Raw genomic sequence first — 144,179 nt, forward strand, 5'->3', positions numbered from 1 at the left:
AATACTAAGTACTTAGTAGATAACTACTAACTATTATCTACTAAGTACTACTAACTATTATCTACTAAGTACTATTAAGTACTAAGTTCAAGTACTAAGTCAAGTACTAGGTGCTAAAACCTGAGGAGCAATTGTGGAACAAAGACTCCAACACTAATCAGTAAGTTATTTCAGTGTCCAAGTTGAGATAAAGGTAACAGGGAATTGAGGAAAAGGGCTGAAAAGGCCAAACTTGAAGACATTGGGAGGTGAGGGTGGAGGAGGGAAGGGAGTATTGGGAGATGGGGACCACTTGTGAAGGTGGAAGAATGGGAGTATGTGGTGTAGGAACTCGGTTCTGGAGCAGAAAGATTCCCAGCTGCACCTCTTGCCCGCTGTATAGTCTGGGATAATTTATTCAACTTCTTTGAGTATCAGCTTCTCCATTTGTAAAATATGAATAATTCTGATTTCTCCCTCATGTGAGGGTTAAAGACATTATTCATTGAAGTGCTTAGTACAAAACATGGTACACAGTAAATGCCCAATACTCCCCACCCAGTTACATTTTCCCTTATAATGCTTGGGCTCATTCTGACACCAGTGCTCTGAAAGTTCTGCTCAAGCAGAACGCCTGAGTACTAGATCTAGTGACAGACTGTGGTCAGTGGACCCTTGGTGGAGGAGGGTGGAAGGAGGACAGATGTTGGCGATGCTGATGGATGCAGACTGCTGCCTTCCCTACCTCTCGGCCCATTCGCTTGGGATCCATATCGCGTCACAAATAGATTTCTCATGTCCTATCTTCAAATTTCCTCCAACCCCCCCTCTCCCACCTTCAGAGGGAGTCAGGGATTTGTTGAGGCACATCCATCAAACCAGCAGAATCACTTCTGTTCATTTCTGATTGGATTCATAAATTTGTTTTGCAACAGTCGTCTCGTTCAGAGAGTTGACAAGCTCTTCCTGAATTCATGAATTTGGGAGGAAATGAACCAAAGGGACGAAGGAGCCTAATTTTGAACTGAACTGTGTTATGTTTGTCTCCAGCATTCATTAACAATTTCAGGAGAAAGATTGCAGAGCTGTGGAAAGGACCAGCACATTGTTGAATTGGAACATCTGCACCAGGCAGTAACCATTTAAAATATCTTACACAGAAATAACAAACATAGAACCAGAGACTTATACCTATTTTCCCAATCTATTTGCATATCTGTTTACTTTCCATCGAAACTGATGAATGACATTCATCCATTTAATAAATAATTATTACAATCTTTTATTTATCAGACACTGTTCTGGGTACTTGGGGTGTATCAGTAAAAAATACAAACAAAAATCCCTTCCTTTGTAGAGTTTACATACTTAAATAGAGAAAGTGTGTGTGTGTTTAATTTCTCAGATATCCTCATCAATGTTTAGCCCTTTCCAGAAGTTACCACCATAATTAATTCCTTCTTGTGCAGCATATTGGACTTACTAATGTGGTATTATGCTAAACCTGACTGTCCTTCACAATTTTCTGTGAGGGTTGTTAAGCATAGAGTCTAGGAGGACTCTTCTCGGACCTACTAAATCACAATTTCCAGGGTGGAATCCAGGAATCTTTATTTTTAACCTGCTCCCAGTGTCTTCTGAGGCAGCCAGCAAGAAGCCAGTCAAAGAATGGGCATTTGACAAACAGGAGGGTGGTGGGAAGCCCAGAGATTATATATACTCAGGTGACTAGAGATGAATCCTAGTTCTATCATCTACTAACTGTGATTAGAAGCAAGTCACATAATGTTCCTAAGTCTCGTTTTCTTCACCTGTAAAAGTGGGACAATAATGCCTACCTCATAGTACTGTTGTGGAGACTAAATAATGCAACTTATTTCACTCAACTAACCCACTGTTGGCACAGTTTGGTAATTTCCTTCATAGCCTTAGGTTCTGTTATTTTTTAATTGGGTAATATTCCATCATGTGGATATTATTATTTGAGAGAGAGAAAGAGAGAAAGAAAGAATGAATGTTTGTTTACCTGACTGATGTAGAAAGAACACCAGAGAGGAAAATACTGGTTTCATATTTCTTGGATATCTTAGATGTTTCTGGTAAACTCTTAATTCTGGCTCATATTCCAAAAGTATGTTCACAAAGTTGGAGCTTTAGCGATTAACTTGTTAATGTTAACATCTGACCAATACTTAAAATGGCTCATTTCTCTGTATCGTTTTAGCTCTGAGCCAATTACTTTGATTACCATTAAATTTAAAAATATGAACATCATGCATTTCTGTTACTTTATAATTTTTGAAATGTATTCACATATCTTTGGATCTTCACAACTACCTTGGGAATTAATCAAGGCAAATATAATTATTCCAGTCCTACAGATGAAGACACTGAAATCTATAGAGGTAAAATAATTTTCCCAGGTTTCATGGAGTTAGAGATAAATCTTAGACTAGAACCTAGATCTCTTGATTGCTAGCCTACAGCCACAGTTACTACCACATGCTGAGCAATAGAGATCTGTACCCTAAAATGAAGAATGAACTTCTTTCCTATATAGGGCTTCCAATTTTCTTGAGAATGCTGAGAGCCTACACACTCATCAGAACCTATATGTTTATTTTCTGAGAAGGAAGGTAATGATTTTGTGTGTGTGCACCATCACAAGACAGAAATCCAAGACATAGAGCATTAAAAAGAAATAAAAATGTAAAATCTATAGGGGAATACAAGCAAGTGGCAATAACTCTTAGGAAAGTCATCTAAGTTGAATGAATTCTCCATAGAATGGGGTCTCCGGTGGGGAAACATCAAGTTAGGCTGAAAACTGGGTAGCCATAGAGCAGAAGCATCTTATTTATGATTGCTGTGAATAGAACCAATGAGCATCTGAATAGCCTCCAAAGTTGAAGTTCTGATGGTCTGAACAAGGACACTTGAAAATCCACAGAATTAGCTAAGAAATAGAGTCCAGGTATGAGCCAAGCAGGTATTTCAAAATTTGGTCACTAAATCCAAAGGGGTCAGCCTGAAAACTGGAACCAATATATTAAGCCAAAGAGTATGCATAACCAGGAAACTGGTGAATGGAGAACGCATCTAAGCATATAACAGGGTCCCTCCTATGAGTAAAAGACAGAAAGAGGCAGATATCTTTAGTACAGGCATGATACCTTTTCTGCCTTCTTCCAAAGAATTGTCTTACGAGACAATGAAATTGTTATGAAATCATTATGGGGGAATTCAAGAAGCACTAATAGAGTATTACTCCACTGTCACCATGAGCAGGAAAGAGATGTGGATGATCCAAAGTCAAGTTAAACCGGCCATTTGTCGACTATGCAAGGGTCTTAAGTGCACTATCTCATTCAAGCCTCAGGACAACCCTAGGATAGGTCCTATTTCTGCAGATACTAAAACCAAAGTCTGGTGAGAGTAAGTCACACAGCTACTAAAAGGTAAAGCAGGCTTCCACTCCAGTCTGTTTCTCCAAAGCTCATGCTCTTAAAATTTGCAGTTTATTGCTTCCTCACTGCTCCGGTTCCTGGTTTTTAAAAGGTTCATATCCTCCTTCTGGTCTGGTTGCGCTTAGGCCATCTTGGACCTCTGTCCAGTGTGTTTGTGAGCTGGAAATGGATATGCATGAGAGGGCTGGAGTTCCCTGAAGGTCTATAATAGGCAGAATGAGTGAAGGGCTGGAGACTCAGACATCAAGGGGAGCAATTTTCTAAAAGTGGAACAGAGCTCAACATCCAGGTGAGCCTAGGCACAGGGGTGAATTCCAAGAGTGAAGGCCAGTGGCTCCAAATGGAACTCTCAAATGGGGGTCAGCTCAGCTGTTGGGAATCAAGGAACCAGTATACTAAGGTATCCTGCTGCTGAGGATGCTGTTTCACTGTTTAATGGTATTAGATCTTCTAGCCCTACTTCTCAGATCAGATTGTAAAGGTAATCTGTGTGGCCCCTGACAGGAATCTGGGTGAAACCCGAACATGGCTGCCAATTCTCTCACTTCCTTCATCTACTTGGGAGGATCAAAGTTATCGTGCCAATTTTCAAATAGGCAAAAAGGAGAGTGATCTGACTAAGGAACCTTGAGCCAATCAGAACTATTGGTGAAACAGTACTGAAGAACTCAGAAAATTGCTGAGCAGCCTAGAGAAGAAGCCTCACTTCCCCTGAATCTTTGTGTTCCTTTTTCCAGATTTAAGAGTCCAGCATTGTGAGTCTGACTGGCTTCCTTTGGGCTTAGTCATGTGACTGTGCTCAGCAAATCAGATTCACAAAGGTCTTCTAGATGTAGATGTAAAAGCTGAAAGTGGAGAAGATGCACTTGAAAGGAATGGAGCTCAGGGTTTCATCTTGGGGACTTCTTTAGAGCAGGTTAGACTTCCTGTGATTACAACACAGATTGTACCCCTGGGCCTTTTGAACAGGATGGTGGCTCAGCCCAGAAGGCTGTGACCCAATTCTCCTGTGTCAGAATCACTTTCATGTCTCTCCAAGCATCTGGTTCAGTGTCTGGGACATTTCTTTTAAACAAGCTTATTATCTGCAGTAAAAGCAGTGTCTCATTATCCTTTGTTACACTTCTCCTGCCCCACTGGTCTTCCTTGAACAAGTTCAGATGATGGGCATGTCAGCTGGGATGCTCTGAAAACAAAAGATGGGAGTGGGGTGGGATGAGAAGTGGACCACATTCCTGAGCAAAGAGAATCCGGGGACCAGAGTTTTTAAGTGACAATAAAATCTTGCCATAATGTAAAGATCACAGTTTCTGCCATTGACTAGTTTTGTAAATTTGAACAAGTTCTTATCTTGCTGAGTCTCAATTTTCTTATTTGTAAACTGGAAATAGGATTGCCTACCTCATAGAATTATTGCGAAGAATAAAAGGAAGTAAATTGCTTTTTTTTCCCTGATGCAAAAGAAGGTAGAGTGTCTGGAGGAACCTCCACAAGTATCATCACTGGAATCTGACTTTCCCTCTCTCTGGGAGGGACCCAGAGGGTATGTGGTCCATGAACTCCCTATGAGTCACCAGAAGAGTGAGATTCTAACACCTAACACCAGATTCTCTAGGCTCAAATCTTGGCTGGGCCACTTACTACCCTGTGTCCTTGAACAAATTTTTTAACTCCAGGTGTCTCAGTTTCCTCCTTTTAAAAATGTAATGAAAGCATCTACCTCAAAGGATTGTCATGAAATTTAAATAAGTTGTATGTATAAAACACCTAGATTAGCCTGACAAATAGTAAACATTCAAGAAATGCTAGCTAATATTCATCCAACAAACATTGAATGTCTGTTATGCCCAGGTGCTACATAAGGCTTTAGAGTAGCAAAGATGAATTAGATGCAGGCCTGGCTCTTCAGCTGCTCAAAGTTCCATGGAGGAGTCTTGAGCTAAAGTCACTTCTACTTTTCCCAGCATTCCTACATTCCCTTTGTTTACTTCATGGTGATTAAGTTTTCTCTCACCTTCCCACCTCTCTGGGGGATACTTGGCTTCCTTAAACCATTATCGCAAACGACCCCTGCCAGACTCTTCAGGACGGATCTACTGCCTCTGCCGCTCACTTTGGATTCTGGAAAGTGCATCACTGGGAGCTATGTCCCTAATGATCCTACTAGAATGGAATCACCAAGAAGGACTTACCTACGAAAAGGAAGAAAAAAATACCCGTAAGTATTAATCATACTAGTCTAGTGTTTAGTTCCCTAATATTTAATTACTTAATTTCCTAAGGTTATATTTACTTTTGATTAAATTCTTTAAGTTTTAAATCTATGCAAAACATGTTCCAAGAATTTTTCATGTTTTTATGTTAATGAATAGTTAAATGAACAAAATTGTTTGCAATCAATTAATCAACACAGCCCACCCGAAAAAAAGTCATTTTATGATTCTTTAGAGTTAATTTTTTTATTTCAAAGACCATGCAACAAGTATGTTTTAAATGTGTAGGACTTCAGGCTTTTCTCATAGATAAGTTTTTAAACACAAATGAGTTTCAAACGCAACTACTACTTTTCCATCATCAGAAGTTAATAGTTTTCTGGCCTGTGGAAACTTTTACCACATATTTGACCCTGGGGCTTTGGAGGTAACAGGGAGCAGGCCCTTACAATATGAGCTAAGTTTTATTCCCCTCTCTGGTGAAACTCTAGTTCCTAGGGGAATGTTATTATTTTACATCTTTTCATGTGTGGAATAAGATGTTGAATGGCTAATCAAGGGCACAGAGAGATGACCCAATCAACTTCTTTGGTCTTTGAGCTCTTCTCTTTGCTCAAGGACAATCCCTTTATGGGCAGGTACCCTGAACCACTGCCCACCTACCATTCAGTCCTGAAGAGGGCAATTAATGTATGTGTTGGAAATGAGTGTCCAGTGGAGGGGCATGGTCACCAGATATGGGGTGGGGAGTGGAGAATGGGCACATGGCAAGAAAGCACTGATACTAGATAAAACATACTTTCCTAGGGAAATATTTTTGGACTGGAAAAAGTAAAAGAGAATTGAAGGAGGGTGAAGAAAAAGAACTGAGATGTGAGATGACATGAAGGCAAAGGAAAGAGAAAATTTTAGTGGAAAGAAAAATTGGGAAAGAGTAGGAAAAAAGAGAAAGAGAAATATAGCTGATAGAAAGTGTAGAGTGAAGACAGAGACTGGAAGGAAGAAGGAAGAATCTGGAAGGAAAAGGAGAAAGAGAGAGAGAGGGAGAGGGAGAGGGAGAGGGAGAGAGAGAGGGAGGGAGGGAGAGGGAGGATAAGAGAGAGACAGAGAACATACAGGGAACTAGCAGGACAGGGAAGTCAGGATTCCAGGTTCTTGATTAAAATTTACTATCAACTCACTCTGTGGCCTTGGACAAGTCACCTCCCTACCCTACCCTGAACTACTTCTGTAAAATAAAGCTAAGATATTTCACTCATAGGTTTGGGATAAATTAATAAGGATGTGAACCTGTGCCTACTAGGAGATGTTCTGTAAATGAAATCCCCATTTTGTCCCTTGGCCTCAATTTTCCAATCTGTAAAATAAACCCTCTGATCTCTGGCACCGGAAAGTAAAGCTTAGAGGATGGAGAGCAGGGGACCATAACAAAAGTGAACAAAACAGTCTGCCCTCAGAGAATTCATCATGAATTAAGGAAGAAACATCCACACCAGAGACAGCCACATGCTTTGAAATACCAAGTTCAAACACAGAAGTCTTTACCAACTGCGTGGGAAGTCATGGAAGGATTTTTAACTCCACCTGCAGAAGCCATGGAAGGTTCCCAGAGGAAGTGACACTTGAACTGAGATGTGAAGCAAGGATAGAAATGTTCCAAATGGAGATGGGGAGGGAAGAGCTTGTGCTGAGTAGAGATAACAAACATGATGTATGAGGTGGAAATGAAGTTGGCTGGAAAGGGGCAGAGCCCGGGTCTTGGCTGGGATCAGATTTGGAAGGGTCTAGTATGCAAGGCTGTGAAGTTGAGGTTTGATCTGTGAAGCAGTCAGGACCCATCAAAGAATTTAAATAAAAGAGTGATAGACTTGGGTTTGGGACTTAGAAAACTATTTTGGAGCTCTGGAGCTGCATCTGATGCTATTTTTACACAATTGGAAGAAACCTGAAAAGGGTCTGAGAAAAAACAGTGGCAATTGGGACTGGGAAAAGAAGAAAGCTCTGAGGAAGATCAGCAGTATATCTGTAACATCCCCAAGGAGGGAAAATCCTCAGTTTTAAAAAGGACCCTGACTGGTCCCTTTGAGCTCTTGGGAGGCTTATGAAAGTATAGTCATTTGCCCTAATCTTTCTATCACCACAACTTCTTCCAGATGATTAGTTCATAGACTAAAAGCGAATGCTTTATTTATCAACATTTGGTAAATATTGTATTTATTTAACCATTTAAAGAAGTAACTATATCTTGGTTGTTCGTTATGTTGCATAATTCATTAGTGGTGAATGCATGGATGATGAAGCTGTTATAGACTTGGGAGAAATGTGTTAGGACAAAGAACCAAATACTTTTGCAATTAGAAGTTACTACCACTCCCATAGACAGAACCTCCAAAACCACACCTGTCTATAGAATTTATCTTCATAGCCCTTCCCCAGAATACAGTTCTACTTTACATACACAGTCAAACGCTCAGGTATGGATTTTTGAATGACTTTTGGTGATACTTAAATCAGTCTGTCTTATCCAGTGTCCTCATAAAATTATCTCTGGGGTTGCTTAATGGGGAAATGGTCAAACGGTCATGATGTTTGTCTAAGAATTTTCATCACATGGAAGAAGCAGAGGAGCAGCCTTCCTCTGTGCGGCCCCTATGGATAGAACAACAACCAACAGGTAGAAATGACCTGCCGGCAGATTCAGTTCACCCTCATACTGGTGAATAGAGAATCTGCAGAGCAGAGAACAGCAGTGCCATCATGCAGAAGAGGCAGGACTTTTACTGAGTACCTAGATTGTTCCAGGCACTGTGCTGGAACTCCCATAGGCATTTTCTCTTTGAAAGCACACATTCTCTCTGTGGGTTAGTGATGTTACCCCCACTGCACTGGAGAGGCATCTGATAACTTGTACTTGGCCACAAAGCAAGGAAGTGCATAGATCTAGGATTCATGTGCATGCCCCAGACCCCAAACTGAGACTATTTCCTTGTCAGCTTGTTGCTTCCTGGTAAGTGTGAGGGTGGCATGTTCCTGGAACTAGACAAGCAGAGACAGAATGACCACACGTAGGAAGTTGTAGAGAAATTCCACCTTAGGCCATCAGCTCAGAGGAACCCAGACCTTCCTCTAATGCTGAGGGTCTCTGATTCTCAAACAAACTGAATGGAATACACTGTGGCATCCCCAAATGCAAGGGATGGTAATGACTAGAGTAAAAGGAAGTTATCTGCAACATAAATGAATTTTTTTTTTCTTAAAAAAAAAAACCAGAAATGACAAGAGGAAGCAAATATATATTTTATGAAACATTTTTCATCACCAAAAGTTCTGTTTTAGGTATTCTTTCTGCATGTTTTCATGCTGAAACCTATTTGCAAATTATTTTCTCACTTTTTTTTCATGTGAAATGTACCTTCGATTATATGACAAGAAATTATATGGTGCTAATAATTTATTTAAAACCAGATCCATGTCTCACATTCATTTTGTGTTGTGAAATCAAGTAGCTGCAGAAGGGGAATTTTTTTTTCTCTGAACTTTCTGACCATCTCTATTGTGGAAGAGAGAGTAATAGCAGGTATCGAGGGTGCCAATTATGTGGTGATGTACAAACCCGCTGGAGAAAAATCTATATGATATTTTAATGCTAGTCAAACAGAACGATGAAGTTTAAATTAGCTTGAAGCTACTCAAAATTCCAACTATGGCTCTGCCTTCATTGTATGGGAGGGTGAAAAATAGCTTTTCAGAAAAATATGTCTATCTTCCTATGGATAGGCTGCTCAGTGCCTCTTTTGCTGATGTGCAAGGCTCCCTTTTTTGTTTGTTTGCTGTTTCATTGCCCCATTTTTTTCTTTCCATTTCTCTTTCCACATCTTTTTCTCTCTCACTCATTTTTCTAGCTATCTTTCCTCCTTTCTTTCAATCATCTTATCCTTTACTTTTCTTTTTTATCATTACATCTGTCAATTTCTTAAGCTCATAGACTCAGAGAATATTAGTGCTCAGAGGGGTCTGGGAAAAATGGACTTTGGGAGAAAAATAAAATCCAAACTCCTTATGGTACAGATGGGGAGAGGGCAGTGAAGAAGACTAGAGAGAGGATGTAGCTTGTTCAAAACCACTTGGCAATTTGGTGAGAGAGTGGTTTGGGCAAGGAGTGGGTTCCAGAGGGAGTTTGGATTCATATAGGAAATCAGAATCTCACCCCTCAACTCCCCACTGTCCGTTATCATGAAAATCCAGGTGTAATAATCATATTTTCAAAAGACTTTCTTTTTATGTATTAGGGTACATCCAAACTTCATGTAGCTCTGGCAGAAAGTGAGGCAGGTGCTGGTAACAACAGCTCTAATATATGGACCAGAAAATGGAGGGGAGGTTGTAGGAAATGATATCCAATGACTATTCCCAGTGGATCAGGCACTTTCACATGACATTCAATTCTTAGTCAGTCCTGTCCTTAGGTATTAATATCATGAGCTTCAAAAAACTTCACTGTTCACGAAGTCAGAGTGAAAGCGAGCTGAAGTAAAGCAAGGCTGTCTTGTCCAAAGCCCATGCTCTCTGAGAGAAGCCACAAGGACTCTCAAGGGTTTCGATATGCCTGTGGAAGAGTGGGGGCTAGACATCTAGTCTTCTTCCCAGCTCAGAGTTTCTCAGGAATAAACCTAGAGCCTTGGCATGGCCTCACAAATGTAGACAGGGTTGGCATGGATTCATTATTGGTATTGATATCCGTGACCAGGGGGCAGAGCAGAAGGGCAGGGACAGAAGAGCTCAAGTTGAACTTAGGGGGTTATGTAGAGCTCACATTGGAAAATTGACTATGGGAAGAGAAAGCATAAGACTTAGACCTTAAATATTAAGTTTTCGTTTTTACCTGCATGATAGGGTGAAAAATAAGCATTATTTTCATAAAAATCAAGTAATATAGAAAAGGTCAAGGAAAAAGGTAAAAATCACCCTAGAATCCCAATACCAAGTGGTAATCATTAATAGTAGTTTAGGCTCTACCTTTCCAGATTTTTTTTCTTAGCCAGGAACCATTTTCAAATGTCTTCTTTATATTTTCCTATACTTTCCAATTTTTTATGCATCATATGTATTTGTTTTAGAATATGAAATTTAATTTATTAATCTTATTTAGGAAGTTGTTTGGGGCTTGATTATGAAGAACTTAGGAATGGTAGGCCCAGGAGTTTTGTTATTTATCTGGCATGTTGAGACTAAACCCTGCTTTCTTCCAAAAATTATTGGAGATTAAGGACTAAAATATTATTCGGATTTTACTCCACAGATAGCTGGGAAAGACTGAATAATTTTGAGCGGTTGAGAAGCATGATCCAATCAACAAATTAGAAAGATTCCTCTAGCTCAGTGTCTTAAAAGTCTCTGAGCCAACAGCATCCGGGACTTGATAGAAATGCAAATTCTCAGGCTTGATCCAGACCTACAGATGCCAAAACTCTGGGATGGGGCCCAGAAATGTCATTTTTAGCAAGTCCCCTGGGGAATTCTGATGCATCACCTCTACTCTATAGCAGGATTTAGCAAATGCAGAGGGTTGGGTGGGGGATGGGAGTGAGGAGTAGAGAACTTGGTGGTAAGATTAAAAGCCCCATCAGTCATCGAAGTGAGACATGATGAAGAAGGGCTGAACTTGGTTGGAATCATAGTTCCCAGGAAGGTTTAAGCCAAAAAATGGTAGTCAGAAGCCCAGTCTTGCCACATCCAATATCTGGGTTTGGTTGAGCTGGTAGTCCTGAGCCCCTGAATTATCATATACAGTCTCTTTTCATGTATTACCATAGCAAGGCTTATGAATTATTATTATTATTGTCACTGTAAATCTTTCCTAGGACAAGGCAGGCTTTCGTTTTAAAAATTGGGTTTGCCCATTAACTCCTAAGTCTAAGCTCTTGCCTTCTTGCACACATTAATTTAAAAACCTCCCCAGCCAGGCATTCAATATCCACGTTACTAAAAAGAGTCTTTTTGTTTGTGCATGCATTATCTCTCTTTTGAAAAAAAATTATTTATTTTTTTCAGTTCTCTAAAAGTGGAAATGTTTGAGGATCAATTTTGAGCCCTTCATCAGCTCTGATACGGGAACCTTGATTTTACGGTGGCGTTCACTTGCCCCAGCCCCCAGCCCCCAAGTTGAAAGATGACATTGTTCACCACAAGAAATCCCTCTGGATTCTCCCAAGTCATGCCTGCCAAGCCCCAATGACAAGATATAGGGGGCAGTTAGATTCTTACATACTCTCTCTGCCACTTTCAATCAAGCCTAATGCAATCAGAAACACATGACTACATCAAAGCATCTCCTTTAATCAAATGTGATTAAGTCAGTCATTAGTTTTTCAAGACAAATAAAGGATACAAGTGCTTCTATTACAAACGTCCCCGCCCCCCTTCTTAAGTGATTTGTTAGAAAGGACCCCCGCCCCCCCACCAGAGGAGAACTTGGCACCTTCAAAGGTCTTTGTACTTTTTCTGCTGGTGTTTATTGTAACACAACATTTATTCTGGATTTGTATGCACAATTCCTTCTTCCCTGCACAAAGCCCCCATGTTGTCAAGCAGAATTTGGCTTCAGCTTGATCAAGATGATTTCATTATCCCATTGTTACCATTATGACTTGGGCAATTAGTAGTTTATAAGTATAAATTTATGGCAATCTGTGATCCAGGCACATTGGCAGTAGTCAGGGCATAATAAAAACCCAATCAATTTCTTTCATTTAATATGTAGGCTGTGACCCTAGTTTTGATTAGAACTCTTAGCTATTTCATCTTTAAATAAAAAAGAATGTCTGCAAGCAATTATATGGTGTGTTAATTGGATATTCCTTTTTATCTCTTATACTGCTGAATGCATTGCTAACGAAATAGTTGTTTTCTCTTGTCTCTTTCTCAATAATGTCTCTTTCTCAATTATGTCTCTCTGCCTCCCTCTCTCTGACTCTGTTACTGTCTTTGTCTCCCTGCTTCTCTGTCTCTACCTCATTCTTTTCTTTTCTCTCTCCATCCTGAAGCCTCACTGGCCATACATGGCTTGGCTAAAATGCAGAGGGCTCTGCATCCCCACCCTTCCACCTCCCTCCCCCATCTACAAGGCCACCATTCTCTGTGTTCTCTGTGATACGATGAACTCACTCATAAATGGTACCCCAAACTCCCATAAAAAATAATGGGATGGTGTCCCCAAGATTCTGTAACTCATACTCTCAGCTCCCACTTTCCATCAGGCTTTTCAGGCATTATGAACCTTGGTCCCCAGCCTGGCTAGAAGGCCAAGCACTAAGCTGTGCTAAGTATTTGGTAAATGGGTGAATGAATGAATGAATGAATGAGGCACCCACCATTCTTTGTCACTCTCTTTCCCAGGATGATTTGTCGACACCTCTCCGTTGTTCCATAGTGAGATTTCCCTGATGCTGATGCCTTTTGGGTCTACATTCTGAAAGGTGGCAGGCTTTGGAGTAAAAGAGGACTCCAGTCTGGCAGTGGGGATGCTTGGAACTGCCATGCAGAGCTTCTCATCTCTGACACCTGGGATAGGCACTTGACAATTTGATTGTGTAAGTTGGGATAAGCTACTTCATGGAGAGAGGCCTTTACAGTTATTTTTGCTTTTTAAAATTTCTTTAACAAATAGTTCTATAGCCCTTAATATCACTAATTGATCCACAGACTCTGACAGAATTCTAAACCTCTTTTTTGTAGAATTAAAGACATTGGGAAATCTATTGTTTTTGGATTGCTCTTGACTGTATCCCTTCTGGAGCCATTCAGCTTCCTTTCCAAGCTACACCCATTGCTACGAGTCCTTGTTCTGGGGTTATCTTTATCATCCTCCTAGGGATTCACTTAGTAGTTGTTTCTTCCATCCCATATATTTTTTCTCTCTCTTTTTTTTAAACTTTGCTTTGTTTTTTGGTTGAGCGTATTTTTTAATTAAACTTTTAATTTTTGCAATACATATACAACTCAAAATTTCCCATTTTAACCACTTTGAAGTGTACAATTTAACAATATTACTCATATTCAAAAAATGTGCTATTATCACCAACATTCATTATCCCGATACTTTTTCATCACCTCAGACAGACTTACTTTTTTGCAAATCATGTTCTCCAGTAGCATTCTGCAAAAGTGTTCCTGGAGGTGATTTTTCTTTGAGACTTTGTTTGTAAATATCTTTATTCTAGCTGCATGTATGATGATCATTGGACTTGGTCAGTATTCTAGGTAGGAAACATTTCTCAGAATTTTCAAGGCATTTCTCTATGTCTTCTGGCTCTCTGTGTTGCTGGAGAGAAGTCTGATGCCTTTATTTCCACTCCTTGGTATGTGCCTTCCTTTCCCTTCTCCCATGCTCCACAAAGCTTTTAGAATCCCCTCTATCCTTATGTGCTGATGTGCCCTTGGTAGGTCGTTTTTGTTGTTGTTGTTGTTTGTTTGGTTTTCATTCTCTTCCTCAATCCCCAGGAAACACTTTCAATCTGGAAACATATTCAGTTGTGGAAAATTTTCCTCTATTATTTTTCTGCTAATATCCTCTCTTTTCTCTTTTCTTTTTCTGGAATTCCTATTGATCAAGTGTTGGACCCCTCTTTTCAATCTCTAATTTTCTTATCTTTTCTCTTCTATTGTCTATCTCTTTTTCTTGTTGTTTTTTTTTTCCTCTTTAATCTTCCAAGTCTTGTATTGATTTTTTAAATTCTTAATATATTTTTAATTTCCAAAACCTTTTCTTTCTCTTGTGGCTGCCTCATCCATAGTACCCTGTTCTTGCTCCAGGGTGCAATACTTTCTCTTTTCTATCCTAGATGATTGAGACAGACCTGCCTCACCCCAGGGATCAGGTTCTGAAGCTGACAGTCTGCCAAAACCACTGTCTTTCCTTATTTCTCCTATTCTGCTCTTTGGAGAGCATGGAACCCATCAAACTGCTTCCTGATACAGATCATAATCTAGAGTGTGTGCTACACTCTGTTTTCTTTACCTTTATACCCCGCACTTAACACAATTCCTGATAAAGAACACCAAGAAGGTGTTCTATATCTATTTGGCAAACAAATGAAATGAGTGAAAGGATGAATGAATAATGCAAGAACCGGAGTTCTCCGATTTTAATAAAACAGCCATACGGTTACAAGGAAAAGTGATGCTTTCTAGTTCTCCTGCTGTCACAGCCACTCAGCAGCTCTTGACATGATAAAACAATTTCAGAATTGGAGTGTGGCCCTGTCCCCATGTCTGCCTAATGGAAATAGAATCCTGTAAGAAATTGCAGAAGCAGGAGGTGCAAAATGTTTAACAGGGTGCCCAATGAACTCATTTATAACGTTAACAAACCAAATTCCCAAGCAAGCTTGGAGGCCCCTATTGGGGACCTGTCAGCCAGGAGAGACAGCTGTCGGTCAGGATTCATGGCATGGTGGGCACCCGTCTGCCCTGAGGGCCCAGCCTGGCAAGGGGGGCCCGGTGGGAGTGGGAAGATAACAGAGATAAATCTAAATTCATTCGGGAAGCAGTCACACTCAATGACATATTCACTGACTTCTTCAACAGCTCATTTGATAATGTTCTCTCTGCACTATTCATTTTTCTGAAAGATGAAAGCTGGCTGAGGATCTCATCTGCTCACTGATGCAGGGAAAGGATTTGAAATTAGCACACACACACACACACACACAAAATGAAAAGAGGAGCGGGTGGAGGAGGAGGAAACATTCTGATGACCAGTTTTGTGGTAGGTCCTGACACAGAGATAGACCCAGCAGCCTGGTGTGAAGTCACCTTTAATTAGTTTGGCATTATAAGTCACAATATGCCAATGAGCAGATGCAAGGCTGAGCAGGGAGGGGGGGCATTTATCATGAAAATTAATTGCTTCCTGGTGAAGGGCTGGTCATGACTTGCAATGGGAAGGGAGAGAGGTCGGTACCTCAGGGCCAGGTGCTGCTCTCTTTCTCAGTGGGTTCCAAGTCTCATTGTGTCTATGGCAGAAATCAATGTGTGTTTATTGAGCGCTGGTTACTGTGTGGGGCCCAGGTGTACAAGAGAAAATGAGCTGCGGTTAAGCTCTCTGGTACCACCTTCCAGTGGGGGAGATAAACACAGAAACATTGAACTCTAATGTGAACGATATTTACTTTACAGTTCAGGGCTCTCTTTTGGCAGTACACATTGATAGGGAGGACCAACAATGTTTACTAATTTTTTTTAAATTTGATGCTCCCACACATCTTCAAAATGAAATGAATGTTTGTGGTAGAGTAGAATGAGTACAGGTTTTAGAATCCAGCCCATCTGGGTTTGAATCCTGACCCTTCTGTTTCATCATACTATACCATGAGCAACTGACTTCATCTGTCTAGGTCACATTTCTTTCTTGGTAAACTGGAGATAATAAACTTAACTGTCAGGATTAAATGTATGAGGATCGAAATCTAAAGTGCTTAACCCACCACCTGGCACATGTCATGGTGCTTGTCCCCCTTTCCTGGCAAGCAGAGACCTTGCTGGAGGTGAAGAGGGGGATGGAGTGTGACCCAGAGTTTGGGGCAGCATGGAGAAGGAGAGCCCTTCCTCCTTAGTCATAGAGGTAGTGCTTGGCACTCCAGGGCTTTGCTAAAAAACCCAATGCTCCAAAGTTTCTTAACACATAGGAGTTCCTTCTTCCTGCTTGCTGAATGGATGAAATATATTCCTGATAAAAGCCTGAGTAAATTCTCTGAAAGTGGTTCATTAAGCCAAATAAAACCAGAGAGAGAGAGAGAAATTATAGAAGCAAACAAGACAGAAATGGAGAGAAAACAAGATTCAAGAGGTTTGAAGCAAACAGATGGGAAATAATTTCTGACAGTCCTTGAACCTAAATTTAGATGGCCTCAGGAACTTTTTATCAGGTTCTTACAACCACTGATGTGAAATCACTTGAATTATTTTAAAGTCCAGTCAAGAAGCTTACACTTAGTAGGTACTCTATGAAATGTTACTTCCTCTTGCAAATTCATTTGGCAGCCAGTGAGCTGACTCAAGGAATGCTCTGCACAAGATTAGAAAATTGATCATTGTGTTTCCAAGAGAACATGCATCTACAAATGCTCAGGTTATTTTCCTTGTTCTTCACAATGACATCCATTGCCTTCAACCTAAGATTCTTTTAAGTAGATTACAAATTTATTAGGGGGTAGGAAGAATGAAGCCTATCAGGAAAGTGTTTATTATTTTTCAAAATATGAATATGGACAACTACAACAACAAAGCACTTCGCAGTGTCAGGAAGGTGGAGGGCAGAATGGAAGTAAGAGCCACAGGTGGCTCTTCACAACTGGATGTGGTTAGTCACAGAGCTGGTCCAATTGACTTCCACAAAGGGCAAAACATGCAGAAGCATAGATGAGAGTTCTGAACAGACTAGAATGATCAAGCCATCAGGGGATGCCCTAATGGAGGCGCCAACCCCACTCTTGGGTTAGCCATTCCTCGCCGATGCCATGAACATCCACTGAAGAGCAGAAGGAGGCCTGAGCAAGTCCTAACTGGGACTTCTGTGTCCAGTCTCATCCAGTATCCAGGTGGGCATGTACTTGGAAGATCATAGATGGAGAAAATAGAGTAACTGCAGAGTAACTTCCATCCTCAGGTCTCTTCTCCTCCCCAGTTGAGCACAGAAATGCTCTACAAATCTTAGATTCTGGAGCTATTTTACGCTTAGCCAAGCCAGAGCCACATCCTACTTCTCCCACTTTCCTGGAGTCTGGGTCTCTGATACAGTGTGGAAACTTGGCCTCAGGTCTTGCTTCCTCCAGTTAATTTTGAACCCTCAAAACCCCTGAAGGGTTACAGGCAGGGTGTGATTAGGTCCTATTGCTATTATAGACAGGCTGCTCTGTTAGGCTGTACAGGGTGGTGTGGCAAGGAGCCTTACTGGGAGAGTCACACCTCATCCAAATCAGAGGTGATAAGGTGTGTTCCATAGCAGTGTGGACAGTGAGAAAAGGGCAGGGATTTGAGAGGTGTTTGGGAGATATAATTGATAGATTTTGTAACATGTGAGTGAGGAAGAGCCCAAAATGGCTCTCTGGGTCTCATTTGATGAGGCTAGTAACTGGCAGGGAAGACAATATGAAAATGGGAAGCACAGGAAGCAGAACACGAATGTCAAGTGGGTTCAGTCTTCCCTTTTTCAAATCAGCGTGGACTGCTCAGTCTTTCCAAAATCTTACAGGATACTGGTATTGGTAGCACAATATTGTGAAAGTAATACTACTGAATTGCACACTTGAAAGTGGTTAGAATGGATAATTTTGAGCTATATAAGTGCTCCTGCAATAAAAAGTTAAAAGGAAAAATATCTTACAGGGAAACTCATAACAAAATGCTTTATTGTTTGAGACTGGGGGTGGCAGGGGCACTAGGGGGTCCTTTTATCTCCCATCCCAGATCTGAAACAATTGAGGAGGAAAGAGGAACCAGACCTATGGAAATCAAAATGTGAACCTAATTTCTGACTCAGCTTTTGGAGGAGGTGGCTTAGATATGTGGCAACGATGGGCTTCCCCGAATAGTATCAATCACAGAGTTTAACAGTCTTACTCGCCCAGACACAGGCAGTGCTGGAAACCATCAGCACCCCTCCCCTGCTCAACCCTGGGGACAAAGCTTTTACTACTAGACACTGGAAAGAGGAAAGCAGATATGCTTTCTATGATGGGGAGAACACCAAGTGAAAGCAGAGGGTGAGACTGAGCCACACGTGCTCAGTCCCTGCTTCTCTATGTGCCGCTTAGATAATCCACTCCCTGGGGAGAAGCAAATGAGGAGACAGAACACCGCCAGAGGTGTGACGTTAATTCACACCCCTCCCTATAGAAACAACATAGAGAGACAACACCTCGCAAGTACATATTTCAATGTCTATTTCCAGGCCAGTGGGCAGACCTCTCACGTAGGGAGGAACGTTAGGAGATTCTGGGTGTGGCTGACAACAGTGAGGGAAAGGCAAGGCTGGTAGATGTAGGCTCCCTTCCATGCACAGGGTTGGCCTGTATATAGGTCAATACCTATATACAGGTATATTGGTACCTGTATATCCTTGAGCAGTTGCTCAAGGATAAGGAGGGAGGAAGGTATGGACATGGAGCCTCAGTAGCTGTTCCCTAAGCACCTACTCTGTGCTCTACTAGGCTGCATCATCTCATTTTGTGCTCCCAACAACACTGCAGGATAAGTATAATTTAGGCTGTATTAGAGATAAGGAAAGCAGGCTAAAAGAAAAAGTTACGTTCCTCTAGACCAATAAGGGCACCTTAGTCTAGAACAGGAAGGAAAAATTATGCTGGACTTTCCAGAGTACTAAGTAAATTGAAATTGAGATTTTGATTCTTTCTTTAATCTGTGATTCATTTAAGATTTTTGTTGTTATTGTTTTCATTTCCATAAGCTTGGATATTTTTGAGTTCAGACTCCCAAATATTCTATTTCAGTTTTAAATTTTATTTTATTTTAATTCTATAGTATTGGTGCCTAAAGATGTAGCTTATGTCAATGTAAAATAATCAGCTCTTCTTCCTTTAAAGTGTTTGGGGTGGAGTTATGCTTAATTGATATTAATATTGAGACTGTTACTTTTGATTGGTTTGTATTTGACATTTGATATATTTTTTCTTCCTATTCTTTTTATCAGTTTTGTGTCATTTAATTTCAAAACTCACTTTTTGATTAAACTATATTATATTGTATGTTATATGCTATATGTTATATATCATATACTATATAACATCGTTGATCAATGTATACTGATTTTATGCTACATTGCAGTTTCCCTTTTTTCTATCTTTTGCTGATGGACAATATTTTGATCTTAAGAATCTTACACTTCCTCAGATGTGAATTAGCTTCATTTTACAGATGCAGAACTATGACGTTTAGGACCTAGAGGTGTTCACCTCTTCCTTCTGTGTGACTGCTCTCTTCTGTGTCTCTCCACAAACCATCCTTCCTGTTTACACATAGCCTCTGACCTCTCAATTCTGATTCATCATGATCTAACTCTACGTTTTATATTTAAAATTTCCAAGCAGAAGAATTGGGGCAGCTCAGTCCAGACTCTGAACTTCACCCCTTGGATTCAGTATCGCCCCCAGGTGAGGGGGTCTTGTGGCCGGTGCTAGGGCTGCTCTCTGGACAAGGGACTGGTTCTCCTAGAGAGAATGAGTAAGAGGAAGCTATGATTGTTATTTCAAGTACTATCTTTTGTTATGTCTTTTTTTTACATTGACTGATTTGAAACACATAGATTACTTTTTGTTCTATAAGAAACTACCTTCAAGTTAAAATGTATTTAAAACTTGTCTTTACATCAGTGTTGAGAATAAAATAGATCTTTTGATTCTTTATATTAGATGAGAAACCGACTATGCTTTAAATTTCCTACCTATTCCCCTTTGCTGATATGATCTTGAATTTCAGATTCTCATTTTTGAATTATTGGAATTACATATCACTTTAAAATAATGCCCTATCCATAAATGGATGGATGTATTTTATATAATACTTACACAAATCTACATTTAGTTGACTTTTTGTTTACCACTGTGTCTTTTAGACGGTGATGTTTCAATTCTTGAGTTCTTTATTATGATTCATATCTTGACTGAAATATTTTTGCAAGTCATAAACACAACCTCATTTACCTACCACATGCATTTTTTTTCTCCAGAGAGCAGGAGTGGTTTACTTGCTGAGCCTGCTCAGAACAAAGAATATCTTTCTCTTGCATTCGTATATGGAAGATCTGTCAACTTGTTATATATTCCTCAGTCACAGTCTTCGTTTTTTTCTTATACTCTGTAGAAGTAATTGTTTTGACTACTGGAATTTAGTTTAGTTTTTTGGTTTTATTTTGTTTTATTTTGTTTCCCCTTTTGTGGGAAGTCTGAGGCTAGCCTGTTTCTCTCTCCTGTTATTGACTATATACCTACCATGCTTTGTTTACCTATGAATTTCTTTTTAAAAAGTAACACCAGGATAACTCTAGATGTTTGTCTGTTAATAAGTTTTCCTGGTGCACAGTGGGCCCTTTTACTCTAAAGATAAATTTCTTCATATAAGAATAATTTTTTCTTTTTTCCTTCTTCTGTAGACACAGTTTTCTCTTCCTTGTATTATTCTAGATATTTTGGACCTCCAGAATCTGTTTGTCATGCTCTTCCCTCCACTAATTGTTTCTTTCTCTCTGTAAATTTATCTTCTAGCTCTTATTTGGTTTTCTAGAATATATTGTCTCTTACACGTGTGTGTGTCTGTCACCTTTCCCTAACTTCTAGTACTGATGCTTGCTTTTTTATTGAGCCTATTGTTAATATCAATAGAAGTTAGGGGAGAGTTAGGCTCATGACCCAGCAGTCATTTGATTTTGAAATCCCCTCTACCTTTCAGATGCCGTTATGGGTGTTTGCTGCTGTAACTCATGGCAGAGAGAGGAGAATGGATTCCAGGTGGATATTGCTGTTGACAAGAACATAACGAAGTTCCAAGTTGACTTGGGTGAAAACTCTATTCCAAGGAAGCAAAGTAGGGGATAAATTTAAAGTACCACCAGAAGGATGAACCACATGCAAATGAAGTTCCAAATAAAAGTAGGACCCTGTGAGAGCAGGGCAGAGTCAGTGGCACAGAGAGCAGAATCAAGCAGCAGGAAATTAAGAATACTTGGGGAAGCAGATGTAGCTCAAACAGTTGCATGCCTCCCTCCCACATGGGAGGGCCCAGGTTCAGATCCTGGGGCCTCTTAAAGAAAAAGAAACAGACAGTAAGCAGGCAATGAGAAGGAAAAAAAAGAGCAGATAATGAGCAAAAACAACAAAGCACACAAAAAACAGCAAAAAAAGAACAGTGAGCACACAGATGACTGTGGGAAAATAGCTTGAATTTGAACGTGGGAACCTGACTTGAAGTTGAAATGTTTCCATAATGCAGGAAAAAAGTGTGCGCTTTAGAACACCAGCCTTGACTAGATGGAATGCTGTCTGGTCAGCATGAAAACTGTTTGCGTAAGGAAGCATTTGAACTTTGTGTGGCCTGTTTCCTAGTATTGCAGGTGTTGCAGCTTTAATAACAAGCAGCCTTAAAAGTAAACATAGGTAACTACTGCTTTGTAATTTCTAATAAATACGATATGGAAACTAGGGTCGAGGCTCTCAGTTCCAGAAGCTCTTGAGTCCCTCGGTCACATCTTTAATTTCTCTCCCATGTCTTTCTTTCTGTCCTTTTATTTCTTCAGTTCTGCGTCACCTTCCCTTCATGCAAACCCACTGCTGAGCTGGTCTCAGCAGATGATGGACCCATCTGGGGTGGGGGAGGTGGAATACTTGGTGCCCAGCCCTGCAATGTCTTCCAGCTATGTCCCTTCACCCAGACCACTTGAAAGAATAACACTGTAGGTGTCCACCTTGACCCTCCACTTTCTCTTCTACCATCAAATTAAATTAATTACGTGCTCTTATGGATTCCACCTCCTAAACAAGGCTAAAATCCATCCTCAGTTTATTGTCACCTTCCTAGTCCAGGTTACCTCAACTATAATAGGTTCCCCATTGGCCCTCTACTTCCCTCCATGTTTTTTTCTTATATCTAAAATGCAAATTATATCCCTTCTCAGATTGAGACATTTTGTGAATAGGCCTTGTCCTCAGGATATATTCAAATTCCTCATTCCATGCTCATCTTTTAGCTTCCTTCTTCCCTTTGAAGGTCACCACCTCTCACCTTTGCCTCCAGGCCTCATCATAGCCTGTTGCCTCTCCCAGAAACACTAACTTACTCATAATCCTTAATGCAGCCTTATTTTGACCCTGATTTGCCCCTCCCACAACTCTGACTTTTCATAAAATTAACCTCATGGTCATCTTAGTCCCATAGGTAGTGCTTCTAAAAGGCTTCATGAGGTGAATCAAAGGTATAATGAATGTTCAGGATTAAATGTTAGGAGGATCAGAATATTAGTTTTTAACTAAGCACTAGGTACATGTCATGGCACCCACACCTGCATCCTGGCAACCAGGGGTCTTGTGTGCATGGACTTACCTTGTGTCTGAGTAACATTCCTTCCAAATCTCATCTCATTCTGGTCTTTAAGGGGAAAGAGCTAGAGCGTAGTGTCAGGCATTTTCTCCTCTCCTCATCCTTTTTTAGAGGCAGTCTGGACCTTCCATGTTAGCATTCACCTTGGAAGGACTTAGGCAAATTTATTGGGCTACCAAGTTCTTTCAAAGGATTACCTTCTCTCTGTCTGAACCGACAGTCCATTCTGGTCCACTGGTTGGTATGGTAAGTCTCTTAAACTCATGTGTTTCTCTCATCTCAACCCACCTCACGCTTCAGCAGCTTTCTCAGAAATTAAAGTACACAGCCAATGTGCCCTGTCTCAAGTGGAAAGCCAAATTTCATTACCACGTGGAGCACTTTAAATCAATATTTGGACATTTAATGATTTTGCTCATTTTATTTGAATACATTAGAGAAGTCTGATAGGCCTATTAGGGTCCCTGTGATTAACATCTTCGAATCAGCAAAAGGTGCCAATTTAAAAAAAAATCGTCTGGTTTCCGGGCCCACCATAAAAATCTGCATAATTTAGCAATTATTTTATCATTTTGAATATATATTAAAAAGTGGTTTTCAGTGTTTAATTAGAAGGTATAGTCAATATATTTTAAAGTGAGCGCTTCCTGCAGGTACATGAAGCCGAAAGTAAGAAATATTTGAGGTCAGCTTCAATTTGTAAACTAGCTTCATGTCGTATTTCTGCCCAAGGCACACATGACCCTCAATCATTTTGCATGTCCCTCTCATTAGGAACAGATTTACAACTAATCAGATGAGCCCTAATCTCCCCTAGGGGACTCTGGATAGTATGGCCACAATTAATGAAGATGCAATGTCCTCAGAACTCACTAACTTCTGTAAAACCTTAACTCCAGAGGCAGAAAGCCTAGAGGTTTTCTAGGATATATTCTTGATGCTCAGGCTTAGCCATGGTTCTGCTGTCTTCCCATGAGAATTAGAGTTTAGGAATATAGATATAACATACCATTTCACCTTATCCAGTCTTCCTCACACAGGACCTATGATGTGGTCACATACGTCAGGTACAAACTCATAGCTAGGTATAATAAAAAATACCAGATTATTGTCATTAGCAGCTGGATTTTTGTTCAAAGAGGCCTGGATGGGTTTGGATACGGTTTGAACTAAGCAGTTCAGCGATAGGTTTAGACCCTGCCTTAAAGGGAGAGCAGGGCATTGACCTGGTGTGAAGAGGAATGTTAAGAGCCAGAAAAGATCATAAAGAAATTCAAAGGGAATAGCTAATCATTGAACCATGAGCCAGAACAGTCTGGGCCAGAAATAGGGACCCAACCCTGGGTATAACTGGAGCTGTACATCAACAAGGCCAGAAGAGTGGTTGCAGGGTCTGAGCAATGCTACCTCAAGGATAATGGGCACACGATGTACAGGTCAGTTATTTTTACCTCACGAGCAAGGTAGGCAATGGAAGCAAGCAAATCTTTCTCAGCTGAGTTAATCTCAGACCCTGGTCCTCATTCAACATGCCCATCCTTCCCCTAACTCTGACCTATCACCCGTAATTCACCCACCGTAACCTGGCCTTCTTTTCTTTGACTACCTTTTTGGCGTGCTTCAGCAGCAGCTTTGCTTTCCCAGTTTGGATCCAGTTTCTTCTCAGTTATTTGACTTCTGATACTGAACCGCTTGAGATCTCAGCTCCTTCCCCTGAGCTCCAGGACCCCTTAGCTAAAATGATGCTTTCATATAACAACAGAGGGGCCAACAGGAAAACAGGGGAAACCTGGAGCTTCAGTGACATCATCCTGAAGGGGGGGTGCAGCAGGCAGATGGTTTCAGGTGAGCAAGTGGAGCAGTGTCCAGAACGTTTTGTTTCTGGCTCAGTTACTGGTGTCAATATAGTAATAACAGATTGTGCTAGACAGGCATATATTGTGCAAATATCACTGTAGAAAGCTACAAGCATTCATAGGGCAGAGCAAGGTGGTTAGGATGACAGGTGAATAGCTATGGGATCTTCAGGGAAAGAAAGAGAGCAGAGACAGGCCTGAAAAAGGGGAAATCATAGAATGCCCCCCTTCCAACCCAGTAAAGGGAAAATTTTCTAGGCTTGTGATACCCCGGACCTCCCCTCCACCCCCAGTCTCTCACCAGTTATACACCCTTGCCTATTGCTAGGCATTGCACATACCTAACAGTGCTTCCCACACCAGGTAGACCACTTTAAACAAGGGAAAGAACAGACCACTCTAAGCTTGGATAGCAGCACAGACTCTGACCTCTGGGCAGAACTACCCATCTTTCCCAAAATCTGTCATGCCACACACTGTTATCTGATTTGAACTACATTCATCAGAAGTCGTCTCCTTTGAATAATAAATACCAACCTGTGAAAGCATAAAGTTGAATTCTGCTACCACTTGAATGCCCTGATTCACTTTGGAAATTTGGACTTCTGGATACTAAATCCTAGTCGCATACTCTGACCACATCTCTATTTCCACCATCTGCCTCAAGTACAGGCAGAGTAAGCAGCACTCTCATCTGTGCTCTCATTACATTTTTGGAAGCAACAAATATTGAGTGCCTACTGAAACCAGGCCACAATCTGGGTATCGCTTTCCAGAGGAAAACCAGACATAGCCCCTTCCCTATCAAAGTGTACCATTACATTATACTTTTAATTGTTTGTTTATGTCTTTATCACGAAAACAAGGCCACCTCAAAGTCAAGGGCATTTTCCATACACAGTATGGGATCCAGCTGTGACCTCAACCAGACTTGGGTTCAAACTGTAGTTCTTTAGCTGTGTGTTCGTAGGGTAAGTTACGTATGCCCATTACTTTAGGCTATCCTTTCCAGCCATTCTCAAACATCCTTTAATATGCAGTCCAGGGAAACTTGCACTTCCTTCAGTGAAGGGTTAACTGTTATGTATTTGTATTCTACTATAAACAACTAGACAACTGGACAAAATATATGCATCAACATGAAACAACAGTTAATGTAAGACTGTGATCCCTGAGAGAAGGGAAACAGAGAAGACAATCCTTATCATTGCACCAGTTTAGTGCCTGGAGGCAGTTTCCATGCTATAATGTTCAAAGTGGCTAGAATTTGCAGAAGAAAATATTTTAAAGCAAGCTGCTGCACAGAGAGTTATGAAAATCTTCAGAGGGTTGACCTCACATTTTTGACTGATATAAAAGTATGAGAGTAAATTATGTCAAGTAGGGGAAAAAAACCCAGGAGGTGGTAGGTCAAAAAATACCAAGCTCATACAAGGCTAGGAAGAGTTTGAGTCCCTTGCAGATGGACAGAGGAGACATTAAGTAGAATCACCAAAAGAGTTACACCCTAGTAGTGGGCAAAATGCTTCTCCTGAGTTAAAAGACTGCTCTAGATCTACAATAACAAAGCTTAAAAGCAAGCCTCAAAGAATAAAAGTGATCTATAAGTTACTATGCTATACTCCAGAACAAATTCCAATAATCTTTAAATTAACAAAAAAATTCATTGCCTCAAATCATAAATCACAATGTCTGGTGGCCAACCAAAGAATACTAGCCATGTGAAGAAATATAAAATTATGACTCATCCAAAAGAAACAACTCAGGAAATAACAGAGACAGTAGAATTAGTAAGCAATGATCTTAAAGCAGTTATTACAAATCTTATTTGTAAAGGCATAACTAAAACCTGAACACGATGATGAGAGAAATGGAAAACATAAAAAAGGATCCATGGAACATCTAGTAATGAAAAAAAGGGAACAATTTCTGAAATTTGAAAAATATACTAGATGGAATTGACAGCAATTTAGATACTGCAGAAAAAAATATCAGAGAACTCCAAGACATAGTGACAGAAACTATCTAACATGGAGCAGAAAAAGAAAAAATAAATTATAAAAGAGCTTCAATAAATTGGGAAAAATATCATATGGTCAAGCATGCATGTAATTGGAGTCCCAGAGGAAGAGGCAAGAAAGGACAGTCAGAAAAAAATATTTGAAGAAAGTATACTTGAAATTTCCAAATTTAATGAAAGCTATATGCAGCATATCCAAGCAAAAGGAACAAAAGGAAAACTACTTCAAGGCATATCATAATCAAATTGCTATAATCCAGTGATGAAGAGAAAATTTTAAAAGTAGCAAGAGAAAAACTGACACATTATGTACAGAGGAACAAAGATAAAAATGGCAGGTCATTTCCTGTCAGAAAACATGCAGACCAGAAGACATCTTTAAAGTGCTGAAGGAAAACAAAACAAAACAAAACACCTGCCAATCCATGGAGACTGTCTTTCAAAAATGGAAGGAAAATAAAAACTTTTCAAAACCAAAATGACTAAGACAATTTATTGCCAGCATATCTTCCCTACAGGAGATGTTGAAAGTATTTCTTCAGCTATAAGAAAATAATATTGATGAAAATTTGGATCACCACAAAGTAATTAAGAAATCATAAATATATGGGCAAATACCAAAGTCTTTATCCTTGAAAGATAAGAATTTTTAAGCAAAAGAATTAATATATTTGTGTAGTTTATCCATATATATACAGAATTAAAATGTATGACAACCGTAGTTCAAAGGACAATAGTGAACAAATAGAGGTATAATTTCCAAGTTCTTTTCACTATATGTGAAATGATAAAATAATATTATTTTGAAGACAGATTTTGATAGTTAAAGATATATACTATTAGATCCTAAAGCAACCATAAAGAGGTATAGCTAATAAACCAGTAGTGTTGGATGGAAAGCAGAACTTGCAAGAGATATACTTGGGTATTTAGCTGAGGAGATTTGCAAGCAAATTGTGGAAGGTGCAGCCAGGTTTCTCCTTGTTGCTTGTAGTAAAATAAGAGAGGAAGGAGATACATTGAGGAAAGAACCGCAAAAAGGAATCCGCAACTGATGATTTTGAAAATTCTAGGCCTATTTAGGCTGGAGAGGGGACCAAAGGTGTGGCTGGACAAATGTTTGCTAAATAGATTAGATGTAAGGTAGTCCAATCAACTACCTCATCAAAAGCCAGGAATAAAGACAGTTATGCAGGAAAGATCTGTGGAAGTTTATGTTGTGGGCTTGAACCCCTAAGAATTGCATGGGAGTCTGACAAGATTTTTGAGAATTTTATATTAACAGAACTACTAGCATCCTGGACTGAAAGGGACAGAGACAGGATGAAATAAAGGTAAATGACACCAAGGGCAGAGTCACAGATTCAGAAGGCCAACTGGATCTCCTCAGGCGGGGAGATGAGGGCATCTGTCCCCAGTGAGAAGGGAGAAGGTGGGTTTTTGCCCACTGGGCCAAGAGAAAAGTGCCTGGAGCTACAGAGCATCATTCTCAGAGCTTGAAATCAAATGGAATTTTCCCTGGGGTGTTTCAGAGTTGATTGGGATACATGACTCCTTTTTGCCTTCTAATTTCTCCCTTTTGGAAAGGGAATGTCTATCCTGTGCCTGTCCCACCACTAATTTTGGAAGCAGATAACTTGTTTTCAGGTTTCACAGATCCAATGATGGAGAAGAATTTTGCCCCAGGATGAACCATACCCCAAGCCTCACCCATGAATGAGGTAGGTGAGCTTTTGTCTTAGAATTGCTTTTGGAATGGTTAAGATGTTGAGGGATGTTGGGATGGTGTGAACATATTTTGCATTTGAGAAGGACATGGATTTTGGGTGGACTTTTATGGATTAAATTGTATCTCTTACAAATATTTACTTAAGTAAATTTGTGGATTTTTCAGGAGATTCTACATGTAAGATCATATCATCACTGAATAGTGAAAGTTTTACTTCTTCCTTTCCTATTCGGATGCGTTTTATTTCTTTATATTCCAAATTGCTCTAGCTAGACCCTCTAGCACAATATTGAATAACAGTGGTGACAATGGACATCCTTGTCTTGTTCCTGATCTCAGCAGAAAGCTTTCAGTTTTTCACCATTGTGTACAATGCTAGCTATAGGTTTTTCATATATGTACATTACCATATTGAGAAAGATTCCTTCTGCTCCTATTTGGAGTGTTTTTATCAAGAAAGGGTGCTGTATTTTGTCAAATACCTTTTCTGCATCAATCAAGTGGATTGTGTGATTTTTCTTCAATTTATTAATGTAGTTTATTACACTAATTTTCTTGTGTTGAGTCCCCCCCCCCCCGACATACCTGGGATAAAACCCACTTGATCATGGTGTATAATTCTTTTAATGTGCTTTTGGATTGAATTCTGTTTGCAAGTTTTTTGTTGAGGATTTTTGCATCTATATTCATTAGAGATGCTGCTCTGTAATTTTCTTTTTTTTGTAGTATCTTTATTTGGTTTAGGTATTAGAGTGATGTTGGCTTCATAGAATGAGTACACTTTCCTGTTCCATTTTTGGGAAGAATTTGGGCAAGATTGGTATTAAATCATCTTTGAATGGTTGGTAGAATTCACTTGTGAAGCCATCTACTCCTGGGCTTTTCATCTTTGGGAGGTTTTTGATGACTGTTTCAATCTCTTCACTTGTGATTGCTTTGCTAAGGTCTTCTATTTCTTCTAGGGTCAGTGTATGTTTTTTGGCATACAGTTGTTCATAGTATCCTCTTATGAGCTCTCTTATTTCTGTGGGGTCAGGAGTAATGTCTCTTCTCTCATTTCTGATTTTATTTATTTGCGTCTTCTCTCTTTTTGCTTTGTCAGTCTAGCTAAATGTTTGCTGCTTTTTTTTTGTCTTCTCAAAGAACCAACTTTTGGTTTTGTTGGTTCTCTCTGTTTTGTCCTTCTGAATAGAAAGTGTCTCAGGGTAGGTCTATTTGGATTTATTCTGTTTGGGGTGTGTTGTCCTTCTTGGACATTGATATTTATGTCATTCGTAAATGTTGGGAAGTTTCCCATTGTCATTTCCTCAAATATTCTTTCCATTTTCCCACTCCTTTTCCATTTTCTTCTCCTTCTGGGACACTGATAATGTGAATCTTTGTGTGTTCACATTGTCATTCAATTCCTTGAGACTCTTTTCCATTTTTTCCATTCTCTTTTCTTTCTGTTTTTCTGTCTTTTCCAGTTCAAATATTCCATCTTTGAAATCACTAATTCTGTCTTTGAGCAATGCAAATCTGCTCTTCTATGCCTCTACTATACATATATTTGAGGAACCTGGGCTGGATATTGAACTTGGGACCTCATATGTAGGAAGATGGCGCTCAACCACTGAGTCAAATCACCTTCCTTGAGTTGTTGTTTTTTTCTTTCATTTGTTTGCTTGTTGTTTGTTTTTGTTTTTAGGAAGCACCAGTGATCAATCCCAGTACCTCTCATGTGGGAAGTAGGTGCTCAACTGCTTGAGCTGCATCCACTCCCTTCAATGTATTTTTAATTTCATCCATTGTGCCTTTCATTCCCATAAGTTCTGTTATTTTTCTTTGAAGGCTTTCAAATTGTACTTTATGCTCACCCAGTGTCTTCTTAACATCCTTTATTTCTTTAGTCATATTTTCTTTAAATTCTTTGAATTGATTTAGAAAAGTTGTGTGATTATCACTGATTAATTGTCTTAAATCCTGTATCTCTTTAGGATTTAAGTGGGCCATCACTTCCTGTTTCCTAGTATGGCTTGTACTTTTTGCTGATGTCTAGGCATCTAAATATGTTGGTAAATTTATTCTGATGGCCAATTTCTCTCTCTTGCTTATTGTGGTTTTTTTTCATGGCTCTTTTTTGATATTTGTTTTAACTTATTTTAAGTCTTTAAAATTGCCCAGCTAAAGTTATCAAAATTAGACCAGGGACTCACTAATGGGGTGCAATTTCTTCCCAGGGGTTATGATACAGAGAGAACCAAAAACAGTTTTTGTCCATGCAATTTCCAGACCAGCTAGCAGATGGCATGTCAGCACAACTTTCCACAAAGGTGTTTCAGTCTCAGCTTTTCTGTGTTTCTATGCTGAAGCTCCAGAGTAAAGATGCAAAGCTGGGTCTGCTGGCTGAATTCACTGAAAAAAACAAAACAAAACAAAACCCAAGCCCCCCTCTCTTTTCTCTTGTAATACCTGACAGGGAGGAAGAAGTCTGTTCCCCTCTCAGTCAACTGCAGTGAGCCAGGGTTTTACCCCAGGTTAATATCTTGGAGGGAGGGAAGGGGAACCCTTCTCAGCCAGCATAGGGGCTGAGTGACTCATGTTTGTCATTTCAGCTTCTTTGTCTTTCTGTCCTTCAACTTCCTGGGAGTTGTGTAGCACTGTCTTGGTCTGCTGACCCCCAAAGCAGTTCCCTTGGATAGCTTTTGGCTCTTTCTCTATTGCTTTTGTGAGAGAATTGAGCCCTGCCTGCTAGTCTGATGCCATCTTTCCACAATCCCCACATACTTATTTTAAAAATAATTTTATTTTTTTGTTTCCAAAAATGAAGTCAGAAGCATCCTAATTGATAAAACTGTGTGTCTTTGGACAAGTTAATGCTCTTTGCTTCAGTTTTCTCACCTTAAAATTCCTGATTGGGGAGTGGATATAGCTCAGTGGTTGAGCACCTGCTTCTCATGTACAAGGTCCCAGATTCAATCCCTGGTATTGCCTTAAAAAACAAATTAGAGATAGTTAAAAAAATGATGTTAATATGCTATTGATAATAATACTTATTTCAGAGAGTGTTTAGACAGGTTAAATGAGATAACACAAGTAAAATATTTAGAACAATGTCTCGTAAATTCTAAATTCATGTTAGCTGCTATTATTACTGTAATAACAAACATATTGTAATATGTTGTCTCTCTCCCCTGAAAATGAAGGAAGCACAAAAAGACAACTTAATCAACAAATATGTTGACTGCCTGCTTTCTGCCAAGATCTGTCACAATAGTTGTGAATGGAGTCCTTGGCTACCAAAGCTCAGTCTTAAGAGGAATAGAGCAAGAAAAGGGGCAATTACAGTACAGTAATTCAGCAATTTATAATTGCATTGACTATTTAAGTATAGGGTGTCAGAATTACACAGAGAAAGGGCCTTTAACTATGGTTTGATAGGGTGTTAAGGTCATAAGACTTATTGTAGGAGGTAGCATAAAATCTAGGGTTTAGAGACCCATGTACAAAATATCCAGAAGGAGACAGTGGAGTATTTGAAAAGTGTTCTAGGCAGAGGTTTTGTTTTAGCATAAAGAAAAGCTTGAAGACAAGGGAGCGCACAGGGCATTCAGGTGACTCCAAATGATTCAGTGTGGCTGAGCCAGACTAAGAGATAATGGACATGTAGAGGACAATCAGGTAGAGCCTTTCTGAGCCATAAAAAGGAGGAATCTGTAGGCTCTTTGGAAGGGTTTCTAATTTAGAAATCAGCATAAAGTAGGTCTTAGAAATGAAAACTTCTTCTCCTGGTTCATGTCTCTAAATATGAATTTGGCCTGTTATTTATTTAAGATATGAAGCTCTTGCCTATACATCAAAGACCTCAGTTTTTAAAAAAACATAAAATATGACAAGCTAAGATTGGAAATTTTAAAGTGGGGCAAGTTATAAATTTACAAGTTTCCTACTGTATGCATGAATCAGAGGCTCATACTAAACTAGGTCACAAACTTGGACCAGACTAATTGGCCTTCCCTTTTTGGTTCTCCAAGCTGTGACAGATATTCCAAGAAAGGCAGAAGAGAAGATGGGGGTACTTGGCAAGTAGTAAGGCCTGAAATTACAAGAGTAATCAAATGTAGAGGCATTCAATTTTGAAAATTTCTTAGAGATACTATGGTCAGAGTTCTCAAACTGTTAAAATAGACATCTTTCTTCAAGTGGGAGTTTATCTTGATCCTCTGGTTCCTTTTGTTTTGTGACTTTACAACTTTTCCTTTGTACCTTTGAATCTCAACTTAGTTCTGTGACTTGTTTTGGCTATGGAATGTTGATAAATATGGTGCAAACGGAGATTTGAAAAGCACTTGCTCATTGACTTTTGCCCTCTTTTTCTACTCTTTGGAGCCATACAATCCCAGGCTAATCTGATGGAAGGTAAGCGCTGATATGGAGAGACCAAGTCATCCCAGCCATTTCAGTTAAGGCTATTATAAACTGATTAACCAAGGGTCTTCAGTCTCATTTGTGAGTCCAGCTTAGAAAAGCAGAAATACCAACAAGCTGAGCCCAGCCCACATTACTGACCCATAGAACCATGAATTAAAATGAATGGATTATTGTTTTAAAATACTATACTTTGGTGATATTTTGTTATGCAGCAGAAGCTAACTGATACACTCACTTAAAAGCTCAACATCTAAAGCAAATTATGAATGTACAATATTGAGATCATACTAAAAGCCACTTTAGATAGATCATATGCTATGTGAATATATCTCAATAAAACTCCTTAATAAATAAATAAATAAATGTGCAGGAATAGGCAGAAATAGCCACAATGTACAGCAAGGGAACCAGAGAGAGATTGAGAGGTGAGGAATTTTCTTGTTTGTCTATTTTTTGTTTATTATTATCATTCGTGAAATAATGAAAATGTTCTAATAATGACTGAAGTGATGAATGCACAGCAATGTAATTATACCCAGTACCATTGATTGTATACTTTAGATGAATTGTATGCTTTACTAATATGTATCAATAAAACTGATTTATTTAAAAAATGAGTAAAAGATTTGAATGGACGTTTGTCCAAAGAAGAAATACAAATGATAAAGGAACACATGAAAAAGTGTTCAACATCACTAGTGATTAGGAAAATGCAAATCAAAACTACAGTGAAATACATTTCACACCTATCAGAATGGCCACTATCAAAAAGATAGAGAACTACAAGTGTTGGAGAGATTGTGGAGAGATAGGAACACATTCACTGTTGATGGGAATGTAGAATGGTACAGTCATTGTGGAGGACTGTTTGGAAGTTCCTTACGAAGTTGAACATAGATTTTCCACATGACCCAGCAATATAGCTAATGGATATATACCCAGAAGAAATGAAAGCAGTGACACCAATAAACATCTGCACACTGATGTTCATAGCAGCATTATTCACAATTACCAAAAGATGAAAACAACCCAGGTGTCTATCAACTGATGAATGGATAAACAAACTGTGGTGTATTCACATGATGGAATATTATACAGCTGTAAGAAGAAATGAAGTCATGAAGCATATGACAACATGGATGAAGCTGGAGGGTATTATGTTGAGTGAAGCAAGCTAGACATAGAAGGACAAATACTGTATGATTTTCTTACTATGAACTAAATATATTGTGCAACATATTGTACAATTCCACTTATATAAAATGTAAATATAAATCAATTAATAAAGTTGGGGGGAAAGCCAATTAAATAAAATCTGATCTGATTGAAGCAGTGGTGATGGAGAGGGAGACTTGGCCACTCTTTACTTAAAGCCAAAACCAAATCCCTCTCCATCTGGTAGTATCTAATGGGATTCCACAAAATCAGTAGATTCCTAAATAAGAATTTGACAAATATCTATTTTATAGCTTTTGACATTAAAACCAGAGGTGATCTTGACTGGCCCAATAGCCAATGCATAGTGAACTCCTGATTATGGGCATGAGAATTATGTCTAATATGACCCTTATGCTGAGAGGATGTAAGGGTGAGGAGCCGTTGCAGCCATCCACAAGAGAAAAGCCTCCCCGAGAACGGAGCAATTACATCAACAGCACAGAGGAGAACCCATATCATATGAACCCAGCTGAAGGTAGGCCAGATCTACGTTTGAGCTTTCTGGTTATACGATGAAAAAATTCTCCTTTATTTCTTAAGCCAACATGAACAGTATTTTCTATTATCTGTATCTGAAATTCCTAACTTATTCACTTATTCTAACGGATATGCTTATTCAAGTTTGCTTTATGGTAAGTGCACATGCTGAGACTTTATCCAATTGTTTCCAAATCTTTCCCACTCTCTCCCCAACAGGAAAGTCCCTTCAGATGGATAAATGTAACTCTCTTATTCCTTGTCATGTCTTCCTAAAGAGAACAGGGATCTGAAAAGTTTTCATGTATTCAAAGTGAAAGTGGAGATCAAGTAGATAAAATAGTATAGTGTTACACCTAAAATTAAAAATATGTGAAAACCTGAAAACCCAGGAGGGTGGACTGGCAGTAGGAGGAGATCTTTCAGCAGATACAGCCTCTGGGCAGATTAGCCTGAGACACTAAATTCTGACTCTTGTTCTTTCTCATCTGGGATGGGAATTGGTCACAGAATGTGAATGTGGAGGGGAATTTTGCATGAAAGCAGGAGAATTGCATCCAGCATCCATGTGGAATCTAAGCCCCCTCTTGACATAGATGTGGAGGGGACACAACCATTCTAAGGTCCACAGGATGGAGGAATAGAGTATGGATTAGAGTGGACTTACTGATATTCTGTACATGAACTATTGTGATTAGTAATCGAAGAAAATGTGACATTGGTATGGAGAAAGTGGCCATGGTGACTGCTGGGCGTAGGGAATGGGAGGAAGAGATGTGATTTGGGGGCATTTTCGGGGGTTGGAGCTGTCCTGGGTGGTGCTGCAGGGACAGTTACTGGACATTGCATGTCCTCCCATGGCCCACTGGGTGGACTGTGGGAGAGTGTGGGCTACGGTGTGAACCATTGACTATGAGGTGCAGTGGTGCTCAGAGATGGAGGTGGAGGAGGTTGTTGTTATGGGGGGAGGAGTGGGGGGAAGGGAATGGGGGGGAGAAAAAAAATAGGATTCAGGTGGTCCTAATATGGGAAGCTTGTGGCCATAGGGGACAGGAAACCAGGTTGACTATTATCACAAAACAGATATGAATCATGACTTATATAACAAGGTCACCATCCTGTCAAGATGTCAACACGCAGAGCAGAGCCTAATCTTTCCAAAGTGAACCCACATCACGGTTGGACAAATATATGCTCTATCCAATCATGAGAAAGTAAAAATAGGCTTTTCCTTTTCCTACTTGTTTGCAAATTGAACGTCTAACAACTTTACCACTCAACTGCTTGATGATTAGTAGGCGGTAATTTAAACTATACACATTATGCTAAGTATCCTTATATTAATTCAGTCTGAGTGAGTTTTTATAAAATGCTTTGTTCTACTCAATAAAGTTAATTATATGTTCTATGTTTCATAACTGAGTGTCTTGATTTTTTTAAACATAATGGCAGCTTCAGTTGCATTTCCTTATAAACTCGGGTGTGTAACATAAAGCAATTCATATAAGGAAGCAAAGCAGCCCACTCCCCACCGTCCTGCCCTTTGTACCCCCCAAAAGCCTTAGAATGATGGGGAATATCCTATATGTTTTTATAGGGCCAGCTGTACCCAAAAGATCCAAGAACCAAAGTCCTGAACAAATGGCTTCTGAGAAAACTTTGCACCATGGAGGAAGAGAGTGAGACAGAATCTAGGGGCTGTGAAAGCAAACACTCTGGGTTGGTTCAGGTGGGCTATGAAGATAAGAGGTCAGGAGAATGGCACTTAAACTAAATGAATGTGAGCAATTCCACAACTCTTGGTCCTATTCTGGAAATTGCAGCTCATGATGGTGCTCATAGATTCCACCTCACCAAGCAGAGGTCTACACTGCACCTCAGAGGACTGAAGAGTTCTGCAAGAGCATGGAGGACAGACATCACTTGTATGAAATGTAGACTAGAAATGTGCTTGGCTAGCAGTTATTAAGCACTTATTCTAAGTATTTTAATTGTATTAATCCTTTTACTCCTCTTAGGACCCTCTGAGGTAGGTATTCTTTACTATTGCCCCCAGTATAGAGATGAGGGAAAGTGAGACTTAGAGAGCCCAGTTAATGTAGGCATAGGCCAAGTAACTACTTCATAAAGGTTTCTTTGTTTTTCAAAATATTCTCATCTGCTAAAGTAATTGTCTCTTTTAGAAAAGCAGAGGGGGCCCCCAGGGCAAGTACAAAGGAGAATTAAAACTCCCAAGGGTCTTATTGTTACAGAAGAAAAGGCAGGAGGTAGCCCCTTCTGGTTGGACTCTGTTGCATAATCCTCAATCACATCATCTCGTCTCTGAGAGTTTCAATGGGAGAGGAGGCGCCATGCAGTGTGTGTAGGAGGAGCGGCCCAGAGGGCTCTGCCCCTTTTTATATCCCAGAGGGAACCTGGCTACACCTTGAAATGAGGCTACATGTTTCAAACCTGGGACAGTGGTGAGAGGGGTCAGGAGTCAGCATCCTGAAGAGATAGTGAAATCAAAGTCAGGCCACCACTGCAGAAGGACTGGACAAGGCAGATGAATCAGATACAAGACAGCTAAATAGCTACCAGGTGAATCATGAAGAAGCAGAAGGGCTAGAAGCAGTGATGGGGGAGCAGCAGAACTTGCAGGTTTCAGAGTGGAGCCCCCTTTTTACATCAGGCATCAGTGGCTTCAGGCCAGGAAGGGAGCTAATAAGGGCTAGTAGAAGCTGCTAAAGAACAAGAAAACAATAACCAGAAAATGGGAAGAGAGAATTAGTTGTTATCCCATTTTTACTATATACTCAGTATGTGTTTCTTATTGAATTAACACAATTAACATATTATGTATTGACTTATTTAATTCATAATTTAAATAGCACTCCACCCAGCACAGGGTTTGGCACATGGTAGGATTTTAATACATAGTTCTGAATAAATAACCTTATTGGCTATCATTACTAAAAATATCTTACATGTGCCCCACTGGGTACATTCTAGTTTAGTGGAAAGATGATAGGATTGATAGAACAACTGTGTTGTAGGGTGGATTCCAAACTTTCCTGTCCATGTGCTCTTGGACAAGTCATTTCACCACTCAGAGTCTCATTCTTTACAATATAAATGAGAATAATAATAATAATACTTAACTTACTTTCAGGCCTATTTCTAAGAGCAAGTGAGACAATGTGTAAGAAAACATTTTAGAAACCATAAAATATCAACTCCATGTTAGTTTCCATTAACTTAATTAACCTTCCTGTTTATAATTCCATTGTATTTTGACATTTAGCATTTCACATGATTTGTCTATTGACAATAACATTTAGAGTAGAATTACTGATCATAAGCCAGGAATGGTTATGTACAAGCTCTGTTTCCTAATCCCTTTATTGGTGGAAATAACCCTGGACAGTGTAAGAAACAAAGATTAGTATAGTTTTCACATAAAGGAAGAAAATATTGATTAATGTAACCCGGCAGCCTACTGCCTCGTCTCCCACTCCAGGGTTAAACAGCAACAAAGGAAACCAGCTTAAGCCAGTCCTATAGGCAGTAAAATAGATGCCCAAGAAAGAGCTAAGTCAATACCAATTCAGCACTAAATTCCACTCCTTATTTGGCAAAGGGGAGCAGGTAAAAATTAAAATGGTTGGAATGTGATGGGGGAAGCAGTTAATCACAAATTTTTGCGTGGGAAAGTTAGATCTTCTCGGATAGGCTGTAACCTCTGAAGTATTCAATCTATGGAGAAACAGAGGAAGGGCTTGCGTGCTTCACTTAGGGGTATAAATTGTGTCATTTTTCTTTGTTTGGGGCGCCAGCCACGTTTTCTGGTTGTGTGCCCCTTCTTGCAAGATTGAGAATAAATTCTTTTCTTCTCCACAATCAGGTGAGCCTTATTTTCTTCCAGAAGAAGATTTCTTTCTAGCAGCTTTGGGGGCTCGGCCGGGATTCTGGGGCTTCAGAGAGCGGACCCCTGGGGTGGACGATGGGGTGAACGATGGGGCGGTGCACCCTGCTGTTTAAGCGGTCTTGGACTGCACCGGTAGGGGCCTCGCCTCTGGCAACCAGGAGGCCTGAGAACAGCCACTTAGATCTGCTGATTTTGGATGAGAAAAAGGGAAGGGAAAATCTGCCTCTTGTTGACCAGGTGACTCCATGCATGGACCAAGGTAAGAACAATGACTATTAAGTATTACCTTGGTGGTCAGGAATTCTGATGAGTCTGAGGTTCACTCTGTGTGCATGAGACGCATGACATACAACATGAAGTGAGTGCGGAGTCCCAATTCGCATTTCCCTTCTCCTGTGAGGGAAAGGGCCAGATATGGACAAAGCAAAAGATTCAAAAGAAAGAGACCCCAACAAGATTCAGAATGGGAAGTAGAGGCAGTCAGTCGACTGGGAAAAAGGGGGAGGGGGTACCTGTAGGATCCCCCAGAGACATTCCTCCAGATAGTCCACTAGGGAGGATGTTAAGGCATTGGACCGATATAGTGATCAGACCAAGGGAAAAGATAAGAAGAAAATGATTAAATACTGCTGTTGTATCTTGACCAAGGAAAGTGTTTTACTGCCTGATGTATTCTGGCCAAAATATGGGGCAGATGAGAATTGGCTTTGTGCTGACCTTGTACTGTATGTTAATGGAAAAACACCCTTCTCCAAAGAAGAGTCTGACTATTCCATGTGCTGGCTGAAGGGAAAGGGGGCCACTTTCTATCCTATGAAAGCTGAAAATCCAGGCCCCAAGACTAAGCTTGCAGAAACTAAGGCCGCAGAAACTAAGGCTGCAGAAACAAAAGCTGTAGAAACACTAAACCCTGGAACCCCCTGTCTAATCTCCCTCCTCCTTATGTTCCCCCTTCCCTCCCAGAAGGGTCGTTAGACTTGGAGGGCCCAATATAACCCTTTGTAAACCCTGGAGAACTGGACAATCAAGCAGGGCCAACAACCCCACTTGTTACAACCCACCAACAGCTGAGGAAAGAATTGGAACAGTGTAAGAAAGATAAACAAAGTTTTCCATTCCCCAGAGCACCTGATGAGAAGAGAGTGAAAGAACAAAATTCCATTGAGCCTTTGTATCCACTGAGAGAAGTACCAATGGGGCCAGGGGAGATTGGCTATGTAAATGCCCCACTGACAAGTACTGAAGTAAGGAACTTCAAAAAGGAGATGAAATCTCTAATGGAAGATCCAGTGGGGCTGGCTGAACAAGTGGATCAGTTCCTAGGTCCTAGTTTATACACCTGGCCTGAACTTATGTCCATACTGAATATCCTCTTTACGGGAGAAGAAAGAGGAATGGTGCAGAGGGTAGCTATGAAGGAGTGGGAAAGGGCAGCATCCACCTGGACGGGGAGTCATGGCAGCAGAACAGAAGTTCCCAAACACAGACCCTAATTGGGATAATAATGACCTGGGGGGACAGAGCACAAATGAAAGATCTTAGAGACCTCATTATACAGGGGATCAAATTGGCTGTACCCAAATCTCAAAACTTGAATAAGGCCTTTGAAGTAGCCCAGGAGAAGGATGAAACTCCCTCTGCTTACGTGCAATGATTGAGGGACCAAGTGAGGAAATATTCAGGATGGACCCTGATGATCCTGTGGCTCAGGGAATGTTAAAAGTCAGCTACGTGAAAGGGTTCTTGGCCTGACATTCAGAAGAAGATTCAGAAAATAGAAGGATGGATGGATAAGCCATTGGAAGAGTTATTGAAAGAGTCCCAGAAAGTGTTTGTAAAGAGAGAGGAGGAAAAGCAGAAACAGAAAGCAAAGGTTATGATCAGCACAGTGGATAAAATGGTTAGGAAAAGACTGGAGACGAGTCACGGAGGGAACACGCAGAGGCTGAGATAAAGATGCAAAATGGGCTTATTTAGATAAGGTGACAAGGAGAATGCAAGGCTCTGTGGGGTGCTATCACTGTGGGAGGCCTGGTCATTTCAAGAGGGAATACCCGAGTTTAAAGAAAGAGAGTCAGGTAATTCCCCTCATGAATTTTGAGGATTACGGTGGGGGTGAGGGGGTCTGAGGCTCCTCACTTCTAAAGCCCACCAGGAGCCTTTAGTAAATCTAAGGGTGGGCCCATATCAGGAAGAAATTACATTTCTAGTGGACACTGGTGCAGCCTGATCCTCTGTAACTCATCTCCCCAGAGGAACAAAATTCTCTGGAAGTTCCCTTACAGTTTCAAGGGTAAAAGGAGGATTTGAGGTCCCCATTCTTTCTCCCACTAATATTTGTTGGGCAGACAATTGAATTGTAAGCCCTTTGTTGTACATCCCAGAAGCTGGGAGTAATTTGTTGGAAAGGGACTTAATAGTATTCATGGGTTTGGATTTGGAAGTAAGGGATGGGCAGATAGAAGTAGTCTTAGCAAGGCTCACTGAAGAAGATGAAAAAGATATCAGAGAGGAAGTGTGGGTAAGAGACTGGAATAGAGGGGGTTTGCAGGTATGCCCTATTAAAATCAAATTGAAAAGGGAAGGGGAAATTGTTTGTCAAAGACAATATCCCATTCACCTTAAGGGGAGGCAGGGACTTCAACCCATCATCGAAGGCCTCCTTCGGGATGGGCTCTTGGTCCCTGCATGTCTCCCTTCAATTCTCCTATCTTGCCTGTTCAGAAATCAGATGGTAATTGGAGGTTGGTACAGGATCTAAGGGCCATTAATAAAATCATTCAGGTTGGACACCCAGTAGTCCCAAATCCATACACCCTCCTTAGTAAGATTCCCTGCCATCATAAATGGTTTAGTGTAATAGATCTAAAGGATGCCTTTTTGGGTCTGTCCACTTGATCCAGAGAGTAGAGACTTGTTTGCCTTTGAGTGGGAGGATCCCTCTACAGGAAGAAAGCACCAGTATAGGTGGACAGTTTTACCCCAAGGCTTCACAGAATCCCCCAACCTCTTTGGGAAGGAACTGAAAAAAAGTATTGGAGAAATTTGCAATCCCACCTGAAATTTCCCTTTTACAATATGTAGATGATGTGCTATTATCAGGTGAAGAAAGGCAGATAGTGGTCCGAACTACAAAGAGCTTATTGAATTTCCTGGGGGATCAAGGGCTAAGAGTGTCAAAAAGTAAGCTACAATTTGTAGAAAAGGAAGTCAAATACCTGGGTCATCTCACTTAGTGAGGGAAGGAGGAAGATAAATCCAGAAAAAATTCAGGCCATTACTGAATTACCTCTTCCCCGGACAAAAAGAGAACTAAGAAGATTTTTGGGATTGGTGGATTATTGTAGATTATGGATAAATTCTTATGCATCCCAAACCAAAGGGTTATACCAAAAACTGTTGGAGGAGGAGTCTGACAAGTTAGAATGGAAGGAGGAGGAAGTAAAGGCCTTAGAGGGGCTCAAACAGGCATTGGTGCAAGCCCCTGTTCTAGCCCTTCCCTCCTTTCCATCTGTTTGTGACAGTAGATAAGGGGACAGCCTTGGGAGTCCTAACCCAGATCTGGGGAGGCCAAGGAAGCCTGTGGCCTTCCTTTCCAGAATCCTGGACCCTGTCTCCAGGGGATGACCAGGCTGTGTTCAGGCCGTGGCAGCAACTGCTCTCTTAGTAGAAGAAAGCAGGAAACTGACCTTTGGAGGGGCCTTAGTTGTTAGCACTCCTCATCAGGTCAGGACTATTTCATCTCAAAAAGCAGGAAGATGGTTAACAGATTCCCAAATTCTGAAATATGAGGTGACTCTAATGGAAAAAAACGATTTAATATTGACAATTGATCATAGTCTGAACCCAGCTTCTTTCCTCTGGAAAGGTCCCAACCAAGTAGATACTCCTGACATAATAGTTTAGACTTAATTGAATACCAAACCTGAGTCCGGCCTGACCTAGGAGATCTTCCCTTACATTCAGGGAAAAATTGTTTAAAGATGGGTCTTCTAGGGTCTAGAAGGAAAAAGGCATAATGGCTATGCTGTTGTTGATGGGCTAACTTGTGAGGTGAAAAGCTGGCCGACTGCCCAATGATTGGTCAGCTCAAACTTGTGCGCTGTATGCATTAAATCAAGCTCTTAAATTGTTAGAGGGAAAAGATGGTACAGTCTACACAGATTCTAAATATGCCTTTGGCGTGGTCCACATCTTTAGAAAAATTTGGGAAGAAAGGGGATTGATCAATAGCAGAGGGAAGGATTTAGTCTATGTGGAACTGGTAAAACAAGTGCTAGCCAGTCGGCTCTTACCAAGGGAAATATCTGTGGTACATATAAATGGGCATCAGAAGTATCACACTTTTGAAGCAAAAGACAATAAATTGGTGGATGAAAAGGCCAAAGAGGCTTCCCTCTCTTCCCCTCTGGAACTAATGGTCCTGATACCCTCCATCCCCAAAGAAATTGGAATCCCTGTATTCTCTGAAAAGGAAGTAAAAGAACTAGAACAACTGGGGGCAACCTTAGATAGCCAAGGGAAGTGGCTCCTCCCAGAGGCCAGCAGATGTTGAATAAGCAAATAATGAGGGAAGAACTAGCAGTTTTGCACAAAGGGAGTCACTGGGGAGTACAGGCCATGTGTGACCTGGTCCTCAAGCATTTCAGGTGTATGGGCCTTTATACTATAGCCAAACAAATAAGTGAATGGTGCATGATCTGTCAGAAAGTTAATAAGAAAGTTTTAAGAAAGCAAGTGCCAGGGGAGAGGGAGCCTGGCCTCAGACCATTTCAGAGCATTCAGGTTGATTATACTGAAATGTCCCCTGTAGGTCGATAAAAGTATGTTCTGGTTATTGTGGATCACCCGACAGGGTGGGTAGAAGCATACCCTCTTGCTTCAGCTACAGCATCAGGGACTTCAAAAATAATCCTTGAATAATTCATTCCCTGATACGGGTTAGTAGAAAACATAGATTCAGACAATCATAGTCACTTTACATCCAGAGTGTTATAAAATATTATGCAGGGTCTAGGTATCACATGGAACTTCCATACACCCTGGCACCCACCATCCTCAGGGAAAGTGGAAAGAATGAACCAAACCTTAAAAAAACATCTCTCTAGGTTGGTCTTAGAAACCAAATTACCATAGGTTAAATGTTTACCTATGTCTTTGTTAAGAATCCGAACAGCCCCTAGGAGGGACCTGGGAATTTCTCCTTATGAAATGCTTTTTGGTCTGCCCTTCCTTGGGAAGTCTGGAGAATTCCCCTCCTTTGAGTCGAAGGATCTCTTTCTTTAAAATTATATACTGGCCCTGTCTTCTACTTTGTTATCCCTCAGACATCGGGGTTTGCTGGCTCAGACTCTGCCTCTTGAATTTGCAGTCCACCAACACCAACCCGGCAGCTGGGTCCTAATCAAGTCGCGGAAAGAGTTCAAACTCCAAGCGACCTAGGAAGGACCTTATCAAGTCTTGCTGACAACTGAAACAGCAGTCTGAATGGCAGAAAAAGGCTGGACTCATTATGCTCAAGTAAAGGGACCAGTACCTGAACTGGACGATAAGTACCCAGCAACTTCCTCTGAGTCTTGGAAAATAATTTCAGCCCCAGATTCCTTAAAGATTACACTGAAAAAACAATAACTGGGGGTGGGGGTGGGGTGGGGGGACTGTGTATTGTCCTAATTAACAATGGCCCTAGTCCTATCAGAATACCAAAGGAGAAAGTCAGATCTTAAGTTCCAGGTGAAAATAATCTTACTAGCCATGTTTCAAACCTGAGAAGCATCTAGCCCCATCAAATTAGTTATAAATGTGACTGAAGGTCTGGAGTCCCAGATGGTGCTGTTTGATGTCTGCCAAATAATAGACTGTGGGAATTTAGAGCACCAGCGATGGCTGAGTGGGGAAAATAAATACCTGTGCCCAGAGCCAGTGGGAAGTGGTTACAGTTGAGCCACTCCTTGCCCCTGCTGGGATGATGTATGGTGGACTACCCAGTATAAGGGATGGACCGTGAATATGGGATGGGTCTCACCAAGTTCAAGGCCATTAAAGGGTAAGATAACCTTTTATAAAGGTAATACCCCACCAGACTGCAAAAGTCTTCAGTGCAATCCAGTAGTAATAACTACTAAGAAGATAGACAAATCAGAAACTACGAGTAGTGGCAGGGACTAAGTGGAATGGGAGCAGATGTTATAGGTAAAGATCCTCTGGGGAGGTTCTGTATCCGAGTCCTTCCTCCCCCTGTAGATATGACATCGACAACACCCTCTCCAGCTAAGCCTTCAGAAATACCACAGGAAAAACCACCAAAGGCCAGTTCCCCAATTCAAAATGATCCCAAAGCAGTCAGGATACTTAAGGAAGAAGATTTAAAGCAAATCATAGAAATAGAGGCAGGATATGGGGACACAAATGCCTGGGTAGAATGGATCAAATACACAGTCCAGAGTCTAAACAAAAGCAACTGTTATGCTTGTGCAACAGGCCGACCCACAGCTCATATTGTACTCTTTCTGCTCGGTATAGAAAAGCATAAAAAGGAGTTTAAGTGCATGATACTCCTCTTTCAAAATGCTACTCCTGGTGAAAATTGTAGTAAGTTGTCCTCTCTCTTTCCACCGGTCAAAAACGGAAACATCAAGGCCATACCTGCCTCCCATCTGGGCCCAGGGAATCACTCTGCTTGTCTCTCTAGACAGGAGAAAGGATTCCAGGACCTTGGAAATATGGCCTTGTGTACACAAGTGTGGGATGTAAGCAGTGAGTGTACTGACAATTTCTCCAGTTTGGTCAGACCTCGAGCAGACCTGTGGTAGTACTGTGGAAAGGGTGTTCTCCAACCAATACTGCCTAAGAGGTGGGGTGGAACCTGCGCTCTGGTCCAATTGGCTATCCCATTCACTTTGGCATTTGAAAAAGAAGCAAGACTATCATCCCAGGGAGGGAGAGAGAAAAGAAGTTTACTTGGTTCTTTTGATGAGCAGATCTATTTAGACAATATAGGAGTTCCCCGAGGAGTCCCAGATGAGTTTAAGGCTAGAAATCAGGTAACAGCTGGGTTTGAGTCATTCTTGTTCTGGTGGGTCATCATTATTAAAAATGTAGACTGGATTAATTTTATCTATTATAATCAACAGAGATTTATTAATTACACCAGGAATGCAGTTAAGGGAATTGCAGAACAATTAGATGCTACTAGCAGAATGGCATGCAGTTAAGGGAATTGCAGAACAATTAGATGCTACTAGCAGAATGGCATGGGAAAATAGAATGGCCTTAGATATGATGCTAGCTGAGAAAGGGGGAGTCTGTGTTATGATTGGAAGTAGTTGCTGTACGTTCATCCCCAATAACACTGCCCCTGATGGAACTATCACTGAAGTTTTACAAGGCCTAACAGCCCTATCTGAGGAAGTAGCAGAGAATTCTGGCATTAGTAATTCACTCACAGGATGGCTTGAAAATTGGTTTGGAAAATGGAAAGAGGTTCTAATGTCCATCTTAACTTCCCTCATTATCTCAGCTGGGGTGCTTAACACGGTTGGATGCTGTATCATTCCATGTGCCCAAGGGCTAGTTGAAAGACTCCTTAAAACTGCCCTAACCAAATAAATGCCCATACAGTGTAGGCAAAACAATCTGTACCCCCTTAAAGAAGTAGATTCTTATGATGAAGAGTGTGAGATAGCGCTTAGAAAATTTGAAGAATGGAAATGTGAAAACTAAAAAGAATTTAAAAGAAAGAGGGGCAATTGTTAGAAATGAAGATAAGGTTAGTTTTCACATAAAGGAAGAATATATTCATTAATGTAACCTGGCAGCCTACTGCCTCAGTCTCCCACTCCCGGGTTAAACAGCAACAAAGGAAACCAGCTTAAGCCAGTCCTATAGGCAGTAAAAAAGATGCCCAAGAAAGAGCTAAGTCAATACCAATTCAGCACTAAATTCCATTCCTTATTTGGCAAAGGGGAGCAGGTATAAACTAAAATGGTTGGAATGTGATGGGGGAAGCGGTTAATCACAAACTTTTGCACAGGAAAGTTAGATCTTCTCGGATGGACTGTAACTTCTGAAGTATCCAATCTATGGAGAAACAGAGGAAGGGCTTGCCTGCTAGGCTTAGGGGTATAAATTGTGTCATTTTTTTTTTGTTTGGGGCGCCAGCCACATTTTCTGGTTGTGCGCCCCTTCTTGCAAGAATGAGAATAAATTCTTTTCTTCTCCACAATTGGGTGAGCCTTATTTTCTTCCAGAAGAAGATTTCTTTCTAACAGACAGGTAGTCAGGAGATTCAAGTTTTAGTTGCCGGTTCTTCCATTCAATTTATGTGTGCTCCTAGACAAGTTAATAAAATTTCTGAATCTCAACGTTCATCCCTGAAAAAGAAAGGTGATAATGATATCAAAACTAACCACCATACAGGATTGTCATCAGGACAAAAAAAAGAAAACCACATTTATCTAAAGTCAACAAACATCTGATGTCAACCCATGAAGCATTAGGTTCTTTTGGGCACATTTTTGTCCATGTTTTCAGGACTTCTCCCAATGACCCAGGGAGATCAATGTTCTAATCCTATTTACAGAGATAAAACAGCTTCACACACATACAGGAAGGGAGATAAAAATTTTATGTACTTGGGCTGCTTGAGGTTCACAATCTCCAGAGAGGGGGAATCTGAACAGTGTAGTGCCAAGATTCCTAGCCTGGACTCAAGGGGCCCACATGGCCAGCCAGCCCTTCCTCTCTGAGGCTCAGTTTGCCCATCTGTAACATCAGGTCCAGGAACTTTTAGCAACCCATGAGTCTGAGAAATTGGCAAGCTTATTTCTATTCTGCTCATATGAGGAATCCTATGAATGATTTATGGTCAAAGCCTTTTCTTCTATCTCTAACCCTCTTTGAACTTATTTTTAGATATTTGTCCACTCTGTTACAGGCTTTATTGAGAGCTGACTTCATCAATCGAGCCTTGCAATCCCAAGGAAAAAAAGATACAGCCTGAATGTTGCACTAAATTCTCTTCTCCAAGGAGAAACTCCTTTTATTTTACCTTCTAAGGCAAAAAAAATTGTGTTAATCACTAATCACAACTAATGGAAGATGCACTCTGCTATTCTTGACTACAATGACATGGAGCAGACCCCAGGGAAGTCAATATTAGATCAATTTGTGGCTGGTGGTTGGGGAAGGTATAAAAAGCTCCCACCGTGGGTCCATTGTAGAGCCCTATAAGGGCTGCGCTTGACTGGGAAACATTTAAATCTATTTTCTTTTGACCTCTGAGGACTCTTAAGTGAAAGGAAGAAAAGCCCTTTGCAACAGGTATGGTGTTTTGACATTTATTTCTCAGGGCACAGGGTCTTTCTGAAGGAGGAACGAACAAACATTTACAGTTAATGGAAGACATGCTGAGCAATTGGTGTCGTCAGAATCCCAGACTGAGCTCAGAGACAAGGCTGGAAAACTTGAGGAAACACTGAGGGGTGGCACAAGACTGTACCCCATGGTGAGCCAGAAGAGGAAAATGAGAGGCATCCATAATTAACCAGAGTACTAAAGACCTGACCTCCCATCACAGCTCACATTTGATAAGTATTTGCTATGTTCCTGGCACCATGAGAAAGAAGCTACATGCTTTACCTCACTCCGTTTTTACAATAACCTCATGTTATTACAATCCCCATTTTAAAGACAAGGAAACCACGACACAGAGAATTGAAGTATCTTGTCAGTTTACATAGCTATAGAATGGCAGAGCTGGGCTTTAAAGATGGATCTGACCTCAACACTCCTGACGTAAATGATTATGTTATCCTGCTTCTCCATGGACATGGAGCAAGATTTATATTTTCTAAGTAAGGAGAAGCCATGACTGAATTGCCTCAGCCATCTGCTGCGGGCTGAATGCTGAAATCCCACTCAGGATTCACTGGGATGGGGGCTAATCTCCTGCTAGAAGATGGAAATATTGGTGTATGAAGAAGGATAGACTTTGGAGGCCTGCTGTTCAGCTGTCCTGTGTCTATGCCTGGTCAACTGTTTCTCTCTCACTTAGTTGCTTGTAAGTTAAAGTCTCCAAGAGCATCATCTAATTCTACTGCAGAGACTTAGCCTGTTCTGCTGAGCACCTTTGAACACTGGTGAGAGGACAATGTCAGAAGACAGTAGGGAAGGATGGAATAGTTATGAATCTGGATGAATACTGTGGGGACAATTGATTTTATGGCTAGAAACAACAACAGGCAATTTGTTTTAATGGTTAAGTATGTAGCACTAAAGATTCAGTCAGACCTGGGTTCCAGTCTCTGCTCTGCCCCTAACTGACTTTAGTTAGACCTCAATATATCCATCTCTAAAAATGGGTGTCTATGAGTAACACTTACCTCTTAGAGATTTAAACTTTGAAGTTTAAGAGATAATGTACCTCATCAAAATTTAAAACTTTTGTGTATAAAAGGACTTTATCATGAAAGTAAAACAACAATCTCTAATAGGAGAAAATATTTTGAAACCACACATCCGATAAGGGTTTAATATATAGAATATATAAAGAAATCCTACAACTCAACAACAAAAAAAAACCTAATTAAAAATGGGCAAAAGACTTAAATAGACGTTTCTCCAAAGAAGATATGCAAATGACCAAAAAGCACATGAAAAGTTGTTCAACATCATTAGCTATTAGGGAAATGCAAATCAAAACCACAATGAGATAACATTTCACACCCACTAGAATGGCTACTATTAAAAAAGCAGAACAGAAAATTACAAGTGCTGGAGAGAATGTGGAGAAACAGGAACACTCATTCATTGCTGGTGGGAACATAAAATAATGTAGCTGTTATGGGAGACAGTTTGCCTGTTCCTCAGAAAGTATAGATATATCATATGATGCAGCAATCTCACTTCTAGGCGTATACTCAAAAGAATTGAAAGAAGGGACTCAGACAAATATTTGCACACCTATGTTTATAGAAGCATTATTCACAATTGCCAAAAAACGGAAGCAACCCAAATGTCCTTCAATCAATGAAAAAAAGAGGTATATACATATGTTTTCTTTTCCTCAGTGCTAAAACAAATACCATGCAATGCATTGTCTTAAACAATGTGCATTTATTGGCTCATAGTTTTGAGGCTAGGAAAAGTCCAAAATCAAGGCATCCCCGAAGTAATGCTTTCTCCTAATAGAGTGGTATTCTGGGACTGGCTGCAAGTGAGCCTTGGTCCTTGACTCTTCTGTCACATAGCAATGTATATGGCAGCCTCTTCTGGTTTCTCTTTTCTAGTCTAGGTTCCATTGAATTTAAGCTTCCGGCCACTCACTCTTTCTCTGTGACCTTCCCTATAATGTCTTCAGTAATAGAATTAAGACACATTTTGATTCAGCTGGCCCATATCTTAACTGCAGTAATCTCATCAAAAGGTCCTGTTTACAAGGGTTCAGACCCACAGGAATGGGTTAAGTTTAAGAGCATGTTTTTCTGGGGTACATAGATCCAAGCCACCACAACATACAATGGAGTATTAATCAGCCCTAAAAAGCAAGGAAGTTTTGATACATACGATAAAATGGATGACCCTCGAAGATATATTGAGTGAAATAAGCCAGACACAAAAGTGCAAATGATCTCACTGGTGAGAAATAATTAGAATAAGCAAAATTATAGAATCAGAAACTAAAATATAGGTTACCAGGGGGCAGGGTAAGGATAGGGAATGGGGAGTGAATGCTTAAATTGTATAGAATTTCTATTTGGGGTGATGGGAAAGTTTTGGTAACGGATGGTGGTGATGTATCATGACATTGTAAATGTAATTACAGCACTAAATGATATATTTGAATGGGGTTAAAAAGGAGAAATTTTAAGTTGTGTACATATTATTAGAATAAGATTTTTTTTAAAAATCAGGACTGTACAACATAGGGAACCCTAATGTAAATCATGGACTATAGTTAATAGTACAATCATTAAAACGTTTTTTCATCAATTCAAACAAATGTACCACAATAATAATAGGTTGGTATATAATTCTGTATTTTATGCATGATTTTTTGTAATGTTACAATTTCTCTAATAAAAAAAAAAGACAATGTATACATATGCTTAGCCAAAGCCCTGTCACATGGTAAGTATACAACAAACGTTAAACATCATTATCGCCTCCATAAGCAAGTGGGCAGAGTGGTTTTGAAGAAAGAAAAAGCAACTGAATGTATTGAGAGTCTGGCAACCAAGTGATGGCAAACTTCACGGAGAAAGCTTAATTGGAACTTTTGGGTTAGCTCAATGTTCATGGAGCAATCCTTCAAAGAGGGGAGGCTGGGTGACCCCAGCTATGTTTGCCTTATTTTCAGCAAATCCTTCCTAGTGCTTGAGTAGAGAAGCCCAGAATGATAGAAGATCACGAGAAGGAAAGGATAACACTGAGAGGTGGATGGGGCTTGAACAGAGGCTTCTCTTTGGTGATGAGGAAAGGCACTGGGGTGGTGGTGGTGGTGTCCTGAGGGATACCTGTGAATTGGACTGTCAATGCTAACCACAGAAGTGGAATTATTCCAAAGGAGTTGTGGAGGGCAGAGTAGGGATTTCCTCCGCTACATCCATTCTACCGTCCCCCTTTGCATTAAGGTTTGGGTAGGCTCTACCCCTAGCTCTAGAAGTGGGGTCTGGTTGGTCTAAGTCAGGGATCAGCAAACTTTTCTGAAATGAGCCAGGTGGAAAATATTTTAGGCTTCATAAGCCAGCTGGTCAAAATTATTCAACTTTACTATTTCATCATGAAAACAGCCATAGGCAACAGGACAAAAGAGCCTATATTCCAATAAAACTTTATTTACAAAAACAAGCAGTGGGATAAATTTGGTCTGTGGCCATTGTCTGCTGGTCTAAGTCAAGCAAGGTAACACCACACACCTTTTTTCCACAACTAAATAGTGCATGACACTCCAGTGGCTACAGAGATTGCAAAGCTCAGAAATTTGGTTTAATAGCTGTGGGGCTCAATACAAAGTTTCTCCCTGCAAATAACTGAGAAAGCAATCCTAAGGATAGCTGTGTTGAAAAATAAACCAATAAATGGAGAAGGAAAAAGCTTTGAGTACATTAAAAAAAAAAATGGCAACAACAACAAAAAATGAAAACCCAAACTGTAGCCCTGATTGAACCATTCTAGAAGCCAGCCCCACGTGTTGACTTCACAATTATGAAAGTAAATAAAGATTTCCAGTACTTCCTACCTAACGCATCCTAACAAGGTTAGGGATCATATTAACTAATGGAAAGAAAAAGAACACTGTGCTCTTCACAATTAAAACACATCAAAATAGCAAAACACCAAAAATGGAATAGCCTTTGCTGCAACTCAAGTTAAGCAATCAAAGTGAAATGGGCTTGCCCAAGCCCTTGCCCACCCCTATTCCTGCAGCATCTTCCTTGTCACCTAGTGTTAGAAAAACATACTTTGAAAACCACAAGCCTAAATTGTTGGAACTTTTGATATTGCAGGAGACAGCTCTGAGAGAAGGAAGGAAAAGTTCAATGAAAACACAGGTGCTCTGGATGCACTTACCAGTATGTTCTGACTTGCTGGGTGAGTCCCTCTATTTGGAAAATAAGCTTTTTGGATGAAATGAACACCAGACAGTCTCTCCTCCCACCCTACCTTGCATCAGAGGAAGAGCAGGTTTATCCTTTTCTGGTGCAATGAGACACTAGATGGCTACTTTCATTTCTTCTCACTACAAAAGTGATACAAATTTCCTGAAAAGAATAGAAATAAAGACAAGAAGAAAAAGTGGAAAACGCAAATCACTCATGATTCTTCCCTCGAGGATAAGCATTGTGAATATTTTGTTGTGAATACATTCAAGCTTATCTATGCAAAACACACAACCATGCACAAATGTAAGAAATCATACTCTTTGTGCTGCATTATAGCCTGTTGAATTACTTTAAAAATACAATGATCATTTTCCCATACCAATTGCCTTCCATAATATATTGCTTTAATGGCTGTAAAATATTACCATTGCATAGCTCTACCAAAATTTATTCAACTAATCTCCTTCTGTTGGAAATTTAAGTTTATCTAATTTTCTATTTTAATAGTATGATGAACATTATTGTAGCTAAATCTCTATGCATTTGCATTATTATATCCTTAAGAGTTATATTTAGAAATGGAATTACTAATTCAAAGGGTATAAACATTTTTAAGTTGCTTGATGCATTTTACCGAATTATCTAGAAAGTTTATGCAAATGTAAACACCCTTTCCATCCTTTACAGAGGAAAGCCTGTTCACTCACACTCTCTTCACTACCAGCACACTGTTACCTTTTAAATTCTTAAGTCCGAGGAAGCAGGAGAAAGGGTATTCTAGGTCCCTTGTAGGAAGATACCTGGACTTTAATTTGGGGGTGTGTGTGGGGGGGGAGTACAAATCTCCCAGGTTTGATCTGTAGTTGGACCCAGGAGCTACGTTAGTATCTAACTCTAGCTTTACATACCTACAATAAAGGATGAAGACAATTTGATTCCTTTTTCAAGATCTAAACGTGGAAGGAAAATAACTTTATCAGACCAGGAGGAAAGGATACTTGATGGGCCACAGAAGGTTAGAGGTAAATGGATATTACGAGCAATTCCAAGTTTCCTGTGCCTTCCCACATAAACCTGTCTAGCTCCTAGAAACTCGCCCTTTCCTGGTCAGCGCCTTAATTGTGACATTAAGAGCTGTGGCTTTCGGGGGTGATCACCGGACATCGTGGATCCTCACAGGGCCCACTGGATGGAATGGAGGAGAGTATGGGCCATGATGTGGACCATTGTCTATGAGGTGCAGAGGTGCCCAAAGATGTACTTACCAAATCCAATGGATGTGTCATGATGATGGGAACGAGTGTTGTTGGGGGGGGAGAGGGGGGGTGGGGGGGTGGGGTTGAATGGGACCTCACATATATATTTTTAATGTAATATTATTACAAAGTCAATAAAAATAAATAAATAAAATAAAAAATAAAAAAAAAAAAGAGCTGTGGCTTATCTAACTGACAGAATTTCACAACCTGCAAGGCAAACCTTGAATTTGGTTACCTGTCGTGCAAATCTTTGGCATTTTTTTAAAAGTAGAGTCATACAGCACTCCCAGATTTTAATAGAAATGTAAGCCAAATTCAGAACTTGTCACATCATTCTTATTCATTGAGCTGTCCGGTGCCTTTGGTAGCCAATCCACTCAAATAGCCTTAAGTGTTAATGTAATAATGTAATGTAAGGTAATATGTTCTACCTGGCCCTTTTCAGAAATATAACTGTAAAAACAGGGAAAATAATGCATATTTTTAAGACTCTGTATCCTAATTTGGGATTTAGAAGTTATGGCTATTTTAGAGGCAATGTTCAAACATGTGTGCATGAGTTAGATGCAGAGTTAGAATACGGAATCAGGATCCAGCATTTGTGGCCCAACAATTCTTAGTGTGGTTAAAATAATTGCAATCAAGTTGCAGCCCATCCAATCCCCCAATTCCTGACATATTGATAAAACACAATATATTTTTAAAGTTGAATGAAATCTTTCCTAAACGAATTTTCTTTAATCACTGAGAACATGATATAGTCATGATATAAACCAATCTGAAAGTTAATCAAGAAAGGTAAAGTTAACAAGTTGGGTATGACAGGCAATCACCTTTCTCTACAGAAAAATAAGGGTAATATTGAATTTTAATCAACTGTGTCTAACTTCTCTGATTCATACAGAGAATGGAAAAATCTACCTGCAAAAGTTCATGATGGAAAAGGGAAGCAGAAAGGAAATAGATACCTATGCATACAATGGGAGATTATTCTTGCTACAGAGGACGGATTTCAAAAAAGAAAGAGTTAAGAAATCCAAGAGAAGGTGACTGTGTCAGAGAAAGGAAGGAAACTTCTCAACTGACAAGGCATAATTGGGCCCTGAAAGTAAGAGCACACAGGGCCAGGGAGCCAGGGCAATGTTCCAGCCAGCTAACTGGCTGCAGGTAATCTTTAGTGATAGGCTCTTCTTAGAAGAAAATTATCTCAGAGCATCTCTGGGTTGGAAAATCCCATGGACTTTCAAGGCCAACATCTCTCCTTCAACATCTCCAAACACCTTCATTTGACCTTCAGGACCCTCTAGCGAGACTCAGTTTCCTCCACTCTAGCCACCCTGTGGCCAAATTACGGCTTTCACTCCTGACCACTGCTTATGCCGGACCCTGAATCCACACTTCCGTTTAGCAACTCCCTGTCCTTGGAAACTCTGTTCCTGTTTGGATTCCCTCTGAAGGTTGCCATCGCCGAGCCTTCTGTGCCACTGTCCTGGCACTTGGCACGGGCTTTCTGGTCTAGTAAGTTCCTAAATTGGATAGACTTTGCCTTAAAGAAGGGAAGGGCCTGGAAGCAGAATCCAGATCCAAATGGTTCCATTTTAAGAGAGCAGAACCATGCCAGCTGTTAGGCTGGTCCTCAGGTAGGTTACCCAAGATATCCAAGGAGGCTCAGTAAATCCAGGACTGATTAAGGCCAGTGTTAATCATTATACAGCAACAGTGTTGATAATCTGATTGGTCCATTGGAAAAAAGAAACCAAATTGTAGCCATCTCTGGTCACAGTGGGGAGAATCAGGGAAGACTGTAGGCCTCCTAACAGGGCTTATTCACTAGGGCAGGGGTTCATTCTTTGTGGGAAAACAACTACAACTATTTTGTCATTCACTACCACTACTAAAAGAATGAATAGTTACTATCAGTTGAATCTCTACTCAGTATTAGGCATTGCAGGCAATTGGCTCATTAATTCCTCACAGCAGCCTTCAAGTGGCATGTTACCATTTCCTTTATGCAGAAAAGTATTATGTAACTGACTCAACAGAAAGTGGCAGAGGCAGGATTCAAACCAGGATCACTAGTTTACAAAGCTCACACATCAGCCTCTAAACCATACACTTCTATAGAGACTGCCAAGTTGGAACGGAAGCTGAGGCTAAGCTCTGAGCAGGGATTGAAAGTGGTCTTTAATTAAAGGGAAAACTATTTTCTAGGATAAGCCCCAACCACAGTGGATCTCAGGCCTATTGGCAGCATACCTAATTCCTCTGCCTGCCTGCTGAAGGGGCTGAACCTTTTTCCATTGCTCCTGCCCAGTGTGGATTGGGTCAGTCAATCCCTGACTGATGTGCTTGGGAAGACAAGGACCAGAGTCATCTACTCATCTTTCCAATTGAAGAATGAGCTCATGGATGAGAAGGACCGTGGCTTAGAGATCTTCGATCACTTTGTTAGTGGCTGGCCCACAGTAGGTCCTCAGTATATGCCTGCTGATGGATTGATTGGTTGATTGATTGATAGGCCAATTGACTGACTAAAAGGGCATTAGGGAAAGCAACAATGGGCTTGGTTCTTCCATTATCCATTATCCCTTTCTGCTTCTTCAGATCTGCCTTGCAGCGATGTGACTTATTGCTTCCCCTCTCTCCCCTCCTTTTCAGAGAACATGAAATGACCTTTCTCATTCCATAAAGTATATTTATTTCCCCCTGGGTACTTTCGATTTGCATTAAGTGAAACAATGCTTACTTTGCTTTCTCCTATATCCCTAATAAGTGGAAGCCCTGATTGTCCTCAGCGTCCTGGACAAATAAATGGTCCAAATCACAAGAGCACTGAGCAGATCTGCTGGCCCAGCTCCACTCAGGGAGGGCAAGGGCTGCACACACATCCCACCTCTCATCTGATATCACTGCCCTCCACCTTCATCCCATACTGCAAAACTCTGGAAATGTTGTCTAAGAGATGAAGGATGGGGCATTAACTGAGTATCTGCAAGACAATACATGTCAATCTCCTATACTGGCCAGTGGAATTGGTCAGGCACCAGCAGCCAAAAAGCCAGAGAGCTAATAACTCAGAGCCTTCATCACAAGGGGCTGTCCTGTCAAGCCAGGAGGTGTGGGGACCCTAATATTGACATCGGAAATCAGAGCATGAGCCCCGCTGTGGGAGGCTCAGGGGGTCCTCCTCCTCCACTCCACCCTCCTCCCTAACCCCCTGTCCTTGTTCAGGGTGACATGGTGGAGCTTTCTACACACCAATTCAAGCTGTCCCTGCTAATCTGCAGTTTAGATGGACAGGAGGGTTATCTTCAAGTTCAGAGTCACTTTTTCCCACCTCAAAGCATAAGTGCAAATGTTCCAGAGACTCTCAAGCCCAGTTGTTTCTCCTTTCCCTTAGCTCTTAGCCAACTTGACTGAGTTTATTTTCCTTGTCCTATAAGCAAAGCCTGGCAACATCGGTGAGTACCACAGTAGGTACAAGAACTGGGATCCCCAACCACCAACTGGATCTTTCTGAAGTATCAAACTTAAGCAGCAAATGCCAAAGTCAGACAAGGCCTGGGACCTGCTGGGTAAATGCCCAAGACTCCCTTCTCGTACCAGAGCTGGGTGTGCAGATTCCCTGGAATAGTGCTGGTATTGCGTAATTCCTGACTCAAGGTCAACTACTCTGTTCCTCCCGTCATTCACCCATAGCCCTACTTTACTTCACCCTGGTGGCCAAATTCCCCGGACTAAGCAGTGGGAGGTGGCAAGATCAGCTCCCAGTCGTACCCTGGCTTCCTGGCCTCAGCAGACCCAGTCCTGGGTGTCTGCTCTGAGTCCTCTCTGTGTGCTTTTAGTGCTGGAACTGGAGAGGGGCTCCCATCTTCTGGGGCTCCACTCTATCCCCCTTCCTTCTCTCCATCAAAATGAAAACAACTGTTTGGTGGTAGAATATACCTATTATCTCTCTCTTTTTTTTTTGCATTCTTTGAGGATTTTTTTTTTTTTAGGTACTGGAAATGGGGATAGAACCCAGGACCTCATGTGTGGGAAGTTGGCACCACTGAACCACATTGGCTTCCCCGAGTTGGGTTTCTCATTTGCTTTTTATTTGTTGTTTATTTTTAGGAGGAAATGGGGCCTGAACTACAGCCTCCCATGTGGGAAGTGGGTGCTCAACCACTTGAGCCACATCCATTCCCTCTCTGGGACTCTTTTTAGCCTGGGGTTCCCTGAGCTGTTAGAGAATCAGGAGCAAACATTTCTTTTTCTCTCAGTAGCACATTTGGACACTGTTCTAGGCAGGATGTCCACATTATCTTACTGATTCCTCCTGCCATTCCTAGAACATAGGTGTTTTATCTCCTTTGTTTATACATGGGGAAACTGAGGCTAACAAGTCTAGGTAGTTGACCCAGAATCCCAAGGTTTTCTGCTATTGCACTTTCACACAGTAGACAAAAGAGAGAGCTTGTTGAAAAGAAATTGAATATTCTTGCTGAGACACAAACACAAGAAGTAAAATATCAATATTGGGTAGGACCCTCAAGAAATTGAGGGAAGAGGCCTGAGAAGGAGATACAGATTGGGAATTCTGGACAGAAAACCATAGGATGGGATTATTTTTCTCTAAGGGGATTTTCTTGTTCTCTGAAGTCATGAGTAAGCAAATAACTCCCCAGGGTCTAACAGGATCTGGAAGTCAGTGGGTCTCCATTTAGACCACTACATGTTTTCCTTAACTCTCATCTTGGGTTCAATATATGGAGGTAAAAATTTAATTTTGAGAACTCTGGCAAAAAAGTATATTTCTAAGAAAATTCTTCTTTAAGGACTCATAGTATAACACTTTGAACTTGTATGATTATAATGGTACCTAAAGCATGCAACAGTGCAACAGGAAAAAAACAGAAAGAAAATATATCAGAGAACTAAGACTGGAGATGGTAGAATTATAGAAAATTAATTTTCTTTTCTAAAAATGTTTATGTGTTTACAAAACCATTCTAGTTTAATTAAAAATAATGTGATAGAGAGGAAAGGACATGAGACCTGAACAAAAGTTCCACTCTTTACTGGGTTTGTGATTTTTATTTCTCTGTGCCTAAGTTTCCTCACTTTACAAACAGAACCCATAATAGTATGTACCACTATCTGGTGTCCAATGTTACTCCCCACCCCTTCTTAACAGTAAGATAAAATGTTACATCAAGACCCACTTGGTCAATCATTTCCCCATTTTTCTTAAAGAAAATCTCCCCCATAGTCAGGATGCTGGCATTAGGACCCTGCTCAAAGCCCAGCGATCCATCACCCTCCATCCCATGCAAAGCATCAAAAGAACAGCTCTGTACATGAAAATCATAGCACCAGGAGGAGGGAAATCAAACCCAAAATTAATCAAACAGGATGCAATTCCCAGAGCAAACATGCATCAATTAGGGGAAATGTTACCATCCAGGTACAGGATTTGGAATTTCACGAGGGACTCATAAGGTGAATAAACTAAGCTCTGGCATTGATTATGGAAAGCAGCAGCTGTGTGATGTCAGGGCTGCTGTGATCAGTTCAGCCAGAAATTCACTTTTTCAGTGCCTTGATTCTTGGGATTATTTTTGTGCTGACTGACAGTCAGAGAAAGAAAAAGAGCACTGCTTAATCGAAAACTTTCTCTGATCTGTTCATGTAACAGCTGGGTGATACAACCAATGTTGATTTTGTTTGCCTGTTTTTCAATTATACATGTTCTTTAAATCAGAACAAATCAAAGCAAGACATTCTCCTTTGCTCTTTCTATGTACAAAGCACTGTATTAGGCACAAGGAAGGAGAGAGAGATGAGAACATCTATCTCTTTCTTTGGGGAGGAAAGGGAAGAGAATCAATTGCTACTGGGATCTTGCTCTTTGCCAAGCAATACTTACCAGACCTTAGGTCTATTATTACCTAATTTCTTTCTCATAACAGTCATGTGAAGTAGCTGTTATTATTCCCATTTTCTAGATAAGGAAGACTGAGGTTCCGAAAGGCCATTGATTTGAGCCCTGGCTTGTTGAACTCTGAAGTCTTTATACATCATGGCCTCCTAGTCTATCTCCAGATCAGTGGCCAAAAATGATCCTTTCTCTGTTCAGACCACAGAATGGGACAAGTGATAGGAAGTGTCAGGCCACTCTGTCAAGTGCATTTGCACAATCTGAACACCCAGACATCTGCCTCCTCAGAGGCTAAACTGGGAGTTAGAGTATCCTTTACTCACCAGCAAGTCCAGGTCACATGACTGCCCATGGGAAAACGTCCTCATCTTTCCAGTTAAAATCAATGCCTCTTTCCTTTGTGCTTTCCACTGCCTTTTGTTTGAACTTCTCTTGGGAAACTTATTCTTTTGCGTTACCAAAGAAAGCCCTGGATGATTATATGTCTAGTCCTTCCCCAACTTTTCTGCCTTTTGGAATTCTTCCCATCAGTCTCTAAGATTTTACCCAAATGCCACTTCACAGATTCAACATTTAATTGCTCTCCACTCTGAGTTTCCTTCTTCTTAAATCAGATGTGAATTTTAGCCCACCTCATACCATCTTCATGACTGTGCCATATCTAATTGCCATCAACATTATTTAATATTTTTTTTCCTTAAATTGACTATTGCTTAATTAAATTTACTTGGAAAGGAGACCATATATTACTGGCATAAAACTTGACAAAACTAAATAGTATTCCTTCCCTTCCCCCCAAAAAAAATTCAGTGTAAACAAAACAAGGTTGTTACATTCCGGCTGGGCATTCTTTCCTATGAAATGCTGTTTTCTTTGTTAGAAACAGAAAATAGCAAGTGTCAGGAGTTAAAGACACAGTTACAGTCACCTAAAGCTTTCTCCTCAGCAAACAGGACAATTGAAGTAGATTTGAAAGTGAAATAACTTTTTCATTGGTGATTCTCTTTTACTTAAAGGCATGCCCTTTTACTAGACAAAGGCTTTTCATTCCACCAGGCATCCTGGTATGAAACCCCAGGATGAATGATATTTAAATCTCTTTCCTGCTCCTACATTCTGCCTAATCCTGTTCTCCCTACATTCTTGTATTATTTGCACAGAACATGCTTCTTGTCCAAATCTTCATATTTCAATTCTCTTCCTAGATGAGTTACTCTGCCTCAGTTTCCTCTGGTTTTAGTGCAAACTAGACAAGTCCTTGGAGTGTTAGAGAGGCCCCACTCCCACCTCCTGTGTCTTATCAGTTCCCTGGTTCACCTTCACAGGGATTTTGCTCTCTCTCTGTGGCTTGTGCCCACTCCACTCCACTCCCAGCAGGAGAAGGCCAGCCCCCTGGGGTTTAGTGGCCAGATGTGCTCCTGACACACCTGGCCAAGCTGCTGAAGCCTGTATTTTTCATGTCTCACATTTGATTGCCTGTGTCACTCATACCTATGGTCAGTGCTGTCTTGAAAACACACCTGCTCCAGAGCCACACTTACAGAGAGGGAATTTGAAGTGTGCCTAATGTCTCAGCAGGTTCTAGGCCATGACTTTCAGGAACCTTGGATAAATTGGTTTTGATCCTTTCTTTTCCAAGCTCAATTCTGCCCCCCAAGAAGCAGGGCAATGGTCCAGGATGTTACTAGAGGCAGTTATGAGAAGACTGGCACAACTTATAAGTCTGGTCAGAATGAGACCAAAGCTATATTCCATTATCTCCTGATGTTCCCTTTGGTGACTGTAATTCTCATTATTTTCTGAAAAAAAAAGGACAGAATAAGAAACTTCTGCTTCTGAGGGTGTGACAATTAGCTACTCAGAAGAGCACGCTCATTGTACACCAACTATGTGCATATAAAACACTTTCGAATACATTGTTGGGCTCTTAAAAAGAAAAAACTCCAAGCACTCACTCTCCCATTCAAAAGAAAAAGAATCAAATACATGAATATGACCTGTAAGTAAATATGAAAGGCAAAGTTTCTCTGAGGTAAATGCCAACATTAGCAAGTCTTGGGTCAGCTGAGTAGTGGAGTAGTTTACTTTTAGGCATTTACATTAAGCTGGAAATCCAAGAAATTTAAAGAGATCCTAGAAAGACAGCAACCCACTGGCTCTCAGCACAAGCAAATATAAATTATCTCTGGAAGAAAACATCCTCGATTTAGGTCACACAGGATTCCCATAATTGAAAATCAAGCAACTAAGAATTTACAATGTCAGATTATCAAACAAAAACACAAACCATCACAAGTAAGCATCAGCAGAAACCAACACATATCAGATTTAGATTCTGTGTTAGACATCCCTTGTGTTGTTCAGATCCACTTGACCTTGTCTGTCTTACACTCTGGTCACTGCTGTCATGACCAGCCTTGTGTGGACCTGATTGACTTCATGTAAATGTATCCTGAAATTTCTCACCTCCTGTCCCAGAGCTTCCTTCTTGATGCTGAGGAGTGAGACACCAAGAGACCCCCACAGTGTGGGGAAGCAATGCCCTACTTTGGCAAACCTTCGGTCAATGGGAGAGAGGAACTAATGGACGAATTCTTTCTCGTCTCTCTGCCTAGATGGATGGCCCTCAGGAATAGTTTATATGACTTCTTGCAAAATTGTCCTGCATTATGGAATAATCAGTAGCATTTAATGGCAGTCAGCTTAGGAACTCATCCTTAGTTAGACTGCTCCTCTTTCCCTACCTCACTCCCTTTTACCTTGAATATTGCTCCCTAGGTTTGTAGTCCTTAAAAGACAGTATAACATACAACCTTTGATTTCTGGAAAACCTAGGCTAAGGAAGTCAAAAGCTGTAGATATTAGCAATTATTAGATAAAATATGTAACATTATGTGTGTATATATATATATATTAGGTACTGGAACCTTGACCTTGTATGTGGAAAGCTGCACTCTACTGCTGAGTTGCATTGGCTCCCCTGAGTTGGTTTTTTCATTTGTTTGCTTGTTGTTTGTTGTTTGTTTTGTTTTGTTTTTGGAAGGCACCAGGAACTGAACTCAGGACCTCATATGTGGGAAGCAGGCACACAATAGCTTGAGCCACATCCATTCCCTGGTATATTTTTTATTAATAAATACACACACACACAAAGCAAGAAACCAAAAACCATAAAATGACCAGGTTAGAAAAAGTATAAGGTAATTGTAATAATTTCAATTAAAAAAACAAAAAACACAAAACCTTACTGGATATAGAAAACAGCAGATATGATAAAGCTGAAGAGAGGATTGGTGACCTGGAAGATATATTATAAATAGTTTTGCAGAATGTAGCACAGAAAGTTAGAAGATTAAAATTATGAGAAATTAAAAATATGATAGAATGAGACAGTGTATAATTTACATAATCAAAATTCCAAAATAAGAGATAAGTATGTAAAAGAAATATTTTTAAAGATAGTATGTGAGAATTATACATAACTAATGAAAGACATAAATCCATACAACCAGAAAGCACCACATATATCAACAAAGACAAATAAAGAAATCTACAATAGGTAAAGCAGTGTGCCAAAGATGAAAACAAACAATGATTATCAAAATCATCCGGAGAGGAGAGAAAAAGACAGATGATCTATAAAAAAGTGAATTAGAATGACTGTACCTTCTTGACCAAAATGATGAATACCAGTATAATCACCAAAAAATAGAAATAGCATCTGTAATTTTCGTATCACTAGAGAGAAAAAAATCTAAACAGAAAAAGAAACAAAAAGCTACTCACTTAACAAAAGAAGCATAGACATACGGGTCAAATAAAATATAAGATGGCAAAATAAGCCCAAATATAACAATAACCACAATAAGCATAAATGGATTCAATTCTCCAGCTAAAGACAGAATTTTCTTGTCTGGGAGACAAACCAAAATCTTGTTATATGGTCTTTACATAGACATATCTAAAACATAAGAACTAGAAAGTTTAAAGCAAAATGATAGAAAAAGAGACACCAGGCAAACATTAACTAAAAGAAAGCACGGGTGGCTATACAGTATCGAACTAAATGTGGTAAGGACCCCCTAAGATAGTCGCCAGGGATTCCCACCTCTTGGTATTCACAATCTCGTGCAATCTCTTTCCCTGGAGTCATTTGCTCCTGACCAATAGAATATAGCCACATTGAGGTGAGGTTAGCGCTATGATTACATTGAAAACGATTTTAACTTCTGTCTTGCTAGCAGATTCTCTCGATTGCTTTTGGGGCCTGCGCACTTTGAGAAAGTTAACTGCCATCTTGGAGAGGCCCACATGGCAAGGAAGTGAGGGCAAACTCTGGCCAACCACCAGCGAGTCACTGAGACCCTCAGACCAACTGCCCGTGAGGTACTGAATGCTGCCAACAAGCACGGAATAGAAGTGAAAGTGGACCCTTCCCAGTCTTAGCCTTCCACTTCAGATGAGGCCACAGATCCTGCATGCTAGCGCCTTGATGGCAGCTTTGTGAGAAATATTGAAGCAGCGGATCCAGCTAAGCCATGCCCAGATTCCTGACCCACAGAAACTGTGAGAAAATAATTTATGTTGTTTTAAATTGGTAAGGTTTTGGAGTTGTTACTCGGCAAAAGAGAACTAATATATTAGACTTTACAAAAAGAAGCATTTTTAAATATGGAGAGGGTCATTACTTAAAGTAAAGTTTTAATTTACCAGAAAAACATAGCAATTCTAAACTTATATGACTCCAATGTAGTAGACTCAAACCAAATAAAGGTAAATATCAGAACTTTGGGAAATGCTGATGTACCGCAAAGAGAACGGGCTCAAGAACAAGCCTGACTCTAGCCTCCACTCCGCTACTAATTTACAGTATAATCTTGTGCAAATGTCATCATTTTCCTGAGTGTGAAATTCCTACACTTCTGTGACATATCTCATGATCAACTGTGTGTCAAATATATTTGAAGCTTCCTTTTCTTTGTGTTTTTTTTTAAGCCCAAAAGCATTTACCAAATGATATAACTTTTAAATATTCTCACAAATGCATGTGCTTCCGTTTCGTGTGACTAACACTGGTATGGAAGTTCTTTATGGTTCCGCCTTCAGTCCAAGCAAAACCTCCATCTCACTAGCTACAGTACACTGACCAGCAGCCAAGCAGAAACCCAAAAGAATTTAGCTCAAAAAGAATCAAGCAAGTGCTCTTGCGACAAGTCCCACTCCTCCACCCGACGCATCAAGGGAGCACGTCAATGCCACTTGCTCCTCCTCTCCCATTTTTTAAATCAATAGGTTAAATCATCATGATTGAAGAACCCTAGCCAGATGAGTAGCAGCACATGCCTGCTGCAGCAACATTCCCAGAGGATTTGCTTTCAGAGGGGAAGGAAAAGAACCCTCTGCAGGAATTTGAAGACCACGGAAATATGACTATACTGAGGCTGATAGTACCTTGTGCCTCCAAATAGGTAAGGACATTAAATAATGCAAAAGCCAGCCTGCCAGGTATTGATTTGGCATAAAAAGTCTCATCGGTGAAACTGTATATTTACGTATAAAATATATATGAAAAGTTGCAATACAAAAAAGAAATATACATTCAGAAAAAATATGTATGTGTATTGCTTTTCCCTTCCCACCTTGTAAACGTAAGCTCTGATTCTTTGTCTTCAGGCAGAAATTTAACCATATTCTCCTGCAGGTAAGTAGTCTACAAATTCTAGCCTGAGGGTAGACTTTTTTACTTTGTATTTAATGCTGTTTGAAGATACCTGAGTGGAACTTATGAAATCCCCAGCATCACAGAAGAGGTTTGTATTTTCCATTTAACCCCTGAGTTCTGCCTCCTCTTCACAAATTGTCACTCTGCTGTAGGCGACCCCCTAACTGAGAGAGGCTTGTGTGAATCTATCAGGACACCATAGAGTTTGGCAGAACAATTTTCACAAAATCCAGTCAAAGACGATTTGAAAGTTAGAAACATGCATATGAACTCAGAGCACATTTCTAGACCAGAAAAGAAGCTGACACACCTAGAGGAAAGAAACAAACTTTTAATAATGCAGCTTCTGGCATCAAACACACTCACTTTCAAATCCTGGCTCAGCCACTTACTATTTAACTTTGGACAAATTTCATAATCTTCTATAGCCTCAATTGCTTTACCTGAATTATGGACATGATGATAGCTCCCATCTCATTAAAATGTTTAATACAATACAATACAAAAATTTTAATGGATTCTAGTTAATAATATAATTGGTATCATCATCGTTAATATGATAGCTTGTAACCAACTCCGTAGCAATCCCATTAACAAAAAGAAAAACACACCCACGTTTTATTGCATGAGAATTCCCCAGCCAGTTATAAATCAGCTAATCCCATGCTGCAGGGACCATCAAGATGAACTCTTCACCCCATTATTATTTTATAGATCAAAAACTGGAGTCTCAGAGAGGTTAAGCAAATTGCTCAAGTTCACACAGTAAGTTCTTGCATAGTCTTATGAATAGCAGGATTCACAGTAACCAAAACAAAGTCAGCAGGGATCCTATAAAGTTAATTCAAATAGCTCACCCCTAAAGTTAATATATTTTTAGGACCAATAAAGCTCGTGTAATGGGGAGTGCTCAGGAATCCAAATCTACTTGGCATTCTCAGAAGCGTCCTTGGGCTGCTTGAAGATTTGCAGCCTATAGCTTTTGGCAGTCCCCAAAGAGGGAGCGCTTTCCACTAACAAAATACAAAATGCAAAATTAATAAAAAGACCCTTTGAAACTGACAAATGTGCCTCAGGCAAACTATCTGCCCAGCAGCTGGTTAAAATTTAATCAGTTTTTTTTTTTTTAATTTTTTTTCAGGCCTATACATCTTTTGTATGGAGCTCCCCAGTCTGAGTGTGGTCAAAGTTTGTTCAACAAGAAATAATAGCCAAGGCTTTCTAATTGTGCAAATAAGCAATGGATGCTTTAAATGACTCTGCAACATTCAAGAAACAAATTGCCCAGGTCTCAACAAAACTAGATAATTCTTTAATAATTTCTGTTCTTTCTCTTAGAAAACTGAACTGGCGACTATATACTGTGCAGTGAATCTTCACATTGATTTAAGCTTATGAATTGCATTGTGGCTTTTTCTGGAAAGCTGCTTGAGCCTTAGATAGAGAAGGGAGGTAGAGGAAGAGAGGGAAGGAGAGAATGAGAATGATACATATGAATGAATGAACTAACATAAGGATGGGAGTTTTGTATATATTTTTAAAATAAAAACCACTCATAACAACTTAGTGAACCTCAGGAGTTTGCTGCCATCACTAGGACACTGGGAGCCAGAGGATTTTCACCTCTTTGCCAAATCAAGAGAATCAGACTACAGTGCCGAGCACTAATTTGATTTGTTTTACCTATTCTTCTCCTGTGAACATGAATGAAATTGAAAACACAGTGAAGCCCAGATAAATAACCATCTAAGATAGAAACCATCCAATGAGAAATAATTTAGACAAGCCCACAGTTGTCTATAAACTGGAACAACAATCACACAATGTCTCCTGTTCCAAATGTATTTACTCATAAAGGAGGCAAATGGGGGTTGGGAAGAGAAGGGAGGTTACAGCAGATGTAAACAAGAAGAGCTAGTTTTTGTGGTGCAACCTTGCAAGAGGTGAAGGAACTTGAGTCTAGGGTGAGACTGGGGCGTGTGGAGGTGTGGGGTGAGAGATGGAGTCAGGTTAAATTATCTTCTAGGTGCTACTGTGGCTTGGCAGGAGGGTGAGCTTGTATCTTACGAGTGGGTTGAGAGAGCTTTTGTAAAGCAAAGGGCTTTTCCCTCTCAGCTAAGTAGAAAGGATAATTGCTAATAAATCTTTTGTCCTATCAGAAGAATCCAAGTCACGTGTGTGTCTGCAGTCATAACTATTTCCCATACTACCCGAGTTTAAAGTAAATTCCGACATGTCTCCTCATGGGAGAGGGAGACTAGCCATGTCTTACTTTGCCAGGGCTGCTAACGCAAACATCACAGACTGCTTGACTTAAACAACAAAAAGTTATGGTCTGGCAGTTGTGGCTGCTGGAAGCCCAGGAGCAAGGTGCAGGCAGGGCGGTGCTCCCTCTGAGGTCTGTGGGGCTCTGTGGTGCTCAGTCCCTGCCTCTGTCCCACAGCCCTCCTCTCCATCAGTCTCCTGCTACTGGCTGTGTCCAAATTCCCTCTACTTACCAGCACTCCCGTCAGGCTGTAGCAAGGCCCGCCCTGATTCAGTTTGGCCTCATCTTACTTAATATCATCTTCAAAGATCCTATTTAGAAATGGGTTCACCCACTGACCAGGGGTGAGGACCAGAACAAGTCTTTGTGGTGAATAGGATTCGATTCATTACCACCCCTAACACTCAGTTCCTAACACTGTGGGAGACAGGCTAGTGGTGAGCGAGGGCTATTGACTTGGGAGTTGGGTTTGTATGTCAGTCTCAGTCTTCCACGTACCAACTACTTGAGCTAATCAATTGACTTTACCTCTTTGAAGTCAATTTTTCTCATTGTAAATTGGAATAATAATACTTGGCTTGCAGGGTTAGATAAAGCTCAGGAAATGACTAGCACAGTGCATGTCACATTACAGATGCAGAGTAAATGATAATTTCTCACACACATTAATATATACCTACTAACTGTAGACCCAGGAGCTCAGGTAATTGCTGTTCTCGTATTAAGTGTTGAGCCTGTTAGCTCACCTACTTCCTTGCTTTCAAATCCTTGGCTTCTGCTTTATTCCAGTAAGCTCCTCACTTGGATCTTTCTGTGCTCATTAGAAAGGCCTGTGGCTAACTAATCCCTGACTTCACCCTGTGCTCCACCCTTTGCTTCTGAGATATATTTGACAGAACTCCGGATAACAGTAACAAAAATATGTGTTGAACCTTAGCTGGTGCTTAAAATGCCAGGAACAGTTCTAAGATATTTATGTATTAAACCTCAAGACAAACACGTAGGTTAGGTACTATCTTATTGCCAGTTCACAAATGAGGAAATTGAACAACAGAGGGGTGAAGTACCTTATTTAGGGTCACACAGCAAAACCAGGACTTGAATTCAGGCAGTTTATATCTGGGAGTCTTGTTCCTAATTGTTAAAGCTAGAGCTCAAATTAAAGCTAAAGTTAAGCTTTTGCAGTTGGATGAGAGGCATTGGTGGAGTACTTAGTATGTGCTAGCCACTGAACTAAGGCCTTGATAGACTTTCTGTACTTATATCTTCACAATGACTTTTTGATGTAGGCAATATTATTAACTTCATTTTCAGATGAGGAAATGGAAGCTGAGATTTGTTCAAAGTCCATCTGATTTCAGGACTACCTGTTTAACTGAAATTGTGAAACTACCTACAGATATATACATCATCTAAGTTGTCCTCTGGGGGCGTCCTAATATGTTAGCACACAGAAAATGAGTAAACATGTCATATTTAAAAACCCTTATCCCAATCTCTAAACATTTCCCAGTTTGGCTGAACCAACGAAAAATGTCCTAAAAAGCAGCTTTTTGCATTCTGAGATTTGCTTTTTCTCTGCCCTTATTCTCCTGACTATAATCATGTATACCCCAAATCATGCTTAACTTTGCAAATTTTTAGCCTTCCATGTCTGGGCATTGGCACTGGCCCTAAAAAAAAATCGTATTAAATATTTAAAATTTAATTTTAATTGTAATAGAATTAAATATTTTAAAATATTTGGTATGAAAGGAGAACTAAAGACATTTGTTGAAATAGTCTATTTAGTTTCTATATATTTATAATTATTCTTGTATTTTCTGGTTGCTTTTTTTTTGGAATAATATAAAAAATCTATGTTATTAAATAGATAAATTCATAGCAGTCATATTTTTGTTATTGACTGTCTCTTTTTATCTTTTAAAAATGATTTTATAAAGGGAACAAGCATTATTTTTCTTGCCCAATATACAACCTCTTCTTCTACTAAAAATACCTTAAAATTCCTTAGGAGAAACAACCCCTGCCCCAATCTCCATCCTTGACCAGGAGTGTGCCTGCAATCTAAGAAAATCAGAGAGTCTATTCCAAGCCTTCTGTTGCTGCAATTGATTTAGAGACAGACATATGATCCAATTCAGGATAACGAGAGCCAGGCACAGAATTAAAAAGAACAATCTCCAATTGCCTGCTTGACATCTTTACTTCAATGTCCAAAAGACATCGCCTACTTATTGTTGCTAAACTAAAATAGCAAACAGCTTTGATTGTTATTTTTCCCTCTTGATTTCACTCTCCCTATATCCTTGCCCCAAACTCATACCTCGCCCAGGCTATTCCAGTCAGTAAATGGCACCAACATCTTCCCAAGTACTGTAGCAAAATGCCTAGGAGTGATCCTTGGTTAATCTCTTTCCTTCACTCCCACACCTTAAGACAAGCCATTAAAAAATACTGTTAGGGAATGGATGTGGATCAAGCAGTTCAGTGCCCTCCTCCCACATGGGAGGTCCTGGGTTTGGTTCCTGGTGCCTTCTAAAGAAAACAACGAGCAGACAACAAACAAAAACAAATGAACAGGGTTGAGCTCAACAGCAGTTGAGCTCCCACCTTCCACATGGGAGGTCCCAGGTTTGGTTCCCAGTGCCTCCTAAAGAAAAAAAAGATGATGAGCAAAAACAATGAGCTCACAATGAAAAAAAAAAATACTGAGCAAACAAAGGAGCCAACTCAGGGAAGCCAATGTGGCTCAATGGTTGAGTATTGGCCTCCTGCCTATGAAGGTCTGGGTTCAATCCCTGGTCCTGGTACCTCAAAAAAAAAAAAATACTGTTAGTTTTACCTCCAGAATATATTCCAATCTATCCACTTTTCTCCATTTCCATTGCTTCCACCATAGTCTGAACCATCATCATGCTTTATTCAAATGACTGATAAAGCCTCTAACTGGCCCCCTATTTCTACTCTTTCCTGTCGTCCCTACAATCCACTTTCTACACAGCAGTTGATATGATCTTTTAAACATAATTATTTCATGTCATTTCCCATCATAAAGTTCCCCAATGGCTTTGGGTAATACTGGAATAAAGTTAAAATGTTTCCAAGCTTTTTGTTTTTAATATACCCTTGCATATTTCTTCCTTCTTTTCACTTCTAATATTTTCCTATATTGTTTTGAGTTATTTGGTTATGTTTCTGTTTCCTCCCCCATAACCTTTGATTTGATTTGGTGATTCTATGACATTTTAAAAAATTCTGATAGTAGTTATCTTTATAACTTTATATCATGTATTGAAATCATATTGCTTAATCCATCAATCTTAAACATGAGATCTATGTACTGGCCTACCATATCAGAAATTAAGAAATTGCTGTGGTCACATTCCTTCCTCCAATCCATAGCCCTCCACCTCCTTGCTTGAACAGTAGCTTATTTTGGAGATTTTGGTTTTCATATTCAGTTTCCATAATTAAACAGATCATGGACAAATTAAAGCCAATGAATAATGTACCTAAACCATGAAGAAAGCATAACCAGCCTTTCAGCTCTGACTTTTGTGGGGTCATTATAGTTTCTCTTAGCTTCTTTGTACCCAATCAAGACAGTCTTGCTAAATTATGCATAGGTATTGTATTAGTCAGGATAAGGTAGATATCTTGTGTTAATAAACAAATCACAAGTCCCAGTGCTGCGTTTCCATTTCAGGTCATTGGACTTGTTGTGGAGGGTAGGGGGCTCAGCTCATTAGGGTTGCTCAGGGACCCAGGCTTATAGAGCAGCCACCATCTCAAATATTACCTGTTGTGTGTGTGGGAAAATTTTCTGTTTGTTTTTAAATTACAGATTGGGTTTCTTGGATAAAGTGCTATTGTGTCAATTTAGGCGAGTTGCGTTTTTCAAGGAATTTGTGTTCCTTTATAACTCTAATTGGTTGAATTTATTGGCATTATACTGTTCATGATACTGCTTTGTTTTTCCTTTTTAATAACCGTGGGATGAGTAGCAATATTCTTATTTTCATTACCAATATTGGGAATGTATATTTTTTCTTTGTCAGTCTTCTAGGGTTTATCAATTTTATTCATCTTTCCACAGAACCAAATTTTGCCTGTGTTTTCACTCATTTGTCTGTTTTCTACATCACATCACTGAATTCTGCTTTTATTATATCCTTCTACTTATCTTGAGTTTAATTTATTTCATATTTTAATCATTAATTTTAAATCTTGCTCCTTTTCTATTACAAGGCTTTAAAGCTATAAAGTTCTCCTAAGCACTACTTTAGCTCCGTTCCACAAATTTTAATATGTTTTATTTGATTACTTATATTTTAATTATATTTTTTTCAGTTAATTCTAATTGAATTATTCAGTCCAAACTAGTTCCAATTTCCCTTGTGATGTCTTCTTTGACTCAATTTACTTGGGAGTGTCTTAATTTTCAAATATGTGGGGATTTTCTAGGTATCTTTTAATTGAATAATTTTAATTTATTACCATAGGGTCATAAAACATTCTCCTTAAGATCACACTATTTTCAAATTTATTGAGGCTTGTTTAATGGTGCAGCATGCTTGTCTCAGTGAAGAGTTCCTGCATATTTGAAAAACTAAATGCATCTTCTGCAGTTGTTGGCTATGGTCTCCTTCAAAACTCAATTAGTAATGTAAAATTCCTTGTGATCTATTAAGTTTAATTTAAAAAAGAATAAAAAAAGAGGAAGGAGAGGAGAGTAGGGGAGGGGAGAGGAGAAAGGAAAGGAAAGGAAAAAGCAAGTCAAGGAAAAGAAAGGCAAGACGTCTTAAAAATATTTGCATAGTACTTTATAATTTATAAGGCTTTTACTGTACTTTTCTTTCAATCTTTACCGCATCCCTGTGAGAATGACATTATTAATCCCATTTTCTTGATGGGGATTCCATAAATTCAGAGAGGGTTAAGTTATTTGCTGAAGGCCCCAAGACAAGCAACATTATATCGGACTGAAAAGGAAAAAACAAACAAACAAACTCAATTAAGCCAGGCTGGTCATTAGTGCAGTTCACATCTTCTATATCTTTACTGATATATTTCCACTTGTTACTCCATTTTTTTTTAAAGTGTTAAAATCTCCAAGTGTGTGGATTTGTCTCTTTCTCTACTTAGTTTTGTAAGTTTTTGCTTCATATATTCTGAAGCAATATCAGCACATATTCATATAGGATTATTGCTTTCTCTAGATGAATTGATCCATTTATCATTACGAAATATCCTTCTACATCTCTAATACAACTCCTATCTTGAAGTCTACTTTATCCGATATTATAGCCACAACAGCTTTCCCATGCATATTCTTTGTAAGGTACATCTTTTTTCATCCTTTAAATTTCTGTCCTGTTATTTATTTTTTATTTTTTATTTTTTTTATTTTTATTTTTTAAAGATTTATTTATTTATTTATTTATTTCTCTCCCCTTCCCTCCCCTACCCCGGTTGTCTGTTCTCTGTGTCTATTTGCTGCGTTTTCTTTGTCCGCTTCTGTTGTTGTCAGCGGCACAGGAATCTGTGTGTTTCTTTTTGTTGCATCATCTTGTTGTGTCAGCTCTCCATGTGTGTGGCACCATTCCTGGGCAGGCTGCACTTTCTTTCGCGCTGGGCAGCTCTCCTTATGGGGCGCACTCCTTGCGCGTGGGGCTCCCCTACGCAGGGGACACCCCTGCGTGGCACGGCACTCGCTGCACACATCAGCACTGCACATGGGCCAGCTGCACACGGGTCAAGGAGGCCCGGGGTTTGAACCACGGACCTCCCATGTGGTAGATGGACACCCTAACCACTGGGCCAAGTCCGCCACCTGTCCTGTTATTTAAAGTCAATTATTACAAAGCAACCACAGCAATGTAGTAACTGCCCAGATCAAAAGATAGAACAGTATTAGTATTCCAAAACTCCTCTTCATGACCCCTTCCAGTCACTATCCCTCAAGAGAACCACTAACCTGACTTCTAACACCATAAAGGCTTTACCTGTTTTAAATTTTATATAAGTGAAACCATACACTATGCACACTTCGGTCTCTTTTGCCCAACATTATGTTTGTGGGATTCATTGATGTTATTACATGTTGCTGTGGTTTGTTTCCATAGCTGTATATATCCCATTATATGAACAATACCATAATTTATTTATTAATTATACTATTAATGTACTTTTGGGTTGTTTCTAGACTTTGGCTATTACAAATAGTGCCACAAAGAACATTTTTCCATGTACCTTTTGCCTTTTGGTGTGGGAAATACATGCTTTCTCTCAGGTGTCAGTTAATTTAATATTTCCAAACCTTGTAGATACCATTCTCTGTGAATGCTAGCATGCATTTTGGAATAGTGTTGCCAGGGATTCTGAAGGAGCTTTTCTTTCTTCATGCATGTGGAGACAGCTCAAGGATTCTTATTTTTTTTTAAGATTCATTTTTTATTTATTTCTCTCCTCCCCCCGCCCCCCCCCCAAGTTGTCTACTCTCTGTATCCATTCGCTGTGTGTTCTTCTGTGACCGCTTCTACCTTATCAGCAGCACCAGGAATCTGTGTTTCTTTTTGTTGCATCATCTTGCTGTGTCAGCTCTCCAGGTGTGCGGTGCCATTCCTCAGGAGGCTGCACTTTCTTTCGCGCTGGGCGGCTCTCCTTATGGGGCACACTCCTTGCGCGTGGGGCTCCCCTACAAGGGGGACACCCCTGCATGGCACGGCACTCCTTGCGCGCATCAGCACTGCGCATGGGCCAGCTCCACACGGGTCAAGGAGGCCCGGGGTTTGAACCGTGGACCTCCCATGTGGTAGGCGGATGCCCTGTCCATTGGGCCAAGTCTACTTCCCTCAAGGATTCTATATCACATGCATCAGTTGTGGCTGAACTACAGACAGCAAGTGGTCCCCATTAATCCACTAATCTTCATATTTACCAGAAACAGTTGTGGCAGTGTGAGAATTTCCTGAGGACAAGCCCAGTTTTTTTGGTGTTGGATGCCATGAGGGTCATAAGCACATTTAAGGTGCTGATTGCTGTTCTTTAATTGTGAGGATTTAGTGATAACAGGACTGCCAGTCTGGGGTTGTTCTGCCTCTCTTTTGCATTACCCAGACCTCCCTGGCTATCTTCCAAACATCTAATGATTTTGTTCCTGTTTCTAAACTAGGGTGGATCTTAAAATTCACAGGAAACCCTCTCTTATGAGTTCCTTTTATTCAATTGCTAAGTTCTCTCCTCTATCCATCCTACCCCATTCATCTATTTGAGTGCCAAGAAAAGGAAAGTGTGAAATTCTACCCAGCTGGAGTTTTTCTGACTACACGTATCAGATGTCGTTAGGTGGAGAGATAAGTCCTTGGGGGACTACAAGTCTATAGAAAATTCCTAGTCTGGCATTTGAGCCTTTCTTCAATTTGGCTCCCACATATAATTTTCAGCCTCATTTCTCATTGGTTCCAGTGTGCCCTTTCTTGGCATAGTCATGAGGCTTTCCTTTCTGCTTCCCATCCACTGAAGACATATGCCTGCCTCCATGATTCTCTCATGCTGTTCCTACTTCCTGGAAAGTCTTAGCACATCCTCTCCTCCTATTCTACTTAAAGATTCTAAATTAGTTATGTGTGTATGTGTGTGAGTGTGTGTGTGTTTGTGTGTGTACCCCTATGCTTCAGGTACTGTGTTAGGTGTTCAGGAAATAAAAATGAGTAAAACATCAACCTCCTTTCAGGAAACCTTTATTTTGATGGGGCAACAGAGAACCAATGCAAAAGAGAGGCAAAGATAATCCCAGGCTGGTGAAGGGAGGCACCTGTAGCTGCTGGTTCTGCCCTGGATTGGAGCTCGTAAAAAATCTTTGGTAGACAGAACCAGCTACATAATTTGCAGGACCCAGTGCAAAATGAAAATGGAGGCCCCATGTTAAAAGAATGTAAAGATGATGAAAACAGAGGACTGAACTAAGTATGGGATTCTTCTAAGTGGGAGGGGCTGCCCGTGAAGCCAGTCCTGAGGTTGGAGACTTCTTCAGGAAGATGAACTTGAAGGAATACCTCATACAACTGCCTGTCTGGAAAGGAGACTTAGACAACCAGTTGAGAATGAAATTGAATTACTGATAAGTAAATAGAAAGCCAAGCAAACGTCAACAACAAAATAAGATAACTTTTACTTCTAGGAAAAAGGAAATGGGCAGAAAAGGAAAAGTAATTGTTCATTTTCATGGCTCAGCTGTGAATAGTGTTTGTATAGTCATAATAATTTAAATAGTAAATATTGACCCAACCAAAGTTATGACATAATCATACTGAAATGATGAGGAGGACAGGAAGTGTGTGTGTGTGAGTGTGTGTCTAGATGTGGGGCTGTGGGAGAAAGCAAGCTAAAATAAACCTGATCTTCCACCCAGCATAGAGGCAAGTAAAGATATAATGATAAAACTGAAAAATCAAGAACAGACAATACAGCCACTTTGTTTTAGAGCAGTTATTCTTAATCTTTTTTTTCCCGTGGACCCCTTTGCCAGTCAGATGAAATGAATGCTACTATAATTTATTTATTGCATATATTCATAAGTGAAGGAAATGTTAGATTTCAGTTAGAGGTCAGAGAAAATAAAGATAGTAAGTTGATTTCTTCAGTTCAAGCTCACAGACCTCATGAAATCTTTCTACAACCCCAGATGTCCACGGAGCCCTGGTTAAGAACCCTCGTTTAAGGAAAGGGAAATAAATGCCAGCATGATCAACTACAAGAGGTAAAAGTGGTCGCCTCTGGAGAGGGGGAAATGGGCGGGAGGGCATGGAATATATTGTTTTACATAACACATCATGCAGATATTTGTGTATATTTGACTTTGACTTAAAATATAAATGCTTCAAGAAAAAGAAGAAAAGAATGCATCTAAGAAGAAAACTATGGGAATAACAAATCAATTACAACACAATAGAAACCAATGAGTACTGACATGGAGTGCACTGTCATGAGAATAAGGAAAAACCCATTTAGGATTGACTGGGTGAGTCAAGGAAGACTTCTTGAAGGAGGCCTCACTTCACCTGAAGCTTGAAAGAAGAGTAAAACTTTGCATGGAGAATGCACATGGGAAGGGTAGTCCAGGCAGATAGCCAACCAGTAGGTCCCACTTCCCATAAATTGCATTTTGTTTCAACCCAGAAACTTACTGAAGGCCCTGCTCAAGTTTCTCCTCATCCCTGTAGCTTTTCTTCATCCTCCTAACTAAAGCTGACACTTCCTCTGGATTCCTACAGCATAGGAAGCTCACCTCACATCCCGTGGATTGTTTATTAAGGGAATCTTCTTTCTTCTACAAGATCCAAGTGCTTTGGAAGCAGTATCCTACCTGATTTGAATGAGAGCCATAGTTCCCATTTATTGAGCATCTACTCTCATCTGGTCCTGGGCTAAATGTTCTAAATATAAATCACTGTAATCTACCATTGCCCTGTGCGTGCAGTGTTGTTTTTATCTCTGCTTTATGGATAAGAAAATGAGGCTTAGGGAGTTGATATGACTTACCTGCTAGGAAGTGGCAGACAGGATTCAGAATCAGGTCTTTCTGACTCCAAAACCCATACTTTGAATCTCTCTGCCATACGTTTCCTGCTACCTCAAACTGTCTGTTTTATTGCCTGTGTTCATAATAGTGCTTTAATAACATGAGCACACAGTGGGAGAGTGGTCACTGGTGATTGACTGACTAACCAATGGAGAGTGCTGCCATTTGGAAGCTCCTTTGCTGCCCCCTTGCAGAAGCACGTGGAGCCAAGTTTCCATTGCCAAACTAAGCTGTCATGGCGACGGAACATAGCTCTTCTGACCCTACATATGCATCTAATGACAGCTCACTGTGTGTAAACAGATGTCAGGTTTAAATCAATCTTGCTTCCTGACACCTTCCCTAAAAACAGTAATTATGTGCTCATTTCTGAATATGCAGCCCTAGGTAAATTATCTCTCTCCACCCTCCTCCCCAAGTTTTAATTTTTTAATATCAATTAAGGCCCTTTTAAGGAACTCACAGCAGGAGACACACACAGTGAGGCCAAAACAGAGAGACAAATGGAGAGATTCTCTAGGAAGTGGGCACAAAAAGAAGTTAGCCAAATCATGACAGCAGATCATGACAGCAGAGCAGGGTGGTGTGGAGAGCAAAAGGTCAAGAGGAACACACAGGCAAGCAAGCAGGGTGATGATGAGAGGACAAGGACTAATAGGCTCGATGTAGAACACCCAAGCGAGGTCAGATGCAGTACATACGAGCAAGGCCAGGATGCCAAGGAGATGCCAAGGAGTGGCTGCCCCCAAGCCTGAGACAGGGCTTGGCTCCCTCATGACAGTGACTCATCCTCACTCTCAGCCACCTTCCTCCTCCCATCAGAAGAGGCCAGTACAGGAGGATTCCTCTTGGTTCCAGGGAGACAGGAAGGGCTTTAGACTCAAATCTGGACTTGAATATCAGTTCTTATTAGCTGTGCGATCTTGGGCAGACATTTGAAGTCTCTGAACTATGGGTGATTAACTGTGGAATTTTAGAGGCTGTGTTTTCCAATTTAATGCTGTGTAACTTTAGGCAAATTGCTTAACGTTTCTAAGCTTCAGTTTCTTCACCTGTGAAATTGATGTATTAATTGTAGCTCTCTCATAGGGATGCTGTGGGGGATAAATGAGTTAAGGCATTTAAATCCCTTACCATATGGTCTACTACTAATCATGAGATAATAACTTTCATTCTTTAGGACTTTGATGAGAATTAAATTAGACAAGAATATATTTGAAGCACCTAACTCAATAAACATCAGCTCCCTTCCTCCTTTGTCTGGGTGAATTAGTGTTTAGGCATGGATTTGAGGTGCCCACTTTGAGCTCTACTAGGTCACTATTCCTGGCTCAGAGGAGAAGCACCTGATCTTGATCATCAGTGCTTTTATCCTTGGCAGAGGGAGAGAGGGAGGGAGGGAGGGAGAGAAGAAAAAAGAAGAAAATAAAAACATCCAGAATGGTGAGAAGGGATCTTAATAGGCAGATATGTGGTGAGACAGACTGACAGACAATAGAAAGAGACAGATCAGAGTGAAACCACGAACACATGCCCAATCTGAAGACTGAACTTCACACAAAATAGATTATTGTCCAGTTGAAGGAAAATCACACTGGAATTCTCCACATCTTCCATTTGTTCTGAATGTTTCCATACAGCAAATGTGATTCCATCTGTGCCTCCCAAATCCATCAATCTAGAGTGGATGCTGAGGTGGGTTCTTTCCACACCAGCCACACTTAGCAGATGTGTAGATCCCTCAGGAAGGAACCCCTTCTCTTGCAGCTGCCTGGTGTTGTGCGTTACTTTAACTGCCACCTAGACTCCAGCACCCGCCCTGTTCATCTTCATTTTGAACTGCTTGTCAGGACCTTGTGCCCCTTCCTTCCTTTTTTGGTTGCTCTGATCCCAGCCCTTCTGGCTGATGACCTTACCTCCTCCCATTTTCAACCCCAGGACTGGGCCTTGGCACTGGGTCAGGGAATGCAACTTGAGTTCTCCAACTTAGACAATTTCTCAGACTCCCCGCCCCCCTCCACAGCTACAGGCTGCCTTACGTAGGAACCCCTCCTAGATCCTCCAGGGTTTTCTAGCCTCTTCTCAGTATCCCTGGGGGTCACAAGAGCTCCAGCTCCAAGATTGAGCCCTCTGTGTACATCACATGCATCCCAAACTCTGAATGCCTTTGGACTATGGGAGATGCTGTTCTTCTGCTAAGTGGTAAAAAACTTTCTTACCAAGTCTAGTAACTGTTATCTACTCTGAAAATAATTTCCTCCCTCCCCACCTTCATGGCACCACATGGCCATGGCTTGCGCTTTCCTCTGGAAAAGAGCCCTGGGATCTGGAGTCGAAGGCACTGCTCTTTCTGGCAAAGAATTCCTCCTGATGTACCTTTAGGGTCATGGCTGCAGGGAGAGGCATCTCCTAGGATTTCCTTCACTTCCATTTTGCTTTCAGAAAAAGTAACTTAAAAGTGCTTGGCAGATATTGAGGTATCCTGAGACCAGGGCTGATACAGAATCAACAGCCCCCTTGTCCAGTCTTCTGTCATGTCTCTTATTTAGTTGGGAGAGTTGCCACTCTCGCAGTTACTCATCGAACCTGGAGGAATGGAACAAGATAGAGTGTGTGAGTCCAGCTTCCCTCTGACTGTATCACCTCAGTGCCAGCAGCAGGAAGCACTGATCTACGGTTGACCCTCCGAGGAAGATTCAAATGCCAGTACCTAACACAGGGCCTGTCACATAATTTCTCTATTCATTCATTTATCTGGCATCTATTTATTGAGATCCTAGGCACTGGGGCGGAACCTGGGATTGCCATGGTGAGTAAAGCACACGTCCTCCCATGGACCTGGTAGTCAGCACTACTCAAATAATTACACAATTACATTTTAGAAAACCACCACTGCGATGTAAAGCTGTGCAATGAGAGAATAAAATCTGTCTAGCATTGAGGCCGTAGAGCAGTGGTTCTTAACCAGGGGTCTGTGAGCTTGACTTGAAATTCAAAAGTACATTATTCTTGTGGGAACATGTTGATGTGGTGTGATATATGTATTAAATAATACCCGGTATAGTGTGGACTTAGTAAGGGGTCTACGATTTTCACCTGACTGGCAAAGGAGTCCATGGAACAAAAAAGGCTAAGCTTAGAGGATCCCCAAATTGGTGAAAGGTGCTGCAATTGATACTTTACAATGATCAATCACATTTTACTACACTCAGTGATGTGGCAGATCTAAAATGTAAGACCTCTTTCCCAGGCTCTCCTCTGCTCAGAAATGGTGATTACCTGTCCAGCGGGCCATCACTTTCCTGTCCGGGTGCATGGCAGACATTGCTAGGTGATCACCACACTCTCACCGACTGAGTACTCTTACCCTCCAGTACGTTACAGTTCTCAAAGCAAGGTTATTACACTATCAGATGCAACTACTAGCCACCCCAGCCATCTGTAACATTAATCCCAATCTTTGGCAGCACATTCCAAACACTGGAGAAGCTTTAAAAAATAATGCTTGGGCCTCCTGGCCAATTAAAGCAGAATTTCTCAGGGTGGAATCCAGGCATCACTATTTTTTCAAGTGTTCCCTTGATGATTCTAATGTGCAGCCAGGGGTGAGAATGATATTTGCATCACCAAATGGTGATGTGGTGGATGAATGGAAGGTTAAATGAGGTGACTGGACATCTCAGAAGCCCTGGTCCTCCAATTCTATGACTAATTGCTGATACCAGGTCATAATAACATAGGTCCAGCAGTTGGAGGAACAAGAGTGGTAGAAAGAGAGCACAAACTTTACTTACAAAGACCTTTTAGACAGATGTATTAGTAGCATTTAAGAGTTGCCTTATATTTGAAAAAAAATCAGTCTTTTAGAGTGCCACCTAATGCCATCTCCAGCCCTCATTTTTAAACAGTAGGAGCTGAGCTCCAAAGAGAATGGCTAACTAGTGGTTGAGCCAGGAACAGTCAGGACCTCCCATCTCTCAGGCCAGCAGCAGGACTCGGAGGCACAGAGAACATCCACTAACCACCAGCCTCACAGCTTCAACCACCTTTCCCTGATCCTTCCTGCCCCACATCATGTCTCATGGCACAAGTACCACCTCTGGATTATATGGTCTGGCCGTTTCTGGCTTCTCAAAAAGGAGGTCCTTCCTGCCTTAAAAACACTTACATTCCTTACCAGCAGCTCTTTATCTGCTCCCAGTGAGGTCTCTCCTGGCCTACCAACCACCCAACCACCGAGAATGCGAGTCTCCCAGATACAAAGGCTCAGCCTGTCCTGTGACTGCCTCTCTACAGTTACTTAGAACCCACAGCCTCCAGCTCCCTCTTCATGCAAGAATAAATAGGTCTTACTTCCTCTACCACACATTTCTAAAGGGTTCAGGTCATCCTTTCATTGTTTGACTTACTATTCATATAATATTTAGTTTGGACCCTATGTCTAAGCTTTCTTACATGCAGCTTTTCCCAAACAAATTCAAAACATACCAGAGATGAGGTCTGTGCTATTGGCTCCACATTCAAGTGTGGCACAGAGAAGTGAAATACAAACTCTGAGATCACACGTGATGTCTGGGCAAGAATGTTTGTCTGGTATGAAGTCTATGATGCTACTTTTAAGATTTCCGTTCTCTTTTCCCCTTACCACCTCACATCCTCTGGTCTCGCTCTTCCTCTTGAATTGCCACCATCCTCTCCTAACTCAGCTAACCATCTTGGTTCTTGCTTACTCCAATTCATCCTACATACCAGAATACTGTTCCTAAGGATAATTTTGCACAACAATATAATGGCAAAGGCATACTTCCTCAAGTGAAAAATAGAGGTAGTATATCATTGTATGACCTCAACACTCTACACAGCCCATGTAGTGGAATGGGGCATGGGTCAGGCCTCCCAGGCAGGTGGTCTTGAGAGATGACCTTAAGGACTACATAGAGAATAGCCAGGATAGGGCACCACCTGGGACATATGTGTGTGTCCCCATGGCCTTGGGGGCCTGTGTGGGTTTATGGAAGAAGGGGCTCTCTCCTGATGCTCTAGGAGTCAAAGGTTCCAAATCTCTGCATCGTCCCTCAGTGTGTTTGAAACTGTATGTACTCCAGAAAATTATGTTCTTAAAGCTAATCCATTCCTGTGGGTGTAAGCCTATTGTAAATAGGACCTTTTGATTAGGTTACTTTGGTTAAGGCATGGCCAAGTGTGGGTCATAACTCTCTTACTGGAGTCCTTTATTAAAGGATGAATACAGAGAGAGAGAAAGAGAGAGAGAGAGAGCAAGAGCGAGAGCGAGAGCAATAGAAGCAAGAAGCTGAAAGCAATGAAACTCAAAAGAGAAGGGAAAGACCAGCAGATGCCACCATGTGCCTTGCCATTGACGGAGGAGTCTAGGATCATCAGCAGCCAGTATTCAGGAAGAAAGCTTACCTCGATGATGCCGTGATTTGGGCATTCTCATAGCCTCAACTGTAAGCCAATAAATTCCACTGTCAAAAGTCAACCCATTTCATGGTATCTGCTTTGAGAAGCTTAACAAATTAAAACAATCAGGCTCTCCACTAAATTAAGATATGTCTATGATGTGACTAGCAGTTTCTTAGACATGGCACCCTAATGCAAGACAGAACCAGAAAACTATAGATGGTGACTCTGGTCAGTGCCTTATTGCTGCTTCTGAATAGAATCCAACCTCCTAGGAAGACCCTGCCCCACTGGCCCTACTTACTCTCTCTGCCTTTGTATCTCTTCTTGCTCCAGGCAATCTGAATTCCCCAGGCTCCCTAACTCTCAGTTTTTCTCCATCATGTCTTGGTCCAATTCTGCCTTCTGCCTGATCTGATGTATCCTTGCCCCAGTCTTCATCTGACTTGCCAAGTTTAGCTCCAATATCATTGCAGCTGGAATGGTCCCCTGGCCCAAATCCTCTCTAAATTCCTCAGCATTTAGCCCTATAGTATTGACCCAGCATTTTTTTTTTTTTTTGTATTCAAGGTTTATTCTCTTTAACTCTTAAAATGTCTTGAGCTTTTTGAGAATCTAACCTTATAATACCCAAAGTCTCCTGCTCAGACCATAAATTCCTAAGACAACTAATTTGGCCTACAAGCTCTCTCCCACTGCCTTTGAAAATACTTTGTGATTATCTCCATCCTCTGAAAATGCTTTGTCATTATCTCCATCCTCTGATCTGCTGTGTGCTCTTCTCTGACGCCTGCCTTTAACTTCCTTGAGTTCTTATCTAACCTCTATCCTCTGCTTTTTATTTGTTTATCTCTGTAACTTCTAAGCAGACTCCACCTCCAGGGCCCTCCATCCTCGCTTTTATAGACTTAGAGCTTAGATCCAGGTATTAGGCCTGCTCTGTCTTATACCAGCCAGGTGGCCTTGGGCAAGTCACTTATTTCTCATTTCTCCATCTATAAAAAGAACAACTCAACCCAGATGGTCTCTAAGGGCCTTCTCAACATTAAGAATTTCTGGTTCCAAGATCCAAATGGTGTTATTCTTCTATATACACACATTTATGCTATCATTATATTTATATTAAAACGGAGCATGCAACAAAATGCAAACAGCAGTTCTGAAAGATCTCAGTGATTTTCCAACCTCCGCATTCCAATAGGCCCTTTCCTCAGGGAGCACTTGTTTTTCCTGCAGTCTTTGAACCTCGTGCAGGCCTGCTCATTATTCTGTTGACTGAAGTTAGGCAGGAACATTTCTGTGATTAATTAAGCAAAAGGCCCCAGTGCTGGTTGTGCAAGAACCATCAGATAATCATGCCTTTGGGGTGCTCACCAGGCCAGGGGAGCAGCTGGCCTGGGGTCCTCAGAGAGTTGATTAACTCTGGGAATCTCAGGCCAGCCTTAGACACATGGCTGCCTAAGATACCCTCCCACTTTATAGAAATAGTAAAAGACTCATCTTGCCAATTGTTGCAGCGATTGGCAGGTTGGGGCTGTAAGGTTACTGTCTCGCCATGGGCCCAATTGCAGACCTTGAGGACTATTGAGCTAGAATCATTTAGAGCAAGGACTTTCAAGCTTTTTCTGAAGAGCCCCAGAGTTCCGCAGCAGTGTCTCAGGATCTGCCTAGGGTTGGAAGGGTAGAAGAAGCAAGCTGGCAGGGCTTACCCTGATTCAGTTCAGCCTCCTTTTGTATTGAACACCTGCATATAAGATTTCATTTTAAGAAAGTGCTCCACAGCTAAATAAAGTTAGAAATCAAGGTTCTAAATGATTGGAGGGCTTAGGATTGAAATCGTCCAGTGGCTCCAGAACCTGTACTGAAGTGAGGATGTCAGTCTCTCCAGGTCTATGTGAACAGAAAATGGAGCTGAACATTTTGCCCTCAGTGGCCTTTGGGCACCTCTTCCTTTAGGTCTCTGCCCTTGTCCCTAAGCCTCTGCCCATGTAAATCAGGGCTAATCAGAAAATGTCCTTGCAGGAGCTGGTTAAGCAGTCTCTGTAAAGCTATTCTCTTCTTACCTGATGCCAGAGCTTGAAGACTGCAGGGTACACCATCAAGAAGGAAAGATGGATGTTAAGTGGTAGAGAGCAAGAACAAATGAGAACCTACAGGCAGGAGCTGGAGCCCACAAGGACCAGATAGGAAAGAGTGGCTGTCCTTGTTACCTCAGACGTTGGTGAGGGCATCAGGCAGACATGAGTTCTTCATCACAAATTTAAACACACACCTGCCAAAGGAGTCAGAGTCGCTGAAGGTAGATCCAGGGGAAGATGGAGCAGTTGCAGGCCTGGCTCCTGTCTCCCAACAATGGGATGAGCCAACAGACAAACAACAACATGTGGGAGCTACAAAATGGCCACTGCTCTCCAAATCTCCCATGAGAATTTCTATTGTGCCAACCCTAACTCGAAACATAAAGAAAAATGAATTCTGGAAAATATAGTTCAGCCTAGCCAAGTTGACACCTTGCAAAGCCACCACACTTAATTAAGGACCTCCTCTCCATCCCTCCAAAATCCCTGTCCCTCTTTCTGAACTCTGATATGTATTCTTACTCATCTTTATATTGTGCTGTGCCCCGTGCCTAGAGCTCAGTATCAACAACTAACTGAAGATGATTGGTGACGCACCTCTGAACTACAAGGAGGTGGGTCTCCAAGACAGATCGCCAAAATCCTTGCATGTTAATTAAACTAGACTCAATAAACTTTTTTTTTAGCAAGCACTATGTGCTAAAAACTCTACTAGAACAGACATTGCCTCTTTTTTTTAAAGAAAATTTTTTTCTCTCCCCTCCATCCCCCGCAGCTGTCTGCTCTCTGTGTCCAGCTGCGTGTTCTGTGTTCACCTGTATTCTTACCAGCAGCACCAGCAATCTGTGTCTCTTTTGGTTGCGCCATCTTGCTGTGTCAGCTCTCCATGTATGCGGCACCATTCCTGTGCAGGCTACACTTTTTTCATGTTAGGCAGCTCTCCTTACAGGGCACACTCCTTGCACATGGTGCTCCCCTATGTGGGGGACACCCCTGCGTGGCAGGGCACTCCTTGCGTGCATCAGTACTGCTCATGGGCCAGCTTATTACATGGGTCAGGAGGCCCTGGGTTTGAACATTGGACCTCCCATGTGGTAGGCGGATGCTCTATCCTTTGGGCCAAATCTGCTTCCCGACATTGCCTCTTTAATTTTGTGACAATACTGTGATGAAGGTAAGCATAGCCTTCTTTTCGGATAAAGAGGTCAAGCTTTGGGAGGTTAAGTTACTTGTTTTAGGCCACATATTTAAGGGCAGGCTTAGAGTATAATCCAAATTTTCTGAAGCCGTGTCCACTTCTAGCTCAGAACTGGCTAAGGAACTTATGCCTTTAGCCCAGCTTTTAAGCAACATTAAATATATCACTAGCATACCTCATAAAGGAGAAAATCTAATTCAACTTTGCAAGGCTGGACCCAGCTCTCAGTGGTGCACTGGCAAAAGTGGAAAGTGTGATGCCGGAGGTAATTAGCCCTGAGTAACAGAAACTTTTAGCAAACTCAACTGGCTACTTTGTAGAGCAGCAAAAGTTGTTTCCAAGGGAAAAATGATGAGCTTGCCAGTGACATCCTTCCACCCCTCCAAACTTTACAGGCCTGGCTATGACCCTCCTTGTAATCTGTTTACTGAACTAATTAATGGGGGGAGTGAATCTAGAGGACTTGCACCAGAGAGAGGCAACAAGTAGCTCAAGCAGCTGTGCAGGGTGAGAAGCATGATGAGGAAACAAGGAGAAAAAGAGGTGGAGGGACAACTCTGTCCCTGGAAGATTTCCAGGTGGAAGATTGGATTGAATTTAGGAAAGAGAATGGAGATTGGCCATCATGAGTCCCATGAGCTAGGGAGAGAGTAGGCGGTCTGAAATAGCAATTCCAAAATTCTTTCTTTCTATTCGCCTCAGTCGAAAGGAGGAGGGAAAGTGGAAATTCAGGCTTGGGGGTTTCCAGAGAGTCTCTGTGGAAGTGGCAGGTCCAGATCTTAAAGCAAGTTGAATTAGGACAAAATGATGAAGTCAAAGGGAAAGCAATGAGAGGTTGTCAGAATTATGAAATCATCTATGGGCCCTTTCTCTGAGTTCCTCTGTCCCAAATTCTCAACAAGACCATCCATCTAAAAGGGGATACTAATATAGAAAATTCCAATATTATTTTGGGGGATTGAAGGGCTCTTTTTTAGCAAGTCCATAAAGATCTAGTTGGCTTAGAAAGATGGAGATGGGGCAAGGGAAAGTTATGGCCATTTTGTCACCTTGACCTATGTCAAATTTAACCACACTGAAGACTGCATGTTGGTAGAATGGATATCGAGGCAAGTTAGAGATCAAAAGGTGCCATGCTTGAGAGAAATAAAAGCCATCCACATACTCTTTCATGGTAGAGTGACAAAAACAAGGGCTTTGACATTCAGATTCTAGAATTTATATGTATATGCTGTTTACATCGGGCAGATTACCCAATCTCTCTGAAGCATATTTTCCTCATCTATAACAACTGAAGACAAAAATATCTACCTCATAAGAGTGATGATGTGGAAAAGATTCAGCACAGAAATTACATATAATAATATAATTGTATAATAAGTTATATATATATATATTTATCTTGACCAAAAGAAAGAGTATAAAGAATGTACATATTTTAAAACAGCAGAAGAAAATTCAATTAGTGGAAGGAGAGGGAAAAAAAAAAAGATAGAAAACATGGTAAATGAAGATGTACAATGGCAGAAAGGGTCTTTAATAGTGGTTGCAATAAATATAAATAACAATAATCACTCATCAAAAATCAAACATACATCTTGTTTGGTTTTGCTTATTATTATTGAAATAATGAAAATGCTCTGACAAAAATTGAAATGGTGAGTGCACAACTATATGATTATACCAAATACCATTGACTGTACACTTTGGATGAATTGTATGCTTTATTAATATATGTCTAGGGAAGCGGACTTGGTCCAATGGATAGGGCTTCTGCCTACCACATGGGAGGTCCGTGGTTCAAACCCTGGGCCTTCTTAACCTGTGTGGAGCTGGCCCATGCACAGCGCTGATGCGTGCAAGGAGTGCTGTGCCACGCAGGGATGTTCCCCGCATAGGGGAGCCCCACATTCAAGGAGTGCACCCCGTAAGGAAAGCCGCCCAGCGCAAAAGAAAGTGCAGCCTAACCAGGAATGGTGCCGCACACATGGAGAGCTGACACAGCAAGATGATGCAACAAAAAGAAACAGATTCCTGGTACCACTGATAAGGACAGAAGCGGTCACAGAAAAACGCACAGTGAATGGACAGAGAGCAGACAACTGGGGGAGGGGAGAAGGGGAGAGAAATAAATAAAAAATAAATCTTTAAAATATATATATATATGTATATACCTGGGAGCAGCTGTGGCTTAAGCAGTTGAGCGCCTACCTCCCACATGGGAGGTCCTGGGCTCAGTCCCAGTGCCTCCTAAAGAAAAAACAGACAATGATCAGACAATGAGCAAAAAAATCAATGAGCAGGCAGTGAGCAGACAATGAGAAAAAACAATGAGCAAACGAGGGAGCCATCTGGGGGGGGGATTAAAAAAGATACACATCAATAAAATATGTACAAAAAAAAAATCAAACATATGCCTTCAACTTTCTAACAGGGTATGTTAGGTTATATCAAGTCATACCTCATGATCATTTAGATATAAAAAATGGATACATTATTATTGTTTTCTTGGAGGTACCAAAGATTGAACCCAGGACCTCATACAGAGAAAGCAGGTGCTCCACCACTGAGCTACATCTGCTTCCCAAAGAGAGTTGGTTTTCTGTTTGTTTTTAGGAGGTACTGGGGATCAAACCTGGAACCTCGAACATGGGAAGCAGGCACTCAACCACTTGAGCTACATTTACACTTAATAATATATTATTAAAATCATATTTAAATCTATAGAAGTAGAGGGCTAAATCACTTGAAAATCAAAAGGAAAAGAGCCCTTCCTAGTGAGCTGAGACCAGCACTTGCGTCCTTCCCTAGGAGCATTTTCAGAGTCAGGCACAGGCTGAGGATTGAGGTCTTCAGGGAGGGACCTTACTGGGGAATAGAGGAACCAGCAGAGCTTTCTGATGGCTTGTAGGATGGCATGATAGATCCATAACTAGGAAAGGCTGAAATGCATCACCAGATCTATAAAAAAAGCAAGCAAAAAACCCCTCCGAAATCCAAAGGTAGAATGAGTCACACTAAAGTTACAACCCAGATCCAACACAGCCCAACACCTGATTGTACCGATGTGCTCATTCTCTCGCCCTGTCTGCATAACAGAGGAAAGGATGAATCCTCCCTGATGGAAAATAACATCCATTTAAGTCACTATTATGTTTTAGACTAACAAACAATAAAAATTATGGGATAATCCAAGATTATGAAACAAAAATTATGAAAGAAAATATTAAAACAAGTAGGAAACCAATAACAAAGAGATAAAACACACGGACTCTCCAAATGTTTGCATTAGCAGCAGTGACTTTAAAATGCCTATTATAAATATGTCAGAGATAATAGAAAATAAGATGGAGTAAATAGTTGAGGAAATGGAGACTTTCAACAGAGAATTAGAAAATTTTTTTTAAATAAAAACAGATTTTTAGATTGGATTAAGAAAAACAACATCAAAACTGATAGAGATGCTATATGCAGTTAAAGGGAATACTAGATGAAAGCATCTTTGAACTGGTCATAGGCTTCTGCCAGTCCATGGACACTCTCGGTTCCTGTGAGCCCCCTTAGCAGGGCAGATGGGAACTTCTGAGGTTCCTGCATACCACAAGTAGGACATGGAGAGTCAGCAGCACTGTCTCACTGACTCACCCTTGTTCATTGCTTAGCTCCCACTGGTGTCCACCATCATCTCATACCCTTAAGGAAAGTGCCACGTGAAGGGCTTTTCTGAAAGCCTCTTAGAAGGTGCACCTCTAGATGGGATACCTAAAGAAAAGTGCTACTATTACCAATTTCTCAGAAACTTGTAAATCGGGGTGTTTCTTTTTCCTCATTCCGCACTCAGAGGTTGGCAATTGTGGAAAACCTGAATTACTTTTCTTCTTTCTCCTTTATACCCACAAAGTCTTCAGGATGGAAAGGGAAGATGTCCCCTAGATGAACTTCTTTTATCTAGCCCTCGAGGTCCACCTCTTCATAGACTAAAGGAAGTTAGGAACCTTTTTCTGCCTTTATAACTTCAGTACTCTTTTCTTCTTTCCTATCTAAAATGGAATGTTAACTCTTTGAATGCTTATTGTAAGAATATTAATCACTCTATTTCATCCCCTTCCTGAAAACTTCAGGTGTATGAGGGGGAAATCATATACATGATTATGTAAAAGAAAAAAAGTCCATCACATTTTTAAAAAAGCAGAAATTATTTAAATTAAAATATAATTAAGCATTGACTTGAGGAAAGAGACATATATACAATGTCTTCCTATTCAAGATCTTCATATAATTATTTACTTAGGTTTGCTTTCACCTCTCTCAGTAAATTCTTTTTATTAAATAACTTCATTTCAAATTCAAAAATTAAAATAGCAGAAAAAGGCAGCTCAACAAGTTATGGAAGCATCACTCCTAAAAACTTCTGTCCAGGCACTTTTATTTCATCTAATTCCAATTGTTACCTCAGTTTTCCCTCTAGTATTTAGAACAATACACAGATAAACACAGATTACTTAAATGACATAGTCAAGTTTGCCTTATTAATGAAAAAACATGAAAGAAGAGAAAAATGCTTAATCATATATCTCATAAAACCAAATCCCATATTCTTTTTTGACTTTTAGCATTAATATAGTACCAACTTTGCTTTTGCTACAGAAACATTACAATGTTGTTGCTAACTATAGTCTACAAATTATATGTTATATTTTTTCATGTATCATCAAACCTTCAACACCTTGTAATAGAAGAATCCTAATATTTATACCATTAACCAGAATCCTTATCAATTGCCAAAATTATTGTTATACATTCCCTGTTACCTTCCAGCTGTCCTCCAACTAACATTAATCCCCCAGACAACTTGCTTCAGCCATAATCACATCCAAAAATCAAGTGTTTGTTACATTCACTGTAATGTGTTACCATCAAGTACAATCATTACCACATATTTACATTTGACCTTACTAATATTCTATATACATCCAGCATTGTTTACCCCTTCTCGTCCCACATTCCATCTCCCACCAACCTACACTTCAAAGTCCAACTCCATGAGTCTACTCATTTTATTTTGTTTGTGTCAGTGATTCATAAAATACCTGTCCTTTTGTGTGTGGCTTATTTCACTCAACATAACATCCTCAGAGTTATTCCATGTTTTCATGTGCTCCTCCATTTGATTTCTTCTTACAGGTGAATTAATATTCCATTGTATGAATATACCACATCTTGTTTATCCATTCATTGGTTGACAGACACTTAGGTTGTTTCCATCTTTTAGCAATTGTGAACAATGCTGCTATGAACATCAGTGTGAAAATATCTATCTGCATCCTTGCTTTCAGTTCTTCTGAATATATTCCTAGTAGTGGGATTGCTGGATCATACGGCAGTTCTATATTTAGTTTCCTAAGGAAACACCAAATCATCTTGCACAGAAGTTGCTCCATTTTACACAACCACCAATAGTGAAGGAGTGTTCCTATTTCTCCACATTCTCTCCAGCACTTCTAATTTAGTTTTTGTTTTTTTTTAAATAATGGCCATTCTGTATGTTGTCAGATGATATTTCATTATAGTTTTCATTTGATTTCCCTAATGGTTAGTGATGTTGAACATCTTTTCATGTGTGTTTTGTACATTTGTATTTCCTTTTGGGAGAAAATTATTTTGCCTGTTTTTAAATTGGGTTGCTTTTCATTTTGTTGTTAATGGAGATCAATCCCTTATCAGATATACGGTTTCCAAAGATTTTTCCCATTGAGTTAGCCTTTGTGACAAAATCATTTGAAATACAAAAGTGTTTAACTTTGAAGTAGTCCCATTGATTTATTTTTTCTTTTATTGCTTGTAATTTGGATGTAAGTTCCAACATCTAAATCACAACATCCAAGAATACCTACCACAAGATCTTGTAGGTCCTTCCCTACATTTTCTCCTAGGAGTTTTATGGTTCTAGTTTTTATATTTAGGTCGTTGATCTATTTTGAATTAATTTTATAAGGTGTACAATAAGGATCCACTTCCTTTCTTTTAGATATTAATATCCAGTTTTCCAAGCACCCTTATTGAAACAACTGTTCTGATTTGGATGAGTGGGTTTGACATCTTTGTCAAAAACCACTTGATTATTTTGTGTGATCTATTAACTTTAAAAAAAGATAATTAGGAAGTGGATTTGGCTCAACTGATAGAGCATCTGCCTACTACGTGGGATGTCCAGGGTTCAAACCCAGGGCCTCCTGGCCCATGTGGTGAGCTGGCCTATGTATAGTGCTGATATGTTCAAGGAGTGCCCTGCCACGCATAGGGGAGTCCCACACACAAAGAGTGTGCCCCATAAGTAGAGCCACCCTGTGTGAAAAAAGTGCAGCCTGCCCAGGAGTGGCGCCACACACACAGAGAGTTGATGCAGCAAGATGACACAACAAAAAGAGACACAGATTCCTGGTGCCATTGACAAGAATACAAGTGGACACAGAAGAACACACAGCAAATTGACACAGAGAGCAGACAACTGGGGGGGTGGGGAAAGGGGAGAGAAATAAATTAAAAAAATTAATCTTAAAAAAAAACTAAAAAATTAAATTAAAAAAACCACTTGATCATAGATGTGAGGGTCTATTTCTGAACTCTCAATTCAATTCCATTGGTCAATCTGTCTATTTTTTGCTAGAACCATGCTGTTTTTACCACTGTAGCTCTATCATATGGTTTAATGTTTGGAAGTGAGAGTGCTCCAACTTCATTCTTTTTAAAGACATTTTTGGCTATTTGGGGACACTTACCCTTCTGTATAAATTTGATAATTGACTTTTCCAATTCTACAAAGAAGAGTATTGAAAATTTTAATGGAATTGCATTAAGTCTGTAGATCAGTTTGGGTATAATTGACCTCTTAATATATTTAGTCTTCCAACCCATGAATACAGAATATCCTTCCATTTATCTAGATCATTTTTGGTTTCTTTAGCAATGTTTTATAGTTTTCTGAATACAGGTCTTTTATGTCCTTGGTTAACTTTATTTCTAAATATTTGATTCTTTTAGTCACTACTGTAAATGGAATTTTTTTCTGACTTCCTCTTCAGATTTCTCATTAGTAATGTATGGAAATGCTATCGATTTTTGTATATTAACCTTGTTCCCTGCCACACTGCTGAAATTGTCTATAGTTTTTCATAGATTTTGTGGATTTTGGAGGGGATTTTCTAAGTATAGGATCATATCGTCAGTGAATAATGAAAGTCTTACTTCTTCTTTTCCTATTCGGGTGACTTTATTTCTATTTCTTTCCTAATTGCTCTAGCTAGAACTTCTAGCAACCTATTGAAAACAGTGGAGAGAGTGGACATTCTTGTCTTGTTCCCAATCTCAGTGGGAAAGCTTTCAGTCTTTCTCCATTGAGAACAATGTTGGCTGTGAGTTTTTATATGCACTTTTATGATAATAAGAAAGTTTCCTTCCATTACCATCTTTCAGAGTGTGTAAAGTGTGTTGTATTTTGTCAAATGCCTTTTCTGCATTTATTGAAACAATCATGTTATTTTTCTTTTTCAATTTATTAATTGAAATAAATTGATTGACCTACTTATGTTGAACCACCCCTGCATACCTGGTATAAAACTTACTTGGCTGTGATGTAATAATTTTTAAATATGTTTTTTGATCAGTTAGCAAGTATTTTGTTGAGGATTTTTATATCTGCATTCATTAAAGAAATTGATCTGTAATTTTCTCTCTTTTTTGTAATGGTTTTATTTGGCTTTGATATTAGGATGATGCTAGCTCCATAGAATGAGTTTGGTAGCATTCCCTTCTGTTCAATTTTTTGGAAGAGTTTGGGCAAAATTGGAATTAGATGTCAGGAAATTCTTAGTCTTGAAAATAAAATAAATTATTGCTTCTTGGACCCCACTTCTTTCCACATTTTTTCCCCCTTCTTCCTGAAGTCCGTTCTCCATTAGATCTTTCACTAGGCAGGTCTGTGAGTGTGTGAATGACAAAATTATCTTTTTCTTTTTTTTCCTGACTGTAACTTTCCATTGCTTTTACTTGTGAGTAGTAGCTTAATATGCACAAAATACTATGCTGCTATGTATTTTTCCCAACATTTTGAAAATAGTATTTCACTGTCTTCTGGTCTCTGTTTATGCAGTTGAAACGTTTGATATTCAAATTATCATTAATATATATTCAACTTTTTTCCTTTCTGGTTGCTTTTAAGATGTTCCTTTTGATTTTAGTGATCCACAGCTTTACTACCAAGTAGTTAGGGTGGTGATTTATTTCTACATATTCTGATCTTCTGACTGGAACTTCTTAAATCTAAGGTTTCTTGCCTTTCATTAATGCTGGGAAATTCTTGTCATAATCTCTGTGGATGTTGCCATTCCCATATTCTCTTTATTCTTTCTAGAATACTTAACAGCTGCTTATTGTGCTTTATAGCTTATTTCTCCATATTTCGTAAAGATGTACTTATATTTTCCATCCTTTTCTCTATGAATATTTTACCCAGATCTATCATCCAGTAAACTCACCCACTTTTCACTAGTGTCTAACCTGTTTTTACTGCCAATAGAATTTTTAATGCCAAGAAATGTATTTTACATGTCTTACAGTTACAATGGATATTTTAAAAATTGCCTAGTCATTCTTCTTAATATCTTGTGATTTTCTTGAGTCTAGCACTTACATCTCTAACAGTTTCCATTTTCTAGCGTATTTTTTTTTGGAGGTACCAAAGATTGAACCCAGGACCTCCTATGTGAGAAGCAGATGCTCAACCACTGAGCTACTTCCACTCTCCTAGCATACTTTAAGTAGTCTTCTTTCAGACTGTTTTATTTTACTGTGTTGGGGTTCTAAACTTCCTATTGTCTCTGCTGACTCTAATTCATAGTGAATCATCTTTATGTGGGTGTGGATGGGTGTGGATGGGTGTGTGTGTGTGTGTATGTGCTTGCATGTGTGTATGTTTTATTTTGAATTAAGAGCTCCTCTTCAGCTGTCAGGCCATGTGGTCTGAGATGTGGAAGTGTTTTATTCAGAGAGCTTTTGAATTTACTTTTGCCAGGCAGAGCAAAGATATCTTAGCCAGGGAATAATTTCTCAGCATCCTGGTTACAGGCTATGTGGATAATGTAAACTTCAACCCCAAACCCATACATGGAGAAAAGTCAGTATTTAGATTTCTCAAGGGAGATTTTTTTCACCAAGAGCTCAGGTAAAGGCAGCTTTCATTGTGCTCTCAATGTATCCCTTTGGCAATAGTTTACCTTTATTCCTAGTCAGTCTCTTGCACTGAGTGATGTCCTTGAGGAGCCCACACTTCTTATGGGATTCCCCATTCTTGCTCTATCTCATCTCCCCTAGAAGCGAATCTTCATTACATGAAGATGCAAGACTATTAGTCCATGCCTTACAGGATCCATAACTGAATTCATTTATACACCACAGGGAAGCAATCACATCAGCTCAGCCATGCATCACTGATTTTCTATTTATTTGCCTTATTTGGCTCCTCAAAATTTTCTTGCCTTTATTAAGAGCTTAGCTAAACATTTACATTTCCTTCTTGTAGTTTATCCAGAATTTTCAAGTACTTTTAGCAGAAGGGGTCTCAAGTCTTGGTTTATCATCTTGCTAGAAATAGAGGGGATTATTTTCTTTTTTTCTAAATTTATTGAAGTATATCATTCATACATAAACATTAAGTGTATAGTAATAGTTGTGAACTTACAAAACAAACATGTATGACATCATACAGGACTCTCATAACTCACTCAACAACCAATACTTTGCATTGTTATTAAACATTTTTAGCTAATGATTAAAGAGCATTGTCAAAATATTACTACTAACCAAAGTATTTTCCCCCAACCCACACTATTATTATTTTTTAAACATATATTTTTTAATGATAAAAGTTGTAAACTTATAAAACAATCATGCACATGTGCAGAATTCCCAAACATCATCCCTCCAGCAACACACCACACTGCGGTGGAACATTTGTTACAGTTAAGATAATATCATCTGATTGTTACCACATTTGACTCATGTTTTCCACACTCCCCCATTATCAACACAGTACATCTTTGGCAAAGATGCAAGAATATTATATTACTACTGCTAACCACAGTCCTTTGGTCACTTGAGTTGCATTTTTCCCATGCTTCTCCACATTCTTATCACCCTGAAGCAATGATGTACTTTTGCTCTAGCTCACAAAGGACACTCTTGCATCTGTACCATCAGCCAGAATTCTCATCCACCTCTTGTTATTTAGTTCCTAGATCATTCTCTAGCATTCTGTCAATTGGCATTTACATAACTAGACTTCCATTTTCAGCCACATCCCCATTTATAAACTAGCTGTTACTCATTGTGTGTTACCATCCACTCTATACATGTCCACACTTTTACAGTAAAGCTAATTAAAACTTCAACATACATTAAACATGAGTAGTCCATCTGAGTCCTCTTATCTCCTTTAAGAATCCACCACCTACCACCAGGTCTTGAAGATATTTTCCTACAATTTTTTCTAGAAACTTTATAGTTCTTGCTTTTATTTTTAGGTTTTTGATCCATTTTGACTTAATTTTTGGATAACATGTGAAATAGTGGTCCTCTTTCTTTCTTTTGGTTATGGATATCCAGTTCTTTCAGCACCACTTGTTGAATGGACTGTTCTGCCCAAGCTGAGCGGGTTTGACAGGCTAGTTGAAAATCACATGACCATAAATGTGAGGGTCTTTTCCTGAACCATCAGATTGGTTGCATTGGTCTGTATGTCTCACTTTATGCCAGTACCATGCTGTTTCTACCACTACAGCTAGGTAATATGATTTAAAGTTTGAAGATGAGGGTTGCTTTTCCATTTTTAATATGTTTCTGGCTATTCAGGACCCCTTACCCTTCCAAATAAATTTGATACATGTTTTCATTTTTTTTAAAAAAGGTGCTCGTGGAATTTTTATCAGGATTGCATTGAATCTGTATATCAATTTGAGTAGAACTGACCTCTTAATTATATTTAGTCTTCCAATCAATGAGCATGGAATGTTCTTCCAGTTATTTAGGCCTTTTTTTAATTTCTTTTAACATTGAGTTGCAGTTTTCTGAATGCAATTGCTTTACATCTTTAGTTAAGTTTTAATCTTGACTATTTGAGTTTTATCTGTCATGTTTTATTTTCACCATTCTTTTGACACTTTTAGTTACTTTTATTGATATAATTTTCATTTCCAGACTCTCTTCCAGGCCTCTCTCTCCTGTCTTTTCTTTTTAAGCTCTAGCACCCTCTTTAGTGTTTCCTGAAAATCTGGTCTCTTGATTAGAAATTCTCTCAGTTTCTATTTATTTGTGAATATTCTAACCTCACCCTCATTTATGAAAGGCAATCTTGCCAGATATAAGATTTTTGGCTGGAAAGTTTTTTCTTGTAGTATCTTAAATATATCATACCACTATCTTCTTGTCTCCATGGTTTCTGGTGAGAAATCATGCACTTAATCTTATTGGATATCCCTTATATGTTATGCATTGCTTTTCTCTACTGCTCTCAGAATTCTCTTTCTCTCTCTCTCTCTCTCTCTCTCTCTCTCTCTCTCTCTCTCTCTCTCTCTCTCTCTCTCTCTCTCTCTCTCTCTCTCTCTTTTGGCATTTGGCATTCTGCTTAATATGTGTCTTAGAATTGGTCTATTCAGATTTTTTTGCATGGGAACATGTTGTGCTTCTTGGACATGGATATCTATGTCCTTCAATAGAGTTGGAAAATTTTCTACAATTATTTCTTCAAATATTCTTTCTGCTCATTTTCCCTTCTTTCTGCTTCTGGGACACCCATGACACATATATTTACATGTCATTTCCTGTTATTTAGTTCCCCGAGAACTTGTTCTATTTTTTTCCATTCTTTTCTTCATCTGTTCTTTTGTATGTTCACTTTCAGAGGTCATTTCTTCAAGCTCACCAATCCTTCCTGCTGCCTCCTCAAATTTGCTATTATATGATTCCAATGTTTTTTTTTTTAAATTTCATTTATTGCACCTTTCATTCCTATAAGACCGGCTACCTTTCTATGTATGCTTTCAAATTTTTTTTTGTGCTCACCCAATGTCTTCTTAGTAGTCTTAATCTCTTTAGCCATTTCATTGAATTTATTAAGGAGATTTGTTTGAACATCTATGATTAGTTGTCTCAACTCCTTTAGGTCATCTGGAGACATAACTTGCTCCTTTAACTGGACCATATCTTCCTGTTTATTGGTGTGGATTGTAATTTTTTGTTGGTGTCTTGGCATCTGGCTTACTAGAGTATTAATCCCAGGTGTAGTCTTTCTCTTTAGTTTAGGGCTTCTTGCCCTTTCTCCCTTGCTGTTTGTGCAGCAGGAGACAGGGATGTAGTTGGTCCTATATGCTGTGGAGGTTCAAGCTGCCCTCATTGTCCCAGAGACCAGTGAAGCTTCTCCCAACTTTCTCCTTTGTCAAGGGTAGGAACAGAGTCACAGCTGTGTGGAATAATCCAAGTTGTACATGCCTAGACTATAGTTGCCCAAAGAGACTAATGATGAAGCTTCATGCCCCTTTCTCCCCTGCCTGGAGGGGCAATGGAGCTTCAGGTGCGGGCAGCAATCTATGCAGTGTGGGTCCAAGATGACTGCAGTTGCCCCAGTAGACTTCTGATTATGCAGTCTGTGCCAGCCAAAGGTACCTGCAGTTCTGGATAGGCTAGTACAGGACCTGCCAACCTCCTCCCTGCCCGAGGTGGGGCTGAAGCCTAGCCTAGGGCTGTAGGCTGATCTGGATGAAAGAAACTGGTCCCTACTATCACTATCATTTTCTGTCAGCCAGGCATCCCCTCATACTGGGGGTGGAGTCAAAATGGGGACCAATGGCCTCTTTTCTACTTGGACAAACTGACCTCCTAGCTGTTCCTAAGGTTATACCTTAGCCAGCCAAATCTAATAATCAGGAGTCAAAATCAGTGGTCAACCGTCTCCTCCTCCCCTGTTTTTGGGAAATGGAGCTTCCAATTCCAGCCACAGAATAGCTCCTGGGGCAGCTTGTACTGCCAAAGTGGATAATCACTGGCCTCTGCAGCTTGGCTGGTAATTTCCTGGAAAGGCTGGCACAGGTCCCCCAGCTTCCTCCCTGCTGGAGGTGGGGCTGGGGCCTAGGCTACAGCTGCAATGTGATCTGAATGGAAAGAAGCCAGTCCCTACCAGCACTGTGATTTTCAGTCTGCTCCGCTTCCTCTCATGCCAGGTGTGGAGTTAAGATGATAGCTACTGGCTTCTTTCTGACTTGGACAGGTTCAAACTTTAGCTGTTATTAGAATTATAGTTTAGCCTGCTTAATTTACTCATCAGTAGCTGAAGTTGGTGTCCAATCGTCTCTTCCTCTCCTCATTTTTGGGAAGTGGAGCCTTCAATTCCAGCCACAGACAGCTCCTAAGGTGGCTTGTGCCTCCTGTGGAGGATGGGCTGTGGTCTTCATGGCATGGAACACTCTATTTACCAATCTTCTCTGCAGATGAGCAGTCTTCTCCTTTTATTCCTTCAAGGATGTTGAAGGATGATCTCCTGGTCTCCTGAAGCCCTCAAACAGGTGCTTCAGCTAGCTCCAGATAGCTCTGGGTGTTTACTAACTGCCCTGTAGCAGGAGCTGACTCTAGGAGCTCCTTATCTTCCTGGTTGTCTCATTACTTTCTTTAAAGATGTTGTATACATGTCTTGCTAAATTTATTTCTTGTTTGTTTTGTTGTTGATTCATTGCTTGGGATAATATGATTTTTTTCCCATTAATATTTTGTTACTGTTTATTGCTGATAAGGTACTGAAAGGTGATGATTTTTATAAATTTTTAACCATTAACATTATTGAATATAATAACTAGCTTAAATATAGTGTCAGGTGATTGTCATGCAGAAAAAATGTGTATAATACAAAATGAAAAATTATATGTTTTTTAAAAAAATCAATATACAGTGTATTCATTTCTTTCAACTTTGGATTGCATGGCTAGAATTTGAATAACATATTAATCAATAGTAAAAAGAATGAGAATTCTTGTCTTCATTTTGAGCTTAAGTGTCTGTGCTTTTTCAAAGTTTTATGTATTACGTATTTGTTTGAGAGAAAATCTTTGTCATGTTAAAGGTGAATTCTTCTTTTCCTAACAGGTTATTTTACAATTAGGAATGTCGTTTGAGTGAGTCTTGCATTTTTATAATAGACTTATCTTAGTCATGGTACAAATACCTTAAAATATACTGCTGAAATTTATTAGCAGATTATTTTATTTTATTTTGAGATTTTTCTTGTATATTATACATGATTTTCATGAGATATGATCATATACTTACTTTCTTACTCCTTCCTTTCCTTCCGTCCTTCCTACCTGCTTGTTTATCGGCTTTCTCTCTTTCTTCCTGCCTTTTCTTATATTTAAAAACTTCAAGAATGCCTTACCAAAGAAACTAGAGGACTACAAATGTTGGAGAGGATGTGAAGGAATGGGAACTCTCATCCACTGCTTGTGGGAATGTAGAAGAATACAGCCATTCTGGAGAACAGTTTGATGGTTACTCAAAAAACTAGCTATAGATTTGCCATATAACCCAGCAATTCCACTGCTGGGTATACACCCAGAGGAAATGGAAACAAGACAAAAACCAATATATGCACACCAATGTTCTTAGCAGCATTATTCACTATTGCCAAAAGCTGTAATCAACCCAGATGCCCATTAAGAGATGAATGGATAAACAAAATGTGGTATATACATACAATGGAATACTACTCAGCTTTAAGAAAGAATACAGTACTAACACACAGGATAACATGGATGAATCTTGAGGACCTTATATTGAGTGAAGCAAGCCAGGCATTGAAGGACAAATACTACATGACCTCTCTGATATGAATTAAGCAAATCAAGCTGTCTCAGAGAGCTGGAGACTGGATTATAGGCTTACAGGAAATAGGGGAGGAGAGGAAGTTTGGGCAAGCCACCAACGCCTTGTTAGATGTAGGAAAACCTCTCTAACTATAAGGCCTTTGGGGTTCCACCCAAAAGATGGCACCGAGGCATGCGGTGGACATGTCTGGGCATGCCTGGGCATGTCCCTCAGAAATCTGCCTTCCCCCCAGCAACTAGAGCGCATGAACCAATCAGCTTCACTAAATTAGCATAGCCAGTATGCTGCTTGCACATTGCCTCATGGTCTATAAAAGCTACTACACTTCTTCAATAACTCAGACCTGCACCACTAGCCTGCGTCTCCAGAGTGGTTACTGTGTGTTGTCTTGCTCTGTTTGTCCTTACCTCTTTGGGAGCAGAGCCGCTGTACAGCACCACAACATCTGGTACCCGAACAGGGACCTGAAAACCCCAGAGACAATATCAGTGAGCTATCAAGTGCAGCTCAGCATTGCAGTCGGTAAGTGACCCTCGGAATGGGTAATCTTTCCTCCTCTGAGAAGGCTCCACAAGCGTGCGCCCTACATGCCCTTTTGGCAAGTAGGCACATCAAAATTTCTGAAAAGGAACTTAATCAGTACTAGGACCTTGTTGTTCGTTTTAACCCCTGGTTCTCCACAACCGCCCTATGGGATCCCGCCACATGGGCAAAGCTGCTTAAGCGTGTGTGCTTTGCTGAAGTCCATGAGGTAAAGACCTTTCCTCTAGGCCTCATTCCCGCTCTCTTAGCCATTCATGCTTGCCTTACAGGTGCTCCGCTAGATGGACCTTCACCAATCCCGCTTTCCATCATGCCCGCAACTCCTTCTACCCCTGTGCCTCCTTACATACCACCTGACCGCAATCCCTTATACCCATCACTCAAAGATATATCCCAAAGCCCCAACTGCTCCCCCTCTGAAACTTCCCCTCTGCTCATCCCGACACCTGCTACCAACCTTTCTCAACAAAAAACCCCTACTAACGGCCCTCCGCAGGAAGCCATTGCTCTACAGGCTCCAGCAGAAGCTGCTGGCCACAAGAGTGTCGCCCCCCCCTTCCACAAAGGAGGAGGGCCTAATCACCTTTGCTTTGGCAGCAACCAACCTCTCCTCTTCTTCAACACCTCCCCTTTTCCTTCCTACACAACCCCCACCTCTCTCCTCTAGAGCTCCACCCTGCGGTCTTTGCCCTTTTCTTTCTGACCCTAGAACCATTCCCCCTGTCCTTCCCTTGCACCTGCCATTTTCTCTTCCTCTTCTACTTCCTCTTCAAGTTTGGCAGCCATCTTCGCTAACCCATCCGTCACTGTCCCTCCTCCCACCCCTTCCCCTGCACACCTTTACCCGGTGAACTTCAATCCTACCGATCACACCCCCTATAATTGGTACCCTTGGGATCATAAAACTATTTCTAACCTTCGCAAAGCCATTCAGGAAGATGGCCTTAATAGTCCATGTGCTCAGATGTTAATGGATAATCTGTCCCTTGAACACAACTGCACTACTGATTGGAAGAACCTTGCACGGCCATTCTGACTCCTGTTGATTATATCACCTGGAAAGCTTTGTACAATGATGAAGCAGAGAAAACAGGCACGCGCAACCTTACCAACGGGCATAACGGCCCTCCCCCCTGATGCTTTAAAAGGGGAGGGGCAATGGGCTCTTCCAACAGTCCAAGCTGCTTGTACAGCACCCTACTTGGATCAGTGCCTCACCATTGCTAAAATTGCTTTTCAAAAACTCAACCCTCAGGGAAAACCAATTCACCTCTCCAAACTTCTGCAGGGTCCCAACAAGCCCTTTTCTGACTATTATAGCTGAGTGAAGGAGGCCGTTGATAGAAAAGTTTCCCATTCTGCTGCCACAGATGCTTTATTAAAAGACCTTCTTTGGGAAGGCACCAATACCAAGTGTCTACAAACAATTACACCTATTTGTAATAAAAGCCCCAATGACTGTGTCCTTGCTTGCAGAGACATTGGGTCTCATTCCGCTTCTGCTATCGCAGCTGCAACTAATACCGCTTCTGTCCTAGCTGCTGCCTTAGCCGATCATTTGCACGTCCAGCCACCTCACAAAACCTGCTGCAGGTGCCGCAAGCCTGGTAATTTCACCAAGGAGTGCCCTCTTGTGGTTACTCCTCAGCCACAAAATGTTCCCTCCTCAGTCTGCCCGAGATGTAGGAAAGGACTTCCTTGGAAGAGAGATTGTCACTCAAAAACTGACCTTCAGGGCAATCCTCTTCCACCTTTAAACGAGATCAGGGGCACCTCTCAGCCCCACAACTAAGAGAGGACCCCGCACCCGTCATTTTTTGGACTATCCCCATTACCCAAGGTAAAGCATTTCTCACTCTCATAGTGCAGGGCACGTCCATTAATGGGCAAATAGACACCAGAGCTGACTTATCTGTCTTCCGCTCTTCTGATACAGACCCTTCATGGCCGCTAAAACTAGGTCCTCTAGTTCAAGGTGTGGGAGGACTAAGACCCTCACACCAGCTTACATCAACATAGACTTGGACAGACCTGGATGGCAGAACAGGCACCTTCCACCCCCTTGTGTTACCCAACCTTACTCATACCCTCAGGGGGCGTGACGTTCTCCCCAAAGTGGGAGCCATCCTCACTACTAATCCTACAAATTACCCCCAAGCATAAAGACCACTGGCCATCTGCTTTTATTTACTTTATCCAAACCAAAACCTATAAGATTAACATGGAAAATGCAAAACTATTTGGACAGACCAGTGGCCACTGCCTCGAGTAAAATTAGAACAACTAAAACTCCTTGTGCAAGAACAATTGAACTTGCAGCACATAGAACCCTCTACTAGTCCTCATAATTCTCCTATCTTTGTGATTCAAAAAAAATCTGGTAAATGGAGGCTACTACATGACCTCAGAAATATTAATGCTCATATGACAAAGATTGGCTCCCCGCAACCAGGCCTTCCTCATCCTTCAGCCATCCCTTGCAATTACCACATTATTGCAATAGACCTCAAGGATTGTTTCTTTTCCATTCCTCATCATGAGGACGACCATCAATACTTTGCCTTTTCCATACCCGTCACAAATAATTCAGTCCTCCTACAACGTTATCAGTGGAAGATTCTCCCGCAAGGAATTAAAAACAGTTCAGCTATGTGCCAAATATTTGTTAGTGAAGCCACCCATCCCCTTTCTCAGTTTTGTCAAATCGTTCATTATATGAACGACATCCTCATTGCTCACCCAGACCCAATTCACCTACAATTCTGCTTGAAATCTCTTCTACATAGCCTTATGCAACTGGGTCTCACCATGTCACCTGAAAAAGTACAAAACTACCTGCCTTACACTTTATGCTATACCATCCTGAGCTCTATCAGTCCTGCCATCCCCACTATTGTTTTGCCCCATAAATGTACTCTTAATGAGCTTCAGCACCTCTGTGGTGATATCAATTGGTTGCGTCCTCATCTGAGTGTAACCGCTCATGAGCTAAAACCTCTTTTTGACCTCCTGGAGGGTGACCCTGACCCCTCCAGCTGTTGTTTGGTGGGCAGCGCGGAATGAGCCTACCTGAGCCTCATAAATGACAGAATTAAAAATCTTCACCTAGTCCGCTTTCAACCAAAACTCCCTCTTTCTGCTCTAGTCATCAACTCCCCTGGGTTGCCCATGGGTCTTCTATATCAGGATTCCCCCCTCTTTTGGGTACACTTATCTTTTAGTCATTTAGGTAAAATTACCTCTTATTGTGATGCCATATGTATCCTTGGGAGAAAACTCAGAAAAACAGCTGTTCTCTTGTATGGCATTGAACCCAACACCTTAGTTCTACCATTTACTCAAGAACAAATACAACATCTTTCCCAAACAGATTTGGACATGCAAACTCTCCTATCAGGATTCACAGGTCAACTTGATAACCATTTGCCAAAAGACAAACTCATCACTGCCATGATTCTTCTTCCATTTGTTCTCTCCTCTCACTCCTTTCCTACAACTTCTCCTCTCCCTGACGCTGCTACAATCTTTACCGATGCTAACAAAACTCACTTTTCTATAGTAGTAAAATCCCTCAGCGCCTCAGATTCCATCCACGTCGAGCAACATACTGGCTCTGCTCAACAAGGAGAATTACATGCTCTCCTCCAAGTTTTCCTACATCACCAATCCATCCCTTTAATATCTTCACTGACAGTGCATATGCGGCTAATACTATCCGTGCACTGCCACATGCAGTCCTTAAAAACAAAATGACCATTCAAGATAATATGTTGCTTTTTTTTGAAATCCCTCCTTGAAAATCACAAAATCCCTGGTTCATCCAATATATTCATTCCCACACTGGACTCCCAGGACCTCTTGCCAGTGGCAATGCCTTAGCCGATTCCTTGCTCGCAGTAAAATTATTAACCACAGACCTAGGCCAGGCAAGACTCCTTCATGCAAAGTTTCACATATCCGCTCTTTCTCTCCATCATCTCTTCCCCTCCTTAACACAGCAGCAATGCAAACACCTCACTCGTGCATGTAAACATTGTGGCCCTCTCCTTCCATTAGGCCCCCTTCAACCTCAGGGAATAAATCCTCGTGGCCTCCGTCCAAATGCCATTTGGCAAATGGATGTCACACACATACCTATTTTTGGAAAAACTAAATTTCTACATGTTATAGTAGACACCTTTTCCAAATACGCCTTTGCCACTGCTGTCACAGGAGAAACTTCAAGACATGTCATTACTGCTTGCCTTCAAGCCTTCAACCAAATGGGCATACCATGGACCATAAAGACTGATAATGGACCTTGCTATGCTTCCAAATCCTTCCAAAATTTCTGTGCCTCATGGCGCATCACACACAAAACTGGTATCCCATACAATCCCCAGGGTCAAGCTATCATAGAAAGCACCCACCTCACGCTTAAAAACCAAATAAAAAAAATGAAGGGGCAAAATCCCCGAGATACCCCCAGGGATGTTCTAAATAAGATTTTAATCACTATGAATTTTCTCACATTTGACAATGAACGCTGTACCCCAGCAGTCAGACACTGGGGAGGACTTAGAAATACTCCAACCTCCATGCCATTAGTTAGATGGAAAGACCCCCTTACAAATGCATGGCAAGGGCCCCATCCCCTATTAACCCAGAGATGAGGGTATGCTTGTGTCTTCCCAGAGAACGCACAACAGCCAACCTGGATCCTCAGCCAGCTCATTCGACCAGCCACCATAGATGAAGTCGATACACAGCACCAAAATACCAAGGAGAAAGAATGATTCCGGACTCTTGTATCAATTATAGGCACCAGGACCACCGTTATTCATCTGGTGTATCCTTCTCTTAATAATTGCTCACACCGCTTCAGGCACACTCCTTTGGATCACTCCATTCCTCTGGACCTCAAGCCCTCCCCTTCCAGCCATGGGACATCCAAATCAAGGCCGCGACCCCCGCTATGCCATGAGGATAGTCTTTGGAAAATGGACACTGTGGAGAAAAGGCCTGCTTAGATCTTCATCCATTCATAATGAATGCCACGCTCACTAATGGAACTTGGGTTTCTTCACACACAAATGACTCAGACTGGGCAGCCAGCCTCAATAAGACTGCAAACGCCACCCTCTCTATGAGTGCCTTACCCTGTGTAACTCTTCCCTTTCTTTTTATAGACTCAAGCAACCAATCCTTTGACTGTAACATCACCCATTGTGTCCTTTCTAATTGTTGGAACCATACCAAGCATCCCTATGCTATTATTGTTAGAATTCCCTCCTTAATATGGGTTCCCGTTAATGCTACTGAGTGGACTGGCCCTTTTGAATTAATTACGCACTTACATTTTAGGCAAAAAAGAGCAGTCAGTGTAGTTGTAGCTCTCATCGCAGCTATTATAGCTAGCCTAGTAGCTGCTGCCACTAGTATCACTTCTATAGTCCAATCCAATTCCAATGCTAACACAATAAACAACTTAGTAGAAAAAATGGCCACCCCCCTGCAAACACAAAACCTGTTCAACAATCATATTAATGGCGGCCTACTTAATGTACAACAACAAATAGATTTACTAGAAGAAGAAGTACAAATGATAATGCAACTGACAAGACTGCCCTGTGACATTAATTATCCACACATTTGTGTTACCCCTATCAGTGCCACCAATGGCATGGCAAACTTTACCACAGCCAGAACAATGTTAAAACAAACCCTACTCAGACATTGGAACAATGACTTCTTAAATTTAACCACTCAGCTCACCCATCAAATTCTGATCCTTAACAGCACCCGAGCAACTACCATAGACACCACACTGATCACCAATATTCTAGCTAACCTTCAATCCCTTTTCACTCCCTCTAATCTCATAACATTTGTTATCATTGGGTCTGTTCTTCTAATGTGTATACTCTGTATAAGATATGTACTGCGCAAAGTGCAAAACCTCCGCAAAGATGTTAAAACTTAGTACTTGTCCAGCAGGCTATGGTCAGGTCTCTAGAAGCAGAAGAAGGCACTGCAGAAACCATTTCTCAAGCCACGAATATCTTTGGCCTCATGGTCCTGCAAAAAAGCAGAGATAAACACCATGCCAGAGAGCTTGGCTGGTAGCCAATGACAGGTAAGCTCCTCAGAGGAGGACAACCTAAGACAGGCACAGTCACCTTGGCACAAAACAACACCAGCTCTTTGCCTTGCCTCTAATAAAAGAAAAAAGGGGGAATTGTGGGCAAGCTGCTGATGCCTTGTTAGACGTAGGAACACCTCTCTAACTATAAGGCCTTTGGGGTTCCACCCAAAAGATGGCGCCGAGGCATGTGGCGGACATGCCTGGGCCCGGGCATGTCCCTTGGAAATCTGCCTTCCCCCCAGCAACTAGATGGCATGAACCAATCAGCCTCACTAAATTAGCATAGCCAGTAAGCTGCTTGCATGTTGCTCACAGTCTATAAAATCTACTACACTTCCTCAATAAATCAGACCTGTACCACCAGCCTGTGTCTCCAGAGCAGTTACTGTGTGTTGTCTTGCTCTGTTTGTCCTTACTTCTTCAGGAGCGGAACCACTGGATGGCACCGCAACAGCAAGGTTGTGAGCCAATGTCCACATGAGCAAAATCTATGATAAAGTGGAGGTAAGTAGTTGTGCAGTGAAGGGATAAGATGGGAGTATAGGGATACTATTGGGTTGGGCTTTGCAGGTTTGAGGAACTCTAGGGTTGGGAGGATGGGTCAGATGGTCCATGGAATTGGGGAGAGGGTTGGGAAGGAGCAGGTAGGTGAACACTGGAGATTTTCAGGTACATGGTTGAAACTATAATGTTGAGAAGACTCTTTAGAAAATATAATAAGGGTTACTGGTTTAAGGTGTTTGATGGGGGGGCATCTGGCACAGGGGGCACATGGGGCAGGCTCCTAGAGAGTGTGTGTGTTCATCTTGTTATAGTGTGTTATATCAGTGGGCGGAGACACATACAATGAGTGGGAATGTGTTGTATCCCCATCCTAGGGTGGCCTGATATTCTCAGAGGGTGGGTGTCTCTCAAGAGGATGAGTGACTCCCAATGGGGGAAGACAGAGTAGGGGGTCAAGCCCTCAGCATTGTTGCAAGTATCTATGAATCTTGTCCTTCAAGCAGTGAAGCTTGTGTATCACTGTGGGCCCCAAGGGGAGGGGGAGAGAGGAATAGAATAGATGGAAGAGAGGGTAACTGGAGGACAATGGAATTGTTCCACATTATCATGCAATGATGGATACAGGCCATGTTAAATTTCACCAAAAATTATAAAAATATATAGTCTAAAATGTAAACCATAATATAAATCAAATTGTAACCAAATATTTATTAAAGTGTTCAGTATAAAATATAAACCACAATGGAACCATGGTCAGAAGCAATGTTTCAATATTTGTACATCAATTGTAGCAAATGTAATATCCACATGTAAAAAGATCATTGCTGGGGAAGGGGGAAAAGGGGGAGGATGTTGGGTATAGATATTCTATATGTGACTTTACTGTGACCTAAAACTTTTTTGAAAACATAATAAAAAAAAGATGTAAGACACTGAGAAAGAAATGGAAGCAATTGCCTTGCCACTGTACATACAGGACACCTATTACAGTGATGAAAGGGAAAACATCAAAAAAATGTTTTATGATGTTTTCCATTTTTTAATACCCCAATTTACTTTTTACTTTATTTTAGTTTTTCTAAATTATTATGTATTTTATTTCTAATCTTTAAACCTATCATTACTATTTCATTTTTCTATTAATTGAATTTGGCATATATTAGGCTTCATTTTTTAAGAAGTTTTGGTTCACAGAGGGGTTCAACTATGGCAGGGGAGGAGCACTGGTGTGGGGTGTCATTGATGGGGGATGCATGGGTGGGAGAGAGTTAGCCAGGGCATGCATATAGTGTATATAGATATGTTCGAATGTTCACTGGGTATTGACATAATGGATAGGGTTTCACACAATAACTGAGGGAGTATTGAGTTTCCATCCTTGGGAGCTATGTCACATTCCCCAATAGGACAGCAACAATTTCCCAAGTGCAAGGGCAAAGACCAGTGAAGAAGGATGGTCCAATGATGGGCCCTTGATACTGATGAATATGCTTATGAGCCTATGTCTTGAAAGTCAACTAGGCCTAGAATGCCTAAGAGTTACCTCTGTTGCTCAAATGTGGCCACTCTCTAAGCCAAACTCAGTATATAAATGCATTACCTTCCCCCCAGCATGGGACATGACTCCCAGGGATGATCCTCCCTGGTGCCAAGGGATTGCTACCAAGCACCAGCTGGTGATGCAACTAGAAAAAGACCTTGAAAAAAAGGAGGAAATGGTAAAGACAAATGAGAAGAGACTTCAAAATGAGTCAGGAGGTCATTAGGGTGTTGCGCTTATACACACCTCAGCAGAATTTCAGAGACAGCCAAAGTAGATACAACCCCAGGTAGTGGTGTGCCTGAGGGCTATGGAGACACCCAGGTCCTACAGTCATGACAGATGGCTCTGGAGTTCAGAGCCTTGTCAGTGAGCCCAACTTTGGAATTTGTGCTCCTGAGTGTGATGGAGTTGAACTCAGACGTGACTTCACTATACATGCATGCCTCTTCTGTCATTTTTACTGAACCTGTGGTTGGTGCTGGGGTTTTTATATGCCCAGGAGACTTGAATCTCTGGGATGTCCATGTGCCAGCTGGGCTCTGAGCCTCAGCATAGTTGCAACACCTACTCTCCAGTTCGTTGGACTTACCCAGGTCAGCTAACAAGGAGGCAAAGATGGTCAACCACCACATCAAGAAACCAAGAGAGTGTACAACTGCAAGCAAGAGAATCCCATCCATCAGCCATGTAGGATCTAAACCCCTCCTCAGTTCAGAGGTGGAGTGGGCATCACCATCCCAGAGTCCTCAGGAGGGAGGAATAAAATATGGATTAAAGTAGACTTACTGGTATTCTACTATAGAATTATTGTGACTCTAGCAATAGAATAAATTATATCATTGATGTGGAGACAGTGGCCATGGTAGTTGCTGAAGGCAGGGAGAGGGAAAAAGAGGTGTGATATGGAACATTCTGGGGACTTGGAGTTGTCCTGGATGATATTGCAGGAACGGATGCAGGACATTGTATATCCTGCCATAACCCACTGAATGGCCTGGGAGAGAGTGTAAACTACAATGTAAACTATAATCCATGCAGTAGAGCAGTGCTCCAAAATATATTCACCAAATGGAATGAATGTACCCCACTAATGAAAGAAGTTGATGTGGGGGAGGGGGTTGGGGGGGGTGGGGTATATGGGAAATTCATATTTTTAATATAGCATTTTGTGTGATCTATGTATCTTAAAAAATAATAAAAAGAATGCCTGACCAGAGTAAGCACAGCAATATTTATTCTACTTCCTTTCTTCTGTCTTTCTTTTCATACAAGATTCTGACTTAAGAATTATGCTAATTTAATAAAATCAATTTGGAAATTTGTCACTTTTACCTACATTCTAGACCTATTCATTGCAGTAATTTATTTGACAATCAGAAAAATAACTAGAAAAACCATCTTGACCCAGTGTTCTTAAAGAAGTTAAAACTGACAATGTATAAAATTTTTTCCTCATTTACTTTCTAGTTATTTTTTACATCTTCTGAGTAAATTCTGTGTGATTTACATTTTCCCAAAATAGTATAGAGTTTATTATGACTATTAAAATGATAGTTTAGACCTTTATATATTATTTACTTCTAAGCAATTTTTGCAAATATTTCTGCCATTTTTCATTTTATCTTTATAAATTTTTAAAAAATTGTATTGTTTTAAACTTGGTTAATAATAATTAACAGTGTTATATCTTAAAACCTATATAAACAAAACTGTACTTTCCATTCATTTTTTTCTTGAATTACACTTTGATAGTTAAAAATAATGCAATTTCTGATTTTCTTTTATTTTCATTTTCCTAACTTGTATTTTAATCAACCATTAGTTTTCTTTTCAGTTACCTTTTATATATGAGTGTTTGTTTTTTAATCAGAATTTGAGATTATCACTTGAACCATTAACCAATTTGTATTTATTGCAATAACTGATGTACCTATATTATTTTGTATGTTTTCTGTTGCTTTTTAAAACTGTGCTCTGCTCAATTTTATATTTTAATATTTGTGCTAAGAGTTATTTCATTGATTTAAAGCATATAAATAAATATTACTTTCATGTCTTTAAAAAATTCGCTTACTTGTTTCTCCAATTGTCAACACTACAATAAAACTACATTTATTAAAATTCCCTTAAAAAGACATAGGAAATCTCACACTTTCCCTTCTTCCTATCATTCTGCCTTTCCACTACAGGCTTTAAGATTTATGTTTTATGTTCTGTTCGTTGTTACTTCATTTTTGCAATAGATTTTTAAATTCATCAAGGTTGGTGATATGTAAATTTTGCTTTATAACCAAATCATAGACCTGATACTTTATTTAAATTTAATCACAAATTCTTTTACAGACATATTTTCCATTTACAAGTACTTTTTTTTTTAATTAGAGAAGTTGTAAGCATACAAAGCAATCATGTATAATATGCAGAATTCCCATACATCACCCCTCCTCTAACACCTTACATTGTGTGGAACATTTACTACAGATTATGGAAGAACATAATCAGACAATATTACCACTAACTATGGTCCATAGCATACAGTTGGTTTATTTTTTCCATTAACCCCCTATTTTCAACACTATGTATTAGTATTGTATATTTGCTATAGTTCATGAGAGAACACTCATATTTGTACTAATAACCACAGTCTACCTTCCACCACATGTTATACAGTCCCATGCCTTGTACGTTCTGTCCAAAGTATATAATAAGTGGCTCTCTCTTTCATCACAGAGTTGTATAGTATTGTATGTAGACTTTTCAATTAGCTCAACTGTAAACATGTGGAAATGGATAGAATTGATGGTAATACATTATAGTGAGTATAAGTAACACAGCTGGCTTATAAGTAGTTTGTTTTGAGTCTTCTTTTAGTTGGCTAGAGGAGAGGTCTCCAGATTAGGTTATGTGTAACTTGAGGGACATCAAGACTTTTCAAGGGATAAATGGACACAGGTAGTTTAAACAGAAGCATTTTCCAGATCTTCAAATTTCACATATATATATATTTTTTCTATAATTTATCTGCTTGAGAACTCACCTCTTGGTAAAGCTCCAGACAAGTGCTCCTTCACCCCATCTTTTTCCCAATCACCTTTAGCCATACTTCTCACATATCTAGTATCTTCCTATGGCCCATTGCCTAAAAATATAAAAATCTCCTGGGCATGACTCATATGGATAATTTGAAATATTTGGTATCAGAGAAACTCATTTAAACCAAACACCATGAATTCACCATCTTCTGTCCATCTTAGCAAGAGATTTTTTTCTGATAAAAATATTTTAAATTTTTCACTTTTTCTTTAATATTTTTCAAATGTTTTTAATATATTCATGCTATTTGATCATTGCAGATAAATTCAGAATAACTCTTTTAACCCTTAAAGCCTTATATTGCTAGGAAATAAAAAAAATAAATTTATCTTTATGTGCACCTTTTTGGTTGTAAAGAAGTATGATAGGGGAAATCAATAGAGGACTTATGAGTATAAAAATATATTAGGGTGCAATTCTGAGAGGATTTAGAATGGATATATGAGATAAAGAAGAAAGAGGAGAGGAATGATGCAAAATCCCAAATAAAGAACTTATTATTTTTTAAAGATGACAGCAAGCAGCAAATTCCTATGATATTTTGCAGTCCATTGGATACATTTTAGAGGGTAGAATAAAAATTTTGTATGGCCTCAGTATTTATCCAAGAGAAATTAAACATGTCCATCCACAGAAAGACCATATGTACATGGTTCACAGCAACTTTACTTAAAATGACTGAAAACTGGAAACAGCCCAAATGTCATTCACCTGGTGCATAGTTTCAGAAAAGAAAAAAAAAAAAAAAAAAGAACAAACTACTGATACATGTTGTCACATGAATGACTCTCAAGGGAGTTCTGCTGAGAGAAAGAAACCAGACACTAAAGGCCTTATACTTCATGATTCTTTTTACTTGCAGTTCTGGAAAAGACAAAACTATAGAGACAGAAATCAGATCAGTGTTGCAAGGGGTTGGAGTAGGAAAAGAGGTTGGCTACAGGGGTACAGAATGGAACTTTTCAGGATAAGGAAAATATTCTGTATCTTGATTGAGGTGGTGGTTAAATGACTATATATATTTCTCAAAACTTATCAAACTGTACATCTGAAAAGGATAATATTAATCTATGTAAATTATAATTAAATAAAATTGATTTTTTAAAAAAATCAGTATTTACTTTTCATATCATTTGCACCCATTATAAATTACGATGTAAAGATTTCATGACAGTTTGTGTGAAGAGGTACATGATTTCATAAAATTATTTTTCGATAGTAGGCAAGGAAAAGAAAGGGAAGACCACTGGGCTTCATATAAAATGAAATGTATGGATGTCCCCTGCATGTCTGAGAATATATTTCTGTTATATTTATGAAGACTTACAACTTAGCTGGATAGAGAATTTGATGGCTCAGAACATTTTCCCTTTATAATATCACAGTTATTTTTTTCATTGTTGCCTGGTGTTTAGATTTGTGGTGGAAAAACATACGGTCAGGCTAATCCAGTTCAGGGAATGCAGTTTTTTTGTTTGCTTTGTTTTGTTTTTTAAAGTTTTTTTTTTTTTAAGATTTATTTTATTTATTTATATCTCCTCCCCCCCCCCCCTCATTGTTTAGGTTTGCTGTCTGCTCATCTTCTCTTTTTTTAGGAGGCACCTGGAGCCAAACCCAGGAACTCCCTTGTGGGAGGGAGGTGTCCAATCGCCTGAGCCACATCAGCTCTCTGTTTGCTGTGTGTCTCCTTGCGTTTCCTCATTCTGTCATTTCATTGCACCATCTCGTTGTGTCATCTTGTTGCGTCAGCTCACCACATAGCCTGTCATGTCAGCTCGCTGTCCTGCTCATCTTCTTTAGGAGGCACTGGGAACCAAACCCAGGACCTCTGTGTGGTAGGTGTCCTGTGTGATAGGCACGTCCACTTACCAGGAATGCAGTTTTGTTTGTTTATTGCAAGGGTATGTGTTCTTTCTTTGCCTTCAAAACTCAAATTTTCAGTAGGGCAAACAAATCTGTTAATCACTATTTATTAATTTTGCTTAGAGTTCTTTTCAGTTTGACATTGATAATTATTTTATATCTGTCTTACATTATTTCTTCTAATCCATTTATTTCTGTTATCTATTTTAAATCACAAAATACCTAGATATTAGACTTCCATTGTCTACCCTCAACATCTATCAATTTATAGCTTATTCTTTTAATCTCTTTATCTTACTGCTTCACATTTTAGGGGAGATCCTCAAATTTGTCTTCCACATTGCTGATTAAATTTTCTACAGTATTTATTTTGTTCCTTTAGGCTTCTACAATTTAAATTCCTCCATTGCATTTTCAGCAATCTTTCTGTATCTTATCCAGTTCTTTCTCGGATTTTTGCCTTTCTCTCAATTGTGTCATTAGCGTCTCAATCTGTTGTCTGATCATATTGAGTTTTGTTAAGAATCCAAAGCAGAAAGAGTAAAACATTCATTTCTGTTTCTATTTGTCTGCCCATCCAGAGCTGTTCCTTTTTATGTTGTAGGATGTTTTCTGTTACTGCTTTCTTCTATATTTTCAATATTGAGTGACAAAAGCTCTTAGAAGACGAGATATTTATCAAAAGAGAGGATAGTTGGAGACTTTCCTTTTGCGTTGTTTCACTGGCCCCCTGATATGGTTAGAATTTTCCTTTCAGATTGAATGATTATAGATTTAGAGGATGTAATTTTGCATGATTTTTTCAGGGATGCCACAACCTGGAGGCTTGGCGAGAGCCTCTGGCCTCAAGGTCCTCCCAGGGAGGGGAGAGTGTTTATGTATGTTTTGGTGTTGGAAGATGCTGCACCAACACCAACAATCCATACTGGATCTTCTGGTTGGGCTGATTTATATATCAGGCACTCCTGAACCTCTGACTTTGAATCAGAAAAAGCTCTGGCCCCTACCAGCGTTCTGTTTGTGGGAGCCTCTACAGCTTTATCATGTGCTGGTAATCTACAGCAGCAAATGTGATTGCACATCTGTTCTTCCATCCATTGTGAACATCATCTTTGCAATCAACCTTTGCCCTTTTAAATTAGTAGGCAGCAGAAGTCTACCCAGTTCTCTCTTCCAGGCCATGCTGCCACTTCCTCAGGAGGGGTGAGAGGGTCTGATTTTGGTGACTTCCTTCTCTCCTGTTCCAGCCACATTGCTTAGAGAAGAAATTTCTTGAAGCTTCTGGGATGACATTCTCCCTAGTTTCTAGTTATGGGTTTTTATTTTTACAATTTTATTATTTTTACCATTAAAAAGTTTAATTCAAGGCTCGAAAATCTGGAGCATTAGAAATTAGCTTCTTCTTTTAAGGACAGGTCATTGAAAAGTTAGATGGAAAATCAGAAGAGAGAAGGGTGGCCAGGCAAGAGCCAGGAAGCACTGCTGTGATAACTGTGAGAAAAATGTGATGTGTCATGTTAAAAAGAGCTACCCAGACCCCCAGTCAGGGCTCCAGTCCTAGCTGTGCCCCGTGTGTAAAGTGCTGGTGTCCAATCTCCTCCTAACTGACTAACTGGATTAAGCACTCTCCATTTCCTCAGGAAAACATGTGTGCATACTCAGAATTCCTGGAGCCAATAGACTGCTCCCTGGGACACAGCACACTGCTGCTCTCATCACTTGAATGTGTATACCCGAACCTGTATGTGCTAATTCCACTTATTTTTTAATCACATATTTAATTAAATATCACACAATCAATTAAATACAAACATGAGAAAAGAAAATTTTATTTCTATGAAAACTAAGTTAATTACTTTGGGAAACTTGTAAAGGAGAGTTGCTAAAAATATATAAGGCTGTGACTTACGAGTAAGCAAGACAACTGTAGCAGATATGGAAAGTTAAACAGCAAAAGTCCAGAAGGATTCTATATTTGGAGTGCTTAGAAAGAGTTGCTCAGTTGCAAATCCCCTTTAACAGAATTAAAGCTGAAAATAAAAAATTATGCATTAGAGAATGCTTTATGCAGAAAAGATGACTCAGAAATCCAGTTAAATGAACATACACAGAAGAAAGACCTTTTGCCATTAAAAATCATTAAATTAATGCACATTTATTTTGCTAGCTAGCATTAATGCAGTATAAGAGAACTCAGAGGCAGTTCTTTCTAAGTCACTCTCTTGTTCTACCAAATTAATCCCTTCCCTCTCTCTTTCCCTCTCTCTCTCTTTCATCGTCATCTCTTTTTCACAATTCTCTTTGTGTCACTGATTCTGTCACCTTCCCTGGTTTTTTATTTTTTATTTTTCTTCTTTATGTTTCCTTCTCCATTTTTCATTCTCCTGCTTTTCCCCTCAGAGCCATGAGATGACTCTCCCCTGTTCTAGAATCAAAAGCTCCTTCAAAACCCACAGGCATTTTCTTGTGAACCACTGCTAAACCAGATTCCATCGCTTTTGTAACCTATATCCCAGCTCTCTTATTTAAACTTGTCTCCTTATCTTGAAGATAATGCCTGGAATTCAGGCCTGGAAGTTTTGAAGAACAGAGGAAGAGCGTATACTAGACACTCTTACCAGAATCTGCCCTACTGGTTGATCAAAAAAGTCTTCTAAAGTGTGGAATTTTAAGAAAATACATATTTACATCTAACAGCCAATTTTGATGGTGTAGTCAAACTTAGTGAGTGATATCCTTGAGAAAACAGTGCCCTTCCCCCAGTGGCCGTAGTCAGAAACCAAATCCTTAGTAGGACAGACCAGTCTCTGATCCAGAGCTATATTTCCAATGTGGTCCTCTCTAATTCTAGACTGAATCTCATAGTTTCCCAAAGATGGTGTCTGCTGTGTAGGAAAGAGCATAGGATAAGGAATAAGATGCATCAGTTCTAAAGTCCTGCTACCACCTCTAAGGCCCTGGAGATGTTCTTTAACTTCTCTGATACTCTGTTTCCTCATCCATAAAATGGACATAACTTATCCCTCAGGGGTGATGTGGGAATTGAATGATATTGACATGTACATGATACTCAATTAATTGGTTTAGGTGCTTAAGCAAATTTTTGCAATAAATGCTGGGAGCACGTCCCTCCTATCCAAGAGCTTGGCTACCATAGATCCTAAACACGTGCTCACAGAACTCCATTATGGTAATGATGCAGACATCAGCAACAGTGGCAGGTACTTAGTGGACAGGGAGGGCTAGCAGTTGACTCAGGTAGCAGGCTGCCCATACTAGAGTAAGAGCTTGCACTTTGCAAACCTCATAGGACAGGGATAGTGCTGTGGATACTACAGTTGCTTTACAACAGTAAGGTTTTGACTGGGACCTTATCTTTCCTTCCTAAAGAAGGGTCCTTCTTCAGTGAAGGATGTATGAAAAACCACACTGTCTTGCTGGAAAATTCCAGACCCATTCTCTTTCTTCCCTCTCTCAACATATATGAACATACCTACAAATACAAATATGTTTTCAGTAGAAGAAAAAAAATGCTCCATAAAATTGAATTGCTGTGAAAGTTGGGCATAGTGGTTAAGAGTATGGGCTTTGTAGTCAGGCATCCTGATTCTGACACTTAACCAGCTGTGTGATATTGGGAAAATGATTCAAAACTGTTCTGAGCCTCAGCCAAATGTCAAATCAGGTTAATAATCCCAACTTTGTAGGGTCATCGTTTAAATTAAGTGATGACTACAGCACTTGGCATATGCTATCTGGCAACCATAATAATCACTCAGTAAGCAGTTGTGGCAGTGGAAGTGGCCGTGGTGCCGGTAGTAACAGTAATAGAGTACTGCCATTGCAGCTGCCTTTAGTGCCCGACTCAGGAGCAAGGCACCACTTTCCTGGGCAGCGAGGGATATGGAAAGAACAGGCAACTCTAAAATATGTATTGTCCCAGAATGTGGACTCACTTGGGCTTTCCCTCTTGTTTCCTCCTCTTTCAAAGGAGAGTGGTGAAGGGTACCCTGGTGTCCACAGGCATAAAACCTGCACCCAATCCCTGTGGCTGCCTTCCAGCTCAGGGATACCTGGCAATCTCAGATGTTTTGTGAGCCTCATGCCAGCCTTTGGGATTCTGAAATGGAAATGATGGATGACTTTATTCTGCACCCTGGCAATCTCAGCCCTTCCAACAGTTTCAGCAGCTTGTAGTCATCACCCTGTGATTTGAGAACAATGAATCTTAATATAATTGAGTTAACTGTATCATTTTTAATGTAAGACAATCTTGATTACAGCCAAAGGGCACCATTAATACGCTGAAGGAATGGCCGAGATTTTAGCATGTGAATGTTGTACAGAAAATAGAACTAATTAGCACTAATTTAATTCGAAGATTAAAGAAAATTCTGCTTTTAATTTTTAATTTAAGACAAACCATTTTACTCCGAACAAAGAAAGAATAATAAGTACATTTTTTTCCAACTGAAAGGCAATTTTTACTTTTGCATTATTACGCTAATATGGGACTGTGGGAATCCTGACCCCATTAGAGATCAAATAATCAGCATTTAATTATTGACAGCAAATTAATATTTAATAAAGACACAAGGATCCTAGTATATGAAAGAAAAGGCACCAAGGTTCTGCTGACCCAGAAACATTCAGAATGTCCCTTAGCCAGAATGTGATCTCCTGTGTTGAGGGTAACAAGTTGGGACCCCCAGAGGATCCTGGCAGTGTATTTCCATCCCAGCTACCAGTATGAGGAGCAGGAAAACCAGAGTCTGGGAAATCACAGCCCCCCTCCAGTTCATACTCCACCCCCTGCCAGTTTTTCCTTAATCAAGCACTTAAGCTAAATAATACATTGACTGTCATAACCAAAAAGAGGACAGTCATAAAAAAAAATAATAAAAGAAATGGTCAATCCCCCTTTTTATTCTGCAAAATAATACTGACTTTTCTTTGCTGAGGGACTGCTTGTCAAGGATAATTTCTAACGAAAGAAGACATAATGGATTTACAATGAAACTCTGATGCTTTCTTCAGACTCCCAAAGATTCTGAAAATAAGCACTATTACATTAGCAGTCCAAGGAAGCCTGAGAAAAAGCTGTTAGTTGATTTCCCGAGAAAGCTGGAGCTGTGTACTGAGAATGGCCTGTTGGTGAGCTGGGATGGGCTCTAAAAACCTGTTTGCACTCCCTTTCACTCTCAGTAAGAAAAGTCAGACCAGGCCTTTTTTGGGACCTGTTGAACCGAAGACAGCTGTCCTAAAGTAGAATATCCTTGGACCAGAACTGGGAGTGAACAGTCACCATGGACTGCCTGGCTTCAGGCTTCACTTAGACCTTAGACCCTCGATTATTTCTCAGGTAGCCTCCTGCAGGGCTCCCCATTCAAGTATACAAGGCAAATCAAGCTGAACTACTTTGTGATCCCAAGTTAGACAGACTTGTTGGGTAGGCATTAATGCTGAATAAGGGGATGCCTTCTCCATGCCTCTGGCTCCATTCCATTGGGCAGCTCCCCTGAGCTCCATACCATGTACCCAATGCCAACAGCGTATCTCCATTGGAGTCAGCCCAAGAACCCTCAAATTGGCCACATCCAAAAATGAGCTCCTGCACCCTGATTTGTCGCTTTTGTAAAGAGAAAATATATGTCATTTTCTCACCTTTCCCATTCCAACATATCAACTTCTGAGTCTGTGGGAATTATTCATATAGGGCAATGAAAAGTTTGCATATTATCTCCCTTCCATTTAAGAATAAATGGAATGTTGCCTAGAAATACAGTTTATTCTAGGGTACATTGAGTTGTCATTCCAAGGCTTCTGCATGAGTCTCTCTTCACTAGGGAGAGTTTCTGCAAAAGGCCCCATTTAGAGAGTAAAGTTGTCCAGAGTGTGGAGTGCCTGGATATACATCCTGCCTCTGCACTTTCTAGCTGGATGATTTGACCAACTTACTTCTCTAAACCTCACTGGTTTTATGTATAAAATGGGGATAATCATAGGGAAAATAAATGAGTTCATTCATGGAAAGTATGAAATATAACAAGAGCTTAAGTTAACATATGGGAAGCCTCAACGTATGCTCTGTAAACCAAATGCAAAAGAAAAGATGAGCTAACACTACTTTGCATACATATACAAGTATGGAAGGAATCTGTGTAGACTGTATTTCTATCTTTCGTTTAGGTAATTGTTTGTCCTCGTTACTGTGGATATAGACTTCTGCTTTCAATAATTAATGTTAGTTTTTAGGAGACGTTTGTTGAGTCAAGTGTTGACCTTAATAACCTGTTAGGTAACTTAGAAGAGTCCCTCTTCTGTATATCAGTTATAGGAAATCTTAAAGGATGCCAAACTGGATTGTCCTCCTACAGCCCCTCAGGTCTTAGACAGGGGTGAAGAATTTAAGTAGGGAAAAGGTACAGTTTAGGATTATTGCGTCTGTGGTGCATGGTATCATCTGTTGGGGGAGGGAGGGTGATGGATTCTAGGGCAAAGCAAACCCTGTTAATAGGAATGGGTGGTCACCTAAAATGGGGTAAACATTCACATAGAGGAGGTTTAAGAAACGAGGTACATTCTCAAAGCAGGGGAACCTTAAGGGCAAGGAAAAGTCAAATTATGCCCAAGAAGAGACCCTCCATTAAGGACATACATTCTTCTTCAGTCAGATTTAGGTCAGAGGGAAGTGTAGCAGGGAAGTGGAACAAATTCGTGACCTTAAGCAAAAAGAATCAGTGGTGCTTGGTGACTGACTCAAAGAAGTTCCTGGTGTTTCTGATGCTTTACCTTTAGGCAATGGGCACAGTCTTATGAGTGTTACAGTTGACAATTTTGCTCATCAGCAGTTGCAATTCCCTTACTGCTTCCAACTCTTCAATTAAATCTGTGATAATCTCACAGCACTGAGCAGTGTGTGGCTTTGGTGTGGAGAATAAAAGGTCTATGCTAAACAGGGAAGAGTGACCGTGTCCCATTAGACCTTCCATGGTACCCATGTGGGAGAAGCTGGATTCTATTTAAGGGGAACTCAGGAGGTCCAGGTTGCAATCCGTAGCAAAGGGAGTAGTGATACCAAGTGAATTAGGGAGCAAAAGGCAGAACCCATGAAAGGAAAAACAGCTGTCAGAAGGACAATTTAGATAATGACCTGTAACACACAACCAGCTCAGTGTATGCCAGAGAAAGAAGAGGGGAAAGGGAAGCTGATTTGGGGACTGTACTCTTCCCAAGTTACACATTTTAATGAATGGCACCCACAGTTCACCCAATCATCATGTCAAATAGGTGGGAGTCATCTGTGACACCTCTCTCCCCATTCATTTCTACATCCAGGCATTAGCCAAGCACCATTAATTCTTCTATCTCAACATCAAGAATTTCTCCCCTCCCCCCCACCCTGCCCTACTTAGCTCCCATATAATCTAAATCAGACCTCATTATCTTCATTATCTTTTACTGGGTTATAAAAGGTCAAATCATGAGCTGGTGAAATTGCAGGGTAGGGAGAGGCAAACCTATATGTGGAGCTCTTTGAGAACTATCTGTCTTCATAGAGCTTGCAACATACCCGGAGAATTAATCTACCGTGAAAGAAAGGCCTGGGTGACTTTCACCAAGTTAATGTACTTATTGAGCCTCAGTTGCTTCATCTCTAAAATTGGAATAAAATAGAACCTTCCTAGGACTGTAATGAGGTACCAAACTAGACATGAAAGACAGAGGGGAACCTGTGAACCTTAAAATTGATAAGTTCACTCTTACCAAACCTTAGATGTCTCCATATCTTATTTCTACCATTTCATCATTGAGCAACAATAGAAAGTTAACCACAGTCAACTTGAGACACACCTTGTAGGCCTGATGCTTTTAGGGACTAAATAAGGAATCAGTTATGGAGATATACACAGCAGGTGAGCTAAAAGATATTCATGTGTATGGTTGCTTGAATTGGAGGCCAAAACCAGATGTCTGCTTATTACTTTGTCTACACCTTAGTACACTGTATTTATAATGTTTTTAAGACACAAGCATGGGATTTAGGATTAAAAAGATATTGGACTGAAGGTGCTCAAATACTTTAGTGCAATCAGAAGCTGAGACTAACCTGCAGTAGAAGTATTACTGCAACTGCAAACGAGATCACACAACGTAGAAGAGTCTCCTGTAATGAAGACTATATGAAACGACAGTTGAAAAAGTCTTAGCACATAAGTGTTCAATAAACTATAGCTATCAATATCATTTTCATTGACGAAATTCTTCCCACTGTTTCTGCATTGGGGTGACAAAGAATGGGAGGAACCCTTTTGCCAACTCTCTAAGAATGGGGAAATAGAAGGCCAGAGAGACCAACTGTTGGCTTGAGGCTCCTGGTGAGTGCCATGTAGAGCCAAGACAAAAATCTGAATCCCTTCAGCTCAGTCTGGGGTTTTCACTAGGAACTCTCCCTGTCTCCAGCTTGGTACCTATGGGGGTGTCACCTGGTGAGGGAAACTGAGGCAGTACTAATCTTGTTTTCTTGTACTCTGCCTCAAATAAGGATGGACTCCATGTTTTCTAGGGAAACCCTAAACTTTGAGGCTTGGTCTCTGCAGAACTCCACTAACACATTTCCCACGAGATCTAATATCAAAGACTTATGGGATTCCAAAGAAAAAATGGGATAGAAGACTTCCAAATGGGAATTTCTAAGGGGCAGAGTATTCCAGACCTAGGGAATGCTGTCAGTGAATCAGCTCCTGGAATGCCCCAACCAGCAGGGCCTTAACCACAAAGAATAGCTCCAGAGTCAAGAAAGGCCTCACTGCCCCTGGGAATGTGCTTTCCAATTCACTCAGGCATGAAGTGGCAGATGTATCCAGAATGTATAGAACTCTGCAGGTCACTGCCAGCTTTTGTTCACCCTTTGCTAAGAGATCTTCAAGGGTCTCTAAAGACAGAAGAACTACCTTGTCTATACCTCTGGCTTCATCTCCTTTTTGTTTTATCCCAGGGGCTAACAGCCTATGGTTTATACAACGCAGCAGATTCACTCCCACTGTCAATGCCCTATTCCAGCATCTTGGGCCTGGTGCCCTCAGATCCTTTCCTAGCCCTTTGGGTGCTCTGCTCTCATATCTTGTGGATGCTGATCCCTGCCAGGCTCCCTTGTCATCTGCCTTCCAGTTGGATTTAGCCAATAGGGGGCACTGGAAGGAGATTGGAGGGCAGGAGGAAGGGAGGAGCTGGGGGGATGTTTCTGCGCCTCCCTCTCTGCCTCCCATGGATTCTTTTATAGCAGCTACATTTCCTTTTTGGTTCCAGCTCACACTGGGCAGATCTGTCTTGGTTCCACCTTTTACTGGGTTGTCCAGAAAAAGCACCATCTCCTGCCTGTGTCTCTCTAGACCAAAGCAACACCTGGGTCAGCTTCCTGATCTTGTTCGTTTCTTGGCTCTCACACTGTTCCTTCTTTGGTGGCACATCTCCTTCATACCTTCCTGCAATAAATTCCATCCACTCTAACTACTTGAAGTTGGTTCTTTGTTTTCGATTGGCTATCATTGATACACACATTTTCTAATATATGATAAATCCATAATATAATATTTCTATTTATATTCATTGAAGTATACAGATAACTACCACATCCCTCTAAAACTGTTGCAATCCTCAAGAAAAGAGAGGCAGGGAGTGGATATTTGTTTGGTGTCTGTTTTTCTGCAATTCCCTATGTTAAAATTTTCCATACATCATCTTATTTAGTCTTTATAACACTATAATGAAGAAGGTTTTATTATACAAAAATTTAAGAATGAGAAAACTAAGGCCAGGAGGTTAAGGGACCTGGCAAATATTACACAGCTAACAAGGCTGAGAGCAAGGATTCAAACTGCAGACTGGCTGAACTCCTTAGCAAGCCAGCATCCTTTCTCCTATGCCAGAAATAGTGAAGGTGTTTTGGGTTTTGCTTTGGTTTGGTAATTGCTGCTGTTGTTGTGGCTGTTGTAGGTGGCCCATACCATTTTGCCAAAAAAAAAAAATCTTACTCTGATCCCCACTGTATAAAAGCTCATCTGCTTTGGTGACTCTGTTTGCAGCAGGGGTGGGCCCTCGAACTTCACCCTCTCACCTCTCCATCACCACCACCTTCTTGAACCAGTTTGAAAACACTTGCTCCCTTACACTAAACTGACATCTATTTGGCTTCTGTGCATCAAGTCTCTTTCTTACTCAACTTGCCTTACGCTCAATCAATTTTCCTAAATCTCACCTCTAATCATGTTTCTCTCTGGGCTCAAAGAAGGCTTCCCTTTGCCTGCCAAATTGAGAACAAACTCCTCTGCCCAGTATTGATGCTGTAGAGCAAGCCTCAACATACATTTCCAGTCTTATCATAGTCCACACCCCTGTTCTCCACCTGAAGCAAAGCCACTCCTACATTCCAAACATTCCCATGTTTTCTATCTTAATGCTTTCATCCTTGATGTTTGCTCCTCCTGGAATATTTTTCTGCACACTCCCATTGGCACCTGTCAAACCACCATCCATCAAGGGTCCCCTACAATCCACCTCCTCCATGAAGCTCCCCCGCCTGGTGCAATCAACCTCCCTTCATTACAGTTCCCAGGTCACTTTGCTAAAACACGTCTCTCATGACATACCATATTCTGACTTGTATTATATTTTTTCATGAGCATGTCTTATCCCCTTTGAAGGCAGAATCATCACAGTGCTCTCCACCGCACCTAGTATCATGCCGTACATATTTTGGGCATTGTTGAATTGAATGAAGCTGAGAGTCCTTAATTTAATGGCAGGCCAGGGAAGCACCCTGTCCCAAATTATTAACCAGGCAAAGTTTAACATCCCTTCATCTCATCAGTGATTTCTTTCCCTTCCAGAAGTCTCTCTCTTTTACTTAGAGACTTAGAGTTGTTTATCCCTCCAATTTCTATTAACATTATCTCTGAAGGGATGAGATTAGAGAAAATTGAAAGCTTGAAAATGTGAAGAGTCTTGCTCCAGCCTCCCCAGCACCTAATGAAGGGAAGCTCACTACCAAAGGTAATGAGCTACGGAGTCTGCCAGGCCACCTCCCCTCACCTCCAGGTAAGTAAGCAGAGCAATTCCAGTTGCTTGCTTTTGCTATCCCAAATCTCTCTGCTCCCAAATCATTTCACTTAACCACCCTCAAAAGTGTGGGTGCTCCCATTTTCCTCTTCACAACCTTCATAGCCTTGAATAAAATGCTTCCTTCCCATTCCCAAAGTGACCAAAAATCAGGGAATTTTTTTTTGTTGCTTCACCAAAAAAGCACTTGAAGTACAGCTAGGCTTAATGGGGCTGGAAATTCATCTGGTAGATTTTCTTTCTTTTTTTCTCTTCTTTTTCCACTTGGTTTTTAATCTCTGCTTAGGTCTGCTTCTCACTGCACCATGGCTTCCTTGATATCACAGTTCCCATTCTCCTGTCACAAGGACAGATTACATTGACATTGGTTTCCTAAGGCACCGGCTCTTGCCCTGAACTTACGTGACCTTTTAGCTTTAGAATGCACCACCAACTAATTAGTATCATATCTGTTTCTCTTAGTACAGTCTCATAACAGAGAATCTGATGGGCTTGACCCAGTTTCTGAATTGATTACCTCTGGATCAGTCATCTGTTGTCAGGTCCTAAGGTATAATATGGATATCCAGATACATATTTTCAGGGGCTGTGGCTAAGGTGTAATTTCAAAGACCAGGGTATGGGCACACAGTTTGAGACAGGGATCTCTGATGAGATTAGGAGGCTTATGAAAGCAGACAAGCCAGCAAAAGCAGGAAGGCAGGAAAGCAGGATAGAAAGAAGAGGGAGGGAGGGAGGGAAGGTGGGAGAGAGGGAGGGAGGAAGGAAGGAAGGAAGAGAAAGAGTTGAACTGTTGCTAAGTGCTAAACACAGGTTAGGCTATTTTGTGTATATCATCTTATTTTAACATCACAAGAATTTTTTCAAGTAACTCTTAGTAGTTCCTCTTTACAGATGAAGAAATTCAGCCTCAGAGAGGTGAACTGATGTGCCCAGCATCATCCGTAGTTAATGGTGGAACAATGATCTGAACTGGGCATATATGACTTTGGAGCTCAGGCCTCACAAGAGTTTCATCAGAGGTAGAAGTTCTGTGTGAGAAATTTGTGAAGAAATAACATCAAAAACAGTTTTCTTTAAAACAATCAAAACAAAAGAGTGGTTATTGAAGAATGTTAATTGATATCTCACTGCACTGGTTCCTTCTGCCTGATGGTTTAATTATTAGTAGCTCAGTGAGTTTCATTAGGGACCTATTGTGCCGCTGTTGGCAAAACAACACTGGCATTTCATGTTCAATAATTAAAAGCAGGAAAAACAAACATTCTCTTTGGAGCCCTGGATTTATAAATAGTAGTGTTGTGTGATCCCTTTAATCAATAACTAGGCTATCTAGCCTGGTTTGGAAGATGGAGACGATAGGCTCTCTTATCTCTTAATTCTCCTCTAGCTCTGAATTTACAGTTGGTCACAGTCTGGGTTTGTTGGGCAGTGATCTTATCCTGAACCCTACCTGAACAAGTCATATGGCTTGTTAAAAGATCATTTTCTAAAAAAAGATACAATTAAAATGAAACTAGATTTTATTGGGGGAGGGGGTAAAGAGGGAGAGCCAATTAAACCACCTTTGCACAGAATTTATTTGCCTCTCTATAGAAGAGAATTACTTTGCATTGTTATCAGTTATCTAAATCTTAAGTTTTAAGCCAAGGACAAGGAAAGGCTGAAATGTATAAACCTGAAGACTGTGCTCTAAACAATGCATGTTTTTCCACTTGATAGAGCCAGTGATCTTTCTTGTTTATTCCAAATTTCCTTACAGGGCATAGTAGAAAACATGCTTTAGGGTCGAATCTAGGTTCAGATTAACTCTATTGTTCATTCACCATGGCCTTGGACAGCGCCGAAAGCTCTCTGAACCTCAGTTTCTTCATCATAAAATAGGAACAAAATAAGCTTAAGATGAGGATCAGGTTCATAACTAAGAGTTTAACACAGCATCTGACACACTGTAGTTGCTCATGGTTAATTTCCGTTGGCTCTTCCTCCAACAGAGCAGCTCTGAGTTTCTAGAAGTCAGTCTCCACCTGGTGACTGCCAGGAGGCTGAGTTAATAAAGTGGACATTGGACACCTCAAGAGTAACTCTGAAGAGAACAGAAACCAGCCTATTGTGTTGAACATCAATTCTGCCTCAGGGAACTGGTTTTAAATTTGTCACTGTTATGAGTTGAATTTTTAGCCCCAGAAAAGATAGGACATAGTCCTAATCTCCAGTACCTCAGAATATGACTTTATTGGGAAATAGGGTCATGACAATGGAATTAGGCGAGTGAAAATGAAGTCACAAATAAAGGACGGACTCTTACTCCTATATGACGGGTGTCCTTATAAGAAGAGGATATTTGGACACAGAGAAACGAGAGGAGAATGGCATGTAACGACTGAAGCAGAGAATGCCATGGATTGCCCGCAAGCCAGGTGAGAGGCCTGGAGCAGATTCTACCTGCAGACTTAGAAGGAAGCATGGCCCTGCCAACACCATGAGTTCAGGCTCCAACCACCCAGAACTGTGAGACAGTAAGTGCCTATTGTTAAGCCGTCTAGTTTGTGGTACTTTGTTTCCATCATCCTATGAAACTAAGACAGTCACCAACAGCAATTTCATTCAAGAAACATGTATCAATCATCTACTGTATAATCAGAGGAGTAGGGCATCGTGGGAGGTGGCCTAGCACTGTTGCCAAGCATAGGCTTTGAAATCAGGCAGCGGAGGACTGGATCCTAACTCTACCACTGATTAGCTTTGTGACCTTGGATGAGTTCATTTACCTCTTCTGCTTCAAGTCTTTCATTTGTAAAAAAGAAAATAATTATAACTGACTTAAGGTATTGTATTCAGGATTAATGACGTAATATCTTTGGTGGGCTTAATGACTAGATGAACAATAAATGGAAGGTTAAAAATAAAGGTAGGATCCCTTTACTGCACAACTACTTTCTCCACTTTATCATATATTTCGCCTATATAGGCATCAGCTCACAACCTTCCTTCCCCCCCCCCCCCCGCCCCGTTTTCTGTAAGCTTATCATCCAGAATCTAGCTCTCTGAGTAGTCACCAAATGCAATGAATGTGCTTTACTGACGAAAGGGGATGTTGATGTGGGAGGAGCTGGGGGGAGGTTTGTGGGAATCTCTCATGTTTTTTAACATAACGTTTTGAGTGATCTATTTATCTTTAAAAATAAAAGACAATAAAAAATAAAGTTAAAAACTTTAAAAATTTTTTTAATAAATAAAAATAATAAAATAAAGGCAGGGGTAGGGGGCAAAATCTGTGTTCCACACTGGTTTGAGTTTACATTTATTTAGGAATATTTTCCACTAAATTTGATTGCAGGACTATAAAATCTAAGATAAGGAGAACTAAGAAAAGAACTTCTGTGGTCTATACAGTTACTCACCTGAACACCCAGTGGGTTGGTCCCAGCTAAGCAACAGTCCGCTTGAATAGCTATTCAGAAGGGATCTAACCACCGATACGCAGCTGCATCCATCCCAGTCCAGCCTAGGTGCTCCAGAGGTACAAACAGGAGTTGTGGGCATGGCTTCCTTCTCCCACATTTACTGAAAAGGTGTAAGATCTGGTCCCAACCAGAAAGGAAGTACAGTTCAGAGGTAGTGTTACTACTCTATACCTAAGTGTCAACCCCAAGCCTGTGAAGAATCCTAGTTTTGCTCTGACCCTGCTAGGCCACCAACATTTGAGAAGGGACCTGCCAGAATATCAGATAGTTGGGCGCCCTCCCCCAGCCAGCTCTATGCTCAATAATGGGGACTTTGAGGAAGGGGCAGAATCTTTTCCTGTGCCTGCCTCTCACTTATATGTGAATCATTTCTCCTCCCTTCTGATCTGGGTCTCTTATGCTGAACCTCATATTTCTGCTTTCTCCTTTTATCTAAGATCTGTACTGCCTGTCCTACTCCATAACACCTTAGGAGCCAGGCAATGTAACACACCCTCTGAGTGTTCATTGTCACTGACCTTCTGAGCAGCTTTGTCTCTCCCTTCTCTGGACCACTCAATGTCCCTGCTCTCCTGGAGAGGAATATCAGGGGTTGATTCTCCAGGTGTTTCTAGGACAGATATGTGAACCATTGCCTCTGATGCCCTCTGCTTTGACAAGCTGCAAGCATCCGACACCCTCACTATGCTTGATTGTGGTTTTGGACCTTTGAAAGCCAAGGTGAAGTTTGCTCCCCTAATTCTGTGGATATATCTCTACTTCACCTGCAGAGATAGTGAAGGTTTCCTACCTGGAGGTTGGCATGCTCTGATAGGTCACTGGGTATGTCAGTGTAATGGTGACCTATTCCAAACCAAAAGAAATGATTGTGCAAAATAAAGATATGACGGTGGATATAGGTATTAAAAAATGAGTATGAAGATTCTAAGGGGAGCATACTCTTTAATTCTGGAAAGAGATCACAGAAATTTAAGCAAAAGATGTGCCCCACCATACGAGATTGGTGGGTATGACTTCCTTTTCACTTGTGCGGTAAAACCTGCTTCGAGACACAACGATGAAACAGTGGAGCATTTCCTGAATCAAAATACTAGGGAGAAAAGTAGGCAATAGATTCCAGAATGGACACCTGCCCCAAGGACAGATTGACCCTCTGGCCCCAAATACCATATAATAACCCTACTTTTCCCAGAGCCCTCAGGCTTCTCCTGGTTTCCTTTGCTGCCCAGCCCAAGGGTGTCTGTGGATGGGTGGTAAGTTAAGCATAACGAATGTCAGATCAGGCATGATGGAGGGTGGATATCCCTTCTTGAGACTCTTTATCAGTCAGAGTGGGTGTTTTATAGCCGTGCATAGAGGTTGCCATAAAACACTGTTTTAAGGAGCTGGAAGCCATATTTCATCCATTAACGTTTTCTTGCCCCAAGAGGCAAAACAAACTAGCAGGTGGCTCAGGATTAACATCTTTATTACAGATGACCTCACTATTGTGTTCTCTATAAAGAAAAAATATTACAAAGCATTAACGCACTTTAACTATTAAATTAATACAGATTTACGGCTCGTATCCGGGGTCTAAATTTCTTGGCTTGCAGGGTCGTTATTTTTCTGTGATTTTTTTTTGACAACATTGCTAATGGGGACCAGAGCAAAATTGATATGAACTGTGATGGTGGATGCATGAATTCAGGGAGGCAGCAGGTTATGTCTCCACATAAATCACTCCATGGCAGCTTTGCACTAGAACTTACACAAGTATTTTCAATATTTGAGCAATAACCACAGACAGATATTTAGCAGAGAGGACGCAAGTGCTGAGATTCCAATATTTACTTTGTTCTGACAAATGGAAAAACGTGAAGACTGTGCTTTAATTACTTGAAGAGGCTTTGGCACATAACTCTCCCTTCCCCCACTCTATCTCACAAGTTCAAAGTAGCCATTACTTATTTTATCCAGAAGTGTTGCCGTTGAATGTTGTTTCTGTTTACACATGGTATGGATTTGAAGTGCACCCTCACTCCTCCCGTCTGGGATTCTGAGTGATGGTATCCACTGGCCACCAGTCCAATGGGACGCAAACTAACAATTATATTATTAATTGCCAGCAAACGCCCAAAGCCCCAAAGTTTGATTAAAAATGGATTGGAGGTTGCATAGGATCTTCTCTTTTCCAAATCTAAAACTTGGTGACCCCACAGTCAGTCATGCCTTAAGGGGGTATCTGAGAGAAAACGGCCTTTATCCTAGTCTATCCATGGTACCCTGTGGGTGAGAAGGAGGCAGGAAGTTCAAGAAAGGACAGATGGCTAAGTGGGCATTAGGAGCTCTGACCTTGAGCCCCCAAATGTTAAGTATTCAGATAAGTCATTTCTCTGTAGGGCAGGGGTGTGTGGAAGGTGTGGAGGGGCAAACGTGTTCCCTCCAGTGTCCTGGGGGAGAAGTGGAGAAGGACTTTGATATGAAACCTGTCTCCCCGGAGGCATGAACAAAAGCCTCAGGAAAAGGTAAAAAGTGAAGTTTTAGATTATTTCAAAGAGGGCTTTCATCGAACTCTCACGTATCTGTTGGGGTGACAACGGAGCATTATTTGACAATATTATGGTTCAAGGGCCCTGGAAATAGGTAAACCTTGCCTTGGCTGTGTCCTCCTCCCTGAAAAGTCCTTGAAAAAAATGACAGAGCATGTTAACTTGAGGGCAGATCTTCTCTTTGACAGCACCAAAGGCTATGCCCCCAAACTCCAGCACTAAACTCTGGTCGGCTGTTCCAGCCTGGAAGAAGTGGTTTCACTTCAGACACCAGTTGGCTGTAAAGAGAAAAAGGGTAGAGCCAGGCACATCATGGAGTGAGCAGGAGAGCATGTGTCCTAGAGGTAAAGTTGAGAGGCAGCTGCCCCCAGACCCCTCTACAGGTCACGGAAACTTATAGCCCCTTCAAAGTCACTACCTCTGGAAAACACAAAGGGTGTCTGAAAAATAGGACGTGAGATGGAGAAAGGGCTTTTTGTTTTGTTTTGTTTTTTTCCTAAGAACAGACTCAGAGAAAGGAAACAAAGTGTGGGATATAGGAACAAGTTTCAACTGAGCAGAGGGGCTTCTGCCAGCCCCAGAACTCCTCCTAGTAATCAGCTGCCTGCTCAGGCACTGAAGAGTGTCACCATCAGCAGTTGCAAGGGCATGGAGTTCTGCCCCTGCCCTCTCAAGAATCCTTGTCTTCTCCTCTTTTTCCATCTCCATAATGGACAGCCCAGAGACCAGTCAGAAAACATTCCAACGCATCCCAAGAACACTCAGGTCTCAGCAGACGAGGGGGATAGTTACGTGTCCCCGATAAGTCATGATAACTTTGTACCATGTGATTAGGAGGCCAACTGAGGAAGAAATGAAAAATAAATCTCAATGACTGGGATATGGTGATGTGGAAAAGCTCTGGCATTCATATATTTTGATCACTCCCATGAACGTAATTCCAAAGAACTTAAGAAACAGTTCTCTTCCTTTCTTCCTCCAATGCATGGATTTTCACTTGTATATAGTCAGCTTATATGTTCCCAGGTCTATGTGAACTCACAATGTGCACACTCTGTGAGCATATATTGCGAGTGCATGGGCTATCTGATGCACACATGGTTGGCGTGCCTCCATGTACACCCTGGGAGCAGTCAGGCCCATGTTTGCACATGTGTGCCTCAGTGAGTAGGGCATGCAGGTATTTTGTGCATATGTGGCACACAATTCTGTATGTGTGCACACTCAGGTGTGTTGTATGGGATCTGGAAAACATGTCATGTGCATGTTCAAGTGCATGTGTGCGTTCTGTGCCCCTGTATTTGCATGATTCTGGGTCCTTAAGCCCTACCACGCACCAGGCTGTTTGCAGCCAATGTTGAGTGGCTAATGATTTTAATGAGAGTGCCTTCTGGATTCATATTTTTTTCATAAAATACATCACACTAAAACCAAATCAATGAGAAACATTAATTAGGGCCTTTGTAGATGCCTTCTGTGGCGGTGTTTTTCTTTTGAGAAGCACCAGACGAAGAATGCTGGGCTTTATTTAAGCTAAGTTGTTTGACATTTAGATGAGAGAAAAAAGGGGAAGAAACTAGCCAGCCCAGGAACCGTTTTTGACAGCTCTTTGTCATGCAAGGGAGAAAAAAGGCGCCGGCTGTGAGAATCTACTTTGAAGCCCTGGAAATTTGTAATGAAAAATTTAAGATACAAGAGAGGCAGAAAGATGAGCTATTCACGGGGCTCTGCATATATTAACACTTGTAATGCAAACTAAAGGTTTGCTATGTGTTTTTATAATTTGGCTGCTAATAAATATCTTCCAGAAGTGCTTTGATTTTTCTATGCTCTAGTATGGAGTTCAAATTATTCAAAAGTAAAAGAAACAATTGGCATTGGACTCTGGTCTCTGATTAGGGGACCATGGCACATCAATTATTACAGACAGACCGCTGACTGATTTCAAAGGATGTTGGAAGCTCTTGAATGCTTGGAGGAAGCCAATGACTGTAGATATCTCCATTCCAACTCTGTCCTCCATGCCAACCTCCAGGTCATCCCATCCCAAGCACCTGACTCCTCCTCTTCCTTGACCTCCTGGACAAAATTACTGAAATGCTCTCTCCAGGAGCAGGCAGTGCTGGGGATCCACTGAGGAAGTTTCCCAGAAGCACCATCGTCACTACTGAAAGGGTAGAGTTTCTGTGATGTTTGTGAATTTGGGATGTTGAGGCAAGTCAGTTTTAGCCAGGCATCACAACCTTGTAAGCCTTGAATATTCCTCCCACCTGGCCACTTTAATTACTGATCCTTTCTGCTAACTTCTGCCCAAGGCTTCTTTGCTTCCTATCTTCTTTCCAGAACTTACAATATCCTCCTTCCCAATTCTTTCTTCCAAGTCTCTGAAACTTCTATTCCCTGGTTAACAAAATCCAACATCTTCACACTCTCCTCAAAATTCTCTCCTTTTGCTACTTAGAGGGATCCTTGTTCTAAACCCAATTCTTTCACTTAACTGTGTGATTTATGACAAGGTTGCTAACCTCTCTGATCTTAAGCCTCCTCATTTGTATAAAATTAGAATACAAGTATTTACCTACCTCCCATGGTTGTAGTGAGGGTTAGAACCAAGACCTGTAAACTTCCTATCACATACTAGGCACACACAAGTGCATACACACAAAGTGATAATGAGTATAATATTAACTGAAGCTTGGTTTTACCCGAAAAGGTTTTTCCCTAAGACCCTTGGCATTTAAATTCTTTCTTCTGTTCCACATACCTATGAAACCAGGAGGTGGTTTAAGCATTACTGTAGCTCCTCATAATTGCTGTTAAATATTACTCCACAACCTTCATGCAAAACCCTTAATGCACCGAAGCTCGTGTCATCAGATGAGAGTTCTGTCCCTTGTCATCACCATCACTCATCAATTTCTTTGATTCACCTTGGTAGTTTCAATGACCACTATTTGTTTTCCCAGTCAAAGCCATTATCTCATAGCCTCTTGGCCATCTTAGTTACCTTTATGTTTCAGTGAGCCATATCTGCACTCCACTCTGTCAACTCCTCCTATTGTCACTGTTAGGACCCTTATATATAACCTGTAACTTCACCCAACCCTCTTCCCTTCTCAAAAAATTTTAAATTACTAAGTCCCAATTTCCAATCCCAGCCTCCCGCTCCTTCATATCCTCACTCCATTTCATGGGATCTTTGGATTCACAATTACTTCAGGCTCTTGGCACTCAAATTTCTCCTTGCCCATTGGTAATAAATGTTATAGCCACCATTTATTAAGCTAAACTTACTCTGTGTCAGACACTGTGCTATTACTTACAAGAACACTGAAAAGTAGGTATTACTAGCCCCATATTTCAGATAAGTAAACTGAGGCCTGAAAGGTTAAGAAACGTGTCCAAGGACACTGGGCCATTAAGTGGCAGAAATCTCTCCTGAATCCAAGTGACTCCAGTACTTCCTTTCTGCCATGACAGTGCATCTTGCTTCCTACTATACAGCTTGGGTCTTGTGGCTGGTCACCTGAACGGTTCTCTGCAGCTTCTCCCCTTCCTCCTGACTTGCCTCACAAACCTCCCTTTGGTAGATTCCCCAAATCACCTAACCTCCACTAAACCATCTTCATCCACAAGATGGCACAAATATTTTTAATGATAACCTGTTCAAGTCCTTAAAGCATCATCTGACTCTTCAACTGAAGATTAATCCATATTCTGTTGGGAAAACAGGTCCCTGCCACAGGCAGAGGTAAGGATGGGAGTTGCACCTTCTAGAGCTGCCAGTATCTTCGAGGAGTACAAGCAGCTTAGATATGTCAAAGGGGTATATCTCTGGCTTGAAGGTGCTCAAGGAAGCTGTGAAGAACAACCACATGATGAGAAAGAAATGCCTCCCATGGCAGCCATGCCCTCCCATAAATATCATTGACTCTGACTGGGCAAAACCACCCATCAACCCCAGGAAATGGCCGGCCACAAAAAATCCTCCACCCCTAATATTGAACATTCATTTCTCTTTTAAAATGTCCCCAAACCATCTGCCTGTTCCCTTGCCACCAGTCAGCTAAATATACCTGAAAGTCAATTAGAAAGTCTCTCTACTTCCAAAATCTCCTGTAATAGAACATTTGCCGATCAGAGACTGACTCAGCATTTTGCCTTTTTACTCTATAACCAGATATCTTTTCTCTCACCTTTGAAGCCCAGCTGAAACCAAAGTGACTTCCGATGAGTTCCCTTGATGCAAGCTTATGAATAAACAGCTTTCATTAATTTTGTCTCAGACTTAGTTTTATTTCTGACAAGGGACAAGAAATGGGTGCTCCTAAGTAACACTTCAGGGTAAGGCTAATTATTTTTGGAGAAATGAAGATGCAGAGAATCATTGTCATCCTGGGAAACTAATACCACAGTCTACAAAGGCAACCGCTTTCAGAACTGCCACAATAGGCCTGTTCTACTTCAAAGTTTTCATGAGAAAGGGCACATGAACTCCTCAGCAAGATGACCCCATTAATTGTGCTCTAAGTCCACAACAGCTGGCATGAAGAAGCAGATCCAAAATCTGAGTCTCAAGAAGCCTCCCTCCTTCTCTTCAAATCTAAAGGCTTTCATCTTAATAAACAAACAGATGAAAATTAGAGGGAATTAGGGCATAGAGACCAGGAGTGTTAGAGAAGCAGGATAGCAATTTCCAGCTTGGATGCTGAGCTTTGGTCTCCATACCAACCCAGCTCAGGGTATTATTGGCATTTGGTGCCCAGGGACCTAAGCTCTTAGATCTGATTCTAGTGCCACTTCCCTGGACTCTTGCTCTGTCTACACTTCTGTGGACCTCTCTTAGAAAAATTTTTATCCAGGATAACCTGAGTCTCTGAACCTTTCAGGTCAGTTCCAGAAGGTACCCCTGTAGCTTTTTTCTGATCTCTCAAGAAGAAACAGTGTACTAGTTCAAGGTCATCTTTATTGGTATTTTGGACCAGATCTTACAGTGTTGTGTGTGATGTCAGTACCCACGTGGATTTCCCAGTCAAAGTTGTCACCACTATGCATTGTCAGATAGTTAGCAGCATACCTGGTCCTACACTCCAGATGCCAGTTGTACATCTCTCGGCTTGTAACAACCAAGTATGTCTTCAGATATTGACAGTTGACCCTTGGTGTGTGTCGGGGTGGTGGGGGCGGGTGGTATTCATCCAGGTTGAAGCCACTGTACTAGATAATCACTGAGCAGTTGTGAAGAAAAATGCCAGTGAATGTGCTCTGTTGATTTGTATAAAATGTGAGTTATTACCTCTCTTCCTATTTTGATTTGTCACCAGCTGTTTAGAACCCAGACCTCAGGAACCTTTGTCTCATCCAGTTATTCCCAAGGACCCAGGAGAGCCCATTTCCACTGAAGAAAGAAAGACGTAGAGATTTCGCACTCCAAGCTATTAGGGTTTTTTTTCTTTTTCATCTTGCCAAAATGGCAACACCAAGGAAATTGCAGGCCCACTTAACTGTTCCCACAAGCCCAATGAGGGCATCCAGGCAATGAACCTCTTAACTATAGCCATGGTTTGTAAGACTGAAGGAAAATATATCAAGACTGGTCCTGGAAAGGTTTCTCCATTGGTCAGGGACCTGGAAGAAAAGAGATGGCATGTTCAAACTTGAATTAAAAGAACAATTTATAAAGGAGCTAGCAGGGTGTAAGGAAAGGCGATAGTACAATGCTCCAGGGCTAATAACAGGTGGGAACTCTTACCACCTCTAGGCCAGGAGGGGGAGAGGAGGAGACACCAGGGAACTCAAAAAGCCTCACTGTGTAGAGAGGGCCTTCTACAGGAGATATGGAAAGCAGCCAGCCCACAGTGACCCAGCAGGGAGGGAGCAGGGAATAAGTCCCCTGCCCTTACTCTCCTCCAGAACATATCCTTACCTCCAGAAGCAAGGGTGCCATTGAGGCAGTACTGAGGGGCCCGACTCTGGAGCACAGAGTGAGTGGTGGGAGAAGTGAGTGACTCCAGGGGCAACAGAAAATATCCAACACAGGTAAAAAGAGGACGATGGGAAAGGTGCCCAACAGATTACTTCTGGGCTGCTACTGTGACCAGATCACAGTCAAAGAAGTTAGGACAACAATAAGAGAGGCAAAGCCCACAGCCCCAGAAGAAAGGGCTAAAGGACTAGCCAAAAGTGAGCCGTGAAAGGTGACTTGGTTAGATTCTGAAAACGAATGTCAGTAGTACCTCTGTACCACCTGCAAAGTTCATTTCTGAAGGGGACAAGATTTGCATGAAGGAGGTTAGAGTGAGGAGGAGGCAGGACATGTCCAACCAAATCTCCTGGGTGCTTGACTCAGAGTTTCTGAATTTTATAACTGTCAGGGCAAAACTGAATATTCTTTAGATTCCTTTAGGCAGGAATCTTGTTGTGTTTGTATGTGTATGTTCCTCATGCCTAACATGCCATCTGACAAAGATTCAGTGCTTAGCAAATGTTAGGTAAACCTTTGTGTGTGTGCCCCTGAATGGGCTGCTAGAATCTAATGGTCATGACATGTGAGAAGAGTCTCCAAGAGTCATTATCAGAGCAAACAGCCTTGCTGTCTTTCTTTTCCTTCAGCAGAGAGGAGGATTCTTCCCACAAAGTATGCAGTATGCACAATTTAAGCAGGGTCCCAGCTACCTGCCCATCTATCATCTATTTCTTAGGGCACTGGTGGCAGGAGTAAGAGCAGGTAGTTGGGGTCCCAATGATTCTTATCCCCCAAACTGGAGTAATAGCCGAGTTGTCACCCAAGGCTATGGTCAGGGAAAGCCACCTAGCCATCCTCCCAGGGGCAGGGATTACAATCATTGCAGATTCCAACTAGTAGGAGGGTACATACGATGTAACACTCCACAGGTCCAGCACCTCGTTCTTCAGGCACATGTCCAGTTTATAGTACCGAGACACCCGACACTCAGAGTGACGATCATCCCTTGGACCTGACTCCTGCAGAGTCTGGTCATTGACTATCCCAGCTTCCTGGGGCATATGCAAATTCTCCAGAGACCACTCAGTCAGGAGTCCCCTCCTCAGACCTCGTTACTTGGGCAGGTAGGCCACTAGGGCCTGAGCACAGATTGCCTCCACAAAGCCCTTATGTGTCTGGAACCCCCTATTAAAATACTCATTATGCGTCTACCCTGGTATGGTGGGGACCATAGACAGACCTTAGAAATAATGTGTCCCCTGAAAAGGATTATAACCCAGCAGGAAAAACAAAAAATAAAAATACAATAAAATAAAGCACCTTAAGTACTATTAAGTTGATTGAAAGTAAACAGGGACCAGTGTGGATAGTTCAGAAGAGAACCATCGCTTGCTGAAGTACAAGCCAGGATGAGGTGGGAAGTTGCTGAGACTGGGGAAGGGGACACCTAAGCCAGACATTGCCTTATGTGTAGAATCTCATCAATGGGGATGGTCACATTCTTTGAGCCATTTCCAGTGTATAAGACCATCCTGATGTCTCTTCTTCTCCTGTTCGTTGCTAGAACAAATTTAGGAAGGAGAGGATGTTCTGGCAATGCTGGTTAAATAGCTCTGTCTCTGGTCCTCCATTTGAAGCTGATTTCTTAATTATGCACCATTGCCTGGACATAAATGCATTTATGTACATTAATTTTTGCTCCACTTAGCAGAGTGGTCACATAATTAAATGTCTTCATTTGTTTTATTGGGAAAAAAATAACCCATCCCTCCACACCCCCAAGGCATCCCTCCCTCCTGCTTAGCTCCTCTGTTGTGCTGTGAATTTAAACTTACTATTTGTTGCTTTCCATTCAGTTCATTTGTAACCCTGATGCCACTGCATTTGTAGGAACTGATATTAAAAAGTAATATCCGAGACCAAAGTCGCTAGACTGTTTAGTAGATTTTTAAATTGAAACCAAAATTATACATATTTTTCATTCTGATAATTCCACCAATCCACTAATTCTTTAATCTTTACAGGTCATTGAACGGTTCCACATTAATGAGATGTAGTTAAGAACAAATTTTACATTTTTTCCTTTTTTTTTTCTTGAAAAATGTTTCATATCATTTGTAAATTAGAAAGAACTTGTTCCATTTATGGTCCATTTATTTAAAATAATCGAATGCATGGGATCTAGCTGAACACTGTGTGTAATGATGCTTTTAAACAAATTACCATTTATTTATAAGCAAGAAATAGACTTTTAAAAAGCACCCAGACTTGGTTGCTTTATTAATGGTGTTCTCCAGGCCCAACAGCTCTGGATTGTGTATGTGTGTGTGTGCACACACATGCTTGTGCACACGTATGTGGATGTGGATTTTATTCCAATGGAAAGGTTGAAGAATCAACAGAAAACAAAACAAAACAAAACAAAGGCTTCTAGGAAAGCAGCATGTTTTTCCTTTTTAGAAAGTTAAAGCATTGGTGAAATCCAGGCATGATGAAAACGTCCATCCCCAAACCTCCTCTATAAAACTGTAGCTTAGATCACACTTTGTGTACCCAATGCCAAAAGTAATGTCAGTCCTGACCCAGCATGTACAGTATGCCAGACTGAGGTTAAGGAACAAAGAGAAAAAATCATTTATGCCAGCGAAGGCAGAAGTATGTGCTGGTATGCAGAGTCCATGACTCCACCAGTGTCCCAGGAGTTCCTTCTTGGAGAATAATTGCATTTTCATGAAACGCTGAAGAGTTAATTGCTTGAATTTGAGTATTGTAAATTACTATTATCCCTTACAACAAGCTATTGCAGGGAGCAAAGTGTTTATCCTCTTAAGTGACATTTAAAGAGCTTGAGTTGTAGAGAACCAGGAGAGATGGCTGACTATGCTAAGAATTAATAGGGAGAAATTATTCTGGCTTCATCAGTTTTGTCCTAGCCATTCATAAGACAGTCCCTATTCCATTTCTCCTATCCCTTGGCTTCTTTACTGACCAAGTAATGAATAAATAAATATTGAGTGGAGACTATGACTTCCTATCTCCAATCTCAGACCCATCTCTCTCACTTCCAACAATTGGCAAGATCATTTGCCAACTCCAGCAAAATCAGTTCTTGAAGATGGGCATCTCCAAGCTAGGAAGGAGTTAAGAAATCAGATAGATAGATAGATAGATAGATAGATAGATAGATAGATAGATAGGTAGATAGATAGATAGATAGATAAAGAAAAAAAGGATTAAAGATGAAAAGAAGGAGAAGAAGGGAGAAGATGATGGAAGAAAAATAAAGGTACAGCACCAGAGGCACCAGACCTGCTAACCAAAGCAAATGAAATTCAGTCTCCTGTCTTGGTAGAATATGTAGACAGTACTACTTGCTGCCAGTGATTTTTTTACAAAACATGAAAAAAATTTAAAAGAAGGGAAGGTGCTTAAAGACAAGATAAATGAATTCAAAGATAACCTTTGTGTTGCCAGCACCAAAAATAGTATTTGACATCTATCAGGTAACTCAGTATTTGTTGAATGAATGAATGAATGATGTGCTGATTTAGAAAAAACAAAAAAAAATGCAGGAGGCAGATCTAGACACTACAAACTAGTTACTCCAACTGCTAGCAAAATAATACTTGATTATTAAATAAATTGTTTTGAAAATATATAAAATAAGCAATAATGGACAAATCTTATGAAAAGAATCTCACGGGATTTTTTTCCCATTATGTTGTCAGTAGACCAGATATAACTTCTTTTCAGTTCAAGTGTTTGACAAAGTATATTGTGATATCTTTGCAATCTGGAAAAAGTGTGAATTTGCTGAAAAAACTGATTGAATATCTGTGTAGAACATGATAATGAATATATTTCAATCCAGATTTTAAAAATCTCTAGTGGAATTCTGTAGCCCCATTGACTATCCTTTTTATGAATATTCTGAAAATAATAGAAGAGAACATTTGCAATTGAGACCATCATTTTTTAAAATTCTGGAGCTTATGGTTATCCTTAGCAATAGGGCTCTGTCCTTGACCCTGACCTGTATAATATTTTCCCAGTATCTTGTACAGATATGGGCAGCAAGCTCATCAAAATCTGCTGATAATAAGAAGTTGAGAGAGTAGTAGGATAATTGAATGAAATATAGGTAGGTACCAACCTAATAGGGCTAAATATAAAGTTCTTAATAGGTTCAAAGAGGCACCTGCTCATAGATAGACGTGGAAAATATCTAGCTAAACAGTCGTCATTATCGAAAAAAATAACCTCAAGGTGCTTTAATTAACTACAAGCACAATATGAGAAAACTACATGATGTGGTTGAAAAATAACCCAAGTTAATGATGTCTGTGCCAGCAGGTACTATACCACTGTGAGAAGGCAATTGATTGAAGGACACAGAAGAGGGTATGATACAGAACAGGAAAGACAACCCTTTGAAAGGATATGGCTGCTGTCTTTAAATATTTGAAGGGAAGTCTTTTGGAAAAGGAAGAAGTCATGTTCTTTGCTGTCCTAAAGGAAAATGTCCCAGGTAAAAATGTCCAGAAAAGGCACAGGAAGCTTTGTGAGAAGTAATGAGACCCCAGAATTGCCACTATTCAATCAGAGCCTGGATGTCTTCTATAGGTTTTGAGAAGAAGATAACGTAGGAGAGGGGCTTCTTGATCCATAAAATTCTAAGATTCTTTGCTTTTCTCACCCCGTATCAAGATGCTCACTATGGACCAATGATTACATAGACTTGGAGATTATGTGTGTATGTGCATATGAATGCTATTAAAGTAAAAGACAAATAAGTTGGAGGAACTAACACAAGTTTTCAACTTTATTTTTCCAAATCAGTAGATTAATATTTAGTAATAAAGAATAACTTCTAAAGACCACATCCATTGTTTCACAGAAGAACTCTTAGAACACCAAAATCTAAGATGAACAAAATCTCAGAATAAGAATAATTCTTTATATTGAGTAAGTTTAGCGTTTTGAAGAACACTGCACTTCCTTTATTTTTCTCATCTTTTCCATAGAGGAGTGAAAATCCCGTCATAGTCAACATCAACACTTGGAAACCATCAATAGAAATAACAGTTATGGTACAAAGGCCATTGAGCAGTGTCACACATGAAACTAGGATGGAAATGTCAGGCATCCAGAAAGTCTGGCTGTCACGGCAACTCCTCTCTGCTACCACTACCAGAGGCTTTATAGGACCCTTTTCTTAATCATCAGCTCCAGGCCTTGAAAGACATTTCAATCAAAGATTAGTGTAAGCCATAAACATATATAAATATCCAATGGAGCCCTGCTATTTTTCTCAAATACAGTTGGCAGTTGACCCTACATTTAGCCCCGTACTATTTATACAAAAATCCATCTATTAAACTATGTAGTCGTTTGAGGCTTTTATGGGTTCCAGAAAAATCATGTCCTTAGCACTAATCCATTCCTGTGGGTATGAACTTATTGTAGGTAGGACCTTTTGATTAGGTTACATCAATTAAGGTATAGCCAAGGCTGGGTCTTAATCCTCTTATTGGAGTCCCTTATAAATGGGATGAAGATGGAGAAAGAGAGAAAGGGAGAAAAGCCACCGAAGAGAGAGAAAGCCAGAGGAAGCCATAAACTGAAAGCAATGAAATCTGGAAGAGAAAGGAGAGCCCAGCAGATGTTGCTATATACCTTGCCATGTGTGAGAGGAGTCCAAGATTGCTGGCAGCCAGTCTTGGGGGAGAAAGCATAGCCTGACAATACCTTGATTTGGAGATTTTTCTCAGCTTTGAAACAGTAAGCTTGCAATCTAATAAATCCCCATTGTGAAAACCAACCTATTTCTCATATATTGCATTCCGGCAGCATAACAAACTAAAACAGATATTGGTACTGAGAGTGTGTGCTACTATTGCAAATACAAAAATTGCTGAAAAGACTTCTTAAATGTGTAAGTGATAGATTTGGGAAGAACTGTGAGATGTTTGATAGAAAAGGCCTAGATTGCTTCGAAGAAACTTGGTAGAAATATGGAAGGTAAAGGTATTTATGATAAGGCTTTAGGGAGAAATTATGAATGTGTCATTGCAAACTGGAAAAAAGGTGACCCTAATTTTAAAGTGGCAGAGAACTCAGTAAAATTGTGTTCTGGTGCTGGATGGAAGGCAGAATTTGAAAGTGACAAGTTTGGATCCTTAACTGAGATTTCCAAACTAAATGTGGAAACTGTGACCTGGCTTTTCCTTGTAGCTTATAGCAAAATACAACAGGAAAGGGATAAGCTGAGAACTGAACTCCTGGGCACAAAGAAACCAGAAATTGATGGTTTGGAAATTCCAAGCTTCTGGAAAATAAGTCCCTAGAGAATAGTGCCCCATCTGAGGACTTAACTGAAATGGCTCTCCATTTCCATACAAGTCAGGATTAGAAATGCAGTTATCCAGGAAGGATCTGTGGAATGTCTTACTATCTGATGGTTGGGACCCCTGTGTGCTGAAAAGTTTTTTGTGAGAAATGTATGAACCGAGTCACAGCCAGCTTGGACTAGAGGGGACAGAGAAGGGACAGAATGAAGGAAAAATGACTTCAAAGGCAGAACCATGGAAGCTGAGGTCTGGACTGAAGACAATGTCTTGGGCCAAGAGAGCAAGTCAACCCATGAGTATGGAAAGTGTGAGTCTGCCCTGGCACTTGAAAAGGGCAGGACTTTTGCCCCATGGTTCAGAAAGAGTGTTGCCGTCCCAGTGTTTACAGAGGGTAGAACATATTTCCCAGAGATTGGGGAGGTCTGACCACCACCCAGATGTTTGAGTGCGAGGCTGAGAGGATGGCCACCACTCCAGCACCTGGAGATGTTGAAGCCCTCACTCCAGTGTTTAGGGAGAGCATGGCCGCTGCACAGGCCCTTGGAAAGGGTGGGGCAGCTTCTTCATCAGGACAAGACACTATTCTCTAAATGACTTCTCAGACCTTGAAATCTAATGGCATATAGCCTAAAGGGTTTTAGTACTGTTGGAGACCCATGGTCCCTGTTTTCCTATCAATTTTTCTGTATGGCAGTGGGAACATTCATTCCTTTGTAT

The sequence above is a fragment of the Dasypus novemcinctus genome, chromosome 10, assembly GCF_030445035.2.
Source record: "Dasypus novemcinctus isolate mDasNov1 chromosome 10, mDasNov1.1.hap2, whole genome shotgun sequence".
NCBI lineage: Eukaryota > Metazoa > Chordata > Mammalia > Cingulata > Dasypodidae > Dasypus > Dasypus novemcinctus.